General features: G+C 52.4%; 1 protein-coding gene across 2 annotated transcripts; it reads left to right on the forward strand.

The window, feature by feature from the left end:
• Positions 1–11,730: 11,730 nt before the first annotated feature.
• On the forward strand, positions 11,731–104,974 carry YJEFN3 (YjeF N-terminal domain containing 3). 2 transcript variants are annotated; one of them, XM_078617401.1, is made up of 7 exons: positions 11,731–13,070; positions 75,283–75,454; positions 87,665–87,773; positions 91,829–91,939; positions 93,293–93,406; positions 94,175–94,322; positions 95,331–104,974. In XM_078617401.1, the coding sequence occupies exons 3-7, from the start codon at positions 87,738–87,740 to the stop codon at positions 95,606–95,608; spliced, it is 687 nt and encodes a 228-aa protein (XP_078473527.1). In that variant the 5' UTR covers positions 11,731–13,070; positions 75,283–75,454; positions 87,665–87,737; the 3' UTR covers positions 95,609–104,974. The 2 variants fall into 2 exon arrangements, with proteins under 2 accessions (XP_078473527.1, XP_078473526.1); XM_078617400.1 differs by lacking the exon at positions 75,283–75,454.
• Positions 104,975–113,330: the final 8,356 nt, after the last annotated feature.

Genomic DNA, 113,330 nt, shown 5'->3' on the forward strand with positions numbered 1-113,330 from the left:
TGAAGCAACTTAGCGTTGGTATTTACAAGTCTAGTTTGGAGCGGGCGCTCTGGCTGGTGGACACACAAAAACAAAATCTCCGCCACGTGCGTGAATTGAACGTGGCGGGGACGTTGTCGCGACCGCGGGTGGCGAGAAACCGCGGACGCTGGAAACGCTTCTCCACCGCCGTCATTATCGCCGCCTTACAATGAAACAGTATATTTATATATAGAACGCCTATAGCAATCCACTCTCCTGCCGTGATGTAACGGTCTGCACACTGGACTTGCAATCATCGCAGAGGTCGCCGGTTGAAACATTGGGGGCCGTTTCTTTAAAAATGCTCCCCACCCCACCACCACCACCACCCCTCCCCGCTTCTGTCCACCCATCGTGCGCGGTGGGGTGACTTGTGAGCATTCTCACATCCTCGGTGACATCTGGCCAGTGTGGCAGAGTAGACAAAATTCTCCTCGGGGGGGGGGGGGGGGGCTCCTCTCTAGAGCTCCTTCTAGCGGTGAGGCCCTCCCGCCAGCTTTGGTGTGAGCGGGCACTTGCACGGCTGCGCTTTTTTCACCTTTTGTCAATCCGCTGCTGGAGATGTTGTCTCTTGGCCGCCTACTCCTGAAGAAGAGCCCCCCCGTCCGGCGCTGCACCGCAGAATTTCACGTCTCTGTTAAAGCTGGCGTCAACGATGATGGTGGTGGTGGTGACGGTTGTGCGTTTCTCACCCCACGACGTTAACTGCGTGGGTGGGGTGAACACCCAACCCAAAATAACCGGCAGTCATCACCGCGTGAACCAGCTTGACCGTGACCGCCCATCAAATTGGTGAACGCAATTAACCAGCGGTGCGCCATGGCTGGTTTGTGTCACCCCCCCCCCCTCTCCATCCCATGTTGTGCTGCGGTGACGCAGCCACAGCGCCGGGGCTCCGTGGGATGAAACGTTTGAGGGCCGTGGGCCTGCACCGCCGTTTGCGTCGACAGCGCTCGTCCCCGTTGACCGATTGGCTCCTGCCAGTGGTGGACATTCCACATTCCTATGGCAGGTGCCAGTAGATCCAATGGACGACAGCTGTTAACTTAACCAGAAAGCATTAACTCGTTTTAGTCTAACCCGGAGGAGGTATGAAGATAAAATGTTGCCGCCCCCCCCAATTGGGATTTAAACTCAACCATCCAATTATTACTACGCTTGTTCACCAAGGGAGGGCCTCACTGAGTCTCGTGACTCTTTTTGCAGAAGGGTCCTGCCAGTTTTGCGCTGTCGCGGCGACGGATGCCGCTTCGTGTCATCCCCCCAGTCGACTGACTTGCGACGTAACTTTTCAATTTCGGACCCGGACGCCGAACCAACGCAGCGGTGGGCGGCCTCCAGAGTCTTCGCGAACGACGTCACCGAAATCGCCACGGGAGCGAGTGGCGCCCCCCCCCTCCCTGTTTTTTTTAAAACACACGGTCGGTACTAACGCCCCCCCCCCCCCCCCAAAGCGGCGTTAACCCAGGGCGGCTACCGCCGGACCGTGCGAACCGGGCGCTCTTAACACCCGCGCGGCGCCACCGTTCACATCCACTTATCGTCGTCTGTTGCCCGGTGACGAACGGTCAGCAAGCCCAACGTACCACCCCCACCACCCCCCCCCCCTACACACAAACCCACCATTGACGTCCAGTAGATAGCGTGACCACGCAGGCAACGCAGGGGTTCGTGACTTGCAGAGAGAACGCGAGGCTTAGGGGTTCGCTCGCTTGCGCGCGCACGTGTGGGAAGCCCCAACCAAGCCTCGGTGGGCCCACCCGTCGTTTTGTAATGGCAAACGAGATGATGATGATGATATTAATTAATGAAACAATTTTTTGTACGCCAAGGGGTGGTTAAACGATTTCAACAAAACGAGCAAAAACAGGCAGACGATGCACGACTTCACCTCGACTTTGCTAAGTACATAATATACTGTGTGTTGTATTTTTAAAAAGGCTGTTTTCATAATATTTGTAGTTTTGAGTGATTGTCGGACAGCCTATGGAAAGTAAATAATAATAAGATTCACTTGTTAACACATGCAGTTATATACCTTGAGCCTGTGTGTTGACGTGTGTGTACATATACAAGTCCGCAAATTCGTTAGTACGTCATTTTAGCACCCTATGTTTATTTTTCTGCTTGGTTTACTGGTTTTTTACCTTTTTGAGGTGTCTCTTTTTTTCAATAAACGTACAAAACATAACCGCCCTGCTCGTCGAAGCTTCTTCTCGCACGACGCTGACCGGCAGCGTCCGGGACTCCTACATATGTCCATGCGGCCGGACGTGGGACAACGTTGCGTGTTCATAATGGAGGTTTTTTGGGTTAGATCGCGTAAAAATATAAATGTATCGTTAAAACCCGCCACCACCCGACACAGCCAACTAGGAAGGGTTGTCACATCAACAGAACGTGACCAATTCATCACTAGTACAGCACTAGTGTATAGTGTAGTGTATTGTATAGTGTAGTGTATAGTAGTGTTTAGTGTAGTATACTAGTACAGCACTAACCGGTCTGTTGGAGTGCCAAGCCACAACATTTACAATCTGAGTACGACGTTTCGCCAGTAATTACAACCGGCTTCATCGTCGCGAAAGCCGACGTGTTAAACGTTGTGTGTGTTACAGGCCAGACCTCGCTTCGTGCTCAAAATGCGTTCCCAGAGAAGTAAAAAAAATAACTGTATTACATACCACACTTCCCAAAAGGCCTCAAAGCGATTTGCATACAATGCTAAGTTACGGAAAAAGCCTGCACCAAACAGGGTGAGCCTTGAGACGCCATCTAACAAGTGTCGCAGACTCAAGTTCAAGTACATTTATTAGGTATAGCCCTGTGAGCCATTCATCTCTTTAATCGGGTGCAACCGCAACAAACAAAAAACAAAAACACGAACAAAAAACATCTTAAAGTGAATATGTGACTGAGTGCAAACAGAAAATCCAAGAAAAGACAGCTAAATATTGCAGAAAAAACACCGTACACCAACGCAGTGTGCAAAAATCCCAGTGGGATGCAAGTCAAACAACCAACAACAACCACAAGGCAACTTAGATTAAGGCCATCAGTCTAACTCTGTACTACAACAAACAAACATGGCCAAACCAATACACTTTTCGAAATCCCCAAAATAAAGCCACGAAAGCAATGAAACAGTGATCATAGGAACTGTGACTGAATTTTCACAATAAACGGCATACACAACACGCTATAACGAATCGCCGTTGTGCGGAGGGTCTGCCCGGACCGTGCGCGGCTCCTCGGCATTGCATCTGCTGCCACTGCTTACCACTGTAGGGGTTGTTACGGGGAGAAAGGCGGACAGAAACGCAAGGGTGTCTGCACCCACACACGGGTGTCTACATCCACGTCCGCATCGGTTAACCCTGGGGGGCCATGGGGGGGGCGCTGTGATCCCCCATAGCCCCCCACCCCTCGGAGAGGATTCCTATAAAAGGCGGGGAGCCAGAGGGCTCGGGGCCAGTGTGTTAGAAGCTTCACCAGTGAAGACTGAAGACCGGCAGAAGAGGCCCTGGGACTCCCCTGGCTCGCTGTCCTTGTCAGGGCCGAGCAGGGCAAGCCAGTGGCGCGGCCCCAAGAGCTCCAGGACCTCATCTTCTTGGTTCTTTCGGTAAAGTCACGTAGAATGGAAATAATACAATAATTAGAATAAACCAATTAAATAATTCTCACGACGTTTCGGCCACAACGCAAGCAGCCGTCATCAGGTGAAGAACAGGTCTGTCGAGAAAACAGAGTCTGAATGACACACTCCAGGCTTAAATAGTCGCTCCAAGCCTGGAGTGTGTCATTCAGACTCTGTCTTCTCGACAGACCTGTTCTTCACCTGAGGACGGCTGCTTGCGTTGTGGCCGAAACGTCGTGAGAATTATTATTTTTTATTATATTATTATGTCCATTCTACGTGACTTTACCGAAAGAACCAAGAAGATGAATCCCTGCAGTCACGAAAGCTTCAGGACCGCTGCTCTTGTAAGAGCACGGCCTGGTTTAGCTGGGTGCCGGGATCCGTGCTTGACCAGGGCCGGATCAGATAGCATCCCCTAGCACTCGTAGCGGAGGACTGGGAATAAGACAGTCAGGGAATAGTGCTAGGGGTGTTTCCCATTGAGTACGGGTGAAGGGGCCGTTACCCCTTCAAGTATTCAATCTTAATTTTAGAACTTTGGTTAAATAAAAGAGTGTGCCTTAACTACGTCGTCTGACTCACTGAGAACTCACTACACCACTACCGCACACACACAGCGAGCGACGGGAAATCTGTCATTCTAACCATCAACAAGCCCCCCGAATTACGACGTCTGGCTCCGGTACCCGGGAGGAACACGACGGGATCTCGGTGCGGAGAGAGAACACACAAAAGGAAGGGGGGGGGGGTGCTGATCCATCGTACATATCGTACATCGCACCAGGCACAATCACTGCTACGTACGGCTGTGAAGTCTTCATGATGTCCCCAACGCATTTACACTTGCATTAGTACGGCTGTGGATGGACGGTGTGAAATTCCAATTGAGCTTTTCGTAGAAGCTCGACAAGTCTTGTAATAACGGGCAGGAGGCGACCCGTGTCGGTTCTGATGAGGGTGCTAGATGGGCGAAGAAAGATTGATGATTGATTGATTTTAATTTGTTAGCGTGGGTCAGAAACATTGAGCCAATTTTTTTTTTTACAAATTCGCAACTTAACCGCTTCTGTGTGGATGGTCAGAGATGGTGGTGAGATGTTAACGTCCTCGCCTGGTATACAGGAGCTCATGCGTTCGATCCCGACCCTGATGCTTGTATATTTGGAGTTTGCGTGTCATCTCTCTCTATCCGTGATGACGTGGGGTTTTTTTTCTTACGGGTCATCCGTTTTTTTCTCCCTCCACATTGAGAATCAACACACGTTCTAGAGTATTTGGCTGCTTTGAATATCCACACGACGATGATGATGATAAGCCACTTCGTTGAGCTATCATTTGTGGCCAGGTCGCTTTTGAAAAAAGGGCTAGTGGGCTTTACCTGGTCAAATAAACAATAGTTTACATAGTTTATTTTTCCTGCGCAGTGCTCCTTATTTATGTATTCCCGGCTGCTCATCTTGAATTGTTGAACTGTTAAAGTTTCCTCTTTTTATACGTGCACAAAGTGAATTTTAATCGCGTTCATAATTAGCGTTTTGTAAATGCGACCTTTCAAATGAAAATTGCTCCATTTTTTTCCCGAAAATTACTTTGAAAATAGTAATCATGACGTCGTTTTGAAAAACTCTCGCATCAATGTATACGTGGAAACTCAAGAGTGGGGAGAGATTACACAGACTAATGGGGTGCGTGGGGGGGGGGTAGAGCGTGTGACGCTCTTCGTTGCCTGGGCGTCGTCGAGAGTTGAGGAGAGGCAGGGAGTGGGGGGCGGGTGGAGAAAGTGGGGGGGGGGAGGGTGGGATAGGGTTAAGATTAGGGATAGGGTTAGGGTTATTATTATAAAAAAAAAAATTGGTTTTGGCCAGGCCTTCATCAAAGTCTATGTGTTTACAGTTTTAAATAAAATGTTGGGAAAAAAAGAGAGAGTGGGGGGAGGTTGGAGAGAGTGGGGGGGAGGGTGGAGAGAGTGGGGGGGGGGAAGGTGGAGAGAGTGGGGGGGGAGGGTGGAGAGAGTGGGGGGGAAGGTGGAGAGAGTGGGGGGGGAGGGTGGAGATAGTGGGGGGGAGGATGGGGGGATAGGGAGCATGAGGAGGGAGTGAAGAAAGAGGCAGGGAGATGAAATGGTAAGGGGGAGAGATAATCAGCAGAGATGGGAGGGGGGGGAGACGTGGGGTGAGCGGGGGAGGGGGGAGGGGCCCGGAGGAGATGAAAGGAACATTTGGGGCTGTTTTGAGATGGGAGAGAGAGTTCGGGAAGGAGGGGAGAGGGAGACAGTGGGGCGAGACGGACTAGAATAATGGTGAGAAAGGCGGGCGGGGTTTAGGGGGGCGAGAGAGGAAGATAGAGATGGCGGGAGAGGGGGTGGGGGTGGATATGGAGGGAATGGGTGGTAGGGAAGAGAGAGGGTGGGGAAGAGAGAGGGAGACAGAGGGAGAGAGAGACGACTTCTAAACCACTTTTATTGCCGCCAGCAGCAACAGCACTGGAGGCGATTTCGATACGAAACAGTCACCAGCAACAAATAACACAATGAACAATAAACAACACAGGCGCAGTGGCGCTAGATGCGCCGCGCACAACACAAAAAAGCCACGTGGTGGTGGTGGTCGTCGCGCACGCCACGGTGACGAGCGAGCGCTTCAGAAGGTGAACACGAGGGTGCCGTCCACGCTGGTACAGAGAGGGGCTTGTCCGGCTCCCCAGCGTTCGAAGAAGACGCGCTGCACATCACCGACATGTGTGTGGTACATGGCGTGCTCCAGCCGTAGCCGCGCCTTGAGCAGGCCCCTGAACACTGGAAGCAGCACAGAGCAGCCGTCAGTGTCACCCTCCAGCATCTTTTTTCTCATCTTGTACACCGCCATCTTCGCCTGAGCACAGGCGAAGTTGGCGAGGTCATGGCGCTTGGTAGCCAGGTAAGGCACCACCCCATATACGAAGCTGCTGTTGTAGAAGGGCACCCCCAGTTTCCTAAAGATGTTCCCCAAAAGGCGGAACATTGGGTTTGAGCCGCTGGCAGCGTAAGTACCGATGGGGCAGATCCTCCCTGGCACCGCAGGAAATGCACAAGTTTGTTACCCCCGGCGAGATTCGGCTGAGCCACACGGCCGATGGCAACGTGCAGTGTCCCAATCTCCACTGGAGGTCACCGCAGCGTTTGGCTACTGGGAGACTTGTACGTTTGTTTCCACTGGGGGGCGGCCGCAATGAGGGGAGAGAAATGGTCTCTCCATTTTGTGTCCGGTAGGTCGGCCAGGTCCCGGGAATGCAGCGCCTTGACACAGCCACGTGTAGAGCGCCTTGACACAGCCACGTGTAGAGCGCCTTGACACAGCCACGTGCAGAGCGCCTTGACACAGCACGTGTAGAGCGCCTTGACACAGCCACGTGTAGAGCGCCTTGACACAGCAGGTGTAGAGCGCCTTGACACAGCCACGTGCAGAGCGCCTTGACACAGCACGTGTAGAGCGCCTTGACACAGCCACGTGTAGAGCGCCTTGACACAGCACGTGTAGAGCGCCTTGACACAGCCACGTGCAGAGCGCCTTGACACAGCAGGTGTAGAGCGCCTTGACACAGCACGTGTAGAGCGCCTTGACACAGCAGGTGTAGAGCGCCTTGACACAGCACGTGTAGAGCGCCTTGACACGGCACGTGTAGAGCGCCTTGACACAGCACGTGCAGAGCGCCTTGACACAGCAGGTGTAGAGCGCCTTGACACAGCCACGTGTAGAGCGCCTTGACACAGCAGGTGTAGAGCGCCTTGACACAGCACGTGTAGAGCGCCTTGACACGGCACGTGTAGAGCGCCTTGACACAGCACGTGTGGAGCGCCTTGACACAGCACGTGTAGAGCGCCTTGACACAGCCACGTGTAGAGCGCCTTGACACAGCACGTGTGGAGCGCCTTGACACAGCACGTGTAGAGCGCCTTGACACAGCCACGTGTAGAGCGCCTTGACACAGCACGTGTGGAGCGCCTTGACACAGCCACGTGTAGAGCGCCTTGACACAGCCACGTGTAGAGCGCCTTGACACAGCACGTGTAGAGTGCCTTGACACAGCCACGTGTAGAGCGCCTTGACACAGCACGTGTAGAGCGCCTTGACACAGCACGTGTAGAGCGCCTTGACACAGCCACGTGTAGAGCGCCTTGACACAGCACGTGTGGAGCGCCTTGACACAGCCACGTGTAGAGCGCCTTGACACAGCACGTGTAGAGCGCCTTGACACAGCCACGTGTAGAGCGCCTTGACACAGCACGTGTAGAGTGCCTTGACACAGCCACGTGTAGAGCGCCTTGACACAGCACGTGTGGAGCGCCTTGACACAGCCACGTGTAGAGCGCCTTGACACAGCACGTGTAGAGCGCCTTGACACAGCCACGTGTAGAGCGCCTTGACACAGCCACGTGCAGAGCGCCTTGACACAGCACGTGTAGAGCGCCTTGACACAGCCACGTGTAGAGCGCCTTGACACAGCACGTGTAGAGCGCCTTGACACAGCCACGTGCAGAGCGCCTTGACACAGCAGGTGTAGAGCGCCTTGACACAGCACGTGTAGAGCGCCTTGACACAGCAGGTGTAGAGCGCCTTGACACAGCACGTGTAGAGCGCCTTGACACGGCACGTGTAGAGCGCCTTGACACAGCACGTGCAGAGCGCCTTGACACAGCAGGTGTAGAGCGCCTTGACACAGCCACGTGTAGAGCGCCTTGACACAGCAGGTGTAGAGCGCCTTGACACAGCACGTGTAGAGCGCCTTGACACGGCACGTGTAGAGCGCCTTGACACAGCACGTGTGGAGCGCCTTGACACAGCACGTGTAGAGCGCCTTGACACAGCCACGTGTAGAGCGCCTTGACACAGCACGTGTGGAGCGCCTTGACACAGCACGTGTAGAGCGCCTTGACACAGCCACGTGTAGAGCGCCTTGACACAGCACGTGTGGAGCGCCTTGACACAGCCACGTGTAGAGCGCCTTGACACAGCCACGTGTAGAGCGCCTTGACACAGCACGTGTAGAGTGCCTTGACACAGCCACGTGTAGAGCGCCTTGACACAGCACGTGTAGAGCGCCTTGACACAGCACGTGTAGAGCGCCTTGACACAGCCACGTGTAGAGCGCCTTGACACAGCACGTGTGGAGCGCCTTGACACAGCCACGTGTAGAGCGCCTTGACACAGCACGTGTAGAGCGCCTTGACACAGCCACGTGTAGAGCGCCTTGACACAGCACGTGTAGAGTGCCTTGACACAGCCACGTGTAGAGCGCCTTGACACAGCACGTGTGGAGCGCCTTGACACAGCCACGTGTAGAGCGCCTTGACACAGCACGTGTAGAGCGCCTTGACACAGCCACGTGTAGAGCGCCTTGACACAGCACGTGTAGAGCGCCTTGACACAGCCACGTGTAGAGCGCCTTGACACAGCCACGTGTAGAGCGCCTTGACACAGCACGTGTGGAGCGCCTTGACACAGCACGTGTAGAGCGCCTTGACACAGCACGTGTAGAGCGCCTTGACACAGCCACGTGTAGAGCGCCTTGACACAGCACGTGTGGAGCGCCTTGACACAGCACGTGTAGAGCGCCTTGACACAGCACGTGTGGAGCGCCTTGACACAGCACGTGTAGAGCGCCTTGACACAGCCACGTGTAGAGCGCCTTGACACAGCCACGTGTAGAGCGCCTTGACACAGCCACGTGTAGAGCGTCTTGACACAGCCACGTGTAGAGCGCCTTGACACAGCCACGTGTAGAGCGCCTTGACACAGCACGTGTAGAGCGCCTTGACACAGCACGTGTGGAGCGCCTTGACACAGCACGTGTAGAGCGCCTTGACACAGCCACGTGTAGAGCGCCTTGACACAGCACGTGTGGAGCGCCTTGACACAGCCACGTGTAGAGCGCCTTGACACAGCCACGTGTAGAGCGCCTTGACACAGCCACGTGTAGAGCGCCTTGACACAGCCACGTGTAGAGCGTCTTGACACAGCCACGTGTAGAGCGCCTTGACACAGCCACGTGTAGAGCGCCTTGACACAGCCACGTGTAGAGCGCCTTGACACAGCCACGTGTAGAGCGCCTTGACACAGCCACGTGTAGAGCGCCTTGACACAGCCACGTGTAGAGCGCCTTGACACAGCCACGTGTAGAGCGTCTTGACACAGCCACGTGTAGAGCGCCTTGACACAGCCACGTGTAGAGCGCCTTGACACAGCACGTGTAGAGCGCCTTGACACAGCACGTGTGGAGCGCCTTGACACAGCACGTGTAGAGCGCCTTGACACAGCCACGTGTAGAGCGCTTTGACACAGCACGTGTGGAGCGCCTTGACACAGCCACGTGTAGAGCGCCTTGACACAGCACGTGTGGAGCGCCTTGACACAGCACGTGTAGAGCGCCTTGACACAGCACGTGTAGAGCGCCTTGACACAGCACGTGTAGAGCGCCTTGACACGGCACGTGTAGAGCGCCTTGACACGGCACGTGTAGAGCGCCTTGACACAGCACGTGTAGAGCGCCTTGACACAGCACGTGTAGAGCGCCTTGACACAGCACGTGTAGAGCGCCTTGACACAGCACGTGTAGAGCGCCTTGACACAGCACGTGTAGAGCGCCTTGACACAGCACGTGTAGAGCGCCTTGACACAGCACGTGTAGAGCGCCTTGACACAGCACGTGCAGAGCGCCGTGTTTGGGGCGCTCTCCAGGGGCACGTTCCTGCAGCCTCGGAGCTTCAGTAGCTTGCCGGAGTCGCTGTGGCCGGGGGGCTGCACGCAGGAGAAGCACAACTGGGGAAGGAGGAGGAGGGGCGGGGGGGAGGGCTGCCACCGTCCCCCGGCTCCTCCAGCTTCAGGCGCAGCTCCTGCATGGCGCGGAGCGACGTCCCGCAGCAGCTTCTCCCCAGCGAGCATGGAGCGGAGCCCTGCGGTGTTGGCGATCTCAGCTGCGGCCTTCCACTTGGGCTGGTGGGGCCTGCACGAGGTGGAAGACTTTTCGCAGCCCTGCTGATGTGAGGCGTAGAGCCAGGGTCCTCTCCCCTCTGATCCCCTGGAAGAGGCCGTTGCAGAACAAGGGCTCGTTCAGGAACTGCGCGAGGTCGTAGTGCGCCACGCGCGTTCTGCTCCACTCGAAGCTCCGCCACGCGTCCAAGAGGCTCCGGTGATAACCTGGCAGCCTCGTTTAGTCGACCAGGCTCAGGTCCATCAGGAAGAGCTCCTGACCGTACCCCAGGCACCCCCCTGCATTCGTCATCAGGGTGAGGGCCGGAGACTTCCAGGGTAGCTCCTCCCGGTGGTACAGCAGCCGCCTGACTGCCATGAGCCTGAAGTTCGTGACCCTGGCGGTGACGTCCACCAGACCCTGGTCACCCTCACCCACCGGCAGGCAGAGAACGCCCGGCCTGAGCCAGTGCTTCCCATGCCAGACGAAGTGCGCGAGAGAGGGTGGGGAAGAGAGAGGGTGGGGGAAGAAGAAGAGAGATAGGGATGGGAAGAAAGAGAGGAAGGGGAAGAGAGAGAGAGAGGGTTGAAAAAAAAATTACGAAATGATGAACGAAGCAAAGTGCCGACTACACCGAGCATCTTCTTGTTTCCACTGATCGTAATAAAAAAAAATGAGGGTTGGGAAGAGAGAGAGGGATGGGAATAGAGAGAGGGGAGGCCGTGTGCTCGGTGGCAGATGACGGGGAGCTCTGCATGCTGTTGTGAGCTACCCGTCGGAGGCCGTCGGACTGCGAGAAGGGCTGCGTGCAGAACGAGAATGACCGAGAGAATGAGCGAGAGGTGGGGGTTTACATAAAGCAAAGTTATTATTAAAAAAATAAAATAAAAATTACGAAATGATGAACGAAGCAAAGTGCCGACTACACCGAGCATCTTCTTGTTTACACTGATCGTAATAAAAAAATGAGGGTTGGGAAGAGAGAGAGGGATGGGAAGTGAGGGGAAGGGGAATAGGGTGGAAAAGAGAGAGAGGGTGGGGGGAGAGGGAGGGGAGAGGGCGGGTCCTGGTGCTGGGAGGATGAGAGGAGGAGGAGGAGGCGGGGTGGGGGCCAGGGGGTGGAGTTGTGAGTGCGGATCTCGGTTGGGCGGCGTTCGTGCCACTTCGCGTTTAGAGCGCAGAGCGAAGACCGCACGCTTACTGCTCAGAGCGACTCCGAGAGAGGTCCACACACACAAGAGAGATTCACACACACAGATTCACACACACAGAGATTCACACAGATAATCACACGTAAATTGTCACACAGACAGATTTACACACACAGAGAATCACACACACACAGACTCACACAGAGAATCACACGTAAATTGTCACACCGACTGATTTACACACACAGAGATACATTCACACAAATTCTCACAGATTCACACGTAGATTCACACACACACACACAGAGATTCACACAGAGAGAGAGATACAAAGACAAAGATACACACTTCGAGATTCACACAGACATACACGCAACGGCACACACAGAGTCACACGGAGACAGAGAGATAACACAGAGACACATCATAGAGACTCGGAGATAGAAATACGGCGAGAGGCTTAGACATTACACATACACGCAGAGGCACCCAGAGACGTAGAGAAACACACATAGAGCTACAGATACGCAAGGACACACAGGGACACGAGACAGAGAGTCGGGGACAAAGACACACACAGAGACCTAGAGAGACGCGCAGACACACACAGAGACACACAGACACACACACAGAGACCTAGAGAGACGCACAGACACACACAGAGACACACAGACACACACAGAGAGACACACAGACACACACACACAGAGACCTAGAGAGACGCACAGACACACACAGAGACACACAGACACACACACAGAGACCTAGAGAGACGCACAGACACACACGAACGCACAAAGACAAATTGCACAGACGCACATGAACGATACACCGGGAGGCAAGTGCTGTTAGCAATCACCTATTATTAGACAGACACGTGGCGTGTGCAGACACACAGACACATCGACGTGCACACAACACGCACAGACACACAAAAGGCACCAAGTGACGACGGCGCAGGTTACAAAAATAGACTTTGCTGAATTCGTCGAGTTTGCAGCCATCGCTGCGACAAACACCACCAACGGGACGGATATTACGAATTAAATAGTGTGCGCGCACACACACACACACCACGCAGAGATACAGGCTGCATGCATACACATCGTGGAGTGTATTGATCTCGTAGACCACACCGCACACACACACCCGCGTCGCCGTGCGTGTGTGTCTTTGGTGGAGTCCTAATTGGTGAACTAAGCCAGGAATCGATTCGCTCGCTCGCTCGCTCGCCCACACAAGAGTCATTCAGCCATGGCGAGCGCGAACAACGGCAAGCAACGTGAGGAGTCGCCTGCCCTCAAGTTTATCAGGTGAGAGAGAGAGACCGCTGACAGCCGGCGCGTTCGTTCGCGAACTCATTCGCGAACTCATTCGCGTGCTCGTTCAACGCGCGCACGCGCGCCGCACGCTTTCGCTCGTTCACTCGTTCACCTACTCGCTCACGGATTCACTCTCGTTCGTATGCACTCGCTCATTTGCTAATTCGTTCTCTCTCATTTATCCATTCGCGTAACTCGACGCGCTCACCAATTCACTCACTCACTCATTCACCCACTCGTCCATTCACTCACTCATTCACTCACTCGTCCACTCACTCATTCACTCACTCGTCCATTCGCTAATTAATTCACTCACTCGTCCATTCACTCACTCATTCACTCACTCGTCCATTCACTCATTCACTCACTCGTCCATTCACTCACTCATTCACTCACTCGTCCATGCACTCACTCATTCGCTCACTCGTCCATTCACTCACTCATTCGCTCACTCGTCCATTCGCTCATTCATTCACTCACTCATCTATTCGCTCACTCACTCACTCACTCGTCCATTCGCTCACTCATTCACTCACTCGTCAATTCACTCATTCACTCACTCGTCCATTCACTCATTCACTCACTCGTCCATTCATTCACTCACTCGTCCATTCACTCACTCATTCACTCACTCGTACATTCGCTCACTCATTCACTCGTCCATTCACTCACTCATTCACTCACTCGTCCATTCGCTCACTCATTCACTCACTCGTCCATTCGATCACTCATTCACTCACTCGTCCATTCACTCACTCATTCACTCACTCGTCCATTCGCTCACTCATTCACTCGTCCATTCACTCACTCATTCACTCACTCGTCCATTCGCTCACTCATTCACTCACTCGTCCATTCGCTCACTCATTCACTCACTCGTCCATTCGCTCACTCATTCACTCGTCCATTCGCTCACTCATTCACTCACTCGTCCATTCGCTCACTCATTCACTCACTCGTCCATTCACTCACTCATTCACTCACTCGTCCATTCACTCACTCATTCACTCACTCGTCCATTCACTCACTCATTCACTCACTCATTCACTCACTCATCCATTCACTCACTCATTCACTCACTCGTCCATTCGCTCGCTCACTCATTCACTCACTCGTCCATTCGCTCACTCATTCACTCAACTGCGCCTGTTTAACGCAGGTGAGAGGCTGAGATCTCATGAGACCAGCGACGTCTCAGTTGCACGAGTGATCCGATGTTCATGCGTGGACTCACTCATTCGCTCACCCGTTCATGTATTAGCCGTCCGGCTTGCTAGCAGCATGCAGCTGCTGCTTGAGTAACAATCGCAGAATGAGTAACAGCAGCTGTGTGAGTAACGATCGCAGGAGTAACAGCAGCACGAACATCACGAGCAGCAGTAACAGCAGCTGCGTGAGTAAAAAAAAATCGAAGAATCATCTTCATTTGCCCGCGGTCTTCATATACAACGAGCGGCATGGCCACTTTGTGAGCAGTCAGGCGGGCTCGTTCATCGGGGATCTACCGGACCCCGCCACCATAATGTGGAATTTCCTCCACTGAAAACGAACACAAAATCAATGCGACCTGTTGGCTTCGGAGCCTCAGCTTAATTAACCCCTCTGGGGTTAATTACTCTCCCTCTGTGTGTGTAGTGTGTGGTGTGTGTGTGTGGTGTATGTGTGGTGTGTGTGGGGTGTGTGGGGTGTGTGGTGTGTGTGTGTGGTATGTGTGTGGTGTGTGTGTGTTGTGTGGTGTATGTGTGGTGTGTGTGGGGTGTGCGGTGTGTGTGGTGTGGTGTGTGTGTGTGGTGTGTGTGTGGTGTGTGTGTGTGGTGTGTGTGTGGTGTGTGTGTGTCGTGTGTGGTGTGTGTGTGTGGTGTGTGTGTGTAGTGTGTGGTGTGTGTGTGGTGTGTGTGGTGTGTGTGTGATGGTTCTGTATTGTCCGCTGCCACAAGAGTGGTGTCAGCGAGCGCCTATTAAGGCCGGCGACCTGCGCCGCGTCACCCCCCTAGGTCGACTCCGTGTGTGAGGCTGCGTCGAGCGCTGCAGAGCGACACGTCTTAAGTCGGCGGCGTTTCTTCACTCATTTCTAGAGGGGGTGGGTGGGTGGGGTGGTTAGGAGGAGGGCCACTTTCGCCGATAAGACATCGTGAGTGCGAGTGCCCACACTACATATTAAACCATTGTTGGGTTTGGCAGCAGCACGATGATGATGGGTGGTGGGGGGGGTCACTCGTGTGTTGTGTCGTGGGGGGGGGGGGGTGTCACTCGTTGTGTGTCGTGGGGGGGGGGTGTCACTCGTTGTGTGTTGTGGGGGGGGTGTCACTCGTTGTGTGTCGTGGGGGGTGGGGACACACCGCACGTCAGAGGCCGCACTAAAGGCCACCAGGGTCCGCACTTGCCCCGCGCTCCTGTAAGCCTTCCCGGGGAACCTTTGTCTTGTTGTGAGCAGCGTCCACGAGTTCGATTCCGACTCACGGCCAACACCCAGTGACGATTGTTTGCACCGGTCCTGTGCCTCCTCCCCTAGGTTGACTCGGCCTCAAATGAGCACCTGGTGCAATGTGTAAAAAAAAAACATCGCCGCTTGGGGAGACAAAGGCGGCCGGGCGTGGTGCTGGCCACCCACCCGCTCGCGTGCCGTGGCGGCCTTCATCGGTGCTCGCTAACAGCACTTGCCCCAACAGTCTGTTAAGGCTACACGGGGGACTTTGTCTTGTTGTATATTGCTCGAGCACTATACCGCTTACACAACATGCGATGTGATGAACTCGCCTCGAGAGTTCGATTCCGGGCCACGGTTAACGTCAGTGGCCCGGAGTGAACGCCCCAGCTCCTCACCCCACCCCCTCCACCTCCAACCAATCCCCTTCACGAACGCGCCGAGACCAGCGTGGTGAAGTATGGCCCAGAAACCCCCACGACGAACCCCGACGCCACGCGGCGTGCAGGAGTCATTCATCCCCGCAGCACCCTCCTGCCGATCGTGCGGGGAGTGCTCAGGATTCCTGCGGTACGGGATGGGGTGTAGGGGGTAGTGCAATGTGCGCGGTGCAGGGTGTACGGTGTAGGGGGTAGTGCAGAGTGCAGGGTGTAGGGGGTAGTGCAATGTGCGTTGTGCAGGGTGTAGGGTGTGCGGTGTAGTGCAGGGTGTACGGTGTAGGGTGTGCCAATGTGCGCGGTGCAGGGTGTACGGTGTAAGGGGTAGTGCAGGGTGCAGGGTGTAGGGTGTGCCAATGTGCGCGGTGCAGGGTGTAGGGTGTAGGGGGTAGTGCAATATGCGTTGTGCAGGGTGTAGGGTGTGCCAATGTGCGCGGTGCAGGGTGTAGGGTGTAGGGGGTAGTGCAGGGTGTACGGTGTAGGGTGTGCCAATGTGCGCGGTGCAGGGTGTACGGTGTACGGGGTAGTGCAGGGTGCAGGGTGTAGGGTGTGCCAATGTGCGCGGTGCAGGGTGTACGGTGTAGGGGGTAGTGCAATATGCGTTGTGCAGGGTGTAGGGTGTGCCAATGTGCGCGGTGCAGGGTGTACGGTGTAGGGGGTAGTGCAATATGCGTTGTGCAGGGTGTAGGGTGTGCCAATGTGCGCGGTGCAGGGTGTACGGTGTAGGGGGTAGTGCAATGTGCGTTGTGTAGGATGTAGGATGTGCCAATGTGCGCGGTGCAGAGTGTACGGTGTAGGACTGTAGGGGGTAGTGCAATGTGCAGAGTGTACGGTGAAGGGTGTGCCAATGTGCGTGGTGCGTAATGTGCATGGTGTAGGGTACAGGCGGGTGCAATGTCCATGGTGTGCAAAGTGCAGGGCGTACGGTGCAGGGGGTGCCATGCGCAGGGTGTGTGCGTGATGTGCAGGGTACAGGGCGTGCACTGTGCCGGGCTCCCTTTAGGTTGACTCGGCCTAAACTGAGCACCTTGATGCGTCGTGGAAACAGCAGCGCGGGCCGGAAGGAGACGGAGGCGGCCAGCAGTGGTTCTTGCCCACGCTGTGGTTCAACAGTAGCACTTGGCCCCAACAGTGCGCACGGCTACCCGGGGAACTTGTCTCTTTTGTATTTAATTTTGCCTGTGTGTGGTGGGTGGGGAGCGATGGCGCAGTGGTTAGCACCCCGCGCTACGAAGCTGGGTGACCCGAGTTAGAGACTCCGCTCACGGCCACCAACACCCAGTGACGATGATCTGACCCGGCGGTCCTGGCTCTCCCCTAGGTCGACTCAGCCTCAAACGAGTACCTGGTGCTGTGTGTTGTAAACATGATCACCCCCCACCCCCAACCTCGTGTTGCGTGCCGTGCCAACTTTCACAGGTGCTTCTCGCCAACAGCACTTGCCCCAACAATCTGTTGAAGGCTATAAGGGGCGTGGAAGGGATCTTTGCCTGTGTATCGTTGTTGTTGCGCGCGCGTGCGTGCGCGTGCGTGCTGTGTGTGTGGTGTGTCCACACACACTCGCGCGCGTTGCACGGAGGAGTGCACTTAAGAAGCCACGGGCAAAATTACCTGCCGGATTAATTAGCAGATGCAGATTGCATTATTCATGCGCGACGCGGCGGCGAGCGCGTAGCTACTGGACAGCCACTCACGAAAACCCCCATTTGGGGGGGGCGGGGGGGGGGCTCTACGATTTAATCATTTCGATTGAAACTCGCGGCCGAGACCACCTTGGGCCGTACGGGGTAGCTGCTTCCACCGGGGAGAGGGGGGCAGGTGACCTTCCAATGTGGATCTGAAAGTGATGGTGGCATCATTTTGTAAACCCCCCCACCCCCTCAACCCTCTCTATTGAAGACCGAAACATGAAGACGTGTTCACGATTTCGGGCTGATCGTCTGATGATGCTGCTGCTGGTGATTGCTGTTGTTGTTGTTGTAATTACCAGCGAAACGTCACAGTACTCGAATTAGTGGGCGCCCCTGCAGTGGCTATGAGATGCTAACTACCTCGCCTGGTATACAGGAGGTCGTGGGTTCGATCCCGACCCTGACGCCTGCTGCTGTATATTTGGAGTTTGCGTGTCTCTCTCCCCGTGGTCGCGTGGATTTTTCTCCGGGTCCTCCGGTTTTTTTCATACACATTTAGAAACATGCGTTTAGAGTGTTTGCCCACCAAAAAAAAACCTTTTGTACAGATGAGATTCTATTCTTGTATGTTGATCTTCTTTCACACTGTACGTAGCCAAACGTGCTAATTGGAGGTGCTATTGTAATGACAATAGAGCCAGCATGCGGTGTGAGGGGACTAGTGGCCACGGGAGGTAATGGCAGGGGAGTCAGCCTGCAGTGCGAATGGACTAGTGGCCACGGGAGGTAATGGCAGGGGAGTCAGCCTGCAGTGCGAATGGACTAGTGGCCACGGGAGGTAATGGCAGGGGAGTCAGCCTGCAGTACGAATGGACTAGTGGCCACGGGAGGTAATTACAGGGGAGTCAGCCTACAGTGCGAATGGACTAGTGGCCACGGGAGGTAATGGCAGGGGAGTCAACCTGCAGTACGAATGGACTAGTGGCCACGGGAGGTAATTACAGGGGAGTCAGCCTGCAGTGCGAATGGACTAGTGGCAACGGGAGGTAATGATAGGGGAGTCAGCCTGCAGTACGAATGGACTAGTGGCCACGGGAGGTAATGGCAGGGGAGTCAGCCTGCAGTGCGAATGGACTAGTGGCCACGGTAGGTAATTACAGGGGAGTCAGCCTGCAGTAGGAATGGACTCGTGGCCACGGGAGGTAATGACAGGGGAGTCAGCCTGCAGTGTGAATGCACTAGTGGCCACGGGAGGTAATGGCAGGGGAGTCAGTTGTGAGTGCGAAGGGACTGGTGGCTACGGGAATGATCAAGAAGGGAGCCGTGGTCAGGCGACGGAAGAGCACGGTAGAGTCTGCCGGTGGAGCGAGCGTCCAGAATCAGCGAGAATGATCGAGAAAGGGGGCGTGGCCTCGTGCTGGTATACAAGGGGGAGATGCGGTGGGACCTCCGCCCGATGTCAAATGAAACGCGTCTTCAATAAAGTGTCATCTCAAGAGAAGTGTGTCAAGTCGTCGTTACACTCTGATGGCAGTAAGTGTGTCCAGGGAGCTGAATGCCAACATCCGAGGTTTGCTCGCCACAACGAGAGGAGGGCTTCAAGAGAGAGGGAGAGAGAGTTTGCGGACTTTGTTTTGTGTTGCCCTTCCCTCACACCTCCAATTAGTACGGATGGCTACGTACGGTGCGAAAGAAATTCAACATACATACATAGGGAGACAAACGTCCCCAGTATAGCCTGTTAGGGCAAGTGCTGTTTAGTGAGTAACGCCCGATTAAGGGCGGCACGTAGACACATACACGGCGCATAGTCGCCCTTTAAAATGCGCTTCTGCGGCCGTCTGGAACGCTCTTCCTCGCGATATTAGGACGCCACTGGAGCTATCCACTTTTTACTGGTAGGAACCCACTGGTTCCACCAGCCCACAGAGGATTATTGTGTCCGTCCGTCATGCAGGGAGGGGCTGGGTGGGGAGGGAGGGGCTGGGTGGGGAGGGGCTGGGTGGGGAGGGTGGGGCTGGGTGGGGGGTGGGAGGGGTAGGGCTGGGTGGGGAGGTGCTGGTCACCCCGTGGTGCCCTTATAAAACTCAACGTTTAACCTACTCACGCCGGCTTGTGCCCGCCCTCACAGTCGGCCATATTTGCGGAATACACGACGCCGCCGTTGACCCTGGCCATTGACCGAGCAACCCAACGTTCCTACCAGCTCCCTCCGCAGGAATGTGTTAAATCGTCGTCTAGATTGAATAACTCGATTGTCTTTAGAACTGCTTTGTGTGTGTGTGTGTTACAGCACTTTCCCCAAACAGTCTGTTAAGGCTATACGGGGGATCTTTGTCTTTTTACTGGTGAAGTGATCGGGTCTCGAGTACCGGCTCCAATGTTCACCCCCACGCAGAGGTCGACCCTGGTGCGGCCGGGTACGGGTACGGGTGGGCCGTGAGTCACTGGTGAGTAACCGTTTGTCACTCATTTCCCAACGTCTTGTCTCTTCTCACAATTCAAGTTCCTAGAATCAACCCACCCGCGCCTGCAACATGGCTTCATCCCAGAGTTCGCAATCGGGTACCCGATACCCGTACCCTACCCAATACCCGGCCGGGTACGGGTAGGGTACGGGTATCGGGTACCCGGTTGTGACCTCTGCCCCCACGCGCCCCTTGCTTGCTGCCACTGACGTGGAGCCGAGACCGGAGGGAGGAAACAAACCGGTTCACCGCGAGTTCGTAGCGCCTGTGCGCTAACCGCTGCGCCACCGCTCCTCCACCCGGGTTTTGGCAGGGGGGGAGCGGGAGAGTTTTGTGCGTGGGCGGAACAGTCGGATGAACTCCCCGTCTCTCTCTCTCTCTCGAGATGCCTTTCCCAAAGTTTGCCACGGAAACAGACTGCGCTTTGCCGTGGCCCTTTTACAGGCGCGGTGAGCAAAGTGCAGTCAGTGGGCGAGCGCCTCTTAAGGTCGGTTCACGAGGAGTGGGGGGGGGATGTTTGTGGACAGAACCACAAAGCTCCCCCGGGTAGCCTGTAACGGACTGCTGGGGCAAGTGCTGTTAGCGAGGAACTGCGCACGAGGGGGTGGGTGGGTGACACCGCGCCCGGCCGCCTTTGTCTTCCCAGTGGCGATATTTACGTGCTCATTTGAAGCTGAGTCGACCTAGGGGAGGAGGCCCAGGACCGGTTCAGATGATCGTCACTGGATGTTGGCCGTGAGAGGGAATCGAACCCGGCCCGCTGGTCTCGTAGCGCAGCGCTCCCCACATTTCCCCCGACCGCCTTAGTCTCTCCAGTGCCAATGTTCACAGCCTCACACACCCAGCGATGGTTCACGCAATGCTGATTCCAACGAGGGGAAGGGCAATCATGCTCGCCAGTTGCCCAGAATCGAACTCCTGATTCTGGGTGCCTTTGCGCACCACTGCGCCTAAGCTGGCTCGCTCGCTCGCTTTTGTGCTGAGTCGACCTAGAAGTGAACGTAGCAGCCACGGCCCCACAAATACAAAGACCCCCCCCCCCCCCCAATAGACTGCACGTTTGTCTTACCCAGTGCTGATGTTTGCTGAACAACGCAACGGGTACTCAATTGAGGCTGAGTCGACCTAGGGGGAGAGAGGCCGAGGGCTGCTTCAGATAATCGTCGCCGCTCTCGACCGTGAGCCGGCAATCGAACCCGGGGTTGTCGCCGGGTTTCGTAGCGCAACGTGCTAACCGCTGCGCCACCGCTCCCCCCCTCTAATTCCACCACCACCACCAGCACCCTCGAGCCAGCCCCCATTACCCCCTCCCCCCAACCACCACTTGCCCCCCGCGCCCCTCCCCCATTCGCCCCTCCCCCCAACCACCACTTGCCCCCCGCGCCCCTCCCCCCATTCGCCCCTCCCCCCAACCACCACTTGCCCCCCGCGCCCCTCCCCCCGTGCCCCTCCCCCCGCGCCCCTCCCCCCAACCACCACTTTGCCCCCCGCGCCCCTCCCCCCAACCACCACTTGCCCCCCGCGCCCCTCCCCCCATTCGCCCCTCCCCCCAACCACCACTTGCCCCCCGCGCCCCTCCCCCCCACCACCACTTGCCCCCCGGCCCCTCCCCCCAACCACCACTTGCCCCCCGCGCCCCTCCCCCCATTCGCCCCTCCCCCCAACCACCACTTGCCCCCCGCGCCCCTCCCCCCCACCACCACTTGCCCCCCGGCCCCTCCCCCCAACCACCACTTGCCCCCCGCGCCCCTCCCCCCATTCGCCCCTCCCCCCAACCACCACTTGCCCCCCGCGCCCCTCCCCCCGTGCCCCTCCCCCCGCGCCCCTCCCCCCAACCACCACTTTGCCCCCCGCGCCCCTCCCCCCAACCACCACTTGCCCCCCGCGCCCCTCCCCCCATTCGCCCCTCCCCCCAACCACCACTTGCCCCCCGCGCCCCTCCCCCCCACCACCACTTGCCCCCCGGCCCCTCCCCCCAACCACCACTTGCCCCCCGCGCCCCTCCCCCCATTCGCCCCTCCCCCCAACCACCACTTGCCCCCCGCGCCCCTCCCCCCCACCACCACTTGCCCCCCGGCCCCTCCCCCCAACCACCACTTGCCCCCCGCGCCCCTCCCCCCATTCGCCCCTCCCCCCAACCACCACTTGCCCCCCGCGCCCCTCCCCCCAACCACCACTTTGCCCCCCGCGCCCCTCCCCCCAACCACCACTTGCCCCCCGCGCCCCTCCCCCCATTCGCCCCTCCCCCCAACCACCACTTGCCCCCCGCGCCCCTCCCCCCAACCACCACCTGCCCCCTGGCCCCTCCCCCCATTCGCCCCTCCCCCCCACCACCACTTGCCCCCTGGCCCCTCCCCCCGCTGCACGCCGCATCTTTATCTCGAGTCAGCAGGCGCGGCTCGCATCCGTGACGCGGCCCACGGTGGCGCGTCACGGTCGCTGTGTGTGTCACGTGTGTGTGTGTCTACAGCATGTAGTGTGTGTGTGTGTCTACAGTGTGTAGTGTGTGTGTGTCTACATGTAGTGTGTGTGTAGTGTGTGTGTCTACAGTGTGTAGTGTGTGTACAGTGTGTAGTGTGTGTCTACAGTGTGTGTGTCTACAGTGTGTAGTGTGTGTGTGTCTACAGTGTGTAGTGTGTGTACAGTGTGTAGTGTGTGTGTGTCTACAGTGTGTGGTGTGTGTGTCTACAGTGTGTAGTGTGTGTGTCTACAGTGTGTGGTGTGTGTGTCTACATGTAGTGTGTGTGTGTCTACAGTGTGTAGTGTGTCTACAGTGTGTAGTGTGTGTGTGTATACAGTGTGTAGTGTGTGTACAGTGTGTAGTGTGTGTGTACAGTGTGTAGTGTGTGTGTGTCTACATGTAGTGTGTGTGTAGTGTGTGTGTGTACAGTGCGTAGTGTGTGTGTGAGTCACTGATAATCGTGCCCCAATCACGTTATTGCGAATGAGTGAACCGTGGCCGTGGCAGATGCAGCTACCGATTTTACAAACGGAGCACACAGCGGGGATCGCCTTGGGTCCACTGCCGTGCACAGTGACACACACATTGTGAGTCTGTGGGTCTCTGTGTGAGTCTGTGGGTCTCTGTGTGAGTCTGTGGGTCACATTGTGAGTCTGTGGGTCTCTGTGTGAGTCTGTGGGTCTCTGTGTGAGTCTGTGGGTTTCTGTGTGAGTCTGTGGGTTAATGTGTGAGTCTGTGGGTCACATTGTGAGTCTGTGGGTCCCAGTGTGAGTCTGTGGGTCTCTGTGTGGGTCTCTGTGTGGGTCTGTGGGTCTCTGTGTGAGTCTGTGGGTCTCTGTGTGAGTCTGTGGGTCCCGGTGTGAGTCTGTGGGTCTCGGTGTGAGTCTGTGGGTCTCGGTGTGAGTCTGTGGGTCTCTGTGCGGGTCTGTGGGTCTCTGTGCGGGTCTGTGCGAGTCTGTGGGTCTCTGTGTGAGTCTGTGGGTCTCTGTGTGAGTCTGTGGGCCTCTGTGTGAGTCTGTGGGTCACATTGTGAGCCTGTGGGTCTCTGTGTGAGTCTGTGGGTCCCGCTGTGAGTACGTGGGTCTCTGTGTGAGTCTGTGTCTGTGTGAGTCTACCGCTGTCTGTGTGGTCTCTGTGATGAACTCAAGGTCACTGTGCGCGTTCCCCCTCGGGCACGAATAATTCGAGTCACACTCGGCGTGCTCTCAAACCGGCAGCTGGATTCACAACTTAGGCGATGATTTCGAGCTGATACTCAATTAACAACCATTCGAGGAAGCGGTTACGGACGTTTTATCCGTGTTGAATTAGCCTCCGTGTATATATGTAGAAACGCGCGTGTGTGTAATACCACGTGTTAAATTAAGGCCGAGTCGAGGGGAGGGCATGGATATGTTTCAGATATCGCTCGCCGCTGATGTTAGCCGTGCGCGCGTTTTCGCACACAAAGACAAATATCCCCCGTATAGCCTTTGGCAGTGTTGGGGCAAGTGCTGTTAGCGAGCACCTATGAAGGCCGACACGGTACACGAGGGGGTGGGTGGCCAGCACCACGCCCGGCCGCCTTTGTCTCCCCAGTAGCAGATGCTTACACCACACTGGGAACTAATTTCAGTGACACGACCTAGGGGAGGCTGGTCCAGAGAAATTGTCACTGGTGTTTCGCACAACAACAACCACCATTCGCCACTAAGTGGCGGTGACGTCACTACGGCGCTTGTGCCAGGCCATGTGCACCTTGAGGCCACGTGAAGTGTCGAACGCCCGCTGGCAGGAGGTCACGGGGCAGACCCAGCAGGTGCCATGGGTGGATTGTGTGCTTGTTTCGCACGCACGCATTTTGCCATTCACCCGGACTTCCGATTAGCACGGTTGGCTAGTACGGTGCGAAAGAAGTTCTACGTACATACGTGAGGCGTGCGTGCGAACACGAATTCAAAGTCTGTGTGCGTTAAAAAAAAATATTTAAAATATAAAACGTAATAAAAAATATTTCCTCTTTTTAATGGAGAAGAAAAAAATGCCTCTTCAATCAAGTAACAATTTAACCATGGTTATGAATCACTATTTCAATTCCCCCCTCCATAATCACACCCTGGGTTAGTGCTGAATCAGCAAAACAAGAACATATATAAAATCGCTTCCCAAGATAGCATTTAAAGTTTGTGCGATTTGTGATGATTAAACAAAACAAAAAACCGGCAACTTGTGTACAGAAACTAATTTAAGAAATAAAATCCGTGCAAGTGCATGGACTCTGCAATTGGGTTGTATCGTTTCTGAGGGTTTAAGTTGTGGGTGCGGGCGCACTACTTTTATGATAACAACAACAAAACAACAACAACATAACAACAACAAAACAACAACAAAACAACAACAACAACAAAACAACAACAAAACAACAACAAAGCAACAACAAAACAACAACAACAAAACAACAACAGTATCCGCGTACTTCCAAATAGTTCATCTTTGCGCTCTGGGTTTTATATCTGTAGGTGTTCAGCAAATAATGAACCCTTTTGATGAATGTGGCGAGGCGTCAGCCTCAGTTCTCCATGAGCAACACGACTCTCACCCCCCCCCCCCTCCAGGACATGTCTTCGCGGAAGTTATCCCATAAAGAATCCATCTCTAATAGGAGAATCGTGGATTGAGGGGATGAATGATCGGAGTCGGAATAACACATTCCTGCGGAGGGAGCTGGTAGGAACATTGGGTTGCTCGGTCAATGGCCAGGGTCAACGGCGGCGTGGTGTATTCCGCAAATATGCCCGACTGTGAGGGCGGGCACAAGCCGGCGTGAGTAGGTTAAACGTTGAGTTTTATAAGGGCACCACGGGCTGACCAGTCCCTCCCCACCCAGCCCCACCCCTCCCACCCAGCCCCACCCCACCCTCCCCACCCAGCCCCTCCCCACTCAGCCCCACCCAGCCCCTCCCCACCCAGTCCCACCCCTCCCACCCAGCCCTACCCAGCCCCTCCCCACCCTCCCCACCCAGCCCCACCCAGCCCCTCCCCACCCAGCCCCACCCCTCCCACCCAGCCCCTCCCCACCCTCCCTTCCCCACCCAGCCCCACCCTCTCCTCCCCACCCAGCCCCTCCCCACCCTCCCCTCTCCACCCAGCCCGACCCCTCCCATTTTTGGATGCACGACGGACGGACTGACACAATAATCCCCTGTGGGCTAGTGGAACCAGGTGGTTCCTACCAATATTATTTTAAACTGCAGGAGGAATCCGATGAGCTATGAAGCTCTTTGCTTGTTTGTTTAATGTCCAATCGGGGCACAGGGTCAGAACGTCACAAAAAAAATCAATGCAAAGACGCGACATGAGTGCACAGTATAGGGGAGATAAACAGATCACTTAACAATCTACAAATACAACGACGTTGATTTTATGTTTCACCTTACAAGGTAACGCTCACGGAAGGTATATGAACTTCTTTGAAGGAAGCGATCTGGCCACGAGTGATGGCTCAACAAACGTGGCTTATCGCCACGTCGACATTTATAGCAACAAAATAATTGCCGTGTCTACCGCGGGTTATTTTCGCCCCCCGAGCACAAATTATCGTCTCAAATCAAAAATTTTTTTTAATGGATTTGACTGGTTCAGTTCCTTTGCTCTTTCTGCTTTTAGATTCCTTCATTTGCATCTACACACACGCACAAAATGTAGTGTGTGCAGTGCATACTGCAAAAACAAAGATCCCCCGTGTAGCCTTAACAAACTGTTTGTGGCAAGTGCTGTTAGCGACCAGCACTAGGGCTGAACGATTTTGGGGAAAATATCTAATTGCGATTTCCTGACAGATATTGCGATTTGATTTGCGATTACATTTTTTTTAAAGTCAAGCTTCAGTTCAATATTCACTGTGTAATAGATTTAAAACGTGTGATGGAGCATTGCCACATGATGCCATCAAAATATGAACTGCTCTATATATTCTAATGCAAGGATGAGAACTTAAAATAAATGAATTGCTTCCAACATGTTCTCATGAAAATGTCTTAATTGAACTAGAAAAATAAAACATAGAACAATTGTTAAGTTAAATAAATAAAGTTATTATTATAATAATAATAAAACAATTCCAATAAGAAAGTAAAAGGACTTTTCAAATCGTAAAAAAATCGCAGCCTTTGCAATTTACCAATCGCATTGTTTCAAGTTGCGATTTCGATTTGAAATCGATTCATCGTTCAGCCCTAACACACACACACAGAGACAGAGACACGCGCGCGGTCCACACCCGTCCACCCACACGCCCCGCTCCCCTCTGCCCCGACAACACCAACCGAGGGGTGTGCGATGCTTCCTTGACAATGTCGCTTCCTCTGGGCGACACGACCAGACGGGCGGTGGCTCACGAAGCTTGCCGAGGGGAAGGCTGACGTGTGAATCGCGGACACGCGCGCGCACGCACGCAACCGCAGACCGGCGTGCGCAGTCCCTCCACTGCTGGGTGAATGCCCTGGCCGTGATGTTGGATGTGGTTGGGAAGGAGGGTGGGAAGTGATTTGTCGTCGACAACATCGTGCGTTCCTGCCGCCGTAGCGATCAGACCCGCTCAGAAACAGCGGCGAATCGGTGGGGGGGGGGGGATGACCGCCCCGGGCCCTGCGTTTTGGGGGGCGTGTGCGCTTCGACGTCACGGCTCTCAGTAGCAGCTGCATCGCCACCACATTTTAACGGTTTGTGTGCGGCATGCGTCTTACTTTCCAGCGCGTCTTGTAATGATCGGGAGAACGTGGTGAATGTGTAGTGCAGTGATTCACAGACACTAGTAGGAGGTATTCTCTTTTATTCCAGCCTTCACAGCCTTAGGGGATAACCACACACCGGCTCGGGACAGCCAACACGCTGCCAGACCCACAACTTGAGGAGGGTGAAGATCACGACGACGCCGACGGCACCACGAGTTCCACTCCAGCTCGCAGCAGCCCCGATTGCGAGTCGGAGCTCGTCCTTTTATCCTCCCCGGCGTGGCCAGGCTCCGCCCACGGTCCCGCACCCTTCTGGATCCCTCCAGATGGCTCCGTGCCTTGCCCACAGGTCCAAGTGGTAGAACGGGCTGCTACCCCTAATTCCATTATTTACAATCTTCCAGCGGCACGCGCTCCAGTGACTCGTCCCATGTCACTACATGTGTCTCTCCTGCCACGATGATTTGGTTGGGTTGGGAGGAGGGTGGGGAGGGTAACGTTATGATATTTATTAACGAGACAATATAAAAAAAAACCTAAGAGTATGAATCCTTGCAGTCACGAAAGCTTCAAATCTAGAATTAATAGCCTCTACGGGGAGGAATTTCACCTATCTGTTAGAGTTTTTAACAGACGACGAGACAAGAAGTCACAGCGTCTCGAGACGCTGGCCTTCCTAAATCTAGCTGTGACGGTCCCACCTGATGACGGAGACTTGTGTTGCCTCCGAAACGTCGTGATTTATTATTTTATTTCATTTCTATTATTACTTTTATTATTTTTTATTTTATTTTTTACCTACATGACTTTACCGAAAAAGAAAAAAAACCTAAGAGTATGAATCCTTGCCGTCACGAAAGCTTCAAATCTAGAAATATCAAGTGCTGATTCTGCCCGATGCAAATCATACACTTATGTCACGCGGCAGTGTACAATGCATTGCTGTGTCTGCGCTTAGCTTATTAATAGGAGAGAGTGAGCGAGAGTGCGGGCGGGTGAGCGAGCCAGCGAGCGAGAGGGCGAACGACAGAGTGATGGAGCGTGTGAGTGAATCTGTGAGATAGTAAAGTGAATAAGTTACAAAGTGCGCTGCGTGGATGAGTGAGGCGTCGATAGCTACGGGGTTGGATTGGACGAATGAGTGGTTGCGTAAAAAGCGATTTCGTGAGTCCTTGACCTCGGATCAAAGTCCGGAATTGAACTCGGCTTCGCAGGAAAATAACCGTGCCACCATTCATCCAGTTGATACAAGACAAAGATCCCCCGTATAGCCTCAACAGACTGTTGGGGCAAGTGCTGTTAGCCAGTAGCACCTGTGAAGGCCGGCACGGCACACGAGGGGGGTGGGCTGGCCAACACTACGCCCAGGACCGCTTCAGATAATCGTCACCGGTGTTGTGCCGTGAGCGGGATTCGAACCCGGCAAGCCAGGTTCGTAGCACAGCGCGCGAACCGCTGCACCACCGCTCCCCGCAGCAACACACACACACTCACGTATACACCAGAGACGCGTCCGCACTCTACTGACGGCTGCTCTGTGCTTCCAGTGTTCAGAGGCCTGCTTAAGGCGCGGCTCCGGCTGGAGCACGCCACGTACCACACACATGTCGGTGATGTGCACGTCTTCTTCGAACGCTGGGGAGCCGGACAAGCCCTTCTCTGCACCAGCGTGGACGGCACCCTCGTGGTGTTCACCTTCTGAAGCGCTCGCTCGTCACCGTGGCGTGCGCGATGACCACCAACACCACCACGTGACTTTTCTTTTGTATTGTGCGCGGTGCTTTAAGCGCCACAGCGCGTGGATTTGTAACGTTTGTTTTCTTTTTGTTTGCTGGTGAATTTGTGTATTTCATATTGAAATCGCCTCCAGTGCTTTTGCTGCTGGCGGCAATAAAAGTTGTTTAAAAGTCAAAGTCTACTGCACGCTGTACACGGAGAGCCGCATACATTCACAGGGACACAATCGTGTCCCTCGTCCTTGTCGGGTGTAATCGATCATTTCGGTGCCTCGCTGTCTCGCTCGCTGCGTCAATGTTTTAGTAATGAACCATCCGGGGACTGCTCTCTGCAGGGGTTTGGAGCTTTCATTTTCAAATCAGACGCTATTGGCCATATGCCGACCGTTGATGTGGATCAATGGCCATTTGCTATTCCATTATTTTATGATGGATAAAAACAATGTTTTATGTATGGACGCACGCACGCGTGTGTGTGTGTTCCTATATATAGTGGGGAGCGGTGGTGTAGCGGTTAGCGCGCTGCGCTATGAACCCGGCGACACGGGTTCAATTCCCACTCACGGCGACCAACACCGGTGACGATTATCTGAACCGGTCCCGGGCCTCCCCTAGTTCGACTCAGCCTCAAATGAATACCTGGTGTGATGTGTACACATAGGCATTTGGAGACAAAGGCGGCCGGGCGTGGTGCTGGCCACAAACAGCACTTGCTCCAACAATCTGTTAAGGCTATACGGGGCATCTTTGTCCTTGTATCACCATACAGAGAGTATGGTGGTTCATGCTGCCGCGCTGCGTTATGAACCTGGCGACCCGAGTTCGATTCCTGCTCACGGCCAGTAACAGTGGCGATTATTCGAACCGGTCCTGCGCCTCCCTGATGCCTGATTCGACCTAAACAAGAGGAATTTCTCATTTACTTGATACAGCAAGCGTGTTGTGACGGTTCCACTTGAAGACGGAGGCTTGTGTTGCCTCCGAAACGTCGTGATTTTTATTTTATTTTTATTTTACTTTTATTAATTTGAATTTTTTTACCTACGTGACTTTACCGAAAAAAACCTAAGAATATAAACAAGAGGAGCTGGTGCGATGTGTAAACATCGCCACTGGGGAGACAAAGGCGGCCAACCCACTCGCGCGTGCATATATATGGTGCGTTCCGTACGCAGTCATAAGCACAAGGCTGTGATGTACCGAATACGGAACCTTAGACCTGTAATGCACCATTAAAGCTGGAGTGTAATAATATTGCACGTGTAACAACATTACACGGTGCACGTGTGACACGTTGCGAAAGGTTCGTGGTTCGATCCTAGCAGCTGCCCTGATTAATACTCCGTCACAACACACAATGCAAAAACTCGATAGGAGTGCAACGTATAGGGAAGGTAAACAAATGACTTAATCAGCTGTCCTGATTACACATTTATTCTGGCCTGGACTTTTGCAGCTGTTTTAGACTAATTTCAGGGTGCTGATTCCAAATCTGATCTCAGATTTGCTCTATCACATCTCATTTTTATGCTATCGGCATACACCATTTTCATTGATGTTATCCGAAATTAACTCTGTCACTTATGATTGCAAGTTGTTGCGAGTCAGTGACTGCTTTAGTGTTAAAATATGGTGCTGTATTTTTAGGATAGTGTGTTTCTAATATAATTTTATGTAGATATCCACATTTATTTAATATTTTTCTTCTGCAGTTTTTATTGAAAATGCAATATTTGATATCTCAAAAACCTGATGTGATAGACAAAAACTGACGCCAGATTTAGAATCAGCACCCCAAAATTACCTTAAACCCGTTGGAATACCTTATGCCAGAAAAAGTGTGTTGACCAGTGTTATTACTCCGAGTCTAGCAACCGTAAATGCAAAAAATACAAGGTCGTTAAAGATCTCCTGTGCGCGTCATTCGCAAAGAGTGACTCCATGTCAAGTCCAGTCCAAGCTCTCTCGCTCTCTCTGTGGTGTCGCGTCTCTAACGTGCAGCTCAGCCGGCCTTTCTTGCGTCTGCTCGACGAGGTATTCTCACTTGAATTTATGCAGCATCGCGCCTAACATCGGCTGCCCGTGGGGTAATTCCCTAGTCGCTGAATTTGTTTAATCTATATCTGTGCAGTGTAAAAAAAACAAAAATGTGTTAGATTTATATATAGCAGTGTCGTCGTCTTTCGTGCAAATTGCATCGCTCGCGATCCGCCAGGGATCCGCAGACACGGGCCAGAATGCAACAGCAGGCGGTGAACCAACGCTACCAACAATTGCCCGAGTTCTGCGGTCCTCGACATATACACACACGAACACGTTTTCAGCCAACGAATGAGCGTTGCGTACGCGTGGCGAGAAACCGGAGCACTCGGGGAACACCCACGCGTGCGAGGAGGCAACGCTCGATCCCACACGGATGTAACAGATGGGGATTAGTCCGCGCTCTTGCTGTACCGCCGTCTCCTTAGCGAGCCAGGGGTACGGGGCTCTGCCTCGAGTTTCCACACAAAGTCTGCGCGGTGATCCACCAACCCTCCTCGCTGTCGCCTCCACGGTGCTGGATTAGAGACCACGTGTGGAGACGCCACCACCACCACCTCCTCCTCCGGCCATGGAGGTGTTTGGATGTATTTCGACGGAGCGGTCGGCACCGCGTACGCCAAGGTCATCATCAGCACTCATCGATCCACCGCTGGATGAAGGCCTCCCCAATCCGTCGCCATCTCTCACGCGGTCCTTCGACGCGTGTGACAAAGGCAAAGACCACCCGTATAGCCTTAACAGACTGTATGGGCAAGTGCTGTTAGCGAGTAGCACCCTTGGAGGCCGGCACTGTGTCACACGAGGTGTGACGAGTCGTTAAGACTGAGTGTGCGCTTGTTACGGGCTGTGGTGGTGTGGTTATGGTGACAGGAGAACAGGTTGGAGTGGTTCACGAGGGGCTGGGGTAGGGGTGGTGGTAGGGGTGGTGGTAGGGGTAGGGGTGGTGGTAGGGGTAGGGGTGGTGGTAGTGGTAGTGATAGGGGTGGTGATAGGGGTAGTGATAGGGGTGGTGGTAGGGGTGGTGATAGAGATAGGTGTGGTGGTAGGGGTAGGGGTGGTGGTAGGGGTGGTGATAGAGATAGGGGTGGTGGTAGGGGTAGGGGTGGTGGTAGAGATAGGGGTGGTGGTAGAGATAGGGGTGGTGGTAGGGGTAGGGGTGGTGGTAGGGTTGGTGGTAGTGATATGGGTTGGTGTCGTGATAGGGGTTGGTGCAGTGATAGGGGCTGGGGTATTGATAGGGGTTGGTGCAGTATTGCGACAGTGGCCGTGATAGGGATTGGGGGTAAGTCTTGTCGTAGCTGGAGGGCGAGTGCAGAGAGGACGTGCATGAGATCATCTACACTGCACAGTACTGTGTGTTTCGGGGTGCGGGACAAGGGGAACGATGACCACTCAGATGATTGAAATCGAGCGAATTCACTCTTTAGAGGGCGTGCAGGCGCGCTGCTGGTGGTGGGGCTCTAATGGTGGCTAGGAGATGTTAACTACCTCGCCTGGTATACAGGAGGTCGTGGGTTCGAGCCCGACCCTGACGCCTGTTGTCTCTCTCATCATCATCATCATTACGGTGGCTAGGAGATGCTAACTACCTCGCCTGGTATACAGGAGGTCGTGGGTTCGAGCCCGACCCTGACGCCTGTTGTCTCTCTCATCATCATCATCATCACGGTGGCTAGGAGATGTTAACTACCTCGCCTGGTATACAGGAGGTCGTGAGTTCGAGCCCGATCCTTATCCCTGTTGTATGTTTGGAGTTTGTGTGTCTGCTCTCGTCATCATCATCGTCACAGTGGCGAAATGTTAACTACTTCGCCTGGTATTCAGGAGGTCGTGGGTTCGATCCCTACCCTGACGCCTGCTGCTGTATATTTGGAGTTGGCGTGTCTCTCTCCCCGTGGTCTCGTGATTTTTTTTCCCGGATCCTCCGTCCGCTGTAAACCAGTTCGTTGAGCTGTCATCTGCGATTGGCAGCTCGCTTCCTCAAACAAAAAAAACTTTCTTGTATAGCTCGGTATGGCTTTACTTGGTGAAATGTTTTCGTGAGTTTTAATGAAGAGGGCATCATATTTGCGGGACAGCTGTCTGGCACGAAGTCGGCGTCACGCGGCTCGTTGCGAACTTTGAGAATAAGAACTCCGAGAGGATGCGCTCCCCCCCCACCCCTGCGTGTCATCCTGAGAGTTGGCCGCTCGCAACGCAGTGGGAATATTATAATTGGGTGGAGGATGTGAGCCAACAGCAGAGAAAGGAACGTTTCACAAGGATCGCCTCGTCAGCCGCAATGGTTACGCAAGTACTGTGTAGCCCATACTTACGTAATATTTATATATATGTGTGTGTGTGTGCATGGTGTCTGTGTGTGGGTGTAGTGGGAGCGGTGGTGTAGCGGTTAGCGTGCTGCGTTACGAACCCAGCGACCCGAGTTCGATTCCCGCTGACGGCCAGTGACGATTATCTGACCCGGTCCTGTGCCTCCCCTAAGTCGACTCAGCCACAAATGAAAACCTGGTGCGGTGCCTAAAAAACATCGGCACTAGGGAGACAAAGGCGGCCGGGCGTGGTGTTGGCCACCCACCCCCTCGTGTGCCGTGCCGGCCTTCGTAGGTGCTCGCTAACAGCACTTGCCCCAACAGTCTGTTTCAGGCTACACGGGGGGTTCTTTGCCTTGTTTGTGCGGGTGGAGCGGTGCTGTAAGACGTTAGCGTGCCGGCGACCCGAGTTCGTCTCACGGCCATCAGCAGAGACCGGTGACGATTATCTGAACCGGTCCTGGGTCTCTCCTAGGTTGACTCGGCCGCAAACGAGTGTGTATTCAACATCGCCACGAGGGAGACAAAGGCGGCCGGGCGTGATCCTGGCCACCCACACCCTCGTGTGCCCTGTCGGCCTTCATAGGGTGCTCGCTACTCGATCCCCAGCGGGTCAGTGCGCCGCATTGGCAACTCTGAAATCCAGCTACTTGGAGCTCCGCTGTCTGTGAATTTAAATTGTTTCTCGAGCGGAGCGAGTCGCTGGTGGTGTGAGCCAGGACACTGCATCGTCTGTGTGTGTGTGTGCGTGTGTATGTGTGTGTGTGTGCGTGTGTGCACGTGTGTGTGTGCACGTGTGTGTGTGTATGCGTGCGTGTGTATGCGTGTGTGTGTATGCGTGTGCGTGTGTATGCGTGTTTATGTGTGTGTATGCGCGTGTGCGTGTGTGTGTGCGTGCGTGTGTATGTGTGCGTGTGTGTGTGTATGCGTTCGTGCGTGTGCGTGTGTTGAACTTCTTTCGCACCGTGCTAATCGGTTGGCTACGTTCTTCGTCTCCCGAGTGGCGATGTGTTTTCTTGTTTACGTCACCGCGGGGGAGAGCGAACCGTCGGCCGAGACCTCGGATCGCGGCGACCTCCTCCACCCACCCCCCCCACACCGCCTCCTCTCGCCCCGCGGTGTTCGTGCGCAGGGCACGAAGACCCAAGGGACACGATCGTCCATGGGGGGGTGGGGAGTCCGGGGCAAACCCCACTGTGTACCTACCCCCCCCCCCTTTGCCTTCAAACTAAACTGGAAGCATTACGTCTGACACTGTGATGTCGAAGTGGGCCCCCCTCTTCCCCCCCTCCCCCCAAAGCGCGGGGCCCGGGGCAGTAGCCCCGATTCGCCGTACATTTGGCACGGCCTCTGCTCACGGAGATATACAGCGCCAAGCGACTGAGTGACAGAGAGAGTGAGAGAGTGAGTGAGAGAGTGAGTGTGTCTCAGTGAGAGAGTGAGTGTGTCTCAGTGAGAGAGTGAGAGAGTGATGGAGCGGCTGAGAGAGTGAGTGATGGAGCGGGTGAGTGAGAGACTTTTGACTTTTAAACAACTTTTATTGCCGCCAGCAGCAAAAAAGCACCGGAGGCGATTCCAATATGAAAAAACAGTCGCCAACAAACAAAAAGAAACAAACGTTACATATCATTACAAATCTACGTGCTGTGGTGCTGAAAGCACCGCACACAACACAAAAGACAAAAGTCACGTGGTTGTGGTGTCATCGCTCACGCCACGGTGACGAGCGAGCGTTTCAGAAAGTGAACACGAGGGTGCCGTCCACGCTGGTGCAAAGGGCCTTTCCGGCTCCCCAGCGTTCGAAGAAGACGTGCACATCACCGACGTGTGTGTGGTACGCGTGCTCCAGCTGGAGCCGCGCCTTAAGCAGGCCTCTGAACACCGGAAGCACAGAGCAGCCGTCAGTATCACCCTCCAGCATCTTTTTCCTCGTTCTGTACACCGCCATCTTCGCTTGCGCGCAGGCGAAGTTGGCGAGGTCATGGCGCTTGTTTGCCAGGTAAGGCACTCCATATACGAAGCTGCTGTTGTAGAAAGGCACCCTCAGTTTCCTGAAGATGTCCCCCAAAAGGCGGAACATTGGCTTGAGCCGATGGCAGTGTAAGTATTGGTGGGGCAGATCCTCCCTGGCACCGCAGGAAATGCACAAGTCTGTTACCCCTGGCGAGATTCGGCTGAGCCACACGGCCGATGGCAACGTGCAGTGTACCAACCTCCACTGGAGGTCACCGCAGCGTTTGGCTACTGGGAGACTTGTACATTAGTTTCCACTGGGGGGCGGCTGCAATGAGGGGAGAGAAATGGTCTCTCCATTTTGTGTCCGGTAGGTCGGCTAGGTCCCGGGAATGTATCACCTTTACGCAGCCACGTGTAGAGCGCCTTGACACAGCACGTGTAGAGCGCCTTGACACGGCCACGTGTAGAGCGCCTTGACGCAGCACGTGTAGAGCGCCTTGACACAGCACGTGTAGAGCGCCTTGACACAGCACGTGTAGAGCGCCTTGACACAGCACGTGTAGAGCGCCTTGACACAGCACGTGTAGAGCGCCTTGACACAGCCCGTGTAGAGCGCCTTGACACAGCACGTGCAGAGCGCTGTGTTTGGGGCGCTCTTGAGGGGCACGTTGCTGCAGCTTCGGAGCTTCAGGAGCTTACCGGAGTCGCTGTGGCCAGGGGGGTTGGCGCAGGAGAAACACAACTCTGGGAAAGAGGAGGGTGGGGGGGCCGCCACCATCCTCCGGTGCTTCTAGTTTAAGGCGCAGCTCCTTCATGGCGCGGAGTACGTCTCGCAGCAGCTTCTCCCCAGCGAGCATGGAGCGGAGCCCTGCGGTGTTGGCGATCTCAGCTGCGGTCTTCCACTTGGGCTGGTGGGCCTGCACGAGGTGGAAGACTTTTCGCAGCCCTGCTGATGTGAGGCGTAGAGGCAGGGTCCTCTCTCCTCTGATTCCCTTGAAAAGGTTGTCGCAGAACAAGGGCTCGTTCAGGAACTGCGCGAGGTCGTAGGGCGCGCGTGTTCTGCTCCACTCGAGGCTCCGCCACGCGTCCAAGAGGCTCTGGTGATAACCTGGCAGCCTTGTGTAGTCGACCAGGCTCAGGTCCATCAGGAAAAGCTCCTTTCCGTACCCCAGGCACCCCCCTGCATTTCTCAGCAGGGCGAGGGCCGGCAACTTCCAGGGTAGCTCCTCCCGGTCGTACAGCAGCCGTCTGACTGCCATGAGCCTGAAACTCATGATCCTGGCGGTGACGTCCACCAGACCCTGGCCGCCCTCGCTCACCGGCAGGCAGAGAACGCCCGGCCTGAGGCAGTGCTTCCCGTGCCAGACGAAGTGAGTGAGTGAGCAGGTTGACTCTGATGAGTCGCCAAGCAGGAGGCTGGAGGGCCTTGCTCTTGTGCCACAGCACGGATGCAGCCAGGGTGTTAGCGACAAGCACTCGTCCCCTGAATGACATCTGTGGTGCGAGGCGTGCCCATGTCAGTAATTTAGCTTTGATTGTGTCGGCTAGCTCGGTCCAGTTGTTCAGAGCGACATGTGGTTTCCCCAGGTAAACCCCCAGGTACTTGACTCCATCGTCCCGCCACATGACTCCTCCTGGGAAGAGCACAGAGCGAATACCGCCTTGCAGCCCTAAACACAGGGCCTCGCACTTGGGCCAGTTGACCTTGGCGGAGGAGGCCCTCTCGTACACTGCAACCGCCTGGCAGAGCGTGGATACGTCATGTGCGCCGTTGAGGACGACGCATATGTCGTCTGCGTAAGCCGAGAGTTTGACGACTGTGTTCTCAGGTCCCGGGACTTTGAAGCCAGACAGATTTCGTCTCAGGTGGCGTAGCAGTGGCTCAATGGACAGGGTGTACAGCAGCCCCGAGAGGGGGCATCCCTGTCTGACCCCCCTCGTCACAGGGAACGGGGCGCCGAGCCGCTGGTTTATCTTCTCTCAGTGAGAGAGAGAGCGAGTGTCTCAGTGAGAGAGTGAGAGCGGGTGAGTGAGAGAGACAGTGTCTGAGTGAGAGAGTGAGAGAGTGATGGAGCGGCTGAGAGAGTGAGTGATGGAGCAGATGAGTGAGAGAGAGAGCGAGTGAGAGATAGAGAGTGAGTGAGTGCGATAGAGAGCGAGTGAGAGAGAGTGTGTCTCAGTGAGAGAGTAAGAGAGTGATGAAGCGGCTGAGTGAGAGAGTGAGCGAGAGAGTGCGACAGAGTGAGTGAGAGAGAGTGAGTGAGAGAGTGCGACAGAGTGAGAGTGAGTGAGAGAGTGAGTGAGAGAGTGAGCGAGTGAGTGAGTGAGCGAGAGAGTGAGTGAGAGAGTGCGACAGAGTGAGAGTGAGTGAGAGAGTGAGTGAGAGAGTGAGCGAGTGAGTGAGTGAGCGAGAGAGTGAGTGAGAGAGTGAGTGATGGAGTGGGTGAGTGAGTGATGGAGCGAGTCTGCCCGCTGGGGTTCACGCGGGGTTCACGCGGTGGGCGCAGAGCTCACTGCCAGGGGCGCGCGGTTGAGCCGGCCGTCACGTGGACTTCTCTGAAGAGGGGAGGTTGTCCGAAACGTCGAATGCAAACGAACCCGCTGTGGCTGTGCCGCACGTGGCCTGTAGTAACCCAGCATGGCGGAGACAGCAGCGGGGAGGGGGTTTGGTGGATCACAGGAACGTTTGTGAACGCTCATTCTCTATCTACGCTAAAACTAAACTATTGTTTTTATTTTACCAGGTAAGGCCCACTGAGCTATGTAGATTATTTTTTCAGAAGCGACCTGGCTGGCACGCATGATAGCTCAACGAACATGGCTTATCGGACATTTATAGCAGCCAAATCATCTGCTTGTTTGTGGAGGGGAAAAAACGGAGGACCCGGAGAAAAATCCACGCGACCACGGGGAGAGAGAGAGACACGCAAACTCCAAATATACAGCAGCAGGCGTCAGGGTCGGGATCGAACCCACGACCTTCTGTGTACCAGGCGAGGTAGTTAACATCTTCTAGCCACCGTGATGATGATGATGAGAGAGAGACACGCAAACTCCAAATATACAGCAGCAGGCGTCAGGGTCGGGATCGAACCCACGACCTTCTGTGTACTAGGCGAGGTAGTTAACATCTCCTAGCCACCGTGATGATGAGAGAGACACATTCAAACTCCAAATATACAGCAGCAGGCGTCAGAGTCAGGATCGAACCCACGACCTCCTGTGTACCAGGCGAGGTAGCTAACATCTCCTAGCCACCGTGATGATGATCAGAGAGATACATTCAAACTCCAAATATACAGCAGCAGGCGTCAGAGTCAGGATCGAACCCACGACCTCTTGTATACCAGGCGAGGTAGTGAACATCTCCTAGCCACCGTGTCGCCCCTCTTCTGACGCCACGCGTCGCGTTTCCTGCTCCAGCCCGAGAGACGCTCGGGCCAAATCATTCGGTGGAGACATTCTAAGTCCCCGGATGATAGGGCCCGGCGCTGAGCGACCTACTTGCTGTACTGCGTGGCTAATCTGGCCGTGTGCGAGCGATCGCGGGCGGTGGGCTCAGTGTGAGTTGTTCGCGAACGCAGCTGCTTCTCCCGCTAATTGGGGCAATTTTCGCCCCACAAAGCACGAAATTAATTAATTTATGTATCGAACTGTGAGAGAGCGAGCGAGAGAGAGAGCGCGCGAGTCTGTGTGTGTTATGTGTGCGGCTGTCTGTGTGGTTGTGTGTTCTGTATGGAGCTTTCTGTGTGTCTGTTGATGTGTTCTGTGTTTGGGTGTCTGTGCGTATGTGCGCCTTCGCTAACACCACTTGCCCCAACAGTATGTTAAGGCTATAAGGGGGATCTTTGTATTTGTGTATGTGTCGATTCCTGCTCACAGCCAACACCAGTGACGATTATCTGAACCGGTTCTGGGCCTCCCCTAGGTCGACTCAATCTAAAAACGAGTACCTGGTGCCGTGTGTGAACATCACCACTAGGGAGACAAAGGCGGCCGGGCGTGGTGCTGGCCACTCACCCCCTGGTGGCGGCCTTCATCGGTGCGACTCGCTAGCAGCACTTGCCCCGACAGCCTGTTAAAGGCTACACGGGGAATTGTGTCTTTGTCTCGCGCGTCTCGAGGCCTTGTCTACGATCCAGCCTGGGAGGGAAGAGGAGGTAGGAGGAGGGAGCAGGGGAAAAGGGTGGAGGAGGAGGGAGCAGGGGGGAAGGGGGGAGGAGGAGGGAGCAGGAGGGAGAAGGGGGGAGCAGGAGGGAGCAGGAGGGAGGAGGAGGGAGGAGAAGGAGGGAGGAGGGAGCAGGAGGGAAGAGGAGGGAGCAGGAGGGAGCAGGAGGAGGAGGGAGGAGGGAGCAGGAGGGAAGAGGAGGGAGCAGGAGGGAGGAGGTGGAGGTAGCTGGAGGGAGGGAGCGTGGAGAGTGGTGGGGGGGAGGCGGGATTATGGAGGTGGTCCGCGTCGATGGAAAGGTCACTCCGCGGCGCGCGTAAGCCACGCTCCCCGGGGAATCCCTCTAAAATAACTAAACTCGCGTCGCTCTCACAATGAACATGGGACCCGCACAAAGCGCGCGCGTGCGTCCGCGTGCGCGCGCGTGGGGAGCGGTGGGTGCAGTGGTTAGCGCGTCGCGCTGCAGCCTCCGACGACCCGAGTTGGATTCCCGCTCACAGCACAACGTCGGTGACCAATGTCCGAACCGGTTGTGGGACACCCCCTAGGTCGACTCAGCCTTAAGTATTTGAGTATCCTGGTGTGGTGGGGAGACAAAGGCGACCTGGCGTGGAAATGGCCACCCACCCCGTGTGCCATACTGGCCTTGACAGCTACTCGCTAAGGGCACTTGCCCCAACAGTCTGTTAAGGCTATACGGGGGATCTTTGTATTTGTGTGTGTGTCGATTTCCGCTCACAGCCAACACCGGTGACGATTATCTGAACCGGTTCTGGGCCGCCCCTAGGTCGACTCAATCTAAAAATGAGTACCTGGTGCCGTGTGTGAACATCACCACTAGGGAGACAAAGGCGGCCGGGCGTGGTGTTGGCCACCCACCCCCCTCGTGTACCGTGGCGGCCTTCATAGGTGCTCGCTAACAGCACTTGCCCCAACAGTCTGTTAAGACTATACGGGGGATCTTTGTCTTTGTGCGTGCGTGAGTGAGGGTGCTGCGTGTTGAATCTGCATTGCCAATTTGTAATTTGCGGGCGAGTGGATAGAGGGGTGGTACCAAGGCTGTAATTACCTCTCACCGAGTGATTGCTCGAGCAAGGGGAGACACTCGCCGAGGTTAATTGGAGTCTCTCCCGCACATGGCAGGCATCTCACACAGGAGGGACGAGGTGTGGAGCTTCTTCATCGTAAATACAGGAAGAGGCGCGCTCGCGATAGCGAAGTTTCGTGCCGCCAAACTCACGATGGGATCTCTAGCCCCCAGCACTCACGTGGTCCAGACTCATCCCCCCCCCCCCACCGCGTCTCCCCCCCCACCGCGTCTCCCCCCCCCCCACCGCGTCTCCCCCCCCCCCCACCGCGTCTCCCCCCCCCCCCCCACCGCGTCTCCCTCCCCCCCCACCGCGTCTCCCCCCGACACCACAATCCATCTCCCGTTGGCTCCCAATCCAACCCCCGGATCGATTTCACGATCGTCCCTGCCTGCCTCTCCCCTCTCATCTTACCCCACTCTCCCTCCACCGCACTCTCCTACCTCTCCCCTCTCATCTCACTCTACTCCCCTCCACGCACTCTCCTACCTCTCCTCTCTCATCTCACTCTACTCCCCTCCACGCACTCTCCTACCTCCCCCCTCTCATCTCACTCTGCTCTCCCTCCACACACTCTCCCACCTCTCATCTCACCGCGCTCCCCCTCCACACACACTCTCCGCTCCAGCAAATCAAACCTTTTCTGCTTTCGCGAACAGCACTTGCCCCAAAAACGTCTGTTGAGGCTCTACGGGGTGGTTCGACCTTTACCTTTAGATTGTTGTATTTCATTTTCCGCGACCGTGAGAGGCGTTCGGGGCAGCGGGAGGAGATTCTGAAACTCGCTCACTCTCCTGCTCGCTCACTCTCCTGCTCGCTCACTCTCCTGCTCGCTCACTCTCCTGCTCGCTCACTCTCCTGCTCGCTCACTCTCCTGCTCGCTCACTCTCCTGCTCGCTCACTCTCCTGCTCGCTCACTCTCCTGCTCGCTCGCTCACTCTCCTGCTCGCTCACTCTCCTGCTCGCTCACTCTCTCACCCATCATCTCGCTCTCCAACTCACTCAATTGCCCGCCCGCCCGCCAGCCCGCCCGCCCGCCCGCCTGCCAGCCGCGCGCTCGCCGTATTTTTAGCACGCACGCCGCGAGATCACGGGCAATGAAGGATGATTCCGCGTGGACGAGACGGTAGCAGGACAATTAATCGAGGCGCCCGCCCCGAGGGAGGTCGCCGCACGGCGCAACGCGCGCGCAGAGGAACCCGGCGAGAGGTCGCGCGCCTTCGCTTGGGAGGTGGACAACAACTCCGGAGGTTTGGTGGACGACAACTCCGGAGGAGGAGGTGGCGGGCTACAGCCGGCCGCAAATTCTTACGCGTTTTTTAAAAAAAAATTGGGGGGGGGGGGGGGTGTTTTTGTTGTTGTAACAATGGGAGCTGCCATTTGTCACCCTCCTCCCCCTCCCTTTACTGGACATCTGTGAAAAAATTAACCCGTAAAAACAAAGTTTTTCACTATAAATCCTTTATATGCGTGGCGGCTAGAGTCCTCTCGTCCTCTGGCTTGAGATGGCTGCCACCTATGGGTCAGATGATTGCCTGCCACCATTAAGCAATTGGTAATTAAATATTTAAAAAAATTTCCTAAAAAGTGTCAAATTTTGGAAAAAAAATTTCACGAAAATAAATTGTCACGCACAACGAGTCTGTGTGCAAAATGTCAGCTCGATTGGATCACGGGAAGTGGGTTAAAAAACGACCGAAAAATTTGCACGGTCGTAAGCGCGCAAGCAAGCACGCAAGTGAACTTAATATAAAGGATTTACAAAGAGCTTTATAGCTCGACGGGTTTCCTCCAGTTTACATCAATCTGATTCTGAGCCACGTGACCTGCCAATCTGAGCCACGTGACCTGCCAATCTGAGCCGCGGTGCCTCGCTACCTCATCTCCTTTAGTCCTGCCCCCCCCCCAACCACCCCGCCCCCACCCATAATTGCTATGCTATTTAAATAAAAACAACAATTTGATTAACCTTGGCCACAATATTTGGACTTGTCTTCATATAACAATGCATAGATTTCTGTTTATGTGATTGTGGTTAATGTTGTACTTTATTAATCCCTAATCTCTGCCATTACATACAATGAAACAAGAAAAGATAAAAAAAAACAGAGCAATGTAATACAATACACTATTAGACATTATTGTAACAAATAAATAAAAAGTCCATCCCATGTGTTAGTGACTTTAAAAATATTTTAGGCAAAAAATGGCTGGAAATTAGTTTTCAAATTTAGATTTTTTTTCAAACACACACTCAAACACACACTTAAACACACATACAAACACACACACAAACACACACACAAACAAACACACACACACACACACTCAAACACACACACACTCAAACACACACAAACACACACTCAAACACACACACAAACACACACACACAAACACACACTCAAACACACACACAAACACACACACAAACACACACACACAAACACACAAACAAACACACACACACACAAACACACACACACACTCAAACACACACACACTCAAACACACACAAACACACACTCAAACACACACACAAACACACACACAAACACACACACTCTCGCGTGGCGTAGCGTCGTGGTGTCGTGGTGGCGTTACGCAGCCGCCCCGTGACGATGCTCGCTGCTTCTCGGGTGTGGTACCCTTTGATAACAAATAAAGTGAATTAAAAAAACATTAATGTGTTTTTATTAAATTCACTTTCTTTGTTATGATTAATTTTCGATCTACGTGACTTTAGCGACAGAACCAATAAGATGATGGTGATGTTGATGGTGGTGATGTTGCGGATGTACCTGCATAATGAGGAAGTGGGAATGTCCACGTTGATGTTGATGATGCGGAATGGTGAAAAATGAACCCCACCACCCCCATCGTTGGATCTGCGGTTAATGTTTCATTCGATCCCAGCTCTGAGAATTTCAGCGGGTTGACTGTCACGCAGAGGTCGCAACCGGGTACCCGATACCCGTACCCTACCCGATACCCGGCTACCCTTACGGGTACCCGTTTGCGACCCTGGTGCGGCCGGGTACGGGTAGACCGTGAGTCACTAGTGAGTAACCGTTTGTCACTCATTTCCCAACGTCTTGTCTCTTCTCACAATTCAAGTTCCTAGAATCAACCCACCCGCGCCTGCAACATGGCTTCATCCCAGAGGTCGCAATCAGGTACCCGATACCCGTACCCTACCCGTACCCGGCCGGGTACGGGTACGGACGGGTACAGCCGGGTACGGGTGCGTGTACCCGTTTGCGACCCTGGTGCGGCCGGGTACGGGTAAGGAATCAAAACCCGTTTGCGACCTCTGCTGTCACGTCAACGCTGCGCTTGGGGTTGGGCACCCCCCTGTACCACCCTCCTCGCGGCGCCCCTTGGCACCTCCGCGGCAGATGGCACATCAGATGGCGCATCAGCCAGCCACGCTCGCAGAGGGCGTGGTGGCAACTTCCTCATCCACCTTTGTGGCTCTGTGGCCACATGTAGTTTGGGCCAAGGGGTTTCCCCTTAAGCCCCCCCCCTCCCCAAAGACCTCACAGACATTCTGTGGAAATTTACAGCCTTAATCCTGGGAAGAGAGGGGGGGGGGCAGATCGCATCGTCTTGTTCCCCCCCCCCCCGTGTTTTATTGTTTGATGGTTTTAAAGATACAAAAATCCCCCGTATAGCCTGCACAGACTGTTGGGGGCAAATGCTGTTAGTGAGCAGCACCTGTGAAGGCCGTAACAGCACTCGAGGGGGTGGGTGCGCTAGCACCACTCCCGGCCGCCTTTGTCTCCCCAGCGGCGATGTTTACACACCGCACCAGGTACTCGATCTAGGTGGGGGGGGGGCTCAGGACCGGTTCAGATAATGGTCACTGGTGTTGGCCGTAGAGTTGGAATCGAACTCTTGATCGCTGGGTTCGTAGTGCATCACCCTAACCCGCTTACAACAACGCTCCCCACAACACACACAAAGGCAAATATCCCCCGTGTAGCCTCCACAGACTTTTGGGGCAAGTGCTGCGAGCGAGCACTCACTTAAGGACGACACGGCACACGAGGAGGTGGTGTTGTCAACGCCACGTCAGGTACTCGTCTTTTAAAAGACTGAGGCGACCTATGGGAGGCTTTGAACCTGTTCAAATATGTTTCCTGAGCAGGAATAGAACTCTGAGAGCACCGGGTTCGTAGCGAAGTGGGCTAACAACAACAACACTACCACTACCCCAACAAGAAAAACAACATTCCCCGTAGATCAATATCAAGACTGTTGGGGTAAGTGTTGTTCACGAGGGACCTATGAAGGCTGCCACAGCACACGATGTGGATGGGTGATGAGCACCACGCCCGGCCGCCTTTGTCTCCCTAGTGGCGATGTTTACACACCGCACCAGGTTTACTTATTTGAGGCCGAATCGACCTAGGGGAGGCCCAGGGCCGGTTAAGATAATGATAATCGTCGCTGGTGTTGGCAGTGAGCGCGAATCAAATTCGGGTCGGTAAATGTGTTACGTGTGTGGGAGGAGGGGGGAGGGGTGGCTAGCTGTGATACACGCGGCTCAGAAGGAGAGTGAACTTGGGTGGGACACAGAGACGCGTGGTGGTGTAGGGCCCATCCCCAGTAGGGCCCCACCTTTAGCGCCTACTTTTGCTGTGGGGGAATCGAGGGGGGAGGGGTGGGGGGGGTGGCCCTGCATCGGGCCACACGTGGGGCCGGTGCAGGCCACGCGGACGCTGTCCCGCTCGGGGACGAGGGTCATCCCACTGCTGCTGCTGCCCGACAGTAATTGGCACCGCCAAGGCTCAGAGCTGAATCCTACACTCCACGTGGCAAATCACCAGGGCGGACACGTGTGTGTGTGTATGTGCTCGTGTACCTATCGCTATGTGTGTGTGTGCGCGTGTACCTATCGCTATGTGTGTGTGATATGCAAATTCTTTTGTCAAGACGCTCTTCGCTCCTCCATCCCAGCATAAATAGTCGCTCCAAGCCTGGAGCGTGCCATTCAGACTCTGTCTACTTGACGGACCTGTTCTCCACCTGAGGACGGCTGCTTGCGTTGTGGCCGAAACGTCGTGACAATTCTTTTATTATGTTTTATTTTTATTATTTTATTACTTCCCTTCTACGTGACTTTACCGAAAGAACCAAGAAGATGTGTGTGTGTGTTCGTGTACCTATCGCTATGTGTGTGTGTGCGCGTGTACCTATCGTTATGTGTGTGTGTGTTCGTGTACCTATCGCCAGAGGTGTGGACTCGAGTCATGTGACTTGGACTCGAGTCAGACTCGAGTCATGAATTTGATGACTTGCGACTCGACTTGGACTTGCATAACAATGACTTTGTCCCACCTCTGAGATGTGGACTCGAGTCATGTGACTTGGACTCGAGTCAGACTCGAGTCATGAATTTGATGACTTGCGACTCGACTTGGACTTGCATAACAATGACTTTGTCCCACCTATGCCTATCGCTATGTATGTGTGTGTGTGTTCGTGTACCTATCGCTGTGTGTGTGTGTACCTATCGCTGTGTGTGTGTGTTCGTGTACCTATCGCTGTGTGTGTGTGTGTTCGTGTACCTATCGCTATGTGTGTGTGTGTGTTCGTGTACCTATCGCTATGTGTGTGTGTGTGTTCGTGTACCTATCGCTGTGTGTGTGTGTTCGTGTACCTATCGCTGTGTGTGTGTGTTCGTGTACCTATCGCTGTGTGTGTGTGTGTTCGTGTACCTATCGCTATGTGTGTGTGTTCGTGTACCTATCGCTGTGTGTGTGTGTTCGTGTACCTATCGCTATGTGTGTGTGTGTTCGTGTACCTATCGCTATGTATGTGTGTGTGTTCGTGTACCTATCGCTGTGTGTGTGTGTGTTCGTGTACCTATCGCTATGTGTGTGTGTGTTCGTGTACCTATCGCTGTGTGTGTGTGTTCGTGTACCTATCGCTGTGTGTGTGTGTTCGTGTACCTATCGCTGTGTGTGTGTGCGCGTGTGCGTGTGTGTCAACATCGCCATCCCTTTGTGTGTGCCGCGCCGGCCCTCGTACGTGCTACTTGCTAACAGCACTTGCCAACAGCACTTGCCAACAGCACCGCCTGTCAAGGCGGTACGGGGCGGCAGTGGAGGCGGTCTTTGGGGGACGTCTTTCGCTCTGTGTGGGCGCGTGGTTGACCCTTCGTGTACGAGCTGCACCGGGCACAGCGAATTCCTCGAGATTTCCCGATGCGCGGTTGTCCACGGGGCTCAGCGTTTGATTTGTCTCGAGCCAGAGCGAGCGGCAGGCACTGAAACCATCGACGAAGTTCTCTCCGCTGCTGGTCGCTGCGTTAGGCCATTGCTGCCTTCCTCCCGATAGAGCCATCTGACCTCTTAAGGTCAAACGCAGTCGGCAGTAGCTGATCCGAGGTCTCCCCCTTGGCCACCACTCCACCGCCCGTCTCGGTCACCCTTCCTCCCACATCCTGCATCCTGTCCCGCCCATCACAACCTCCTCCCGTTCCTGATTACATCCACATCACTTGCCACTCTCTAATATAAACGTCTGAGTTGCTCCCCCTATTCTCCTCCATCCTGCACACGTTTCCAATTGTCTGCAAATGTACGGTCACTTTTCCATGCACCACACATTGGTAAGACACACACACAAGACAAAGATCCCCCGTATAGCCTGTAACAGACGTTTGGGACAAGTGCCGTTAGCGAGTAGCAACTACGAAGGCATGCACGGCCACACGATGGCAAGCATCACGCCCGGCCGCCTTTGTCTCCCCAGTGGCGATGTTTACCTACCGCACCAGGGACTAATTTGAGGCTGAGTCGACCTAGGGAAAGCCCAGGACCGGTTCAGATAATCGTCACCGGTGTTAGTGGCCGGAATCGAACTCGGATCACCGGGTTCGTAGCGCGGCGCGCTAATCACTACACTACCGCTCCCTCACACGTGCGCACAATGACAAAGATCCCCCGTATAGCCTGTAACAGACTGTTTGGGGCAAGTGCTGTTAGCGGGCACCTATGTGCCCGCGCACACACACACGTGCACCGATACCCGCCATTCGCCACTGATTGACGGTGTCGTCACCACGGCGCCTGTGCCAGGCTAGGTGCACTTTGAGGCCACGTGCAGTTGTCGAGGGCTCGCTGGCAAGAAGGTCACGGGACAGACCCAGCAGGGGGCCGTGGTGCGGCTGACTGAGATGACTGGCAAATGCACCAGCTTGTACCCCCCCTCCCTCCCCATACTGTGCCAACTTGCTGAATTTTTCCACACGCACGCGCGCGCGCACGCAATCACTGGGTATAGAAGTTATATTCTTAGCGTTTTTGCGGTAAAGTCACGTAGGTAAAAAAATTAAATTAATAAAAGTAAAATAAAAAATAAAATAAAAATCACGACGTTTCGGAGGCAACACAAGCTTCCGTCTTCAGGTGGAACCGTCACAGCACGATTACTTGATACAGCTATCGTGCTGTGACGGTTCCACCTGAAGACGGAAGCTTGTGTTGCCTCCGAAACGTCGTGATTTTTATTTTATTTTTATTTTACTTTAATTATATTTTAACTTTTAAAATATAATAAAATAATATGAATCCTTGCAGTCACGAAAGCTTCAAATCTGGTATAGAAGTTGTTTATTTTTAAAGACGACTTGGAGTACGAGACACAGGGAATGGAGGAGTTGTGAGTGTTCGGATCGCCGTGCGTTTGTCCGTGGACGGGGCGTGACGGCCAAACCCGGCGCGTTCGGAGTGAACTCGATGATGGTGGTGGTGGTGGGGGGGGGGGGTCACGGAATTCACGACCGCTAGGCCGCTGCACTTCTCGCAACAGACATCAACCACGCCGTGGAACAAAGACGGCCGTCTGGAACGCTCTTCCTTCCGATGCTGGGAAGCCCGCTGAAGGTGCTATGCACTTTGAAATCATCATCATCATCTCGATTGAAAGCTCGTTCCTTTCGAGATGCTTTAGTTTGTTGTCCTGTCACAATCACCTCCGATTCGCACGGTTGGCCGTGTACGGTGCGAAAGAAGTCCAACATGTATACGTGATGGTGGTGATGTTGAGGAGGTTACCTGCATGGTGAGGCAGTGGATGATGATCACGTTAATGGTGGCGATGTTGATGATGCGGCCGTCTGGAACGCTCTTCCTTCCGATGCTGGAAGTCCGCTGAAGCTACAACGCACTTTTAAATGCTCTGGATTGAAATCTCATTTCTTTAGAGCTGCTTTTCGTGTTTAGTTTATGCCCCCCCCCCCGCACCTCCGATTAGCACGGTGGTCTACGTAGAATTGCGACAGAAGTTCGAGATACATCGATTGTAATGGGGGCACCCCCAGTGCCAGCTGTCCCTGTGCGGCAAGCATGCCTTTGGTTCCTTAGAACTCGCCTCTCCGCACGTTGATGCCATTTACACCGCGAGCCTTGGACAATGCACACTCGCGTGCGTGTAACATGCCAAGCCATTGCCTTTAAACGGCAATGGTAATAAACAAATACACAAGCAAGGCACCGATCGTCGCTGTCCTTTGGGCGATGAGCGTTCAAGATTCCCCAACAATGAAACTTATTCAGCGATTGAACAAAAAACAAACACAACCCGATGAAACTGTTTTGCATAAAAACAATGAAGCAGCGGATTGTCCCGCTGCCTCCCGTCGACGGCTCAAGGCGAGTGGATTAAGCGCACGGCGGGGGGATTACGCAGCGCGCGCGCACACACACACGCAACACACACGCACACACACAGACGCACACACACACACAGACACGCACACAGACACACACACGCGTGCGCACACACACGCGCGCACAGACACGCGCACAGACACACGCACGCGCACACACACGTGCGCACACAAACACACACACGCGCGCACACAAACACACACGCACACACACAGACGCACACGCACGCACCTAGACGCACAGACAGACAACAACAACAACCGCCATTCGCCACTAAGTGGCGGTGACGTCACCACGACGCTTGTGCCAGGCCATGTGCACCTTGAGGCCACGTGAAGTGTCGAACGCCCGCTGGCAGGAGGTCACGGGGCAGACCCAGGTGCCACGGGTCGACTGACCGAGATGACCGAGATGACTGGCTGATGCACCACCTGTGCCCCCTACTGTACCAACTTGCTGTGCTTTAGCCACCCGGCGCTCCGCTCGTTGTTGTGAGCGTCGCTCCTCCGCCCTCCGTTGTTGTTGGAGGGCGACTGCCTCCAACTGCCCAGTAGCGTCCTTCACGAGCCTCCTCCACTGAGGCCGATCTTGACACCGCTGGTACCAGTCATCGGCAAGTCCACTCAGCTCCACGTCCTCCTGTACCACATCACTCCATCTCTTCTCTAGCCCGTGCCGCGCCCGTTTAGCCCCCTCGATCCGGCCGAACAAAAGCTGTTTAGGCATGCGGTGGCTGGGCATGCGGGCTACATGACCCAGCCAACGCAGCCTTGCCTGCCGGAGGAGCTCACTGATGGGACTTTGCCCAGATCTTTCAAGGACTTGTGAGCTCCTCACACAATCCAGCCTGGTTAAACCCAGGATGGATCGTAGGCAGGCCAGTCTAAATGTTTCCAACCGGCGAAGATGCTCCACTAGGGGGGTCCACGTTTCGCAAGCGTAGAGAAGGGAGGGAATGACCGTGGCCGAGAAGACCTGAAGCTTCGTGCGGAGCGACAGACCAGGTAGCTTCCACACAGCGTTACGCAACCGATGAAAAGATATTGCCGCTCGACTGATTCGGAGTGAGACCTCTGCTGATAAACTGGAGCCGGTCATAAGCACACTGCCCAGGTATGGGAAACTCTCCACTCTCTCCACAACTGCCCCATCACCAATTGGGAGTTGTGGGGGTGGAGTGTCCGATGGTACAAAATACCCAGGCAGGTGCTTAGTTTTGGAGGGGCTGATGGTAAGGCCCCACCTCTTAGTGGCACGCTCCAGTCTCAGCAGCAGCGTCTCCAACTCCTCTTCTGAATGAGCAGCTATTACCAAATCATCGGCATACATAACGTGGTTGACCAATAGGGAGCCATCCCTTTATCGCACCCGGGCGTCGATCAGCCTCCCATTATATCTGTACCAAATGGAAATTCCCCCGGTACAGCTATTGAAGGCTTCACGAACTACGCAGTCGAAATAGATGTTAAATAATGTGGGAGCCAGAGGACATCCCTGTCGCACCCCAAGGTGTACAGGGAAAGGCTCCGACTCCCGGCCACGTAGTTTTACCCGGGCCCGCTCACCATCATGAAGGTCCTTAATGATCGTGAGCAGAGGGTCAGGGACTCCGAAAGCACGAAGAACAACCCAGAGCCCAGTCCTACTGATGGTATCATAGGCCTTGACCAGGTCAATAAAGCAGAGATGTAGGTCTTTTTGGAATTCCCTACACCTCTGCTGTAGCAGACAGACAGAAAATATGGCATCTGTGCAGGACCGCCCTTTCCTGAAACCGCATTGGGGCTCCGCAAGCCTCTCCTCAGCGTGCCTAGCAAGGCGATGTTGAATAATCCTTGCCAGGACAGACGCACACAGACGCACACACAGACACACAGACGCACACAGACACACACACAGACGCACACACAGACACACAGACGCACACACACACATAGACGCACACACGCGCGCACGCCGAGCGAGCCACTTTAATCCCCGGCGCGGAGAGACCGCGAGATAGCGACGTGGCCTCCTCCTCTCTCTGCAGGGAAATGTCAGCCGAGGGCTGGCCAAGTCGCATCTCGCCCTTGGGGGAGGAGCAGAGATGGTGGGGTGGGTTGGCTTGGGTGGCAGTGCGCCTGTGTGTGTCCACTGACGATTATCTGAACCGGTCCTGGACCTCCTCTAGGTCGACTCAGCCTCAAATGAGTACCTGGTGCGGTTGTGTAAACATCGCCACTGGGGAGACAAAGGCGGTCGGGCGTGGTGTTGGCCACCCCCTTGTGTGCTGTGCCTGCCTTCATAGGTGCTGCTCGCTAACAGCACTTGAGGCTATGCGCGTTGGACGCACGCGCTAATTGAAGGCGATGTCAACTCTTGACCGCGCTCGGGCTCCGCTTGGGTTTGCTGCTAATTTGGCGGACGCACGCAAGTATACTGGATGTGGTGTGCCGAGTCGCCGGCGCAGACACACAGCCCCGGCCAAAATGAAGCCGTGCACGTGATTACAGTGTGTGTGTGTCTGTGTACACGGTAGGGTGGTTTACATGAAGCGGACCACAAGTCACAGCGGTTACAAAAGTAGTTACCATTCTTATACCATCACTGGCCATTTGTAGATGTAGCATTGACCAACGATGGCTTAATATCAACATCATCGTCATCAGCCACGGGCAATCCACAGCTGGATGAAGGCCTCTGCAAGCCGACGCCGTCACCTCTCGTGATCCTGCGGTGCAAATTATCCATCCGGCACATGCAGCGCACAGTCCGGTTTCTTCGCTCCATCTCCAGTCGGACGCGTTCCATGCCTCGGCCGTCGCTCCGTTGTTGTTCTTCGCGGTCCCGCTGTCGATCGCCAATCTTCCAGACGCGCCTCTTGCGCGAGGCCAATCGTTTGAACCGTATGTTTTGATCGACGTGGTTTTACAATGTGGCAGTAAAAAAAAAACGTAAGTACGTTTAAGCGTTCGACGTTTTATTGCTGCGTTTGAAAGGTTTGATTCGTACCAAATGTGCGTGTGTTTTTTTCTCTCTCGCTTGGCCCACATCAGAGTGCGCTAACCGCTGCGCCTACCGCTCGATTACCCCCGTCAGTCCCATCGATCCCTGGGCGCCGTGGTGGCTAGGAGATGTTAGCTACCTCGCCTGGTATACAAGAAGTTGTGTATTTGATGCCGACCCTGACGCCTGCTGTATATTTGGAGTTTGCGTCTCTCTCTCATCCTCATCATCATCATCACGGTGGCTAGGAGATGTTAACTACCTCGCCTGGTATACAGGAAGTTGTGGGTTTGATCCCGACCTGACGCCTGCTGTATATTTGGAGTTTGTGTCTCTCATCATCATCACGGTGGCTAGGAAATGTTAACTATCTCGCCCGGTATACAGGAGGTCGTGTGTTCGATCCCGACCCTGACGCCTGCTGCTGTATATTTGGAGTTTGCGTGTCTCTCTCCCCGTGGTCGCGTGGATTTTCCTCGGGGCCCTCCGGTTTTTCCATCCACATTGAGAATCAACATCACGCGTTTAGAACATTTGGCAGCTGTACATTTCCACGTGACCGCAAGGCACTTCGTTGAGCTATCATTTGTGGCCAAATCGTTTCTGGGGGGGAAAGAAAAGAAGAGCTATGGAGTATCCGATAAAATAATTTCACCAGGCCTGACCTGGTGAAATAAAATAAAAAAGTATATCGTTAAATTTCGATTTAAAGCTTTCGTGACTGCAGGGATTCATCTTCTTGGTTCTTTTGGTAAAGTCATCACGTAGAAGGGAAATAATAAAATAATAAAAATAAAACATAATAAAATAATTCTCACGACGTTTCGGCCACAACGCAAGCAGCCGTCCACAGGTGAAGAACAGGTATGTCAAGGAGACAGTCTGAATGGAAATTTTTTTATTATTTATTATTTTCCTTCTACGTGACTTTACCGAAAGAACCAAGAAGATGAGTATATCGTTAATTCGTTAATAATGTCCACGCGACTCCCGGTACCCAACGAGTAAACGCCGTGCTGCTATAAACGACGCGAACAGCAGATGTCACTGTGGGGCTAAACCTCGTGCGGTAACACCCCCGTGCAAAAGGGCCGTCCATAAATGACGTCACGCATCTAGGGGGGGGGGGGGGTCAGACATTTGTGACGATTTGTGACGAGCAGGGGGGGGGGGGTTTGAGAAATGTGACGTCACGTAAAAATGCGCAACTTTAAATCAATATGGAATTGTTATAACAACACTAAATATTTATAACGACACTCCTACAACATCAGAGTGTAGCGCCGCATTAAGTACGCACTACAATGACGATAGTTTAAAGCGATTTGAAGCATGTTTTACTTTCAAAATGGTAATATGGTTTTGGGGGGTGGGGGGCAGAGCTTTGTGACGTCATATTTGAGTGGGGGTCTGACTTTTTGTGACGCCGTGAGACGAGGGGGGGGGGGTCAAAAATCGTCCAAAATCGCGTGACGTCATTTATGGACGGCCCTAAATTCGTCACCCGCTGGCTCTCGCCCTCCCCTCCCCACCCAGCCCCTCCCTGCACGACGGACGGACGGACACAATAACTCCCTGTGAGCTGGTGGAACCAGGTGGTTCCTACCAGTAAATATTCTGATTCTGACAAAGCCTGCCTGGATGAGCGACCAGCGTGCGTGACAGTTGGCTAACAGGCTGCAGCGCGAGCAGCAACCTCCATCGTTGTACTGCACTTCTGTGTCCTCCACCCACGCCCCCTTGTGTCTTCCCCATCCGGCAGTGTCGTCGACACACCGAACGGGGGGGGGGGGGACAAATCGTGCCTCCCCCTCCCCCTTACACCCCCCCCCCTTACCCCCCCGTCCCCTAGCAGGTTTTAGCTCGACATCAGGAAACTTAAATCCTCATTGTTTGGCGTTGAATTCATAAGCGTGTCCCCTTGCCAAGCCCGACTCGGCCACGAATATCAACGGCAAAAAGCGTCGTTCACATTTGATGTTGCGATCTCGAGACTTTGTGTTCGTTTATGTGGGGGGTTGGTGGTGGGGGGTGGTTGTGTGTGTGTTTGTTTGTTTTTTTCGATTTAAAGCTTTCGTGACTGCAGGGATTCGTCTTCTTGGTTCTTTCGGTAAAGTCACGTAGACGGGAAGTAATAAATAATAAAAATAAAACATAATAAAATAATTCTCACGACGTTTCGGTCACAACACAAGCAGCCGTCCTCCGGTGAAGACCAGGTCTGTCGGGGAGACAGCGTCTGAATGAAATACCACCACGCTTGGAGCGTATATTTAAGCTGGGTTGGAAGGGGGGAAGGGCGCCTTGATGCAAATTTTTTCATGCGTTTAAATGAATGCTTCAATCCGTGGATGGATGAGGGCCATGTGGGGGTCGTTTGACCATACTTCACCACGCTGGCCATTGCGGGTTGGTGGATGGGTGGGTTGGTGGGTGGGTCGATGACTTGTGTGCGTGCCTGCGTGCGTGTGTGCGTGGGTGGGTGGGTGGATGAGTTAGACCCAGGATCGGATCCTGGTTTAACCACAGCTGGGCGACTCAAACCTGGGCTTGAACCCAGCGGTGCCGGCTCACCATCTCTGACTCTGGACAACCCGGAAACTTTGAGTGGTAAACACCAAAAATATCGATAAACGTCTGCTTTGCGAGCCCTTGTTTATCTGCTTAATAGAAAAGTGCTAATTTGCACATTCATATTCTAATTAGATTTGCCATGTTCACAACAGAGGGGCTTGTAATTATTTGTGTTTAGGAATGATTAGGATTAAATGCAAAGTTTATTTAAATAAATGTCATTCCTCATGCCCCCAACCATTACTATTCATGCGCGGATTGCGGATTCGGAATCTGCTATGCATAATGCATTACGCTATCAACATCCAAGCAATGGGATTATGTTGTGGATATTACTCTAATAACCATTATCATCGCCACCACCACCCCCCACCACCCCCCACCACCCCCACCTCCCCCACCCCCCACCCACCACCCCCCACCACCACCCCCACCCCCCCACCACCCCCACCACCACCCCCACCCCCCACTACCACCTCCACCCCCCACCACCCCCACCACCACCACCACCACCCCCACCACCCCCACCCCCACCACCCCCCACCCCCCCCCACCACCCCCCCCCCCCCCACCACCCCCCCCCACCACCCCCACCCCCCGACCACCCCCACCACCACCCCCCCCACCCCCCCCACCACCCCACATGAACATCACCCACGTGACGTTCATGTCCTCGCGATCTAAGGAACCCAAGTCGTGGATGCCAGTAGCGGCCACATCCATGGATGTACAAGTCTCACAACGCGCCACCGCTACCTGAAATATGTCTTGGCCCGTACACGTGAAGAACACTGCTCTGGGTGTTGTGCCCCTTTCCACAAAGACAATAGTCGAGATTAACATTCACGTTGGTGGAGCGGTGGCGCGGCGGTTAGCGCACCCGCGCGGCCCGGCTGACGTCAACGGTGAGTGATGTCTGACCGCCCTCCCCCATCACCCTCTCTCCCTTCATCGACCCGCACTGACCAGAGCGGTGAAGTATGGTCAAGCAATCTCCGTGATTGACGTGGCGTGGAGGGAGGCCTTGGTCCAGCCATGGAGAGATACAAGAGCTGTACAATGAACATCACGAGACTCAGGATGCGAGTACGAATACCGGTCTGGGTTGGTTCTGGCTCAGCCAATTATCTTTGCAGGGTCGTGAAAATGGGTACCACACTCTGGGAAGTTAAGCGGCTGTTGCATATGGAGAGCATCTGTCCTGCTGTAATAATGGAGAATTTCTACCACTAGCTCAGGGACGGAAGATAATTGCTGTTCCGTGCTCATTTGAGTGGGAAATCACCGTGCATTATTGAGCGTCGGCATTAAATATTGAACTTTCTCAGCTTTGTTTATCTGTGAGTCTGTCAGTCAAAGCTCTCGAGCGATGCTCGTTGTGCGGGACAGGCGGAGGCTCATTGGGATTCTGACCAGAAGGGAATCAGCGACCTGACTGTATTGATTGTGAGCTATATTTGACCCATGACCTGTGACCTTTGACCTACATCATAACACTTTTTTCATGCTATCCACTGTTTAGAAATTTTCGAAGCATCTCTCTGCAATATATTTTTTGAGCTTAGAATTGGAAATTGTCTTCGAAAAATTACAGAGTAGATAAGCAGGCAATATTAAATGTTCCCTTCAAAGAACTGTCGCTGCAACACCGACAAATTTCACGACAGTTTCTCACAAAACCTATGGGCCACGCAGCCTTCATCGAATGTATCATTCCATCAGCATTGATTCCAGGACGAGCCAAACTCTGCGCCGGTTTCGACACTCAGTGGCTCATCAGCAGATTCAGGCTTGATTTGATCAACTCTTTCTTGATTTGAAGTTTTCGTGACTGCAAGGATCCATACTCTTTGGTTCTTTCGGTAAAGTCACGTAGGCGAAAAAAATGAAATAAAAATAAGAATAAAATGAAAAATAAAAATAGAAATAAATAAATCTATTTTTATTCTCTCCACTTGCCCCTCCACTCCTTCCCGTGTCTCTCCTACTCATTCGTGATGCCTCGAATTGCCCCTCTATCGCTGCCACGCGTGTACCCCCTCTGTGTCAACTGCGTCATTCCCTTCCGCGTCACCGTTTTGTAAGCTGTCATAGAGCGCCTCGTGAGTGAAGGCGCGCTCTGTATACAAATATAAATTATTATTATTATTAGATCATCGAATTGCATTAGGGGCCGTTCATAAATGATGTCACGCACCTAGGAGGGGGGGGTGTCAGACATTTGTGACGATGTGTGACGAGGGGGGGGGGGGGGGTTGAGAAATGTGACGTCACATCAAAATGCGCAACTTTAAATGAATATAGACAACACGTCGACTTAATTAAATTGACTTTTTAATAAATGTTTTCTCCGACAACATCAGAGTGCAGCGCCACATTAAATACGCACTACAATGACAATAGTTTAAAGCGATTTGAAGCATGTTTTATTTTTTTTCGGGGGGATGGGGCAGAGCTTTGTGACGTCATACTTGAGGGGGGGGTCTGACTTTTTTGTGACGCCCGTGTGACGAAGGGGGGGGGGGGGGGGTCAAAAATCGTACAAAATCGCGTGACGTCATTTATGGACGGCTCATTAGAGCCCGTTACTCGCTGCACCGCGACTCCGAGAATCAACAGCCTCTGTTGCTTCGACTGCCACGTGACGACCGCCATTAAGGCTTGTGACCGGATCTACGTCAGATGCCGGGCGCGGTGTCTGTGACGTCGCCTCGGTCACTGCTTGCCCACGCCGCGAGGCACGCCTCTTCGTCGCCTGCCAATCGAAACCCAACCGCGCTTCGTAACTCACGGACGCGATTCGGTGGGATTGAGTGAGTGAGACAAATGATGGTGTGACGGTTGCGTTCTGTGTTTAAGGTGCGCTCATCATCGGTGATCTGGCTGAGAACATCAGCTCGCTACACTTGAGAACCCAGTTTCATCACACTTAGGTCTATGCGACTCTATAGGTCTCTATGTGAATCTATGGGTCTCTGTCTGAGTCTATGGGTCTCTGTCTGAGTCTATGGGTCTCTGTCTGAGTTTATGGGTCTCTGTGTGAGTCTACGGGTCTCTGTCTGAGTCTATGGGTATCTGTGTGAGTCTATGGGTCTCTGTGTGCGTCTATCGGTCTCTGTGTGAGTCTTATGGGTCTCTGTGTGAGTCTATGGGTCTTTGTCTGAGTCTATGGGTCTCTGTGTGAGTCTATTGGTCTCTGTCTGAGTCTATGGGTCTTTGTGTGAGTGTATGGGTCTCTGTCTGAGTCTATGGGTCTCTGTGTGAGTCTATGTGTCTCTGTGTGCGTCTATCGGTCTCTGTGTGAGTCTATGGGTCTCTGTGTGAGTCTATGGGTCTTTGTCTGAGTCTATGGGTCTCTGTGTGAGTCTATCGGTCTCTGTCTGAGTCTATGGGTCTTTGTGTGAGTGTATGGGTCTCTGTCTGAGTCTATTGGTCTCTGTGTGAGTCTATGGGTCTCTGTCTGAGTCTATGGGTCTCTGTGTGCGTCTATCGGTCTCTGTGTGAGTCTACGGGTCTCTGTGTGAGTCTATGGGTCTCTGTGTGAGTCTATGGGTCTCTGTGTGAGTCTATGGGTCTCTGTGTGAGTCATCTTCGACCGGGCTGAGACCATCAACTCAGTACACCTGGCAATTCGGTTCAATCGCTGGTGGGCGACTGAAATCCCAGACACGTGACCCAGGCTCCCAGCAGTGTCAGTGAGCCTGGCCGTTGTGAGCCACGAACACCCCCCCCCCTCGCCCCCCCCTCTCGCCCCCCCCCTCGCCCCCCCCTCGCCCCCCCTCGCCCCCCCCCCCCTCGTCCCCCCCCTCGCCCCCCCTCGCGACCTCGGCAATGCGGGGCCCGAAAGACGGCACGCGCCTCCCTCCCTGCACGTGCATCGCCCATCACCATGGCAACTGCCTCTCTCCATCTCATTTCTCCGCGTTGCCCCGGCAACCACTGCCTATAGGCACGCTTAGCGTAAAGGGACGTGGACAGGGTGAGGGGAGGGGAGGGGGGTGCTTTTGGTGGTGGTGGTGGTAGGAGTTGGTGGTGGTTGCAGTGGTGCTGGTGGTTGCAGTGATGATGGTGATGTTGACGGTGCTAATAATGGTGCCGGTGGTGTTGATGGTGGTCGCAGTGGTGGTGGTGGAGATGTTGATGTTGACAGGGATGAGAGTGGCAGTGATTATAATGGATACGACGGTGGATTCGGTAATTGCGGTGGTGGTCGCAGCGGTTGTGTTGGTGGTGATTAGCGCCACGCTGCACTACGATCCCCGGCGACCCGAGTTCGATTCCCGCTCGCGGCCAAGACCAGTGACGATTATCTGAACCGGTGCTGGGCTTCCCCCAAGGTAGCCTCAAATGAGTAGCTGGTTTGGTGTGCAAACATCGCCACTTAGGGGAGCCAAAGTCGGTGGCGCGTGGTGCTGGCCACCCACCCCCTCGTGTGCCGTGTGCCGGCCTTCATAGGCGCTACTCGCTAACAGCACTTGCCCCAGCAGTCTGTTAAGGCTACACGGGGGATCTTTGTCCTGGTGGTGGTATTGAAGGCAATGTTGGTGGTGGTTGGTGGTGGTTCTGACAGTGGTGATTGTGGTGGCTTTGAAGGCAATGTTAGTGGTGGTGGTGTTGAGAGTGGTGATGGTGGTGGCTTTGAAGGCAATGTTAGTGGTGGTACTGACAGTGGTGATGGTGGTGGCTTTGAAGGCAATGTTAGTGGTGGTGTTGAGAGTGGTGATGGTGGTGGCTTTGAAAGTAATGATGGTGGTGGTGGCGTTGAAGAGGGTTGCTTGCACGGTCAATGTACGTGGAACCACTTGAATCGTGGGCGAGCGTGACGCTGACGACGATGTGAGCGGTGATGATTGACAGCAGCGCTGAGCGCGAGGGAGACACGGAGAGAGAGAGAGAGAGAGGAGAGATGGAGAGAGAGAGAGAGGAGAGAGATGCAGGACACGAGAGAGACGGTGGTCGCCGGAGGAGAGTGACGGCGGGAGGCAGATGAAAGGGACAGAGGGACACTTGGGAGATGAAGAGAGACGGAGAGAGATGGAGAGAGAGAGAGACACCTGTAGGGGGATGGAGAGAGATCGGGAGAGGGACACCTGCAGGGACATGGAGAGAGAGACACTTGGGAGATGGAGAGAGATGGAGAGAGAGAGACACTTGGGAGACGAAGAGAGATGGAGAGAGATGGAGAGAGAGACACTTGGGAGACGGAGAGAGATCGAGAGAGAGACACCTGTAGGAACATGGAGAGAGAGGGACATGGAGAGAGAGACACTTTGGAGACGGAGAGAAATGAAGAGAGAGACACTTGGGAGACGAAGAGAGATGGAGAGAGAGAGAGACACCTGTAGGGAGATGGAGAGAGAGACACTTGGGAGATGAAGAGATGGAGAGAGAGAGACCTGCAGGGACATGGAGAGAAAGACACTTGGGAGACGAAGAGAGATGGAGAGATATCGAGAGAGAGGGACACCTGCAGGGAGATGAGACGCGATGCAGCGGGAAGGCAGAGGGACCTTGATAGAGATGCATCCCTACATGTAAGTGGCAGCGAGAGAGAGTAAATGGGAGGGAGAGAGAATAAATGAGAATGGGGAGGGGTGAAGATCGCGAGAAGCATTAACCGATCCACCACACATGCACAAAGACAAAGATCACCCGTATAGCCTTAAAAGACTGTTGGGGCAAGTGCTGTTAGCTAGCACCTATGAAGGCCGGCAGGGTACACGAGGGGGTGGGTGGCCAGCACTTCGCCCGGCCGCCTTTGTCTCCCTCGCGGTGATGTTTACACACCGCACAGGGCACTCATTTGGGGCTGAGTCGACCTAGAGGAGGCCCAAGACCGGTTCAGATAATCGCCACTGGTGTTGGTCGCGAGCGGGAATTGAACTCGGGTCAACTGGGTTAGTAGCGCAGCGCGCTAACCGCTCCACCACCGCTCCCCCACACCTCACACACACACACAGAGCCGAGAGCAGTGTTTAGGGTCAGACTGCTCATAGCCAATTTCCGAGACGTACTTTTTTTTTTACCCCTGGCTGCATGCTTCATATTGAAATAAGTGAATGGGTGGTGGTGGTGGTGATGATAGTGATGATGGTGGTGGTGATGCGTGCGTATTGATCATCACACCGCGCGCGGAGCGTAAACACATCCCGCGTGCGTGAGCGAGCGAGGAGCCCGTGGGTCCGAGCCGACAATCCGTGACACGGCACCTCCTGGCGTGCTCTGCATCTCTCTCTCTCTCGTGCTCGCGCGGCCAGACACGCAGCACACAGCCCTGTGCGACGGCAAAGCGCACGCGAAACGCTCGTACGCATATAATCACACGCGCGCGCACACGCACACGTGCACGTACTGAAACGCACGCACAGACACGCGCGCGTACGCACAGATACGCGCGTGCACGTACAGACACGCACGCACGCACAGACACGCATGCACAGACACGCGCACACGCACAGACACACACGCGCATACGCACAGATACGCGCGTGAAAGGAACAAACACGCGCGCACGCACAGACACACACGGGCACACGCACAGACACGCACGTGCACGCACAGACACGCGCGCACGTACGCACAGACACGCGCACAGACACACACGTGCACGCACAGACACGCGCACACACAGACGCACGCACAGACACGCGCACAAGCAACAGACACGCGCGCACAGACACGCGCGCACAGACACGCGCACAGACACACACGTGCACGCACAGACACGCGCACACACACAGACACGCGCACACGCACAGACACGCGCACACGCACAGACACACGCACAGACACACACGTGCACGCACAGACGCGCGCGCACGCACAGACGCGCGTGCACGCACTGACACGCGCACACGCACAGACACACACGCACAGACGCGCACGCACGCACGCAATGGGCTTCTATAAAAAATAAATCAAAATTTACATTGAAGCTGGCGGCAGAAAATCGTGTGCGTCTCTCTCTCTCTCTCGTGGGGAACGGGTTGTGTTTTATTTATTATTTTGCTGGCCGCGCGCTGTCCAGCTTGAAAGAGCGATCACTACTCCGAGCGCCCCGGTTTTGCGGAGACATCGGAGCGTTTCAGAACCGATTGCAATTTTTTAAAATGTAAATAACAACAACAACGACGACAATAGGAGCAACAGAAATAATAACGACGACATATTGCGGTTGAGATTATCTTTTTAAAACAGGAACGCATTCGTGTTGAATTGTGGAGAGAGAGAGAGCGAGAGAAAGGAAGAGAGATAAAATAGAATCAACATTTCTTGTACTACTACTATAAACACGCACACACACATTGCCGTAGTAAATTTAGAATCGGGCGCACTGAATTCATTTCTTTCTGGGCTTCACTCAACAACAACATCATCATCATCATCAGCAGCATCATCATCATCAGCAGCAACGTCGGCGGTATCAAGCAGCACAGTTCCGCGCGCGGGGGAAATTCTCCGCTCGCTCGAAAGTGGACGCGTGGGGGTAGAGCAGCGTGTGGGACGGGGAGGGAGAATGCAGCAGATCTTGGCGAAACTTGGCAAGTCGACGGAAGATCATCTCGTCGTGAGCTCCGCGCCGTCCCAGAGGCGATGCATAAGGTAACGGGCAACAGGCCAGGCTTGACGCGCAGTCGTATGGCTGTCGCAGGCCAATATCTGTGATAGAGAAGGGGGTGGGGGGAGGTTTGGTTGGGTCAGTTCGCGTAAAAATAGAAATGCGTCGTTAAAACGCTGCCGCCAGACGCGGCCAATTAGTGAGGTTTGTCACGTGAACGGAACGTGGCAAATTCGTTGCTGCTTCAGAGCAACATTCACAGACGTCGTGGGTTCACTCTCCGGCAACGCAACGGGGCGTTGCTGTACCCGTAACCGTTCTGTTGACGTGACGAATCTTACTAATTGGCTGTGTCGGGTGGTGGCGGGGTTTTAACGGCGCATTTATATTCACGCGATCTCACCCCCAGTTATGTTGCTGTGCCTGTTTTTTACACCTGATGAAGGAAGCTTGTGTTGCCTCCGAAACGTTGTGATTTAATTGATTTATTTTCATTTATTATTATTTTAATTTGCCAAGTTTCGCCGAGATCTACTGCATTCTCCCAACACATCTATTGTGGAGGTTTTGTGAACGCAAGCAAGAGAGAGAGACAGAGACAGAGAGGAGGTGTCGTGGGGCGTCACGGTGGCTAGGAGATGTTAACTATACTCTTAGTTCTTTCGGTAAAGTCACGTAGGTAAAAAATGAAATTAAAATTAATAAAAATAAAATAAAAAATAAAATAAAAATCACGACGTTTCGGAGGCAACACAAGTCTCCGTCATCAGGTGGGACCGTCACATCCAGATTTGCTGGAAATCGTGATTTTTATTTTATTTTTATTTCATTTTTATTAATTTTAATTTCATTTTTTACTTACGTGACTTTACCATAAGAACTAAGAGTATAAATCCTTGCAGTCACGAAAGCTTCAAATCTAGAATTAAGAGATGTTAACTACCTCGCCAGGTATACAGGAGGTTGTGGGTTCGATTCCGACCATGACACCTGCTGTATATTTGGATCTAACCCTGAAGCAACAGCATTTAGAGCGAACCCAGGCTCAGTTGAACACGTCCTAGGGCTTTCGCGACCAATATTATCCGTACAAATAAAGTTTGTTGTGTTTCCTTCTGGCTAATCGCCTGCCGGTTGTAACCACCAGCGAAAACGTCGAATTGTAAATGCCGTGGCTTTAGTTGAACACGTACCAGGCTTTCGCGAGCGATATTATTCATAATAAAGGTTTTTTGGGTAAGATCGCGTTATTTATAAATGTGCCGTAACCCTCCACCACCCGACACGGCCAAACAGTAAAAAAAATGTGTCACGTTTACAAAGGACAAATATAGTCTTGGTTCTTTCGGTAAAGTCACGTAGAAGGGAAATAATAAAATAATAAAACTATAAAACAATAAAATTTTCACCACTTTTCCCTTCCACGTGACTTTACCGAAAGAACCAAGGTTATGCATCCCTGCAGTCACGAAAGCTTTAAATCAAAAGGACAAATAGTTGACTACTTTAGCCCACCGGTGTATTGAAGAGTGAATCAACATCATTTGAAAATTTGAGTACGACGTTTCGCTGGTAAATACATCCAGCTTTATCGGGAGATTTGACAGAATGGTGAAGCTCTCCACTTGCTCCCGGTCTGTTTGGCCGTGTCGGGTGGTGGAGGGTTTCGACACATTTATAAATAACGCTGGGGCTTCACTCTCCAACTCAGCGGTGTTGCTGAAGTAGTAACTTAATCGGCACGCTTTGTTTACTTTCACACGAACTTAATTGGCTGTGTCGGGTTGTGGCGGGTTTTGACGACACAATTATACGTACGCCATCTAACTGGAACAAAAAAACTGAAAAAAAAACGCTTTAAAACGAACCCAGACTTGCTGATTTACTCGACGAGTGAGTGGCGATTCTAAGACGGCAAGGCAAAAGAAGACCTCCCCGTCTCTCTCTCTCTTCGCCCATCCGCACTGACCGCAGAGGTGAAGTATGGTCATATCGCCCGCCACGTGACCGTCACCCGCTGCGCAGTATGGAGACTCGGTCAAACAAACACAGATGTGTTTAGTGGCGATCTGCTTCCCTTCACTCTGCACTCCCGTCGTGTTTTGTTGTTGTTGTTGTTGTCATGTTGTTGTTGCTTTGTGACTCGCCCCTACCGGGCATCTGTGAGAAACTAAAAAGAGCTTCATAGCTCATCGGATTTCTCGAGGATAACTAAATATCACTATGATTCTGTTCTCCTCCGGTATCATCATCATCCCGTTACTTTGGAAACTCCAGAAACAACGGCAGGGTACACGTGGGTGATCACTCATCCAGTAATCAATCATTGCCAACGATAGGAGCTATGAAGATATTTTTTCTCACAGATGTCCAGTAGCGGACGAGTCACAAAGCCACAACAACAACAACAAACAACAAAAAACCACGATGGGAGTATAGATTAAAGGCAAGTAGATTGCCACTAAAACACATCTGTGTTTATCTTCTTGGTTCGTTCGGTAAAGTCACGTAGTTAAGGTTTGTCAACGGTAAACGAACCGTGCCAATGGGTTGCCAGTTCCCGCAAAACTGCGGCGTGTTGGAGAGTGGACGCACACGACGTTGACAATCCGAGGAGTTTGCCGGTAACCACAAATCACCGCTTGAAATCGAACCCGAGCAGAGGTCGCAAACGGGTTTTGATTCCTTACCCGTACCCGTACCCGGCCGCACCAGGGTCGCAAATGGGTACCCGTTCCCTACCCGTACCCTACCCGAAATGAGTGACAAACGGTGACTCACCAGTGACTCACGGCCTACCCGTACCCGTACCCGGCCGCACCAGGGTCGCAAACGTCTACCCGTACCCGTACCCGGCCGGGTACGGGTAGCCGGGTATCGGGTAGGGTACGGGTATCGGGTACCCGGTTGCGACCTCTGAACCCGAGTGACTTGGGGGGGTGGAAGGGGGGTCATCGCACCTGCTCGAGGATGGCCTATTGCAGAGTTCCATCTCGATTTGAAGGTTTTCGTGACCTGCAGGAATCCATCCTCGCTGCTTCTCTCGGTGAAGTCACGTGGGTAGAATAAATAATGAATGAACACGACGTTTCGATCGGAACGATCGGAAGGCGATTGACGAGGGGGTGGAGGGGCGGGGGAGAAAAGTGTCGCGCTCGAGGATGGCGTGGACAACTCTTGAGCCGCGAGCGCGCGCAGGTGTGTGAATTAGTGTGTGTCTGTGTGTCTGTGTGTCTGTGTGTGTGTCTGTGTGTGTGTGAATGAGTCTGTGTCTGTGAATGAGTGTGTCTGTGTGTGTGAATGTGTGTGAGTGTGTGTGTTTCTGTGTGTGTGTCTCTGTGTGTGTGTCTGTGTGTGTGTGTTGTGTCTGTGTATGTGTGTGCCTGTGTGAATGTGTCTGTGTGTGTGAATGAGTGTGTGTCTGTGTGTGTGTGAATGAGTGTGTCTGTGTGTCTCTGTGTGTGTGTGTCTGTGTGTGTGGGGAGGGGATCTTTGTCCTTTGGTGTTGTAAATATGCACCGAGCATCCAGAGGTTGAATTCCCACCCATCGCCATCGCCAACACCTCCACGCACATTAAATGAACCACCGATCCAAAGCAGTTGCTCTTCACGAAAGTTTATCAGGGCAATATTACATTTTCGTAAATTAACATCAACAACATAAAGTTGACCGATACGTGAACAATGTTATATTGGAGCTAGATTGAACACGTAAAAAATGCACTTTAAAACATAATTTGTTTTAAAGCCGCAACCATTCTCTCTCTACTGCTTGACTGATGGAATCCACCACGATTGGTTGACGCATGGACTTCGCTCATTCATTCTTCCACTCACGTGGTGGACTCGTCATCTCATCCACACTGTGTTACACCACTACCATCACCACCACCATCACACTTTGTTACACCACCATCACCATCACACTGTGTTACACCACCACCATCACCACCACCACCACCATCACACTTTGTTACACCACCATCACCATCACACTTTGTTACACCACCATCACCACCACCACCACCATCACACTTTGTTACACCACCATCACCATCACACTTTGTTACACCACCACCATCACCACCATCACCATCACACTGTGTTACACCACCACCATCACCACCACCACCATCACACTTTGTTACACCACCATCACCACCATCACCATCACACTTTGTTACACCACCATCACCATCACACTTTGTTACACCACCACCATCACACTTTGTTACACCACCACCACCACCACCACACTACAGGTCACAACAACACTCACTCATTCTCTCACTCACCCACCCACTCATTCCCGCACCTCCTTACGAGGACGGTTGGTTACGCACGGTGCAAAAGAAGTTCATCATAGTGCATCCATTCACTCACTCATTCATCCACCCACTCATCCACTCACTCATTCACTCACTCATTCACTCACTCACCCACTCACTCATCCACTCACTCATCCACTCACTCACCCACTCACTCATCCACTCACTCACCCACTCACTCACCCACTCACTCATCCACTCACTCATCCACTCACTCACCCACTCACTAATCCACTCACTCACCCACTCACTCACCCACTCACTCATCCACTCACTCATCCACTCACTCACCCACTCACTCATCCACTCACTCACCCACTCACTCACCCACTCACTCACCCACTCACTCATCCACTCACTCACCCACTCACTCACCCACTCACTCATCCACTCACTCATCCACTCACTCACCCACTCACTCATCCACTCACTCATCCACTCACTCATCCACTCACTCATCCACTCACTCACCCACTCACTCACCCACTCACTCATCCACTCACTCATCCACTCACTCACCCACTCACTCATCCACTCACTCACCCACTCACTCATCCACTCACTCATCCACTCACTCACCCACTCACTAATCCACTCACTCATCCACTCATTCATCCACTCACTCATCCACTCACTCAGTCACTCACCCACTCACTCATCCACTCACTCACCCACTCACTCACCCACTCACTCACCCACTCACAAATCTACTCACCCACCCACTCACTCACCCACTCACTCACCCACTCACTTATCCACTCACTCACCCACTCACTCACCCACTCACACATCTACTCATTCACCCACTCACTCACCCACTCACTTATCCACTCACTCACCCACTCACTCACCCACTCACACATCTACTCATTCACCCACTCACTCACCCACTCACTCACCCATTCACTCACCCACTCACTCATCCACTCACTCACCCACTCACTCACTCATCCACTCACTCACCCACCCACTCACTCACCCACTCACTCACCCACTCACACATCCACTCACTCACCCACTCACTCACCCACTCACAAATCTACTCATTCACCCACTCACTCATCCACTCACTCACCCACTCACTCACCCACTCACACATCTACTCATTCACCCACTCACTCACCCACTCACTCACCCATTCACTCACCCACTCACTCACCCACTCACACATCTACTCATTCACCCACTCACTCACCCACTCACTTATCCACTCACTCACCCACTCACTCACCCACTCACACATCTACTCATTCACCCACTCACTCACCCACTCACTCACCCATTCACTCACCCACTCACTCATCCATTCACTCACCCACTCACTCACTCATCCACTCACTCACCCACCCACTCACTCACCCACTCACTCATCCACTCACTCACCCACTCACTCACTCATTCACTCACTCATTCACTCACTCACCCACTCACTCATCCACTCACTCATCCACTCACTCACTCACCCACTCACTCACCCACTCACACATCTACTCATTCACCCACCCACCCACCCACTCACTCACCCACTCACTCACTCATCCACTCACTCACCCACTCACTCACCCACTCACTCACCCACTCACTCACCCACTCACTCATCCACTCACTCATCCACTCACTCACCCACTCACTCGCCCACTCACTCATCCACTCACTCACCCACGCACTCACCCACTCACTCATCCACTCACTCACCCACTCACTCACTCACCAACTCACACATCTACTCATTCACCCACCCACCCACCCACTCACTCACCCACTCACTCACTCACCCACTCACTCACCCACTCACTCATCCACTCACTCATCCACTCACTCACCCACTCACTCGCCCACTCACTCATCCACTCACTCACCCACGCACTCACCCACTCACTCATCCACTCACTCACCCACTCACTCACTCACTCACCAACTCACACATCTACTCACTCACCCACTCACTCATCCACTCACTCACCCACTCACTCACCCACTCACACATCTAGACGGTAAAAGTAGAAACAAACTTTCTAGTTCAGAATGCAACACAACCAACACACGGCGACCCGAGGCGCGTCTGCGATCCGTCAAAAGTGCTGAGCGTCATCGCCCCGTCGCCTCGTCTCCAGTGCAGGCGACCCCCCGTCTCGTCAGCGCGGTCGCTCGCAGCGTCTCCCGCTCCGTCTCCTCCCACTCCGTCTCACACTCCGTCTCCCCCCACTCCGTCTCCCACTGCGTCTCCTCCCACTACATCTCCCACTCCGTCTCCCCCCACTCCGTCTCCCACTCCCACTCCGTCCCCCACTCTCACTCCCACTCCGTCTCTCGCTCCGTCTCCCACTCCACTTCCCACTCTGTCTCCCACTCCGCCTCCCATTCCATCTCCCACTCCATCTCCTACTCTGTCTCTCCCCACTCCGTCTCCCACTCCGTCTCCCACTCCCACTCCGTCCCCCACTCTCACTCCCACTCCGTCTCTCGCTCCGTCTCCCACTCCACTTCCCACTCCGTCTCCCACTCCGCCTCCCATTCCATCTCCCACTCCATCTCCTACTCTGTCTCTCCCCACTCCGTCTCCCACTCCGTCTCCCACTCCGTCTCCCACTCCACTTCCCACTCCGTCTCCCACTCCGCCTCCAGCTCCGTCTCCCCTAAAAATAGACCGCGTGGCCCGGGGATCAGGGGTGTAGGGGGCGGTGGGGGGTGGTGGGAGGGGGGGCAAGGGGCAGTTGGGGGGGGGGGTGGGACGGGGGGGGGGGCAGTTGGGGGGGGGGCGTTCCCATGCCAGCCCCCCCCCTCCTCCTCTTCCTCGCCTTCGTTAATTTCACGTCGCGCGTCGGTTTCCCGGTTCGACGGTGGACTCCAGCAGGTGGCACGGGGATTTGTGGCCGCAGTTGGTGGGGGTTGGGGTGGTGGAGGGGCGGTGGGGTGAGGGGGGGGTATACTGGACGTGGTGTGCCGGGCACGGAAATATTTTCACGTGTCGCTTGGTGGCTTCATCAGTACATCGAGGGAGCGGCTAGCATTGGGAAGGTCGCGAGTTCGAATCGTGGGTGTTGGGGGGCGAGGGGGGGGGAAATAGCGAGTATGAAGGCCGGCACGTACACACACACTCACGGGTGTTTCGTGATTTTTTTTATTTGTCTTTCTAATGTTTGTTTATTTGTTAGACATCAGCTTAACTGTGTATGCGACCAATACACTTTGATTGATTGATTTATACACAACACATAGTCGCCCTGTCAGATGCGCTTCTGCGGCCGTCTGGAACGTTCTTCCGATATCAGGAAGCCACTGAACTTACTGAAGTGATGCACTTGTAAATCATCTATATTGAAAACTCATTTCTTTAGAACTCCTTGCTGTTGTGTTTAGTTTGTTGTCCTTCCCCCGCACCTCCGATTAGCTACGTACGGTGCGAAAGAAGTTCAACGTACATGCATAGACTCGCCGCTGCCATAAGAATGTGGAATTTCCAGAAGTGGCTCTGCAGGGCTGTAAACGGGAGACGAGCATCAATGGCTCGATGCTTGCTTCAATTTGCCCTTCTCGCGATTTCTGTTCCTGTAAATGTACATCCACGTTGGGATTTGGACTTCAGCGAAATTTGTTTTGTTTATTTTTCCAGCACTTTAAACAAGCCGCTGAATTCCTCTTGATATGCAAATTCTTTTGTCAAGGCGCACCTTCCCCCCTTCCAACCCAGCTTAAATATACGCTCCAAGCGTGGTGTTGTTTCATTCAGACGCTGTCTCCACGACAGACCTGGTCTTCACCTGAGGACGGCTGCTTGCGTTGTGGGCGAAACGTCGTGAGAATAATTTTATTATGTTGTATTTTTATTATTTTATTATTTCCATTCTACGTGACTTTACCGAAAGAACCAAGAAGATGAAGCCGCTGAAGGATGAGCCCTCTCCATGCCCCCCCCCCAACCCCCGCCGCAATGCCCTGTCGGTCACAGGGGGTTGTTTGACCATACTTCACCACGATGGATATTCACGGCTGTTGGCTGTTTCCACACGTGGCTTCTCACGCACACAGCCGACAACCCAATCATGACCACGTCCGCACAAAGTGTTTATACCAATAATAATGATCATTTATAGGTTGTCTGATCATACTTCCGCGTGTGGGGTCAGTGTGGTTTGGTGAACAGATAGGATCAGCCAGGTGTCACTCTCCACGGATGTGTAGCCGTGGCAGGGACTCAAACTCAGGTGGCCGGGTTTGTAGTGAAGTGTGCTCAGCTACGATCTTGTGTTTGAATCTGGATTTCAGCCGCACGTGATGAGACGAGATTTCCAAGTGCAGATGGTCTCAGCCTGGTCACAAATGACTTTACACAGAGCCCGACAGACTCACAGAGAGACCCATAGACTCACACAGAGACCAGCTTCTCACGTAGAGACCCATAGACTCACACAGAGACTCATAGACTTACACAGAGAGACCCATAGACTCACACAGAGCCCCACAGACTCACAGAGAGACCCATAGACTCACACAGAGCCCGACAGACTCACAGAGAGACCCATAGACTCACACAGAGACCCATAGACTCACACAGAGACCCATAGACTCACACAGAGACCCACAGACTCACACAGAGCCCGACAGACTCACAGAGAGACCCATAGACTCACACAGAGACCCACAGACTCACACAGAGACCCATAGACTCACACAGAGACCCACAGACTCACACAGAGACGCAGCTTCTCACGTAGAGACGCAGAGACTCACACACAGACCCCTGATGCGCACCAAGCACAACAGGGAGGTACATCAACGCTTCGAGACATTTTCTGAACAATAAACAAGGGGAGAAAACCCCAAAATCAGCGGGCGGCTTTCGATGAGTATTACGCGTTTGCGTAATTCATCGCGGTCGTAATTCCTTCACACGGAAATTATTTTGCGTGATGGTTGTCGCTCTCATCAATTGCCTCGGCGTAAAATGTAAGAGATCCTTCATTATTGATGGATCTATCTATGTCAATGTATGTATTCATTTATTATTTGCTGTTAATATCCCGCTGTTTGTCGATGGGAATCAGTTTGGTATTTATTGCCGCGGTGTGCGGGGAGGGGGGAGGGGCAGTCTCTGTGCCCTTCGCATCGATTCGCGATCACAACAGACGGGCGCGTGTGAGCAGCTGGGAAAAGCACGGACGTGACGTCATAGTTTGTTAGGGGTCAATCCGAAAAGACGTAACTTAATTTGAACCAGGGTCGCAAATGGGTACCCTACCCGTACCCTACCCTACCCGAAATGAGTGACAGTTACTCACCAGTGACTCACGGCCTACCCGTACCCGGCCGCACCAGGGTCGCAAACGGCTACCCGTACCCGGCCGGGTACGGTTAGCCGGGTATCGGGTAGGGTACGGGTATCGGGTACCCGGTTGCGACCTCTGGCGACAAGAGACACCTGGAGGACGGACGAGGAGGAGGTGGGGGGGAGAGATTTGAGAAGACAACTTCAGAACCTTATTAGCGTCATCTCCCTCCCCCCCCACATGCCTCTCTCTCGCTCTCTATTCCATCCTTTATTGGATTCGGGGAGATAAGAGGAGGAGATTTCGTGCTCGAGACCGCGGCTCGCGGGGAGAGGGGAGGAGGGCCGATCGGGTCGTCACAGGGGGAGCGCATCGCCCCCCACCAGCCCCTCCCCCTCGACTCCCCCTCCCCTCGCCCCCCACTAGCCCCCCTCCCTCCTCGACCCCCCCTCCCCTCCCCTCGCCCCCCCGCTTCTCCTGCTTGAAGACGCGCGCGGCTACGGGAACTGCAGGTTGACGAGCCCCGTGGGCTGCTCGCGCCAGATTCATCCTCTTATCAGCTGTGTCCACGGATAAGAGAGGGTGGGGGGGGTGTGGGGGGGTGTGTGTGGGGTGTGGGGTGTGTGTGGGGTGTGTGTGGGGTGTGTGTGGGGTTGTGTGGGGTGTGTGGGGTGTGTGTGGGGTGTGTGTGGGGTGTGTGTGGGGTGTGTGTGGGGTGTGTGTGGGGTGTGTGTGGGGTGTGTGTGGGGTGTGGGGGGGTGTGTGGGGTGTGTGGAGTGTGTGGGTGTGTGTGGTGTGTGTAGGGGTGTGTGGGGTGTGTGTGTGGGGGGTGTGTGTGTGTGGAGTGTGTGTGGGGTGTGTGGGGTGTGTGTGTGTGGGGTGTGTGTGTGTGGGGAGTGGAAACGGCAGTAGAAAGCTTCACACCACCTACGTCTGTCCACTTGTGGCGCATCCTGTAAAAGAACCCGCGCCGACACGAATGAGCGACCCCCGATGCTAATGTCGTGGATAAGTGCATTCTCATTTATTCCGGACACAGTGCACCATCCTTCACTGCGTACGCGGAGCACTTGTGCAGTTGTTGTTTCTCCCAGAGGCAGTCAGTGAGCGAACAGGATATTGTTTGTATCGTTGGTCGTTTTGTCGTCGGCTAATGGTTAAAGGCGCAGCCCTGCAATGACGGCTCGCTCGCCCAACCGCCGGCGAAAGAAACATTCCACTCGGGCAGCGGCTCCCCACCTGGGGTGCGAGATGCCCTTCCTCGGGGTGCGAGACGTGGGCAGATTTTATTTTTGGAGAAAGTAAATAATCGAAACACAACTTAAGCACGCACTTAGTTTGATCAAACCCGGTGTGTTTATTAACATTAAAGGTGAAGAATCACGAACTGGGTTAGAGGCCTTCCACGACCGTTCCAAGTTACACTCGAAAGTCCACGAGACTTCACGCTGCTCACGCGACGGGCCACGTGGAGGTGTCGGTGTTACACCACCCGGTTTCACAGAAAGAGCTTCACGGCTCATCGGATTTCTCCAGTATAAATACAAATCCTTTCTTTTTTTCTTCTTGGTTCTTTCGGTAAAGTCACGTAGAATGGAAATAATAAAATAATAAAAATAAAACATTATTTTATGATGTTGTATTTTTATTATTTTATTATTTCTATAAAATAATAAAAATAAAACATTATTTTATTATGTTTTATTTAAATTTTTGTATTATTTCCATTCTACGTGACTTTACCGAAAGAACCAAGAAGATGAATCCCTGCAGTCACGAAAGCTTTAAATCGAAATACAAATCCTTTATTCTGATTCTCCTGATCCACTAGCTCCATGCCTTTCCCCATCTTCCTCCTCTCATTCCCCATTCTTTCTCCCCTTCTCTCTTCCCTCTCTCATTGCTCACCCCCCCACCCACTACACACTACATCCTTGATCTCTACTTCCCCCCCTTCCCGTCGTTGTGCCCACGGGCTACAACGAGTTGCTCGCAGCGGAAACCGGTTCGCAAGAGCTGGCGGGGAAGAGCAGAACACGTGGGGGGGGGGGGGGACGACGACACCCATTGCACGGCGAGACACACAGACTCGCTGAGCGGCGTTGTGCCGCAAGCCATCCTAATGCGCCTGATGAAGCTAGTTGTAATTACTGGCGAAACGTCGTGCTGTAAATGCCGTGGCTTGGCTCTCCAACACACAATTCGTAGTGACTGTACTCGGGACGAATTGGCACGTTCTGTGTACGTGACAAATCTTACTAATTGGCTGTGTTTTGTGCTGGCGGGTTTAACGACACATTTATATATGTATGCGATCTCACCCCCCCCAACCCCCCCCCCCTGTATTATGGATGATATTGGTCACGACAGCCCAAGTGCTAAGACGTTCTGTTGACGCACCCCAAGTGAACCTTTGCTCGGTGGGAGATCGCCCATGCTCCTCTGTTGCGCCCCACAGTCTAAAAAAATAAACCCGACTCCCTTTCCTCCAAAACACCTCTTGATGTCAGCTCGTTTGCCCCTTGTTCAAGTCAAGGTTCAATGCCTCCCGCGTGTCCTCTCTCCCTTTAAGACCGGCTCCCTCGGTCTCTCTCTCTGAAGTAAACACGAGCCCGCCGTGCCTGTACGTGTCCTACTGATGTCCCCCACTGGGCATCTGTGAAATCGACTGGACATGTATGAAAATGAGCTTCATAGCTCATCGGATTCCTCCAGCAGAAATAAATATTCTCATTCTGTAGAGCGTGTTCAGATGCGGTCTTGTTCAACGCCGCTGCATTGCCATGTATTCAGGTCTCTATCTCGATCTGATAATCTCTGTGTAAGTCTATGAGTCTCATAAATGCTATGGGTCTCTGTGAGTCTGCATGCGAGTCTGTGGGTCTTTGCGTGAGCCTCTGGGTCTCTATGTGAGTCTCGGGGTCTCTATGTGAGTCTGTCTAGAACAAAAATGCACTCTTGCCGTACAATATCTTGAGATGGGCACGCTTATACGGGATATAAATGCACGTCGGACAGTATTTCAGAGCTTAAATCAACGCAACACTTATTCACTCGTAGGTAAGAATAACAGCTGGTATCCTGCCATAGGAACGTGGAGTTCCCACCACTAGGTCTTAGCTGTAAACAGCGGATGAGTCTCTCCCCATGTTGGTTTGATTAAAAAAACACTTTGATTTTTTTTGTTAAATCAGTAAGTAGATAACTGGACTTTCATATAAAAACGGCAAATATGAGCTTACGTGACGTTACCATACACTAGTAACACATTGCATCATCGGTCAGCAGAGCCATTCATTCAGGAAAGCCTCACCGAATCCGAAGACTCATTTTTCATGCCACCTTCTCAACCCGAATTGTTTTTTGTTGTTGCAGGTGGGCGCTAAAGCCAGAGTGGCCGGTGATAGAGAGAGGAAACAAAAAACAAAAAAAACTCCCATCACCTCTAGGCACACGAGGGGACCACACTCCGTGACGGTCCGCACAGATGGGTTCACGAACCCGGGGCTTGCGAGCCTAGGTCGTGGTGTCAACCATCTGGACGCCCGTGAGAAAAATAAAATATCTAAAATACTTCTAAAAAAACACGCTTTAATGAAATGTACCCTACTCGTAATGGCAGAACTCCACGACTTCAGGAAGTGGCCCCGCAGCTTGCCATAACGTAAGGGGCCGTGGTGATTTACAGGCAACGTGAGTGGAGCGTGGACAATTAGACCCTTAAAAAAATCGTTAAAAATATGCTTTTTTTATTTTTAATGATGGAATATAGTATTTTCATCAGTATGACATGCGTATACCAAGTTTGCAGTCGATACGACATTGGGAAGACGGTTGAAATTGAGTTACAAGATTTGAGGATACGACAACAGACAGAGTGAGATAAATAAAAACGTGTAAAATGTTTAGAAATATATTTTAAAATTTTAATGAAAGAATATAGTATTGTCATCAGTATGACATGCGTATACCAAGTTTGCAGTCGATACCACATTGGGAAGTGGGTTAAAATTGAGTTACAAGATTTGAGGATACGACAACAACAGAGTGAGTTAATAGAAAGCGTGTTCAAAAGATTTTTAAAAAGATTTTATTTTATTTTTTATGATAGAATATAGTATTGTCATTAGTATGGCATAACCATACCAAGTTTGCAGTCGATACCACATTGGGAAGTGGGTATAAATTGAGTTACAATATTTGTTAAGGATACGACAACAGACGGAGTTAAATAAAAGCTTGTTATGATAAAGAGCTTCGTGGTTCATCGGATTCCTGCCGCGTCGACGTGTTGCGTTTTTAAATCCTTTATATTAAGTTCACTTGCTTGCTTGCTTAGGACCGTGCAAATCTTTCGGTCGTTTTTTAACCCACTTCCCGTGATTCAATCGAGCTGACATTTTCCACACAGACTCGTTGTGCGTGACAATTAATGTTCGTGAAAAAAAAATCAAAAATGTTACACTTTTTAGGACAAAAATATTATATTTAATTACCAATTGCTTAATGCTGCCATGCAATCATCTGACCCATAGGTGGCAGCCATCTCAAGCCAGAGGACGAGAGGACTCTAGCCGCCACGCATATAAAGGATTTATAGTGAAAAACTTTGTTTTTACGGGTTATACTTGTTTTTTAATTGCGATAGGAGGCAGCGTTGCGGGGTGGATGGTCCGCACGCTGCGGGCTGCAACAACAACAACCAATCACAGACGGCGGTGTGCGGCCCAGTGTTCCCCCCCACCCACCCTCCCTCCCAGGCCTTAATTAACCTCCTTAAGCAATCGCGAACGACCGCTAATGAATGTAACTCGCGTTGGCTGCTGTCCCGGACTAATGGCTTGGGGAGGGGGAGGGATGGGTTTGTTCTTTATTTCTGCTCAAGCTCGAGTCAACAAAGCGACCGTTCCATTCGGCAAACGCGGCGGGAGAAAAGAGAAAAAAAATAATGCGGTTGTGGTGGCGGTTGTGGTTGTGGTTGCTTGGTCAATGGTGATGCTGATGTTGTTTCCAAGGCGATCTTGTCGCGGTGATGGCGATGGTGATAATTATTATAAATAAAATCGCTGTCAGCTGTGCGGAGCGCCATTCAAGGACACGTGGCGCGTTTGTACTGGGTCCGTCTTTCGGAAATTAAGGGGGTTTTGATTGCGCCGCTGTAGATTTACAGGACCGTGGAACATGATTTAAAATGGAAAATGTTAGCCTCTAATGATGGCGACGGGAGCTCAACAACAACACAAAAAATGTGGTTTTGTGCAATTACCGTCTGCGCTTGTGTTTCGTGGGAATATTTACTCGTGCGGTTAAAACAAATTTTTATAAAAACCCAAAGTGGTCTCCCCGCTACTCAAATATGCATTGGCGCATTGGCGGGCATCTACCCTTTTACAGCCCCGCGGAGCGAGCGATGGAAATTCCACATTCCTATGACGGGGGGATGGGGGGGGGTCTATCCGGACGACAACCGCTGTTGACTTCTACACAAAGTGGTACTTATTTTATCGATCGTGCAAGAACTATGGGCTGTATAAACCACCAAAGACATATCCCCTGTATAGCCTTAACAGACTATTGGGGCAAGTGCTGATAGCGAGCACCTACGAAGGCCGGCACGGCACACGAGGGGGTGAGTGGCCAGCACCACGCCCGGCCGCCTTTGCCTCCCCAGTGGCGATATTTACGCATCGCACCTGGTACCCATTTGAGGCTGAGTCGACCTAGGGGAGGCCCAGGACCGGTTCAGATAACCGTCACCCGTGTCGGCTGTGAGCGGGAATCGAACTGGGGTAACGGGGGATTCGTAGCGGAGCGCGCTGACCGCTACTACACTACCGCTCCCCACCACGTCCCCTCCCGCAGCCAGGATGTGAACTCGCGACCCTTGCGATCGCGATCCGCTCGCTCTGAAGCCGGGCCACCTGGCCAGATTTGTGCGATTTGACGACGTTCGGAGTTAGTTCCAAATCTTCTTGGTTCTTTCGGTAAAGTCACGTAGAAGGGAAGTAATAAAATAATAACAATAAAACATAATAAAATAATTCTCACGACGTTTCGGCCACAGCGCAAGCAGGTGACCTGAGGACGGCTGCTTGCGTTGTGGCCGAAACGTCGTGAGAATTATTTTATTATGTTTTATTTGTATTATTTTATTACTTCCCTTCTACGTGACTTTACCAAAAGAACCAAGAAGATGAATCCCTGCAGTCACGAAAGCTTTAAATCGAAATTTAGTTCCAAATGTTACCGTCGATCAAAAACACCGGCCCACGCCAGACGGACGGACAGACGGTCAGCCAGCGATGGAGTGACCTCCCGTCGTGTGAGTGGACGCGTGTTGAACTTCTTCAGCACCGCACGTAGTCAACCGTGCTCATCGGAGGTGCCGCAGGGCAGACGGACGTGACCCGTGGCAGCAGGAGGAGAAGGAATGATAAGATGTAATTGCAACGGGGGGGGGGGAGCGGTGGTGTAGCGATTGGCACGCTGCGCCGTGAACCCAGCGACCTGAGTTTAATTTCCACAGACACTCCACGTTGGTGGCGAGTGATGTGTGGCCCCCATCCGTCCCCCTACCCATCCCCAAAGCGTCACGGTGGCGAGACTTTAACTACCTCGGCTGGTATGCAGGAGGGCGTGGGTGCGATTTCTACCCTGACGCCTGCTGTAATATTTGAGGTTTGCGTCCCTCTCATCATCATCACGGTGGCTAGGAGATGTTAACTACTTCGCCTGGTATACAGGAGGGCGTGGGTTCGATGCCGACTCTGACGCCTGCTGCTGTAATATTTTGAGTTTGCGTCTCTCTCATCATCATCACGGTGGCTGGAAATGTTAACTACTTCGCGTGGTATACAGGAAGTCGTGGGTTCGATGCCGACCCTGACGCCTGCTGCTGTAATATTTGGAGTGTGCGTCTCTCTCATCATCATCACGGTGGCTAGGAGATATTAACTACTTCGCCTGGTATACAGGAGGGCGTGGGTGCGATTTCTACCCTGACTCCTGCTGTAATATTTGGAGTTTGCGTGTCTCTCTCATCATCATCACGGTGGCTAGGAGATGTTAACTACTTCGCGTGGTATACAGGAAGTCGTGGGTTCGATGCCGACCCTGACGCCTGCTGTAATATTTGATGACGATTGCTTGTGTTGCAATCGAAGCATCGTATGCTAGTATTTAATTTATTATTTTATCTTTACACGTGACTTTACCGAAAGAACCAAATAGTAATTCCTACAGGCACGAAAGCTCCAAATTAAGTTAGAGCATACTCTTAGGTCTTTTCGGTAAAGTCACGTAGGTAAAAAATATTATTAAAATTAATAAAAGTAAAATGAAAAATCACAACGTTCCGGAGGCAACACAAGCTTCCGTCTTCAGGTGGAACCGTCACAGCACGATTGCTGTATCAAGTAAAGAAGACCTGAAGACGGAAGCTTGTGTTGCCTCCGAAACGTCGTGATTTTTTATTTTACTTTTATTAATTTTTATTTTATTTTTTACCTACGTGACTTTACCGAAAAAACCTAAGAGTTTGAATTTTTGCAGTCACGAAAGCTTCAAATCTAGAATTAAGTTAGAGCACGTCTGTTCACGACAATAATGATGTTGACCGTATTAACCGACCGTACAAGTCGCCGTATTAAACGCTCAACAAATTCCAACGAGGTCGCTTACGCGTTCAGGCAGCGTTCCCCATTGAGTCTAAAATTCCAACCCCCCCCCTCTCCTCCTCGTTTTGTGCGGCTAACATAAAAAAAACATTCAAAAGCGGTAATGCAAAGATTCCTAGGCAGTGTGTAAATAAATGTACGCGGTAAATTCGCCCGTGAATTGACACCGGTGTGATTGTCGCCGGGTTTTTCTTTCCATTTTTTGTTGTTGTTTGGGGGGGTTCGTCTGAGACTTTTGTCAATGAAGTGAATGCAATCCGGGCTCCATTCACACAGGCTTTTGTCGAATAAGCGCTGCCCCCTATTTCACCGACGTGTTCCGTTGCACGCAAGGTCATCTACCGCGCGCTCAGCAAATTCAATTACCGCCTCCCCCTTTACACCCGGCTGTGATGATGGTGGTGGTGGGATGGTTTTGAGAGTTTGTGTGTGTGTGTGCGTGCGCGCGTGTCTGGCTTGCGTTCACGAGAAAATTAGAACGTTTAATTATTTTTTCTAATTGTTATTTATAAAGCCGTTTCAACCACAGCGGCACGTTCCACCCTCCCGTCATCGCGGTTGGCTACGTACGGTGCGAAAGAAGTTCAGAATACACACATTTTTTCAACGAATTGTATTATGTGGTAATGATTTTTTTTTAATGTCCATCGTGATTTCATAGCCCCGCCGATCCGCTTCTGGATGCGTGGCCTGCCCCAGAAAGTTCCGGATAATTTGGCTGGAATCCCCTTCGCATCGATCGATGTTCTCAATCGACACGGTTGGAATCGCGTCAAAAAATATATCGTCATCATCGCCATTAGTATTGTTATACTGGTAGGAACCTCCTGGTTACACCAGCCCACAGGGGATTATTGTGTCCGTCCGTCCGTCGTGCATCCAAAAATGGGAGAGGTGGGGCTGGGTGGAGAGGGGAGGGTGGGGAGGGGCTGGGTGGGGAGGGGTGGGGCTGGGTGGGGAGGGGCTGGTCACCCCGTGGTGCCCTTATAAAACTCAACGTTTAACCTACTCACGCCGGCTTGTGCCCGCCCTCACAGTCGGGCATATTTGCGGAATACACCACGCCGCCGTTGACCCTGGCCATTGACCGAGCAACCCAACGTTCCTACCAGCTCCCTCCGCAGGAATGTGTTTTTAATTGTCCCAACGTTATCTAACTGGCGAACGTATTCTCAATACCTTGGGCGTTCCTAACAGATGCAACACGTTCGTCAACAACACTGCGCTCTGAAAAAGAAAGCATAGAACAGGCGACGTTTCGGGCAATGGCCCTTCACAAGCACTAAGTGAGGCCAGTGATGTCGAGTCTATTTGACGAGTGTGTTGAGGTGCTTGTTGTTTGTGCGCGCGCACCGCTGCCAACACGGAAGCAGCAACATCACCAAAATTAGTTCTCTAATTAATTGGCTTGGGGAGGCATCATGCTTTGCCTTCTGGCACATGCCTAGATTGTGTGTATGTGTGAAAAGCTAAACTTGGAATGTCGGGGTGTCGTGAGCTACGTAGCCCAGTACCCGTGATGTTCATGGTGCAATTCACTGGAAGGACTGTGTGTTGTTGTCTTGGTGTGGTCTGGGACTGTTGTTGTTGTTGTTGCCCTGCCCAAGCTTGCATTTTGTGTTGGAAACTCTCCAGGAATGTATGTGTTTATGCAATCTGTACTTACACGCTTTATTTGTATTTATTTGTGGTGACTTGCTCACCTTTGATCTGTTCTGTACGCCTATCGTGTTTCTGTATTGTTCGTTGGTGTAACTTGCTGACCCCGTGCCCCGACTGGACACCTGTGACAAAGAGCTTCATAGCTCATCGGATTCCTCCTCCCGCAGTCTCAGTGAAGATTCTGATTCCGAAACATGGAGCGTTGGGCCCAACGTTGCATCTTTAGTGGGTGAAGGCTTCGGCCGGGCGGTTGAGTTAAGATACTCGACGTGGTGCATTGAGCGAGCGATGATGGTGATGATGATGATGAGAGTAATGATAATGGTGGTGGTGATTATGATAATGATGGAGATGATGGTGATGGTGGTGATGATGGTGATAATGATGATAATGATGATGATAGAGGTGATGATGATAGAGGTGATGATGATGAGAGTAATGATGATGGTGGTGATTATGATGATGATGTAGGTGATTGTGGTGATGATGATGATGGTGATGATGATGATGAGAGTAATGATAATGGTGGTGGTGATGGTGATGGTGATTATGATGATGATGGAGGTGATGGTGGTGATGATGATGATGACAGTAATGATAATTATGATGATGATGACGATGATGGAGCGTTCCTTCGAGCGGCGTCATTGAATTCGCGGCTCTGGGTCACGTGACGAGGGTCAGGGCCTATTTAATGACAGGCCGCGCACACGTGGGACCAGTCACGTGATGGCGATGATCAATAAAGATGTGGAACGTGTCGGTCACCGCATATGAAAGCCACAGTTCGGATCAATACCACCCTAAAGCCTGTAGTTTACAGCAATGCACTATGAACCCGGTGACCAAAAGTTCGATTCCCGGCCATGAAAAACATCAGGTGCAGTGATAACGCAAGTCGGTCCAGGCCCACTGCGTCACTGGCACACACTGACCGGCGTGGTGAAATATGGTCAAACAAACCCCCAAAAACTGCAGGGCATAGGGAGGCCTTTGTCCGGCGGTGCCATTCATAAAAGGGCCGTAAATGTTTAATTGTCAAATATAATTGAGACCGCCGGCCGTCTTAACCGTAGCATTGAATGAATGGTGATGGTGCGTCTGGGTCAATGAGCGTCATGTCTCGCTCCGTGTTGTGTGTGTGGTCTTTTTTTGTGTAAGCGCTGGGAACACTTTTTATGTATTTGCGTGGCCGGTTACTCACTCAACAACTACAAAAGCTCCCCTTTTTGAGACCCCCCCCCCCCTTCTCGGTAAAAAAAATTAAGAGACGTGCAAAAAATTAAGTTAACCCATCGTTACTCTCTCTCTGCCCCCGCCCCCTCTCTCTATTTAATGCCTCGACACAGAGGCGTGGTTTCTCTGTGTGCCTATGTATGTGTCTCTCTCTATGTATCTCTGTGATATCTGTCTGCTTATATGTCTGTCTATATGTCTCTGGTTCCGTGTTGTATCTCTCTCTCAAATTTAGCATTCTCAGGAATAACGTAATCAACCGGGTAGGGTGTTGACTGTTATGTTATCCGACTCTCTGTTGTATTACATTACATTTCTAAGTATACTAGATTTGTGTTTCTATTTCATTTATACCTGATGATGATTGCTTGTATTGCAATCGAAACGTCGTATGCTAGTATTTAATTTATTATTTTATCTTTATACGTGACTTTACCGAAAGAACCAAAGAGTCAACCCATCGTGTTGGCGAAACGATTCGATATGAAACGCGCTCCCCCAGAACCACGCCGAACATGTATGTTGTATGCATGGGCGCCACGGTGGCTAGGAGATGGTGCCTACCACGCCTAGCATACAGGAGGCCGTGGGTTCGATCCCAACCCTGACGCCTGCTGCATACTTGAAGTTTGCGTGTCTGTCTTCCCGTGGTCGCGTGGATTTTTCTCAGGGTCCTCCGGGTTTTTTCCCCCTGCACATATGAGAACGTGTGGGAGGCAGTGGTGCAGTGGTTAGCTCATTCGCGACAAACCCGGCCATCCGAGTTCGAATCCCAATGGCGAATGTTTTAACCGGTCCTGGACCTCACCTAGGTCGACTCAGCCTCAAAATGAGTACCTGATGTGGAGCGTAAACATCGCAACTAGGGAGACAAAGGTGGCCGGGCGTGGTGCTGGCCACCAGAGGTGTGGACTCGAGTCATGTGACTTGGACTCGAGTCAGACTCGAGTCATGAATTTGATGACTTGCGACTCGACTTGGACTTGGACTTGCATAACAATGACTTTGTCCCACCTATGAGATGTGGACTCGAGTCATGTGACTTGGACTCGAGTCAGACTCGAGTCATGAATTTGATGACTTGCGACTCGACTTGGACTTGCATAACAATGACTTTGTCCCACCTCTGCTGGCCACCCACCGCCTCGCGTGGCCGTTCCAGACGTCACAGGTGCCGCTCGCTAACAGCACTTGCCCCAACAGTGGGTGAAGGCTACACGGGGGGGGAGTATCTTTGTCTTTGGTGCTGGCCACCTACCCCCGCGTGTGGACCTGCCGGCCTTCATAGATGCTGCTCGCTAACAGCACTTGCCTTGCCCCCAACAGTGTGTTGAAGGCGGCTACACGGGGCACCTTTGTCTTTGAGCTCCCCCGTTCCTCACCCTGGGTTCCCTCCAGTCTCAGAGGCCACGCGTCCCTTGCCAAGTGCCTTCTCTCTCCCCCTCTCTCTCTATCCCCCAATCTCCCTCTCTCTCTTTTTTAAATCCTTTATATTAAGTTCACTTGCTTGCTTGCTTGCGCGCTTACGACCGTGCAAATCGTTTTTTAACCCACTTCCCGTGATCCAATCGAGCTGACATTTTGCACACAGACTCGTTGTGCGTGACAATTTATTTTCGTGAAAATCTTTTTCCAAAATTTTACACTTTTTAGGAAAAAATAAATTTTATTTAATTACCAATTGCTTAATGGTGGCAGGCAATCATCTGACCCATAGGTGGCAGCCATCTCAAGCCAGAGGACGAGAGGACTCTAGCCGCCACGCATATAAAGGATTTATAGCGGAAAACTTTATTTTTACGGGTTAATTTTTTTTTTTACGATCAGAGGAAACAAGAAGATGCTCGGTGTAGTCGGCACTTTGCTTCGTTCATCATTTATTTTTGTTTGTTATTTTTTTCATTGCTTTGCTTTATTTGCTCCCCCCCCCCCTTTTTAAATGAAAGATTTCACGAAAGATGTCACGCTCTGCTATCCTTACCCATTCCCTCTCTCTCTACCCCCTCTCTCTACCCCCCTTCTCTCTCTCTACCCCCTCCCTCCCTACTCCATGTCTATGTCCCCCCTATGTGTTCTATGTAATATTTGTAATATTATTTTTAAAAAAATTCTCCCCCTCTCACTCTCCCCCCTCTCTCTCCCTCGGCCTCCGAGCCGCGTCGCTCCACTCGTGAAACACACGCCAAGTAAATGAGTTTTCATTCACATTTCCGTCCACGGCTCAGAGCCCCCCCCCCCCATCGCCACCCCATCCTCCTCCAAATCCCCCAGAGCCCCCCCCCCGCCCTTACCCCCTCGCATCTCTACACCGCTGCCCCCCCCCCCTCCCCCCGAGATTGAACGTTGAGATGTGGATGGAGAGGGGGGGGTCGGCAAGCAGAAATAACAAAAAGAGCCATTTTGTTGTTGTTGTTGTTGTCGAATTTGGCATGAAACGCAGTGCAATGTGAATACACACGTGGGGAGCGGTGGTGCAGCGGTTAGCGCGCCGCGCTTCGAACCCGACCCACCCGAGCTCGATTCCCGCTCACGGCCAACACCGGTGACGAATATCTGAATCGGTCCTGGGGCCTCCCCTAGGTCGGCTCGGCCTCAAATGAGTACCCGGTGCGGTGTGTAAGCATCGCCACTGGGGAGACAAAGGCGGTCGGGCGTGGTGCTGGCCCACCCACCCCATCGTGTACCGTTCTGGCCTTCATAGGTGCTGCTCGCTAACAGCACTTGCCCCAACAGTCTGTTAAGGCTACCCGGGGGGTGGGGGGGGGATCTTTGCCTTTGTACATTAAGTCACGAGGTCAGTCCGACGAAAGAGCCGCGGGGGTTGCCGACCTTCCCCCCCTCCCACTCGCCCCCGAGACGGAGCGTGATGGTGCTGATGGTGGTGAAAATGGAATGCAACGAGATGCGATGTGGGAGGTCAATGGTCGGTTCATTTCCATCACCGCCACGCGATCATTTCGCACCCCCCCCCCCACCACTTCCACCCCCCCCGCCCCCCACCTTTTGTTTCGCTCGCTCTAAAAGGTTCACGTGTAATGTGTTTATTACTCGTCGTATTTGGTTATGGATGGGGAGGTCGCGCTACGGTGAATTTACACGAAGTACAAAATGAAACCGACACGGAGCAGGTTGAGAAAGAAAAAATTAAACCGTAAAAACAAAGTTTTTCACTATAAATCCTTTATATGCGTGGCGGCTAGAGTCCTCTCGTCCTCTGGCTTGAGATGGCTGCCACCTATGGGTCAGATGATTGCCTGCCACCATTAAGCAATTGGTAATTAAATATAAAAAAAAAATTCCTAAAAAGTGTAAAGTTATGGAAAAATAATTTCACGAAAATAAAGTGTCACGCACAACGAGTCTGTGTGCAAAATGTCAGCTCGATTGGATCACGGGAAGTGGGTTAAAAAACGACCGAAAGATTTGCACGGTCGTAAGCGCGCAAGCAAGCGTGCAAGTGAACTTAATATAAAGGATTTAATAACACACAACAGGATCGGAATATTTTTACTGGAGGAATCCGATGAGCTATGAAGCTCTTTAGGTTTTCACGGATGTTCCGGTAGGGGCGGGTCAGAACGTTACAACAACAAACAATATAATAAAAAAAAACACGACAGGAGTGAAAAGTTATCGGAAAGGTAAACAAAGAACATAAAAATATAAAAAAATATATTATTTTTAATACTTACGCGATCTAACCCAAAAATTCTAGATCTGAAGCTTTCGTGACTGCAAGGATTTATATTCTTAGGTTTTTTCGGTAAAGTCACGTAGGTAAAAAATGAAAATTAATTAAAGTAAAATAAAAAATTTTAATAAAAATCACGGCGTTTCGGAGGCGAAGGATAAGCTTGTGTTGCCTCCAAAACGTCGTGATTTTAATTTTAAATTTTATTTTACTTTTATTAATTTTAATTTTTTACCTACGTGACTTTACCGAAAAAAACTAAGAATATAACCCAAAAACCTTTATTGTGAACGAGCTTTACTACCCGGCTTCGCCCGAGACTTGAATTCTTGTCTTGGATTAACACACGGCCTACGCGGTGGGGGGGGGGGTGACGTCAGCAGGCACACTGCGTGACGCTACCGCACTTGCCGTGCAAAATATATCTATTATTGCGTCCCGTCCCCCAAAAAAGTGTATTTTTATAATTTTTACATAGTGTACAGTCTGGAAAGTACCCACATGGCAAATTTAAAGTTTGTTGCATGTCGGGAAGTACACTAAACATTTCGAACAGACACACATAATCACAACTTTGCCTTGAATTTCGATGTAAAGCTTTCGTGACTGCAGGGATTCATCTTCTTGGTTCTTTCGGTAAAGTCACGTAGAATGGAAATAATAAATTAATAAAAATAAAACATTATAAAATAATTCTCACGACGTTTCGGCCACAACGCAAGCAGCCGTCCTCAGGTGGAGAACAGGTCTGTCGATGAGACAGAGTCAGACTCTTATTCTTAGGTTTTTTCGGTAAAGTCACGTAGGTAAAACATTAAAATTAATGAAAGTAAAATAAGTCAGACTCTGTCTCCTCGACAAACTTTGCCTTGGTCACGAATGCCGCACCCCCCCCCCCCCCCACCATGGACATCTCTACACTTGCCTCTGAGTCTCCGGTCGCGTGCGCTGGGGCAAAGTGTGGCTGACTGCCATCTATTCCACGACGTCTAGTGAGCGTGGAAGCGTAGACCGAGAAGTCGAGAGTTGACAGCTCTCTAGAGCCCCCCCTCCTCCCCCCCCCCCCTCTAGAACATTTGAAGAGGGACGTCTCCGAATGTTGTTTTTGTTTTCCAGAGCGGCCAACCCAAACACCCGAGTTCAATTCACGCCTATGGCTGACAACACAAGCGGCGAGTGATATCCCCCAACCTGTCCTGGGTCCGCCTGTACTCGTGCGCTGTGCAGGCACTCGTAGGTGCTGGTGCCTGCCTGTGTGTGTGTGTGTGTCTGCTAACAGCACTTGCCCCAACAGTCTGTTAAGGCTATACGGGGGATCTTTGTCTTTCCAGTTTGTGTGTGTGGAGTTGGCCACCAACCCCTTCGCGTGCCGTGCCGGCCTTCATAGGCGCTACTCGCTAACAGCACTTGCCCCAACAGTCCGTTAAGGCTATACGGGGGATCTTTATCTTTGTGCGTGTGTGGTGTGTGCATGTGTGCGTGTGTGCTTCAGCCGGGAAGAGGCGGTGGCGATCGACAAGGAGCTGAGAGAAGACTACGGCTTCACGCAAGAGCAGCTCGTCGAGATGATGGGCATGGCGGTGGCGCACGCCATCACCAGGGTATGCACAAAGACAAAGCTGGCCCGTGTAGCCTTTGCCACGCCGATGGGGCAAGTGCTGTCGGCGAATACCTACAGTTTTTCATTCCAATGCCCCTACCATCGGAATGCGAAATTTCTCTACCCCCTGATATGGATATTAACTACCTCGCCTGGAGATCTGCGAAATATTTGGAATTCGCATGGAATTTGTTTTCTCCGTTTTACCTCCACATTCAGAATCAACACGCGGTTAGAGTACTTGGCAAAAAAGAAGCCATACAGCTCAGTGGGTTATACCTACCAAAATAAAAACAACAAACATATCGCAGTGGTAGAGTAAGATGGACCAGCGCAGTCCCACGCACGTTTGGACAGTGAGACGCTTTTCAAGTTAATTGGAGCCTCTCTGTCTGGAGCTGCTCGCTCTCTCTCTGTGTCCGGAGCGTCTCTCTCTCTCTGTCATGGCAAGATGCCTTTTAGTGAAGCCTAATTGGCTGTGCACGCTTTTGTACGGAATTGCGCATCCGTGCGGTATAAAGAACAAACAATACGTCGACCACCTGAGTGCTTTGTCCACCCCCACAGAAATATAAAATCAGTTCGGGGAGAGCTGAGGGGGCTAGCATCGCCATGGGGGAGGGTCATCCGGCAGTGGACTGATCAAAAATTGGGTCGTACATTGGTGACTCGGCTGAGACCCAACCACACGAACCGATCCAGGTATTGTGAATACTGTTTGGTTCTTTCGGTAAAGTCACGTGGGTAGAAAATAAAATAAATCACGACGTTTCGGGCGCAACACAAGCGTCTGTCATCAGGTGAGAAAGCGTGGTCTGCTGCTGAGGCAGACTGTTATTAAAAGGTTTTAAATGGGTGTAGCCCAAGGGTCATAAAGAAGTGACCTGGGCTGGTGATGTTAATGTAGGTTTGATGACCGCAAGCAAGAGAGAGAGAAACAGAGAGGAGGAGGTTCCGTGGGGCATCGCAGTGGCTAAGAGATGTTAACTACCTCGCTAGGTATACAGGAAGTTGTGGGTTCGATCCTGACCCTGACGCCTGCTGTTTATTTGAAATTTGCATCTTCTCTCTGTAATCATCATCATCACGGATGCTAGGAGATGTTAACTTCCTCGCCTGGTATACAGGAGGTTATCGGTTCGATCCCGACCCTGACGCCTGCTGTATATTTTAAGTTTGCGTGTTTTCTCCCTCTCTCTGTCTCTCTCCCCGTGCTCGCGTTGAATTTTCTCCTGAAATAACGAATGGAGATCCTCGGTAGCCTCCTGCAGGCTACTCCCGTGCCACCACACTCCACACTACTTGACTGCAACTCGATGATCCGGGTTGAGTGGCATGTGGAGTTCTGTACCAGACGTCCCCAACACGTCTGGTTTTTTCCGTCTGCAGGCAGTGCCAGTATTGCCCCGTGCTGTCGTTCCCAGACGTTTAAATGATGCCCGCAGCGGCATTGCACAGTAATAGCCATACCGCAGTGACAAGAGTTTATCTCGTCAGCCAGACCTCGGGCCAGATTACAGTAACGTGCGGCCCTTTATTAATCCACTGCTGGATGAATGCCTACCCCCCCCCACCCACCCATCCGTCATGCTGTGTCGTTCATGGGGGTTATTTGACGATTCATCACCGCTCCGGTCAATGCCGGGGTTGCCAAAGTGATGAGCGGATAACCCAGTGCCGGTTTAGATATCACGCATCGGTCAAAGAGCGACGTCTCAACCGACCCCGGACACCCCCATGGGATTTTAAGCGATCCGCTCCAAATCAGCGCGGCGTTCCCCTCGCCGGCGTGGGGTCGTGGGGGCGCCCCCCCCCCTCCCCTCCGCCCCCCCCCGCCCCCCCCCCACCCCCTTTCGTGTGTTCCGCGGGGCTCAGAACAGCCACGGTGGTCCTCTCTGTAGTTCAAAGTCTCTCGTCACGGAGCCACCTTTGTGGTGGTGGTGGTGGTGGTGGCCAGAGGCCGTCCCGAGGGTACACGGCGAATCGGGGCGACTGCCCCGGGCCCCGGGTGGGGGGGGGGGGACGCGCTTCGATGTGACGGTGTCAGATGGAGTTTTTCTTCTGGTTTAGTTTGAAGGCGTCGAATCGGGCCCACAGAGTGAGTCGCCCCCGCGACATTTATTACGGACGGCCCCGATGGCGTTATCGTTTCTCGCGCTGTTGGCAAAAAAAATCGACGGGACTTGACGTGCCTTTGCAATGCGTACTCGTACACCTCATACGCCGCATGTATTTATATTTAGTGGCTGGCTTACCTTTCCTCGACTGCTGTGGTGTTTTTTTTTTGTGTTGTACTGGACATCCGTGGAAAAAAAGAGCTTTATGGCTCATCGTATTCCTCCAGCGTGAATAGATATTCTGACAAAGCCTGCCTGGATGGGCAACCAGCATGCATAGCAGGTGGCTTACAGGCTGCAGCGCGAGAAGAGTGCGGTGGTGACAGCGACGAAGTATAGTTCGAGGATTGGTTTTACCCTTTCTGGCGGCTCACGAATTCAGGTCGAGGGACGGAGGGAAGGGGGAGTTTGACGCTCGCACTCGAATGCAGCGTTGTAAATTTACACTTTCTTTTTTGACCCCGAAAATAAATGTCACTAATTGATTTGTGTTTTGGAGGGAAGGAGGGGCGCTTATTCTGGGGTTGGGGGGGGGGAGCTCATACCCTCCCCCCCAACCCCATCCATTACCCCGAGCCCCCACCACCACCACCACCACCCCGCATAACAAAGACAAAGATCCCCATATAGCCTTAACCGACTTTTGGGGCAAGTGCTGTTAGCGAGCACCTATGAAGGCGGGAACTGCACACGAGGGGGTGGGTGGCCAGCACCACGCCGGGCTACGTTTGTCTCCCTAGTGGCGATGTTTACACACAACACCGGGTACTCGCTTAAGGCTGAGTCGATCTAGGGGGAGGCCCACGACCTCTTCAAATATTTTCGCCACCGTTTATTGTTCGTGAGTGGGAATCGTATTGTTTTATTTTTTGCCAGGTCCGTAGCGCAGTGCGCTAACCGCTGTGCCACCGCTCCCCACGAGCACCGGCAAACAAAAGATAAAGACCCCCCGTTTAGCCTTGTAGACCCCAGGGGCAAGGTGCTGTGAGCGTACACACACACCGCTTCCACCTGTGCACAAATAACCTTTTGAAGAAGAATGAGATCAATAAGGGGGCCCATTTGTTTGTATGCCACACAAAAACATTATTACGTTGAATTATTAAAACTATAAACTATTTATTTTTTTATTTTTGCCACCTAAGGGCCCCACTGAGCTACACTGCTGGTTTGTCAGAGGCGACCCGGTTATCACAAATGACAGCTCGACGAAGTGGCCAATCATCGCGGTGGAAATTTATGGCATCTAAACACTCGAAACGAGTGATGTCGATTCTAAACGTGGAAGGGAAACAAATCCCGGAGGATCTGGAGAAAAATCCACGCGACCACGGGGAGAGAGATACGCAAACTCCGAATATACAGCAGCAGGCGTCAAGGGTCGGGATCGAACCCACGACCTCCTGTATACCAGGCGAGGTAGTTAACATCTCCTAGCCACCGCGATGATGATGATGAGAGAGAGACGCAAACTCCAAATATACAGCGGGGGGCGGAGTAGGGGTGGCATCGTCCAGGTGAGTCTCGTTCATCGCCGCTCGAGGAGTGTGGCCACGGCGCGGATGTATAATGCAGACGGCGCGGAGGGCTGATTGTTTTTTTTTATAATTTCCACTGTCATTGTCGCCTTTCGATTTAAAGCTTTCGCGACTGCAGGGATTCATCTTCTTGGTTCTTTCGGTAATATTATTATTTTATTATTATTTCTACGTAACTTTACCGAAAGAACCAAGAAGATGAATCCCTGCAGTCACGAAAGCTTAAAAATATATAAGATTTTTTAAACGTTCATTTACATCCGTTCGACCGGTGCGGAACGAACATTACTCAACGTGGCGGGCAGTTGGCACTTGCCCCCAACAGGCTGTTACAGGCTACACGGGTGATCTTTGTCTTTGTCACTGTGCCCCCCCCCCCCGCCCCCCGCCCCCCCCCACAGGCTTTCCCGTTGGCCTCGCTGCCCCGCAAGCAACCCACGGGCCTGGTGATCTGCGGGCCGGGCTACAACGGAGCGTGCGGCCTGGCCTCGGCACGCCACCTCAAGATGTTTGTGAGTGCCGCGTGAGAGAGCGGCCTTGGACGAGAGCTCCGTGTGCTCAAGGAGAGCCGGCGTGCTGCGGCTCACGATGACGACGATGACGACGACGATGATGATGGTTTTTTTCGATTTCAAGCTTTCGTGACTGCAGGGATTCATCTTCTTGGTTCTTTCGGTAAAGTCACGTAGAAGGGAAGTAATAAAATAATAAAAATAAAACATAATAAAATAATATAATAATATAAAATAATATAATATTATTTTATTACTTCCCTTCTACGTGACTTTACCGAAAGATCCAAGAAGATGATGATGACAATACAACCGGCACATGATGATGATGACGATAAACACCATCGTGATGCAGCTTCTACAGCGATCCTCAAGCTGCTGCTGCTGCTGTTACTGATTTCGCTCATGATATTTGGTGCTGCTGCTGATGATGATAATAGGATGGGATGGAAGGAATCGGAAAGAGAGGAGGAGCTAACAGAGAATGGCTTAATGATGATGACGACGACGATGACGACATAAGAGATTGGTGACAGAGAGACGTGGCGCACTACGTCAGCATACTGTCACGTGACGGAGGAAAGTGGAAACACGTGGCGACATGTGATGATGATGATTACGGTGATGATGATGACGGTGATGATGATGATGGTGATAATGATGATGGCGGTGATGATGGTGATGATGATGACGGTGATGATGATGATGGTGATGATGATGGTGATCATGATGGTGATCATGATGACGATGATGGTGATGATGGTGATGATGGTGATGATGATGATGATGGTGATGATGATGATGGTGATGATGATGGTGATGATGGTGATGATGATGACGGTGATGATGATGGTGATGATTATGATGGTGATGATGATGACGGTGATTATGATGATGACGGTGATAATGATGATGATGACGGTGATGATGATGATGGTGATGATGATGGTGATGATGGTGATGATGATGACGGTGATGATGACGGTGATAATGATGATGATGACGGTGATGATGATGATGGTGATGATGATGATGGTGATAATGATGACGGTGGTGATGATGATGACGACGGTGATGATGATGACGATGATGATGACGGTGATGATGATGGTGATGATGACGATGATTATGATGATGACGGTGATAATGATTATGATGGCGGTGATGATGATGGTGATGATGATGATGACGGTGATGATGATGGTGATGTTGATGACGATGATTATGATGACGGTGATAATGATTATGATGGCGGTGATGATGATGGTGATGATGATGACGGTGATGATGATGATGTTGATGATGACAGTGATGATGATGATGTTGGCGATGTTGTCGGTGCCTTGCGTGCAGGGGTACGAGCCGACCGTCTTCTACGTGAAGCGCTCCGTGAAGCCGCTGAGCCAGGCGCTCACCACGCAGTGCGAGAAGCTCGACATCCCATTCCTCTCATACCTCCCCACCGAGGTGACGATCCGTGTTGAGTTGCACGCCCATGGGGTGGCTAGGAGATGTTAACTACCTCGCATGGTATACATGAAGTCGTGGATTCGATCCCGACCCTGATGCCTGCTGTATATTTGGAGTTCACGTGTCTCTTTCTCATCATCATCATCATCACGTTGGCTAGGAGATGTTAACTACCTCGCCTGGTATACATGAAGTCGTGGATTTGATCCCGACCCTGGCGATGCCTGCTGTATATTTGTAGTTTGCGTGTCTCTCTCTCCGTGGTCGCGTGGATTTTTCTCCGGGTCCTCCGGGTTTTCCCTCCACGTTGAGAATCGACATCGCGCCTTTAGAGCGTTTGACTGCTGTACATTTCCACGTGATGGTGCTGAGCCACTTCGTTGAGCTATCGTTTATGGCCACGGTTGTTTCTGAAAAAGAAACTACTTAGCTCAGTGGGCTTTGCCTGGCAAAAAAACAACAACAATACATTATTTTATTTCTATTATAATTGTTATTTTTTTTACCTACGTGATTTTACCGAAAAAAACCTAAGAGTATGAATCCTTGCAGTCACGAAAGCTTCAAATCTATGAAACAACAACAACAACAGTTTAGATCTCAGTCTGAGCTAGTAGCGACACGCGCCGCTGTCCCCACCCGCACCTCCCATTAGCACGGTCGGCTCCGTACGGCGCACAAGAAGTTCAACACACACACAGCCGTGCACTTCCCCTCGTCGTCTCCTCGTCAAAGCCACCCTCCTCACCCTCCTCGCCCGTGCAGGTGCAGCTGATCAACGACGCCTACTGCTTCGTGGTGGACGCGGTGTTCGGCACGGGGCTGCGTGGCGAGGTGCGTGAGCCCTTCCTGAGCATCATGAACACGCTGCGCCAAGTGAAGGCGCCCGTCGCGAGCGTGGACGTGCCCTCTGGTGAGCCCCTCCCCCCCATCACCCCCACCCCAACCCCCCACCCCATCGCCCACCCCCCTATCACCCCACCCCAACCCCATCGCCCACCCCACATCACCCCCCCCCCCCATCTCCCCCACCACCCCACACACCGCATCCTCCGCCACAATCGGAGTGCGTCCGTTGGACTTTGTTCGCGGGGGAAGGACAAGGAACTCGACACACGCGGAAAGCATTGGGGGGGGGTGGGAGGGGGGTTTTGGAGGGGAGGAGGGGCTGAGGGGGGGGGGTGGAGGTGGGCGGGTGGGACGTGGAGGTGGGGGTGGATGGAAGGTTGGGGATCAGGGGGGGATGTGGGGGAGGAGGGGGGGATGGAGGTGCGGGTGAGAAGAGGGGGTGGAGGGGGTCGGGGGGTGGAAGAGAGGGTGGAAGTGGGGGAGGATGGAAGGTTGGGGGAGGAGGGGGGAGGTGGGGGAGGAGGGGAGGTGGGGGTGTGGGGGAGAGGGTAGAGGTGAGGGTGGAAGGAGGTGGAGTAGGAGGGGGGTGCTGGAGGGGAGGTGAGGCTGAGGTGGGTGGGGGATGGAGGAGGGGGTGGGAGGTGGATGGAAGGTGGGGGAGGAGGGGGGGGAGGTGGGGGTGGGAGGGGGGTGGGAGAAGGGGGGGTGGGTGGAGGAGAGGGTGTAAGTGGGAGAGGTGGGGTGGAAATGGAGCAAGGAGTGGGAGGTGAGGGTGGGTGGGTGAGGGGGGGGGGCGTAGCGAGAGGATGGGAAGTGAGCGAGGCGACGACAGGGGAAGGACACAAACAAACTAATACACAAATACACAAATAAACAAATAAACTAATAAACAAATACACAAATAATCAAACAAACAAATACACAAATAAACAAATGCACAAATAAACAAATACACAAAAAAACAAATAAACAAATACACAAATACACAAATAAACAAATAAACAAATAAACAAATAAACAAATGCACAAATAAACAAATACACAAATCGTGCCGCGCCCTCCCCCACCCCAGGCTGGGACCCGGACTTGTGCGGCAACGGCTCAGCGTGCCCAGGAGCGGCTGGCACCGCTGGGGCCGCTGGGACACAGCAGCAGCAGCAGCAGCTGCAGCAGCTGCAGCTGCAACCCGAGGTTCTGGTTTCGCTGGGGGCTCCCAAGCGGTGCGCTGAGCGCTTCGCGGGGCGCCTGCACTTCCTGGGAGGGCGCTTCCTCCCGCTGGACATTCACAAGAAGATGGAGCTGAACCTGCCCGAGTACCCTGGCACGGACTGCATCGTGCCACTGCTCTAGCCCCGGACATCGACGGCAGCAGCAGCAGCAGAAGCAACAATAGCGGTGGTGGAGTTGTCCCTGGTGCCTGCCTGCCTGCCTGCGTGTGTGTGTGCTAACGGCACTTGCCCCAATAGTCTGTTAAGGCTATACGGGGGATCTTTGTCTTCGTCTTTGTCTCGACGAGTGTCAGTCTGAAGGCCGCCCCAGATGCGGTGATGTTTGCTGGGATCTTTGTCTTTTGCGTGTGTGTGGGTATGTGTGTGATGTTGGCCACCCACCCCCTCGTGTGCCGTGCCGGCCTTCATAGGTGCTCGTGAACAGCACTTGCCCCAGCCGTCTGTTAAAGGCTACACGGGGGATCTTTGTCTTTGGGGGAGTGGTAGTGCAGCGGTTAGCGCGCTGCGCTACGAAACCCGACGAACCGAGTTCAATTCACGCTCTTGGCCACCAACACCGGTGACGATTATCTGAACTGGTCCCGGGCCTTCCCTAGGTCGATTCGGCCTCAAATGAGCACCTGGTGCTGTGTGTAAACATCGCTGCTGGAGAGACAAAGGCGGCCGGGCGTGGTGCTGGCCACCCACCCCCTCGCCAACAGCAAGGGGCTGGGTGGCCAGCGGCCGTCGCTTGCGTTGCGATCGAAACGTCGTCGTTTTTTGTTGTTTTATTTTATTATTCCTTGAACCTATCTACGTGACTTTACCGAAAGGCCCAAAGAATATGAATTCCTGCAGTCACGAAAGCTTCAAGTCAATAATGTGTGTATGTACTTTAAAAAATAATAATCCATACATTTCCAATCCACCAATGGACCAAAGCACCCCCCGCCCCCCCCCACCACCACCAACGCTTATGCCGTCGGATTGTTGAACTTTACTTCACTGGGCTGGTCAGTTCATGTTGACTGAATGGGGGGGGAGGGCAAAGGGCAAGACGAGTTCTGAAATCTCTCGCCGCCGATGTTAGCCGTGGGCCGAGAGATTGAACAAAATCGCACGCAAACTCCCGGTTCACCGGGGCTCATCGCGCAGAGCGCCGCTCCGTCACCGCGTGCGAGTTAGCGAGCGCCTATTAACACCGGCAGGGTGAACAAAACATGAGGGGTGGTTTCGGCCAGCCCCATGCCCGGCCGCCTTTGTATTCCCAATGCTGATGTTTGCACACCGCGTCAGTTGCTCATTTATAGCTAAGTCGACCTAGGTGGAGGACTGGTACAGATAATTGCCACTGATGTTGGGTGCTCGCTAAGAGCACTTGACCCACAGGCTGATAGAGGGCACACGGGGGAACTTTGTCTTTCTTGATGTGTGGGAAGTGGTGGTCCAGTGGTTAGCGCACTGTGCTTCGGACCCAACGACTTTGGTTCAATTACTCACCAAGGGTTGATTTCAGTGGCGAGTGATACCCGTGGCCCGATTGGACATCTCCCAGGTCAGGGGTCGGCAACCAAAATAACAAGAAGAGCCATTTCTTTCCAATTCGGTACAAAATTCAGTATTTCAAGAGCCGCAATGCATCTGAGTACATACTGTACATACGTACATATCGTCAAGAAGCAGCCCGCAAAGAGCCGCATGCGGCTCCGGAGCCGTAGGTTGCCGACCCCTGTCCTAGGTCAACTGGGACGTGAATGAGCACTTGGTGTGCAGGTGCGTAAAGTATCAGCACTGGGGAGACAAAGGCGGCCAGGCTTGGTGCAGGCCACACTACCCCGTTTGTGTGCCCATCCAGACTTAATAGGTGCTCGCGAACAGACCTTGCCTCAACTGTTATGTTTAGGCTTTGAAGGGGGGGTCTTTGTTAATGCATTTGCGATACTAGGCTAGGTATGAATCTGGAATCATATTTGTAGAATTGTTTTTGTTGGTCTCTACATAATAGAGTCTCAAGAGAATTAACTTAACAAAATGGTGTCTGATGGGGTCTCTAGACAATAGACTGACCGGTCTCTGATGGGGTCTCTAGACAATAGACTGACTATCTATTGTCTCTAGACAATAGACTGGCTGGTCTCTGATGGGGTCTCTAGACAATCGACTGACCGGTCTCTGATGGGGGTTTCCAGACGACTTACAGACTGACAGTGTACAGCGTTTTTGATCACCACGTAAATGTAACCGAGCAGTCAAGAATTTAGTCCTGGAACTCAGATAACCCCGTTATTTCAGACATCTGCCTTTTTCAAAATCCACCCAGCCGACCACACACACAGTTGGCTAATTGCGGCTGAGTGGACCAACATTAATAAATTAAGAAAACATCTTCAGCGCCGCAAGGAAACAGCTTGCAATGCACGCATGCGTAGCCTGATACGAGGGTTGTGAGAGTGTTTGAGTTTGAGGGAGTGTGTATGTGTGCGTGCGTGTGTGTGCGTGTGTGTCTGTGTGTGTGTGTGTGTCTGTGTGTGTTGGGGGTGGAGCGGCGGTGTAGCGGTTGGCGATTCCCGCTCACGGCTTACCAACACCCAGTGACGATTATCTGAAGTGGTTCTGGGCCTCCCCTAGGTCGACTCAGCCTCTAATGAGTACCTGGTGCGGTGTGTAAACATCGTCACTAGGGAGACAAAGACGGCCGGGCGTGGTGCTGGCCACCCACCCCCTCGTGTGCCGTGCCGGCCTTCATAGGTGCTCGCTAACAGCACTTGCCCCAACAGTCTGTTCAGGCTGCACGGGGGATCTTTGTCTTTTTTGCGTGTGTGTACGCGTGTGTGTGTACGTGTGTGTGTACGTGTGTGTACACGCGTGTGTGTGTACGCCTGTGTGTACGCGTGTGTGTGTACGCCTGTGTGTACGCGTGTGCGTGTGTGTGCGTGTGTGTACCTGTGTGTGCGTGTGTGTGTACGCCTGTGTGTACGCCTGTGTGTGTGCGTGTGTGTGTGTACTTGTGTGTTTGTGCGTGTGTGTACGCCTGTGTGTGTGCGTGTACCTGTGTGTGTGCGTGTGTTGTACGCGTGTGTGTGTACGTTTACAGGGTCCGTTAAGTGATCGCCACGATGTTGTGCCAGTTTATAATAATTTAGGCTAAATACTAGTTACCTTGCACCTGTTTGGTTGTGATATTTTTAATTTTACATTTTCTCCACCCCCCCCCCCCCCCATTTGCCCAATTCATTCTATAAACGACGGATTGTGTTTTTTTGTGTTTATTGTCCTTGAAAAACGGCCTAGAGTTTGAGACGCCTGAACGAACGTTCTCAACCCGGAATATGTTGTTGTTTTTAAACAACCAAAAAAAATCTTTTTCACGTGATTATTAACCAATAGTGCAGTGGCAGCACCAACGCGATCACCGACATTCTCCGCATCATGAGACGCAACGGAAAAGGGTACCCGGTGCCAATAAAGTTACATAAATCACTCCGACACAAAGGCAAAGGTCCCCCGTGTAGCCTCTAACAGACTGTTGGGGCAAGTGCTGTTAGCGAGCACCTATGCAGGCCGGCACGGCACACGAGGGGCTGGGTGGCCAGCACCACGCCCGACCGCCTTCCCCCCCCTAGTAGCGATGTTTACACATCTTACCAGGCACCCATTTGAGGCTGAGTCGACCTAGGGAAGGTCCAGCACCGGTTCAGATAATCACGACTGGTTTTGGCCGTGAGCGGGAAACGAACTCGGTTTGGCGAGTCGTAGCGCAGCGCGCTAACCACTGCGCCACCGCTCCCCATACACACGCACACGGCTACCTGATTATAAAACGTACCGCGCAAACTTTGGCCTTTAAACACAGTGGGGGGGGGGGGGGGTGAAAGTGCGTCTTACAATCCGGAGAATTCGGTACACAGGTGATCGCTCTTGCATTGACAATTGTTTATCTCGCTGTTTTCACAACATCCCTTTTCCCATCGTAAGTGTGTGCGTATCTAGTCCTCGGTATATATCTATAATTTTGTTCGTGTGTTTTACCAGATCGACTTCTCAGACACCTTCGATGTCTTCGAAGTCGAGACACCCGCACAGCGCAGCCAGCTCTCGATTACCTATACCTGGGGGCAATCTGCAGGGTGGCGGGTTGCGAGTGGCCCGGATAAAAAAAAACAACAACTCTCAATCGTATTTATTATACAGACAACGGCGGTGACGGAGAGCCCCGTGAATCCGCTAACCCCATCCGACAAGTCAGGAGGGGCTCGTCCCGTAATGGGCCCCGGGCATGCTTCAGCGAGGGCGCTAATCGAGAGTGGGGCCGTGGCTTCGGAGAGTTCCCCATCTCATCGAGTGCTACCGGAGCTCACGAGCGTGTGCGCGAGCGAGCGAGTGAGTGTGCGTATTGGTGCTTGTTTTTATAAAGTAGCGATGTCAGCGCGCACGTGTGTGAATTTAGCCTCTTTTACCGTTAGATGGTCCGCCGCGAGAAAGTCAAAATGCGTCACGTTCTTAAACAAGATCCTCTCGCTGGGCAACCCCAGTGGGAAACCATCATTCCACGGTCTCTCACGTAGAAGGACAACGATCCCTGTGAGAATGATGATGATGATGATGCGATAATAAAAAATCGTGCATGTGCGTCGGAGAGTTTATTGAGCAGAGCGATGCAGCTGATGAGAGCTGTCGGGGGCAGAGTTGCAGATAATCTACTTCCACTTTAACACATAGGCTTTCGCGACCAATATTATAATTTAATTGAAATGATGACGTCACCCTGATGTTGCTCTATTTTAGACCGGAAGCAACAGGAGAGCTTCACCATTCTTGCCCGATGAAGCTGATTGTAATTATCAGCGAAACGTCGTACTAAAATTTTGAAATACTTTTGATTCTTTCTTCAGCACATCGGTGGGCTAAAGAAGTAAATTAATTTGTCCTTTGAAAATGTGACACATTTTTTACTGTTTGGCCGTGTCGGGTGGTGGAGGGTTACGACACATTAATAAATAACGCGATCTGACCCAAAAACCTATATTATGAATCTACTTCCACGTTTGGCCTGGTGTGAGTCTCACAACTTGTGGACATTAACTAAAAACTGAGATCAACGCGGCTGGATTTGTCTCGGGCGAGTCGCATATTGGATTCGTCGCATATCGGATTCGTCGTTACGAGAGGTATCATGCCCTCACTCCCCTCCTTACCCCGGGTTTCCAATCATATTACAGACAGAGCTCACGCATAATGCAAACGTAAAACAAGGGGTCGGCAATCGAAATAACAAGAAAAGGCATTTTTTTTCGAATTTGGTCAAACAAAAATCACGTTTTTTTTGTTTGCATTATGACTGCAGGTATTGTGGTCTATGTAAACATGACTCCTTGTAAAAAAGGTGTCAGTTTTGTTGCCAGATAGAAAGGTAAAAAAACAATCATCAAAAATCAGGATATCAAGAAGCACAATGCACGTTGTGAACACGAGACGGTGGTGGTCCTTCATAAATGACTGTCACGACGCAGTTCCTTGAACGAACCGCGCGCGGCTCCCGTGCCGTAGTTTGCCGACCCCTACGTTGAACCATGGTAGGAGAGTTTTGATTTAAAGCTTTCGTGACTGCAGGGATTCATATTCTTGGTTCTTTCGGTAAAGTCACGTAGAAGGGAAATTATAAAATAATATAAATATTGTTTTGTTTGTATTATTTCCCTTCTACGTGACTTTACCGAAATAACCAAAAACATGGTAGGAGAATTTCAATTTTAATGCCACATTATTCACTCCGGAAAGCCACACGTTCTCTGAGTCTTAAGCCGTTCTTGTTTTTAGATTCTGAATATTTATTTATACTGGAGGAATTCGATGAGCTATGAAGATCTTTCTCACAGATGTTGCAGTCGGGGCGGGTAAGAAAGTTACAACAACAAACAGTACACAAACACGATAGTAGCGCAAAGTACAAGAAAGGTAAACAAATTACCCAAACATAAATAATTACAACTAAACCATCCCCATCCTACCAGGCAAAGCCCACCGAGGTATGAACTTATTTTTAAAAAGCGACCTGGCCACAAATGATAGCTCAACAAAGTGGCTTATCATTTAGACATTTATAGCAGCAAAATAATCGCAGGAGGGTCCTGCCCAGGGGATATTGTGGCGTGATGTGGTGGTTGGTTTCTAGTGGCCACTGAACTCATCCTGCCTCTGCTGATGCTAGGATGACCAAACGACACCTCTGCCCGGGTTGTGGAGCTAATAGTCACTACCCAGAGACTCATCTGCCTCGGAGACGCCATTTGTACGAAGGTTCACATCGCTCCAACCTCTGCGTTGGGGTGCATGCTGAGGATGCTAGAAATGAAATGGCGGGATAGGGTAAACGACTTGGAATTTGGGAAGAGGATTTGGCAGGAAACCTGTTGATGTAGTCAGGCAGAGGAGGTGGTGACGGGTGGGATACGTGGCAGGATGGAGGAGGGCCGGTTACTGAGACAGATGGAGTGACACCCAGAGGGGAAGACCTGAAACCACGTGGCGGTGATGAGACTGTGAGAGCAGATGTTGGAGATCGAGCATAAGGAAAGAGGTGATGGTAAGGTGAGGTATCATCAGCGCTATTGACCGCTCCGCTATGGTGTGATTTACACTCCTGCAGACTGCTCCACCTTTGATAGTTGTACTGCACTGCAACTATGGGTCTCATCCTAAGACCAGAAGTCCCCCTTGGCCACCACTTTAGACAAACTCGACTCATCGTGTCGTCGTCCTCCCACGATAAGGGCCGATTGGGAATTATGGAAATTGCAGGAGAGCGTGGCTGTTGTAAAGACAGGTGAGCCCCAACTCCAGTCGTTTCTTTTAATCGAACAAAATGTCCAGATGCGTAGGAGTTTCTCACTTCCAGAAAGAAAAAAAATAACAAATTAGGATTAAAAAATATTTTTTGGGGTGTAGAACGTATGGGTATTAAGTAAACTAGAGCTATGAACCCTCCACCACCCGACGCAGATAAACAAATCAAGTTGTCACGTGGGCGAATGTGCCGATTGGTTTCATTTTTCCGCAAAAAAAGCAACCAAAATCAGACAATTTTGTTTACGCATGAAAGCCTACTCAGTAGGATCGTTCGTTATATTTTAAAACACTTTTAAACGCGACTTTCGATAAAGTCCCTTTTAAAAATGCATATATATAAGAATGTGTGGTGTCTCCTTGGAACTCAATGAAACGGATCTGGCACGTGCTTGGCATAGGCCTACACGAGGCTTCGATCGCATATCCGCCGGAGCCATTGAGAGATTTGCGCTGAGTAACGTTGTACACACAAAATGAATTCATATTCTTTGGGTCATTCGGTAAAGCCACGTAGATCGAAAAAAATAATAAAAATATCACGACATTTCGATCGCAACACAAGCAATCGTCATTAGGTGGAAATTGTTTTTATAACATCCGGCCTCAGGAGCTCTCTGACTATTTTTTCACCTGATGACGATTGCTTGTGTTGCGATCGAAACGTCGTGATATTTTTATTAATTTTGTTCTATCTACGTAGCTTTAATGAAAAACCCAAATAATATGTTGTACACACAGCTCATTCGCTGGCTGAAGTTCGACCGCTAATGTGAAAAAATGTGACCTTGGACTTTCATATTCACGTCAAATGTCTTTGTGCCTATGATACAGATGTGATAACGCCGCTATAGCCTGTAGATTATTCTGACCTAGACAGTGGTTTGTGTGCGTCCATTTCCGTCTGTGGTTGTGTACAGGAGGGCGATAGACCTGTACGGCATTCAAAGTTGTTTGATGCCATTATTCTGCATTGAGGTTCGTGGCATTAATAAACACCTGTATAGACAATAGTTTTAGACACCTGTGTTTGTAATGTTCCCAGCTACAGTCGACATCGTCAGCCATTATCTATCCACTGCTGGATGATAGCCCTCTCCACGCTGTTGCCATCTCTTGTGCCCTTGCGATGCAACGATCCATTCACGCCCGTGCACTCTGCAGTGGAAATCCTCTCGGGGAGTATTTCCCCCTTTGCCTGCCATTCCTTGAACAGTCTCAGCCATCCGCCATCGTCCCTTCCAGTAATGTGTTCTACCCAAGCGCCAACAAGTCAATATGACGTTTGATCTGCAGTTGTTCTCTGGTCTATGTGCTGTTCCTCTTTTTCTCTCTGATCGCGATTCCAAATCATCTGTCCATGCTTCTTTGCGCACTTTTCAGATGTTGTTCCATTTTCTTGATCGGTGCCCATGTTTCTGAGCCATGCTGTACGTTGTCTATATCATCATGAAAAGCGACACCGTCATGCCTGAATATGAGTTTTAAATCGGTGCGCATTACCTGCAATGACGCATGGTGCACAAATATTGACACCAAGCCGCAGTATTTAGCGTAAGTTACAGTTGTCTTCATGCCACGTGAGACTTACAGATTTTGTGAAAATGTACCCAACAAAATCGTATAATCTGCCGACTAATTTCTCTCCTGGGTGGCGATGTGAAGAATGTTTATATTTTCGTCCGAAAGTAACTTTTGCTTCTGCTTATAAAAAAAAATGAAAACGTGGGACTGCTATGTTTACAATTACTCACGGATATGTTTAACTCCACTGTGCATACATCGGAGTTAAAACCGTTCTTGGTTCTGCCGCTGCCGGTGTTATCAGCAGTGTCCCATTCACCATCCTTGCAATACCTCTCCCCCAGTGTTCTTCAGTAATTTTCAGAGGTGGTGGGAGGCAGCATTTTCGCCGATTAGACATCATCGGTGTGAGGGCCGCCACACATTTGAAACCATTGGGTTTGGACAGCACGATGGGGATGTTTTCACATTTGTGTTATTGTCGGGGGGGGGGGCGCACTAAAGGCCACAAAGGGCCACACAGTGGCCCACGGGCCTTGCAATGGAGAACACTTGTCGACGAGATTTTTGGACACGACGGCTATCCCACGCATTCTGCCACGCGTTTTTGCCACCAGACGTGACGTTTTGCTCGAAAGGCTCGCCTTTGCTTCCGCCATTTTTTTTCGCGACCGCTGCAGCGCAGCCGCCTCCTCGTGGCTGCCAATGGAATTGCCACGTGGCCGCCGAACTTCGTCGACTAATTGAGTAGCGAACGGGAGAGGGAGGCAAGCGGGAACGCTTCCAACGCACGCGTTTCGGCAACGACAGACTTTGACGAAGGCCTTTGTAACCTGCCTCGCGTTAACCATTCAATGGATCGTATCGATAGCCACCCTGTAATTGTGTCTGCGTGTTACCCTTCACGTTACGATTAGCTCCTGTGTAGTGACCGCCTCTTGAGACGATGATGCCACCTCCGAGTCTGAATGTGTCGAACTACCCCCCACCCCATCACCAAACTTTCCCATTAAACATAAGCATCTGTAAAACTATCTCGTGGTGAAGTGGACTTTATTTCCACACTCTTCTCACAAGCCTGTATTTGGAGCCCTAAAATTAATACGATATTTTCGTAATGTAATAAAATGTCAAGATAATATATATTGTGAGATTGTTTTTAATATTCTCTCGGATTTCAAGAATATCTGGCCAAAGGACACTAACAGGAGCCAGAATTGAAAAGTTAGAGAAATCGAAATGTCATGGTCAGTCTTCGTGTTCGTTATTCCCACCTCTTTTAGTGTAGCTTTCAAATAACCGTCTTCCGTACTTGAAACAACAATGGAAGTTTCTTAAACCTTCTCCTTCCCCAGCCTCTCACCCAGCAGAATCAATGGTTACATCACAGTTAGTCGATCTGCAGGTCGATCACGTGTAGTGGGGTAATTTGTGTGTACTCCCACCTCTTCCAAGACTGACGTCCTGCATAACCATCACCCTGCTATACAGCCGGGACGACGTCATGTGTGTGTGTAGACCCACGTGGTAGTGACGCTCCCGGTATAGTGACGTCACACGTGTGCGTGTATACACAGTAGTAATGATACAATCACTACACATATATACAGACACAGACACAATTTCAACCGAGAGCAAGCTTATAGACTCAGCAAGCATTGGAACGATGTCATCAACCACTTTGGGTCATGACTTGACTTGTGTTTTCTTGTCAATCAACCTCCACCGTAGCAGTGTGGTGTGTGGAGCGGGGTGCAGTGATTTCCTGGTGTCCCTTTGCTGCATTGGCATTGCTGCTGCATTGGCATTGCTGCTGCATTGGCATTGCTGCTGCATTGACATTGCTGCTACATTGGCATTGCTGCTGCATTAGCATTGCTGCTGCATTGGCAATGTTGGTGCTGCTGCATTGGCATTGCTGCTGCATTGGCATTGTTACTGCATTGACATTGCTGCTGCATTGGCAATGTTGGTGCTGCTGCATTGGCATTGCTGCTGCATTGGCATTGCTGCTGCATTGGCATTGCTGCTGCATTGGCATTGCTGCTGCATTGGCATTGCTGCTGCATTGGCATTGCTGCTGCATTGGCATTGCTGCTGCATTGGCATTGCTGCTGCATTGGCATTGCTGCTGCATTGGCAATGTTGGTGCTGCTGCATTGGCATTGCTGGTGCTGCTGATACACTTGGGCTACGCCCATCTACAAACCTTTATAAACAGTTTGCCTTTAGAGGCTAACTCCTTTTCCTGATGACGACCGCTTGTGTTGCGATCGAAACGTCATGGTAATTTGTATTCACTTTATTTTCATTATTATTTTTTCTATCTCCGTGACTTTACCGAAAGAACCAAAGAATATGAACTCTTCAAAGATGTCCGGCCAGCCTGGAAAAGTAGGCCAAATACCCCGTAGAGGTGCAGTATTTGGACTTCCCTTCTGCTCGCCGAAGGCCCTTCCACCAGCATATGCGTGAGCAAGACATTGCAAGGCTGCACCTTTATTTACATGTTATATTGGGGGTAACAATTATATACAGGAGTTTGAATTGGAGATCTATAAATGTAAAGTTGAAAACACCCCCGTAAATCGTGGTATAGTCCAAAGTCAATCTAGTTATGCAGGAGGTCAGTCACATTGCATGCTTTCATACATCATCAAACGGCAAAAACATTTGATGTTACATTTCGCATGTAAATTTCACGCATCACATATATTAGTGTCATTGAACCGCACCTAACCCTTCGTGTTAGAGACCAGCCCACAGAAGCGGACATCACAGAGCTGTATGTATGCATGCTGAACTTCTTTCGCACCGTACGTAGCCAACCGTGCTAATCGGAGGTGTGGGGACAATGACAACAAACGACAAAAAAGCAATGATGAAGAAATTCGTTTTCATGATCTAGATGATGTAAACGTGCATCGCTCCAGTGGCTTCCTAATATCGGTAGGAAGAGCGTTCCAGACGGCCGCAGACGCGCATCTTAAAGCTCACGACACATTGGCCGTCTTTGTTCGATGGCCAGCCAAAATCAGCTGCGAAGATGACCGGAACGACCTCGTCCAATGACCTTTCGATTGTCCAGCCACGGGAAGTGGGGCAGCACTTCCAAATCCCGCCCTGCCTCTTTGAGCGACATATGTGTCACATGACGGTCGAACTAAAACGATCAAATTCAAATGTTATTCTTACAGGTGGAAATATTCAAATTAGATCTTGCCTTAAAGCTTTCGTGGCTGCAGGGATTCATATTCGTAGTTTCTTTGAACCTATCTACGTGCCTTTACCGAAAGACCCAAATAATATCATTTAAATTAGGTGCAGGACTATATTTAACCCCCCCTCCACTCCCTACCTCGAGCTATTGTTGCTGTGCGGCGATGTCCCCCCACGCGTTAGTTACATCACGCGGCGTGGTTTGATGTCCCCCACGTTCAGAGTGAACCACGTGACTCCGCGCGCGCGACTCTCTGTGTTGTATTGACGTCACAAAGCCCCGGGGGCATTTCCAAAGGAGCCCCACGTCACTTCTCGTCGTCACCAGCCCGAACACTAAATCCCACTGACGTTACCGCGAGCACTCTAATGCCTGTACGCACGCAAATAGGTAAGGCCCACTGAGCTACTTTGTTCTTCATAATCAACGTTTTTAGGTTAGATCGCGTTATTTATGAATGTTTGGTAACCTTCCACCACCCGACACGGCCAATCAGTAAAAAAGTGTCTCGTTGAAAAAAGACAAATTAGTTCACTGCTTTAGCCCACCGGTGTGTTGAAGCGTGAAACCACAACATTTACAATTTGAGTACGACGTTTCGCTGGTAATTGCATCCAGCATCATCGGGGATTTCGCCAGAAGCGACCTGGCCACAAACGATAGCCCGACGAAGTGGCTTATTGCGTGGACATTTATAGCAGCAATCTTGATTTGAAGCTTTCGTGACTGCAGGAATCCATACTATGAGTATGAAAGAAGCAAAGAGTATTTATGTCCGCAGCCAAACACTCTAAACGCGTGGTGGTGCTGATTGTAAATGTGGAGGGAAAAACTGGAGGACCCGGAGAATACTCCACGCGACCACCACACCGACGCAACACGCAAACTCCAAATATACTGCAGCAGGCGTCAAGGTTGGGATCGAATTCACGACCTCCTGTATACCAGGCGAGGTAGTTAACATCTCGCCACAACGAATGTGTCTGGAACTGCCGATTGTGCGGTCATTTTTGACGGTCGCTTTGCCTTTTGGACATAGGGTTTCGCGACCAATATCACCCATAATAGAGGGGTTTTTTTGGGTTAGATCGCGTAAATATATAAATGTGTGGTTAAACCCGCCACCACCGATCTGGCTGTCGCCTGATGAAGCTAGTTGTAATTACTGGCGAGACGTCGTACTCAGATTGTAAATGTTGTGGCTTGGCTCTCCAACACACCGGTTAGTGCTGTACCCGTGACGAATTGGCCACGTTCTGTTTACATGACAACCCTTGCTAGTTGGCTGTGTCGGGTGGTAGCGGGTTCAACGACGCATTAATACTGGTAGGAATGAAGTGGACCAGACCACCAATAGATTATATCGTCCGTCCGTCCGTCCGTGTATCAACATCGCCCCCTACTGCAAACACTTGGCAGGACCCTACAAAAACCTTTAGACTCAGTGGGGCGTTCCTGGCTTAACAAGTGTAATAATACATTATGTTTATATTCTTTGGTTATTCGTTCCTACCAGCCCACCCCGCAGGGTCCTGTTATAATTGTGATCAAACACAAGCCTCCGAGATTGCCGCACTGTTTAATGGCATAACCCCGCCCCTCCCACAAACAAATGAAAAGCTCCCCCTTATAGCCTTAACAGACTGTTGGGACAAGTGCTGTTAGCGAGCACCTATGAAGGCCGGAACGGTACACGAGTGGTGGGTGGCCAGCACCACGCCCGGCCGCCTTTGTCTCCCTAGTGGTGATGTTTACACACCGCACCAGGTACTCATTTGAGGCTGAGTCGACCTAGGGGAGGCCCAGGACCGGTTCATATAATCGTCACGGGTGTTCAGGGTAAACGGAAATCAAACCTGGGTCGCTGGGTTCCTAACGCAGTGCGCTAAACGCTACACTACAGCGCCCCACACACACATCCAATATAACCGGTATTTGCCATACCGTATATCCCATTGATCACATTTTCGAGTCCTGCCAATTGTTCGCAGTAAGGGATGATGCAACAATCATCTTCACACACACAACAGATTCCGTTCCTCCCTTAAAACAACCCCCATCTCTTCTCCCAAGCCCATCAATCTGCCCCCGCTCCCCAGCTACCCCACTACCCGGATCATTCCCCCCTATCAGTATCACTATCACTCCTATCACTCCTCCTATCACTACCCCTATCACTACCCCAACCCCTATCACTACCCCAACCCCTATCACTACCCCAGCCCCTATCACTACCCCAACCCCTATCACTACCCCAACCCCTATCACTACCCCAACCCCTATCACTACCCCAACCCCTATCACTACCCCAACCCCTATCACTACCCCAACCCCTATCACTACCCCAACCCCTATCACTACCCCTATCACTACCCCAACCCCTATCACTACCCCAACCCCTATCACTACCCCAACCCCTATTACTACCCCAACCCCTATCACTGCCCCTATCACTATCACTACTCCAACCCCTATCACTACCCCAACCCCTATCACTACCCCAGCCCCTATCACTACCCCAACCCCTATCACTACCCCAACCCTTATCACTACCCCAACCCCTATCACTACCCCAACCCCTATCACTACCCCAGCCCCTATTACTACCCCAATCCCTATCACTACCCCAACCCCTATCACTACCCCAACCCCTATTACTACCCCAACCCCTATCACTGCCCCTATCACTATCACTACTCCAACCCCTATCACTACCCCAACCTCTATCACTACCCCAACCCCTATCACTACCCCAACCCCTATCACTGCCCCTATCACTACTCCAACCCCTATCAGTATCCTTATCACTACCCCAATCCCTCCTTCACCACTCCCACCTGTTCTGCTGTCACCATAACCCCACTCTTTCTTTGAAGCGCCATCATCTGACGTACAATTGTGTCTTTGTTGTAAAGCGCCTTGGATTAAGGCGCTATATATCTATATATATAAAATCGCAAATCTGTCTGTCTGTCTGTGTGTGTGTCTGTCTGTCTGTGTGTCTGTCGCCGGACCATACGCACTTTCATTGGACGAAATGTGAGGGATTTGCGAAACACGATTGGTCCGTTTGGTTTTCCTAGCGCTGCGATTGGTCCGTGTGTCTGTTCAAAATGTTTAGCGTACTTCCCGACATACAACATACTTGAAATTTGCCATGTGGGTACTTTCCAGAGTGTACACCATGCAAAAATTATTAAAATACACTTTTGTGTGTTTTTTTTTTTTGGGGGGAGCTCAATAATGCATTTATTTTTTGCACAGCAAGTGGGCTGTGACGTCAAATCTGTCACGTGACCCGCGCATGTGGAAGCGTAACGCATTGTAGTGTCTTGGTTAGTGCGCTGCGCTACGAACCCGGCGACCCGAGTTCGATTCCCGCTCATGGCCACCACCGGTGACGATTATTTGAACCGGTCCTGGGCCTCCCCTTGGTCGACTCAGCCTCAAACGAGTAACTGGTGTGCTGTGTGACCACTGGGGAGACAAAGGCGGCCGGGCGTGGTGAATCCAAGTCCCGGGCGAAGCCGGGTAGTAAAGCTAGTATTGTAATAATAAGATGAGCGTGGCGTGCGCCTATTGCGTGAACTTTGCCCGCACTGACATTTGAATTTCGCGCGTGCGTTGCGTGCGCCACGTGTCCATAACCGTGCGCTCAAATTCACCCGCGGCTCTTACACCCGTTCATTTTTTTTTTTACAAACTTTATTCAACAGCTCTTTTTATGAACACATATAATGCCAGTTTGACGGTATTTTTCTGTTAATATATTTCAAACAAAAAAGCAACTGAATTAAAACATCGTCCCAAATTAGGCCTCACTCAAACAGAAGGGGCTTGAGTGACCCCAGGTCCCTGACCGTGGAGGTCCGTCCAGTTGACCAGAGCCCGCGTCTCTCTTCCGCTCTCTCCACCACTCTCTCCACCACTCTCTCTCGAACTCTCGACACTCTCCGACTCTCTCCACCACTCCCCCACTCTCTCCTGCACTCTCTCTCGAACTCTCTCCGACACTCTCCGACTCTCTCCACCACTCCCCCACTCTCTCCTGCACTCTCTCTCGAACTCTCTCCGACACTCTCCGACTCTCTCCACCACTCTCCCACTCTCTCCACCACTCTCCCACTCTCTCCACCACTCCCCCACTCTCTCCTGCACTCTCTCCACCACTCTCCGACTCTGTCTACCACTCCCCCACTCTCTCCTGCACTCTCTCTCGAACTCTCTCCGACACTCTCCGACACTCTCTCCCGCACGCGACCCTCAGCTCTCGACTCGCCACGGCTCCTCCGCACCGATCGTGAACTCCGCGGCGCCGCTGCCGTTCCTGCCCAGGCCACTCTGCACACACACAAAGACAAAGATCCCCCGTGTAGCCTTAACAGAGTGTCGGGGCAGGTGCTCTTCACGAGCACACATGAAGGCACACGAAGGGAGGTGGGTGGCCAGAACCACGCCCAACCGCCTTTGTCTCCCCGGTGATGATGTTTCGGCACCGCACCATTGTCGGCCGTGGGGAGAGAGGCCCAGGACCGGTTCGGATAATCATCGTCACCGGTGCTGTGCCGTGAGTGGCGAGTCGAACTCGGGTCGCCTGGTTCGTCTGCGCAGCGCCACCACACACACGACGGGCTGCACGATGGGGGCCGGTGTGTTCGAGTGATACTTACCGCAGAACCTGTTTAGAATGATTATTTTGGTATTATTATCACAGCATTATTAACGTTCAGCCAATTTGAAATAGACATTTGGGAGGGGGGCAACGTCCCCCCACCAGCCCCCCGCCGTGGCATAATTGGTGGGAAACTGCTCCCCCCCCTCCCACTTGAGAATGTTGAGTTCCACGCCTCTGCCATAGAAGTCGCGCGCGTGATGCTCATATAGGGGTTCCCGTGCTCGCGAGGTGGGGGTGGTGGGGTCCGGTGGGGGGAGGGCTGGTGGGGGTCTGGTGGGGGGGGGGGCTGGTGGGGTTTGTTGGTGGGGGGGCTGGTGGGGGTCTGGTGTGGGGGGGGGGCTGGTGGGGGTTGGTGGTGGGGGGGGGGCTGGTGGTGGGGGGGGGGCTGGTGGGGGTTGGTGGTGGGGGGGGCTGGTGGGGGTTGGTGGTGGGGCTGGTGGGGGTCTGGTGTGGGGGGGGCTGGATGGGGTCTGGTGTGGGGGGGGGGCTGGTGGGGGTTGGTGGTGGGGGGGGCTGGTGGGGGTCTGGTGGTGGGGGGGGCTGGTGGGGTTCTGGTGTGGGGGGAGAGCTGGTGGGGGCTGGTGGGGGTCTGGAGTGAGGGGGGGCTGGTGGGGGTTGGTGGGGGTCTGGAGTGGGGGGGGGCTGGTGGGGGTCTGGAGTGGGGGGGGGCTGGTGGGGGCTGGTGGGGGTCTGGTGTGGGGGGGGGGCTGGTGGGGGGGCGGGGGGGTTAGGGGGGGAGGGGGTCTGGTGGTGGTGGGGGGGAGGGTAACGCGACTGCAGCGAGCGTGACCGCAGCTCCCAGCCGCACCTCGCCACCGACTCCGTCTCCGTGCCGCGAGCCGCCGCCCTTGAGCGGCACGAGCTCGGCCACCTCGTCCCCCTCCTCGTCCTCCTGGTGGAGCCCCCCGCGCCCTTCCTCCCCGCGCCCCGCGTCCACGGCCTCCAGCTCGGCGAGCGAGAGGTGGTGCACGATGGCGGCTCCGAACGCGTCTCCCAGCAGGTTCACGGAGGTGCGCAGTCGGTCCCTGCACGATCGACCCCCATCACCCCCCCCGCACGCCGCACAGGTGAACGATGGCGAGATGTTAACTACCTCGCCAGGTATATTCTTACACTAAACCGGCTTCATGTTCTTGGTTCTTTCGGTAAAGTGACGTAGAAGGGAAACAATGAAATAATAAAAATATAAAACAATAAAATTCTCACGATGTTTCGACTGCAACACAAGCAATCATCATCAGGTGTGAAATCCACACCTTGTGGATATTTCTCTGTCCCTCCCCATTTAGCAACATGCTTTTAGACTCTTTGGCTACACTGTAAATGTTCACGCGATAAGCCAATTCGTTGAGCTGTCGTTTGTGATAGCCTGGCCGCTTTTGAAATGAACAACCAAAAAATCCATAGCTCAGTGGGCCTTACCTGGTCAAATAATACCTGATGACGGTTGCTTGTGTTGCAATCGAAACGTCGTACTATATTATTTAATTAAGTTATTTTCTACATGACTTTACCGAATGAACCAAAAAGTAAATACAAACTAGTTTGGGTTTAGTAGTGCGTCCTTGTCGCTTGCGAATTTCCTAGAGATCGGATGAACTA

The sequence above is a fragment of the Lampetra planeri genome, chromosome 53, assembly GCF_965212315.1.
Source record: "Lampetra planeri chromosome 53, kcLamPlan1.2.h2, whole genome shotgun sequence".
NCBI lineage: Eukaryota > Metazoa > Chordata > Hyperoartia > Petromyzontiformes > Petromyzontidae > Lampetra > Lampetra planeri.

Excerpts from the sequence above, each read along its gene's own strand:
- YJEFN3 (XM_078617400.1), top strand. The coding sequence starts at position 13,012 with ATGGCGAGCGCGAACAACGGCAAGCAACGTGAGGAGTCGCCTGCCCTC. Across the intron at positions 13,071-87,664 it reads CCTGCCCTCAAGTTTATCAG|CCGGGAAGAGGCGGTGGCGA; the intron begins GTGAGAGAGAGA and ends TGTGTGCTTCAG. Across the intron at positions 93,407-94,174 it reads TCTCATACCTCCCCACCGAG|GTGCAGCTGATCAACGACGC; the intron begins GTGACGATCCGT and ends TCGCCCGTGCAG.